The following is a 121,896-nucleotide window of genomic DNA, read 5'->3' on the forward strand; positions in this document are numbered from 1 at the left end:
GATTTCACCTCCCAGATGGTACCTTGTGTTCAGCCTCCTGCTCCCTTCACCTAATTTCATTACCTTATACATGAGTGATTCAAGAGACAGGTTCGGAGTGATATCAACACCGAGGTCTTTCTTGTCTGACTCCTGGAGAATTTCCATGACTTTTGTTACCTTATGTTTAGTCTCGTGTTTCCATTAACCATCTTCATAACCTTGCACTTGATGGTGTTAAACACTCACAGCCACTTGCTAGATAGCTCTGCATAACTCCTAAGTGTTTCTCCTTTTCTGATGCAATAATCTCTTCATTACTGGTGGACAGGTCGCTCCTGTTCCTATCTTCATTACTGGTGGATAGGTTGCACCTGTTCCTATCCTCATTACTGGTGGATAGGTCGCACCTGTTCCTATCCTTATTACTGGTGGACAGGTCGCACCTGTTCCCTATCCTTATTACTGGTGGACAGGTCGCACCTGTTCCCTATCATCATTACTGGTGGACAGGTCGCACCTGTTCCTATCATCATTACTGGTGGACAGGTCGCACCTGTTCCCTATCATCATTACTGGTGGACAGGTCGCACCTGTTCCTATCATCATTACTGGTGGACAGGTCGCACCTGTTCCTTATCCTCACTACTGGTGGACAGGTCGCACCTGTTCCCTATCCTCATTACTTTGCTTTTAGCTAGTATAAAATCTACTTATTGAAATGGAGCTAAACACTTGTGTCGGGTTGTAAATATATACCAGAGGTAGAGTGGGGCGGTTTACAGACCCTTGGGGTACTCCACTCGTTACCTTTATCATCTTAAAATATCTTCCCATTCACTGTAAACTTTCAGTATCTTCTTGGGAGGTTTCCCCTCCCCCATCACTTGAGCATTTCTTCAGATATATCAACCTGTTTATCTAGATTAAGTCTCTTGTGAGGGACATTATCAAACACCCCATGATACTCGAGGAACATGCAGTCAACCCATCCCTCTGTCTCACGTTGTACAGCTCATAATAAGTTTGTCAAGCAACATTATATTTGTTGGCGAGTCTGTGGCGACGTTTGGATAGATATACCAGATATACTAATATATACCAGATATACTAATATATACCAGATATACTAATATCAATTGATATTAGTTTATTAGTTCTACCCATAATTTTATCATCTTATAATTTTGTGACATAAATTATATCATTTTGCTTGTTGTCTAATGGAAAACTCTCACTTTGCTTGTCGAATATATATATATATATATATATATATATATATATATATATATATATATATATATATATATATATATATATATATATATATATATATTGGTGTATACTGGCAGCAGGTTTTCTTTCAAACATGTTTCATTGAATATGACCGCATATTCTGTATTTATTATTTTCTGGTTTAGGGCTTCTATCCCTCTAACTATTTTCTTAGCATCAGGGCTTAATTGGAATAGGAGTTCTCCAAAACTCATTTTCGTACTTTTAAGGTGAAGAAAAGAAGTGATTTACTATAGAGTGTATTACACTTATTTGTATAATTTGCACGACGTTTCGAACCTCCATGGTTCATTCTCAAGTGAACAATCTTACAATACTAGTTGATTTTATACCCGCATTAGGTCAGGTGATAATACAATGAAGGTGAAAAACATGGGGGGATACATAAGGGATAAACATAGGGGCTGCAGAAGGCTCGTATGGGCCAATAAGCCTTCTGCAGCCCCTATGTTTATCCCTTATGTATCCCCCCATGTTTTTCACCTTCATTGTATTATCACCTGACCTAATGCGGGTATAAAATCAACTAGTATTGTAAGATTGTTCACTTGAGAATGAACCATGGAGGTTCGAAACGTCGTGCAAATTATACAAATAAGTGTAATACACTCTATAGTAAATCACTTCTTTTCTTCACCTTAAAAGTACGAAAATGAGTTTTGGAGAACTCCTATTCCAATTAAGCCCTGATGCTAAGAAAATAGTTAGAGGGATAGAAGCCCTAAACCAGAAAATAATAAATACAGAATATGCGGTCATATTCAATGAAACATATATATATATATATATATATATATATATATATATATATATATATATATATATATATATATATATATATATATATATTGTCATTAATTGTACTTCATGACTTGTGTAATTTGAAGTACTCTAATTTTGACGTAAATTTTCTAATTCTAAGAACCATTTAGGAATAAAACTTTTGATTTGATCTGATTTTACTTCCGTGTCATTCCCATACTGCTCCCCCCTCTTCTCTCTCCTAAGTGGGTCCTTCTGTTTCTCTGTGTTTCTCTCGTGAGAAACATTCCATTCTTATTCCATTTCCATTCCTACTTGGTCTCCACGCACTGTCAGTCTATCGAATAATGTTCTTCAATCGACTTGAGAATGGTCCAGGACGGACCGAAACGTCGTATCGTCCCTTCAATTTCAAGTGTGTGGTCTGGTCAACATACTTCAGCCACGTTATTGTGACTCCTCGCCTGCATGTTCTTCTTCGTTTCCTTACTTTCCGTGTGTGATATAAATCTCGTTAATAAGAATGTAAATTGTATATATATATCTCTCTCAATCACCTGTTTACCATTGTTTTCACACAAGTTTGACAGTAGAACAGTTTGGGTTGGATCTCTTCCCAATCTGGAGTGTCGGTACTGGAATTGACTCTGCATTTCTCTTCTCATTTTCCGGTACTGGATCCTGACTCTATTGTTTTCCTCTTTGATTGATGCTCTCCTGGTCGGTGAGTGATGTCCTGACGGCTCTGTGTGCGACTGATGTTGCTCTATTGTTGAGTACCACTTACGGGCTATTCATGCCCGTGCCACCTCTTGGGTGGCTTAATCTTCATCAATCATCAATCAATCAATCTATTGTTGACGTGCCAATGATGGCTGGGTGTTGTGGCGTTGATGTACCGTTAGTGTGACATTGATGGCTGGGTGTTGTGGCGTTGATGTACCGTTAGTGTGACATTGATGGCTGGGTGTTGTGGCGTTGATGTACCGTTAGTGTGACATTGATGGCTGGGAGTTGTAGCGTTGATGTACCGTTAGTGTGACATTGATGGCTGGGAGTTGTAGCGTTGATGTACCGTTAGTGTGCCATTGATGGCTGGTTGATGTACCGTTAGTGTGCCATTGATGGCTGGTTGATGTACCGTTAGTGTGCCATTGATGGCTGGTTGATGTACCGTTAGTGTGACATTGATGGCTGGGTGTTGTAGCGTTGATGTACCGTTAGTGTGCCATTGATGGCTGGTTGATGTACCGTTAGTGTGACATTGATGGCTGGTTGATGTACCGTTAGTGTGCCATTGATGGCTGGTTGTTGTAGCGTTGATGTACCGTTAGTGTGACATTGATGGCTGGGTGTTGTAGCGTTGATGTACCGTTAGTGTGCCATTGATGGCTGGTTGATGTACCGTTAGTGTGACATTGATGGCTGGTTGATGTACCGTTAGTGTGCCATTGATGGCTGGTTGTTGTAGCGTTGATGTACCGTTAGTGTGCCATTGATGGCTGGGTGTTGTGGCGTTGATGTACCGTTAGTGTGCCATTGATGGCTGGTTGTTGTAGCGTTGATGTACCGTTAGTGTGCCATTGATGGCTGGGTGTTGTGGCGTTGATGTACCGTTAGTGTGCCATTGATGGCTGGGTGTTGTAGCGTTGATGCACCGTTAGTGTGACATTGATGGCTGGTTGTTGTAGCGTTGATGCACCGTTAGTGTGCCATTGATGGCTGGGTGTTGTGGCGTTGATGCACCGTTAGTGTGCCATTGATGGGCGTGTCGGGACTACGTGAGAGCATGCGGATGCGCGCGATTATATAAAGGTGGTCATAACAGCCCGGCCTTTGCAACAAGGAGGTCATTGACGCATTTGCGTGAGGGCGTATATAGTGGCGCGGTGGTGTGGGTGTGTGTGTGTTGGGTGGCACCCTTCATGGAAGCCCAGGAGCCAGTCCATCCTTGACGGGGAAGGTCGTCTCAAGGCCCCCCTTACACAACACCCCTCCTCCTCCTCCTCCTCCTCCAGCTGCCGGCGCCAACTCTTGGGGAAGTCTCAGACACGCCCCCCCACTACACCCACACACGCCCCCCCTCCACACCAACACCCACACACGCCCCCACACCCACACGCCCCCCCCCCCCCACATACACTCTTCCACTCAGTGACCACCGGTGATCGCCCACACTCCCCCCCCCACACACCCACAACACCCACCACAACACCCACACCCACACCCCCCCCCACACACACCCACACACGCCCCCACACCCACACGCCCCCCCCCCCACATACACTCTTCCACTCAGTGACCACCGGTGATCGCCCACACTCCCCCCCCCCACACACCCACAACACCCCCCCCCCACACACACCCACAACACCCACCACGACACCCACACCCACACTCACCCCCACACACCCACCTTTCATGAACCTAACTAAGGAGTGTTGACCAGACCACACACTAGAAGGTGAAGGGACGACGACGTTTCGGTCCGTCCTGGACCATTCTCAAGTCGATCCTAACTAAGGAATCTTTTTAGACCACTGAGCACCGTCCACGTGAGACCAGCATTACGCCGCCCCACCGTTCACGGCCTATGTTAAAAACACATAAAGTAGCTCGAAAAGCTTCAGAAGTTTGCAACGAGACTTGTCTCAGAATTCCGAGGGATGAGCTACGAAGAGAGACTGAAGGAACTAAACATTACGACGCTAGGAAAATTGGGGAAAGATATGATAGAGACGTTTAAAATACGTAGATTTGATATACTATTATTATTTTCTACCACAGACGTGGCCATACATTTACAATGCTAACCTGAAAGTGGAAAAAGGAGGAAATGTTCAGTGTTCACCAACAGAATATGGGGCATGGGTGAAACCTCAGACGAGTTATCTTGAGGTTATCTTGAGATGATTTCGGGGCTTTAGTGTCCCCGCGGCCCGGTCCTCGACCAGGCCTCCACCCCCAGGAAGCAGCAGGTGACAGCTGACTAACACCCAGGTACCTATTTTACTGCTAGGTAACAGGGGCATAGGGTGAAAGAAACTCTGCCCATTGCTTCTCGCCGGCGCCCGGGATCGAACCCGGGACCACAGGATCACAAGTCCAGCGTGCTGTTCGCTCGGCCGACCGGCTCCAGTCATAGTCATGTTAGTCATAGAGACGAGTCATAGAGATGTTGGAATGTCTTATCTTAGTACAAGAGTATGGCAGAATGGAGTGAACTAAAACAAGCAGGTTGCAGAGGTAAACTCTATTCATAATTTATAAATAGATATGATAGGGAAGTAGGTCAGGATTTATTGCATTAGACAACCGACGGATAATAAAGCAGGTTCCAGGAGCTAGAGCACGAGCAATCGTTGATTGTGGCAGCAGATCCTGCAGGACCATATAGAAGAGTACAGATGGGAGACATGACATCCACCACCACAACACCACACTACAGCACACCACCACAACACCACACACCACCACAACACCACACCACACTACAGCACACCACCACAACACCACCACAACACTACCACAACACCACACCACACTACAGCACACCACCACAACACCACACACCACCACAACACCACACAACACACAACACCACCACAGCACCACACCACACTACAGCACACCACCACAACACCACACAACACACAACACCACCACAACACCACACCACACTACAGCACACCACCACAACACCACAGCACACCACCACAACACACAACACCACACACCACCACAAACACATCATGTGAGATAATGTCAGACAGTTTGCGAACCCCAAACACTTGAGAAGAGTCGTCTCGCCTGGGGGGGGGGGAGCTGCTCCCTTGACATGACAGAATGAATAAGCCCCCCCGGCCCCCCCCCCGCCCCATCTAAGGCTGGGAGAAGCAGGTGTCAATAGCATAAAACAACACAGCAGCACAAGAGAGAGAGCATCAGCTGTCCACACAGCCAGACACAACAACACTCCCACTCAACACTCTCCCTCCTACAGTGACAGCGACGTATCAATATTGACTACCTGTAGCTGCTGGCAACACGCTTCTCTTATCTTGATAAAATGTGTCTACTAGTTTACAAAGCCCCGGGGGTGGGGGGGTGGGGGGCTGGGGGGGGGCTGGGGAGGGCTGGGGGGGCTGGGGGGAGGGGGGAGGGGGGCTGAAGGGTATTACATCACAGATATTACTTCTTCCACGGGGGCCTCGCGGCTGAGTGGACAGCGGTCGGGAGTCGTAGTCCTAATGGCCCGGGTTCGATTACCGGTAGAGGCGGAAACAAATGGGCAGAGTTTCTTTCACCCTGATGCCCCTGTTCAACTAGCAGTAAATAGGCATTTGGGACAGCTGCTACGGGCTGCTTCCTGTGTGTGTGTATTCACCTAGTTGTGCTTGCGGGGGTTGAGCTCTGGCTCTTTGGTCTCGCCTCTCAACTGTCAATCAACTGGAGCATTTGGTGTTCCCAGGTGGTCACCCATCCAAGTACTAACCAAACCCAACGTTGCTTAACTTCGCTGATCGGACGAGAAGCGAAGTTCTCAACGTGGTATGGCTGTTGGCTTGGATATGTGTGTGTGTGTGTGTGTGTGTGTGTGTGTGTGTGTGTGTGTGTGTGTGTGTGTGTGTGTGTGTACTCACCTATATGTACTCACCTATATGTGCTTGCAGGATCGAGCATTGACTCTTGGATCCCGCCTTTCTAGCTATCGGTTGTTTACAGCAATGACTCCTGTCCCATTTCCCTATCATACCTAGTTTTAAAAGTATGAATAGTATTTGCTTCCACAACCTGTTCCCCAAGTGCATTCCATTTTTCTACTACTCTCACGCTAAAAGAAAACTTCCTAACATCTCTGTGACTCATCTGAGTTTCCAGTTTCCACCCATGTCCCCTCGTTCTGTTATTATTACGTGTGAACATTTGATCTATTTCCACTTTGTCAATTCCCCTGAGTATTTTATATGTCCCTATCATATCTCCTCTCTCCCTTCTTTTCTCTAGTGTCGTAAGGTTCAGTTCCTTCAGCCGCTCTTCATATCCCATCCCTCGTAGCTCTGGGACAAGCCTCGTCGCAAACCTCTGAACCTTCTCCAGTTTCTTTATGTGTTTCTTCAGGTGGGGGCTCCATGATGGCGCGGCATACTCTAAGACGGGTCTCACGTAGGCAGTGTAAAGCGCCCTAAAAGCTTCCTCATTTAGGTTTCTGAATGAAGTTCTAATTTTCGCCAGTGTAGAGTACGCTGCTGTCGTTATCCTATTTATATGTGCCTCAGGAGTTAGATTAGGTGTCACATCCACTCCCAGGTCTCTTTCTCGAATCGTTACAGGTAGGCTGTTCCCCTTCATTGTGTACTGTCCCTTTGGTCTCCTGTCACCTGATCCCATTTCCATAACTGTGTGTGTGTGTGTGTGTGTGTGTGTGTGTGTGTGTGTGTGTGTGTGTGTGTGTGTGTGTGTGTGTGTGTGTGTGTGTGTGTGTGTGTGTGTGTGTTAGAGAGAAATATATGTAGTGGACAAAATAGAGGAAAAATAGATTGATTAGAAAGGCGGGGTCCAAGAGCTAATAGCTCGATTCTGCGGGTACAAATAGTAAATACACATCAAGCCAATCTACCATGTAATTAGCAGTGTGAGAGTGCTGGTGGGGGGGGGGGGGTTGGGTCCTCTATGTCAATGTCTATGTCTGTCTCTCTCGACCCTATGACATTAGGGTCGAGAGTATGGGTGTATGACCCTAGGCATTAGGGTCATTAGACATGCCTAGAGTCATTAGACATGCCGTCCCCTTGTCGTCTTGGTGGTCCAGGACTCAAGACATCTATATCCACGTGTCTCACACAAAAGGTATTTCCTTCTATGCCGCATGGCAACACTGACAGTAAGGAAATTCCGCCATCCTGCCCTCTCCTAACTCTCCCAGTCATGGTCTGGCTCAGAGGTACTGACTCTCTCTCTTAATAACGCTTATCATTAGTGTTTCTTGCCGTATCTATATATATCACAGGGTAATAGCTTGGCTTCAATGGCTTCCACGAAATCCGCGAATTTATAAACCGTTCTTACTCTGAAGGTGCTTTTTGTGTCTCTGTGTGGCTCACTTTGTGTGTGTGTGTGTGTGTGTGTGTGTGTGTGTGTGTGTGTGTGTGTGTGTGTGTGTGTGTGTGTGTGTGTGTGTGTGTGTGTGCGTGTGTGTGTGTGCGTGTGCGTGTGTGTGTGTGCGTGTGTATTCATCAAAACATACAATATTAAGACAAACACCCGCTGGGCCCCCAAACAGCGCCCCCCCCCCCTCACAGTTGCACACAAAGCCAAACAGCTGTATTGAGCAAAATAAAAAAAACAGCAGTTTTATTGCCCAAGCGGCGACAGGTCTGGTCTGGGTGTTTACCAAAATCTCCTCACCAACACGACCAATCCCTGTGGGTTTAAACCTTTCCTGGTCGACCAGTCCAGCAACGAGGAGGCTGGACTGGTCGATGACATGGCCGCGGGGACGCTAAGCCCCGAAATCATCTCAAGATCAAGATAACCCTCACAGTTGGATGACTGATTGGATGTAAATCTAAGGTGGATGACTGACTGTAGTGGATGATACGTGGGCCTCCAAGCAACAGCCTGTTGGACCAAGTTATCACAAGCCTCGCCCCATCGTCCACCAGGGTATCTTATCTTGAGGTTATCTTGAGATGATTTCGGGGTTTTAGTGTCCCCGCGGCCCGGTCCTCGACCAGGCCTCCACCCCCAGGAAGCAGCCCGTGACAGCTGACTAACTCCCAGGTACCTATTTACTGCTAGGTAACAGGGGCATTCAGGGTGAAAGAAACTTTGCCCATTTGTTTCTGCCTCGTGCGGGAATCGAACCCGCGCCACAGAATTACGAGTCCTTCGCGCTATCCACCAGGATACGAGGCCCCCTTAGGGCCTCCAAGCAACAGCCTGTTGGACCAAGTTATCACAAGCCTCGCCCCATCGTCCACCAGGGTAGACGCAGGTGCCAGTAGATGGAGTATGCTGAGTGCTCACCAAAGCCTTTGGTGAGTTGCCGCAGGAGAGGCTGGCACAGGAACCACACGCCCCCATGGGTCGTACACCATCTTCTTGAGGTTATCTTGAGATGATTTCGGAGCTTTTTTTTAGTGTCCCCGCGGCCCGGTCCTCGACCAGGCCTCCACCCCCAGGAAGCAGCCCGTGACAGCTGACTAACACCCAGGTACCTATTTTACTGCTAGGTAACAAGGGCATAGGATGAAAAAAACTCTGCCCATTGTTTCTCGCCGGCGCCCGGGATCGAACCCAGGACCACAGGATCACAAGTCCAGCGTGCTGTCCGCTCGGCCATAACGAAGAAAGCGAAGATTTATCCTAAGTTGAAAAGATTCAGATTAGCGAATGACATAGAGATCTATGGCAACGTGGGAAGCGCAATAGATACTCAAGTCTTACAGAACTTGAATTCCACAAATGATTAGAAGATCAGGGTATAAACTGGATAAGTTTATATTCAGGAAAGACCTGGGTAAATACTGATTCGGTAACAGGGTTGTTGATTTGCGGAACCAATTACCGCGTAACATAATAGAAGTAGGATCCCTTCATTGTTTCAAGCGTAGGTTAGACATATGCAGTATATGAATGGGATTGAGTGGCTATAAACAGGAGCTGCCTCGTATGGGGCCTACGGAGATTACGGACTCCTCAGACGAGGAATTCTTAGCAGGAGCTCCACCTCCGCGCCACAAATACGACACCTACTCGGTACAAGACTTCTTCATGGAGGCCGCCTCACCAACCTCCAGCGACAGCACGGCTCACCCAAAGTCTCAAGCAAAGAAAAAACGGAAAACCAAATGGTCTACACTAACCCCGGTCGGCCGAGTGGACAGCACGCTGGACTTGTGATCCTGTGGTCCTGGGTCCTGTCCCAGGCGCCGGCGAGAAACAAAGGGCAGAGTTTCTTTCACCTTATGCCCCTGTTACCTAGCAGCAAAATAGGTACCTGGATGTTAGTCAGCTGTCAGGGGCTGTTTCCTGGGGGTGGAGGCCTGGTCGAGGACCGGGCCGCGGGGACACTAAAAAGCCCCGAAATCATCTCAAGATAACCTCAAGATAACCCCACCAGTTCCATAACTGGTACAGCCAGCCCTCCAGGGGCTGAAAACCCATCATGAAGACCCTCATCCATCGCCAGATCTCTAATATCAGCCACTGATACAGATAATGGCTCCTAAGAGCCTCCACTTACGGGCTCACCATAGCCCGTGCTACTAGAACTTCTTGTTCTGAGTAGCTGAATCTAAAACAACAACGTATGGGGCCAATAGGCCTTCTGCAGTTACCTTCAGTCTTATGTTCTTAAGACTGACAAAATATTCTTGAGTCTTAAAACATATAAGACCTGCTATGTTATTCTGTCATATTAACAACTATCATATTAACAACACGACCATGAACCACCCTGGTGAAGAACCACCCTGGTGAAGAACCACCCTGATGAAGAACCACCCTGATGAAGAACCACCCTGATGAAGAACCACCCTGATGAAGAACCACCCTGATGAAGAACCACCCTGATGAAGAACCACCCTGATGAAGAACCACCCTGATGAAGAACCACCCTGATGAAGAACCACCCTGATGAAGAACCACCCTGCTGAAGAAAAGGACCCAAGCACAGACATTATACACCAAGTCCTTGAAAGTTGCTCAACAAGGAGCAGCTGACGATAACAAAAACAGAACAACCAAATCTTAGGAATAATTAAAAAAAAAAACTTTTAACGTCAATGAAAAAGAATTATTCAGTTGAACAAGGCACCGGTGCGCCTCCATCTGGTCTGCTGTATCCAAGCACGGAGGAGACCTCACTCACCTTCGAAGGACAGAACTACTTAGGAGAAAGTTCCACACGGTACAACACAAAAATCATGCCAGAACTAAGTCATCTCTCGTACCAGGAACGGTTGAGGGCCACAGGGCCAACAACACTGTGAGCCACACATGACAGGGCTGATCTCATCCAGACCTTTACAATACTCAAAAAAGTTGGAAAACATTAATTCAAACTACATGTTTAAAAGATCCATTGTTACTCATACGAGGGGCAACAGCTTCAAGCTCAGTAAAGGTCTGTCAGTAAAGAGGAAGACAGACAGACAGACAGACAGACAGACAGACAGACAGACAGACAGACAGACAGACAGACAGACAGACAGACAGACAGACAGACAGACAGGCAGAGAGTCAGAGAGTCAGAGAGTCAGAGAGTCAGAGAGTCAGAGAGTCAGAGAGTCAGAGAGAGAGAGAGAGAGAGAGAGAGAGAGAGAGAGAGAGAGAGAGAGAGAGAGAGAGAGAGAGAGAGAGAGAGAGAGAGAGAGACAGAGAGTCAGAGAGTCAGAGAGAGAGAGAGAGAGAGAGAGAGAGAGAGAGAGAGAGAGAGAGAGAGAGAGAGAGAGAGAGAGAGAGAGAGAGAGAGAGAGAGAGAGAGTCAGAGAGTCAGAGAGAGAGAGAGAGAGAGAGAGAGAGAGAGAGAGAGAGAGAGAGAGAGAGAGAGAGAGAGAGAGAGAGAGAGAGAGAGAGAGAGAGAGAGAGTCAGAGAGTCAGAGAGAGAGAGAGAGAGAGAGAGAGAGAGAGAGAGAGAGAGAGAGAGAGAGAGAGAGAGAGAGAGAGAGAGAGAGAGAGAGAGAGAGAGAGAGAGAGAGAGAGAGAGAGTGAAAATAATCCAATATTTATATTATAGCAGATGAGTGTGTTCTCCGTCCACCAGGTGTCACCACCAGGAGGCCACAGACGCAGCACCTACAACGTTCACCTTCACACGACGTCGTAACAAAGTAACAACGTTAACAACGCCTTGGTGTCCTGGGAGGGTGTCTGCCCCTCCCTCAACACCACCACAACCAGGCCTTCACCGGGCGTCAAGGTTACCCAGGCTACTGTTTATTATGAAGGTCACACCACCGATTAATGGGGATATTTATCAGAGCAACTTGATGAAATACGGAGAATGTGAACGTCACAGTAGTTCAATTATAGCGGGTACAAGGGTGCCAGGAGGCGGGGTATGAGGAGCTAGAGCTCACTCCTCTGTAGTCACTGATGGTAATGATTAAGGAGGAGTGACTACGTATTATGTGGTAGTAATACGTAATACATGCAGAAGGTGGAGTGTCAAGACGGGACGAGGACGGGACGAGGACGGGACGAGGACGGGACGAGGACGGGACGAGGACGGGACGAGGCTGTCGCCACCGCCCATAGAAACAATGGAATCGTTTATCACAGTTACATGGAATGTGGCACGAGACTGTCGGCCATGTTTCGTCTTGGCATGAAGGTGCAAGCGTTGCGTGACAGTGAATACTAGCATTATCCTCAATTTAATAAGACTATCAAAATCCTCAGATTAGGCAAAATTGTAATTAATTTTGTCAATAAAGATGTTAATAATAATAGCGTTGTTGTTGTAGATTCAGCTACTGGAACAAAGTTTCCATGTAGCAGGGGCTATGGTGAGCCCGTAGCGGACTTACCTGGCACAGGAGCGGGGCTGGGCTGCTGGTGCAAGCGATGTATGTTGAGTTGTGTAGTGTAGTGTGGTGGTTGGACAAGTTGGCTCAAGTGAGACCCACCTTTGACTATCAACAGTAAGCTTCCTGTACATGGTGCATATAATTCTCAGTTCAGAAGCAGTAGACAAGCAAAATAGATAACGGAAAGGCTGTGAGGGGTAACCCGAGCGTCATAACGCGTAAATTGAAATTGAAATAAGTTTATTGAGGTAAAATACACACAAAGGGATGAGGTAGCTCAAGCTATTCTCACCCCGTTCAGTACATCGTGTTAATACATACATAGACACACATCACAAACAATAAACATATTACCAAACATTCTGAGAGATAAACATATACATATTTCCTTCTTTGAACGCGTAAATGGCTTCGAAAATATACGAAATGAGTGGCGATAATAGGCGCCTCGGAGAACAAATTTAATATTCGCTCGGAAGAGCTAGGCTACTGGGCAGCGGCGCTCATATCCCGTAAAAGAATGCTGCTATATTACTAGGTCCAACACTCCCCATTAGCAAGAACGAGCTAATGGGGAGTGTTGGAGACTTTCAGCGCCGTGGAGAGGGGAAACCTGCTGCCTGGGTAACAGCTTCTCCCCCGAATGAACCTACCCTGGCTTTGCGCCCTGGTGAGGCTACTCCAGACCGACAACCAGAGCGCAACTCCATAGTCTCCTGAGACTGGTGGATGCCTACATTCATTCCTTACGGTTGCTCACCCTGTCCCTCACACCCAAAGGCCATCTGGGACGGGATAAGCCTTGCCTGCTGTCTTAACAACAATTCAGGTCAAGAACTAAGAGAGTCCAGAAAATACAACAGCGTGTTAAATATCCCAACCCCACAAACACAAGAGCCCTTCCCCCACCACTGTGTCAATATATAAAAAAAGAACGCTGATTTTATACTTAAGTCATAAAACTAGTTTTAAATGACATCTCTAAAATGAGGTTAAGGATTGTCTAAAAATACTTTGATCGGCTAGAGGAATAAACAGCATGTGCGCAGTCTCGATTCATTAAAGAACGTACATAACACTTCAAGTGTGATACGGGCTCGCCATAGCCCGTGCTGCTTGGAACTTTTTGTTCCAAGTAGCGAATCTTTAACAACTTCAAGTGTACATGAGTGATATGTACAGCAGGTGTATACTCGTCTCTTGGTGAGTATACGCTGAGTTTACTTATCTATGACCAAGAAGTATACTTGCTGCTTGGTCATAACAGATTTATGATCACTAAGCAGCCTGGATATGTACCAAGGGGAATGTGTTATGGAATGTTTCTCAAAGGTAATGCTGAGTTTGTTTATTACGAACTCCATACCCATATGCAGACTCCCCTATACCCATCCTGTGGGGGAAGGGGGGGGGACGTGATGCACGAGACAGCATCACCCAGCACGTGACAGCATCACCCAGCACGAGACAGCATCACCCAGCACGAGACAGCATCACCCAGCACGTGACAGCATCACCCAGCACGTGACAGCATCACCCAGCACGTGACAGCATCACCCAGCACGTGACAGCATCACCCAGCACGTGACAGCATCACCCAGCACGTAACAGCATCACCCAGCACGAGACAGCATCACCCAGCACGAGACAGCATCACCCAGCACGAGACAGCATCACCCAGCACGAGACAGCATCACCCAGCACGAGACAGCATCACCCAGCACGAGACAGCATCACCCAGAACGTGACAGCATCACCCAGCACGTGACAGCATCACCCAGCACGTGACAGCATCACCCAGCACGTGACAGCATCACCCAGCACGTGACAGCATCACCCAGCACGTGACAGCATCACCCAGCACGTGACAGCATCATCCAGCACGTGACAGCATCACCCAGCACGAGACAGTATCACCCAGCACGTGACAGCATCACCCAGCACGTGACAGCATCACCCAGCACGTGACAGCATCACCCATTAAGTAACTTTAGTGGACAAATATCAGCACCAGGAAGTGCTGTCTAGGGAGAGAGGTGCAGTATTACACATTACTAACACAGCTACAGAGTGAAGGTGTTTGATGTTAGTACGAATAGAATAAGCCTGTCCTTGATGAAGGGGTCCGCGTGTCTCGTCTCCGGGCTGACGTGAGTCTTGAGACTCTGACCTCGGGGGCGTCCTAAGACCTCACAGAGGGACCTAAGATCTCGGCTCCAACATGTACCTCTCTAGCAGCCTCAGATCATTCCTTACAAACACAGTCAAGTATAGGAGCATGGACACTGTGCGTTGAACAAAGTCGTGAAACAGTCCCCTGGAGGTGACGGCTCTGACGGGAGCCTAATGTCTCAACGCTCTGCCGTAGGAGAACAAATAGTTAAGTAAGTAAGTAAGTAAGTAAGCAACAGTAAGTTAAGGGTCCTCTGATAGGTTAGGTGGGCAGGAAATTCTCATAAAGTTTCAAAACGTTATGAAAAACGTTAATTTAAAGTGTCCTCTTATAACCTCTGCGAGTAAGCCGGACGACTCAAATAGAAAACGGAACAGAACGTCACTTTTGTGAGTCGATTTCATTTCAAATTACGTCCAAATTTGGCCATAGTGCGCATACCAGCGAAAAGTGACGTTATTTTTAAGAGGACGGGTTGCTGCACGACGCCCCACTCATCCTCCCACACCAAATATCTTGACAGTAAGGCTCGGGGTTAGTAATGATTGACGTATATTCTCCGTTGACTCTCCGTCTCATCAATTCAGTAGCCTAGGCATCGTCAAGTCACCACCGTCCGCGTCTAGTATGGAACAGTCTCCCAGGGATATAATACGAGGCTATATCAGGCAATTGAGAGTCATGTTGACGTCAAGTGAAGAGATGTTGTTTACTTGGAGCTGGGTGTGGTAGAGGTGATAATATCTAAAACGAGTTCATCTCCCGTCGGGGTGATAATGATTTATGTGGTGGTTAACGCATATGATAATTATTTGTAGTAAATATAATGAGGAGACGGGATGCAAGTACTTTGTGACCTTTATGAGGCAACAGGGATGAGGAAGGGGCCACATGGTGTGTGTATACAGACGCCTGCTGGAGATGGGGGCCCCCCCCCCTGCTTCTGCTGGAGATGCTCAGGCTCTCTTGCTCCTTCTACTAATGCTTGTGCTGCTGCTGCTGCTGTTGGTGCTTCTGCTGCGGTTGGTGCTGCTGGTGTTACTGCCTCTGCTGAACACACACACACACGTGCAGTTGAGAGGCGGGACCAAAAACCCAGAGCTCATCCCACGCAAGCACAACTAGCTAAGTACACACACACACACAGTTAAGAGGCGGAACTAAAGAGCCAAATCACAACCCCAGCAAGCACTACTAGGCGAGTACATTGATCAAACCACACACTAGAAAGTGAAGGGACGACGACGTTTCGGTCCGTCCTGGACCATTCTCAAGTCGATAGACGAGTACAACTAGGTGAGTACACACCCACGCGCACACACACACACACACACACACACACACACACACACACACACACACACACACACACACACACACACACACACACGCACACGCACACGCACACGCACACACACACACACACACACACACACACACACACACACACACACACACACATGTGCGCGTGTGCTAGAACTACCAAAAAGTGGAACATGTTAGACAAAGAAGCAAATAATATAAAAAGCGTGAGACATGAATCATTGCATTACCCTAAGAACGTCCGGAAGGCGAGTCCAGGAGCCTTAGTTCGACCCTGCCATCACGTCTAGGTGAGTATACCCAGTCACCGCCAGACTGGGACGTGTCAGACTCCTCAACAACTCTGAATAAGTCGCCTCGCTCAACCAACTCCTTGTTGTACAAGTTTGTTATCATCTTCCTACATGATCAGCCCAATACAGCGTGGTGTAGTTATTGTAGAAACTAGTCCACGCACCGTGTGGTTATTGTAGGAACTAGTCCACGCACCGTGTGGTTATTGTAGGAACTAGTCCACGCACCGTGTGGTTATTGTAGGAACTAGTCCACGCACCGTGTGGTTATTGTAGGAACTAGTCCACGCACCGTGTGGTTATTGTAGGAACTAGTCCACGCACCGTGTGGTTATTGTAGGAACTAGTCCACGCACCGTGTGGTTATTGTAGGAACTAGTCCACGCACCGTGTGGTTATTGTAGGAACTAGTCCACGCACCGTGTGGTTATTGTAGAAACTAGACCACGCACCGTGTGGTTATTGTAGGAACTAGCTAGTACAACATACAGTTATTGCAGGAACTAGCCAATGACCATATGACATTACTAAACAAACGGCCTGATCCCACGACTGTATGCAGACAATGTTCACGAAATCAAACAACCTGTTCTCTCTCAGAATACGTCGCTTTGTTTTGTTTACAGAGTCGACCAATCAAGTAAAGCTTTAAAAAAGTATAAAAATAAAATAAAAAAGTTCAAGCATTTATAATTTAATTTACACGGACACGGACTTTCAGTGCCTTATTTACATAAGAGAAAGTAAAAATTAAAATTATAAAAATAATAATAATAATAATAATAATAATAATAATAATAATAATAATAATAATTTGTATTTATATAAATACATACATTACAAACATACAGCAGAGTACATATCGATAATCTTTTGTATCACAAGTAATTCAACAAGAGGCTCACAAGTCACTATACAAGGCACTCTATATCTATGGTGAGTCACACAGTTACTAGTCTTGCTATAACTGTGTGACAACTGGGGACAAAACTGTTGTCACAAAACCTGCCGACTTGAGAATGGTCCAGGACGGACCGAAACGTCGTCGTCCCTTCACTTTCTAGTGTGTGGTCTGGTCAACACTTGCCGCACAGCTTTACAGTCATGTGCAGGCTGCACCTACAGGAAGCAAATTTTGGATACTTCGCTAAGATTCCTGGCAGTATATCATCCAGAATGAAGTACTCACACATTTCTTAGACTCCATTGATGGTGTTATCTCTGAATTCTGCGATTTTTGTCACATTCCATTACATAATGACGCAAAGTATGCGAACAGTTCTGTTGACAGAGTTTACATTTTGTCAAATCTACATCAGCAGATGTTACTTAGCTAAACGAACTCTGGGGTTCAGTTCCTGAACTCATTATGTACCTCTGTAACCCTTTCCACCACCGCCCAAGGGATGGGTATGGGGGCGTGTAATAAAGAAAGAAATTGAAAATCGCAAGACGTGCACGAGGCTGGAGAGGTTGGGCGAGTTGCTTTTGGGTTCTTACGTTTCTCTTGGCGAACAACTGGCCTTTCCCACGATGCAATCATGCAGCCAACACCAGTTACTCAACACCCAGATACCTGTTTACTGACAGGCGAACAGACACATCAGATGTAAGGAAGCATGTCCTAATGTGTTTCGTGTTTCAAAACGTGTTTCGCACTGCTAGAGAATAATCGGTTGTGTCGAACATTAATCAATGCAAGAGCAACAGGTATGAAACTCACACATTTAGCATTTAATTATTTCCTTCCCTTCTGTGGATTTTTTTGCTCTCTTGTCTTTATCATCTTAGCAATATTTTAAGAGGGTGGTCAACAGTAACCTAACCAAAGAAGTTTGGATACGTGGCGTGATTTAGACCCGACTACGAGTGGCTGATTTTACAACAGTTAACTCTAAAATATACACCTACTACACACATCCTCTCTTGAGCCCGAGGTTTCATCCTCGTTCTCTTTTATTTCTTCTTGGGTAGACTCATTGAACACATTTAAATAATATACTGGTACTGCGAACACTAACGGCAGCTTATTTCACTATAAAATAATTATATTAACATAGCCGAGACATATTTATCAATTGTAGATCTTGAGAAATCGTGGGTTCTTTCATCGACGATTGGTAACAGGAAGTGATTATATACAAAAAATAATTTATTTCGTAAATAATCAACCTACATGTTCCGAGTAGCAATTTGCTAATCTCACCTCAATTTTCAAGAAAGGTAACGGTAACGAAGTATGAAACATGTTCAGACTATAGTGTGCTTGTAGAATATCAAAGATACTCACATTTCTCGAAAAACTATCCACCTATATGGAGTTAATTATGTCTATATGGTGGGGGGTGGGCGGTGCAGGTGACACCTTATACCTTACCTTTATTTGATTTATCTGCGGGCCACTTAACCCTAGTGGCCTCGACGAGGACAGGAAGCCGGCGGCTTGTCAAAGTTCCCCCCCCCCATCCCCCATTTGCCTTGATGATCTTTTCCAGGTTGTTATATACAGACAATCGTCATTGTCGAATTTGAGACTTCCCCTCACAATTCAGGCACATGGACTCAGTACTAAAATACTATTATGCATAAAAAGAATGGTTGAAAAAGTATTAAAATCAAAGAGACAACCTAAATGTAATAGAACTTTAGTGGGAAACTTGTTTCACTAATTTTGTGTTGTGGTAGCGAGGATGTTGATACGTCTATGTTGACGTATCAACGCTACGTAGCAGCTACGTAGCGTGAAAGATAACGAGGTTATGTTGATCTATAGTTACGTGATGTGAATGTTGACGAGGCTATGTTGACCTATAGCTACGTAGCGTGAAAGTTGACGAGGTCATGTTGATCTATAGTTATGTGATGTGAATGTTGACGAGGCTATGTTGACCTATAGCTATGTGACGCGAATGTTGACGAGGTTATGATGTATAGTTACGTGATATGAACGTTGACGAAGCTATGTTGACCTAAATTTACGTGCCATGAATGTTGATCTATAGCATTGTGGCGTGAATGGTGACCAATAACTACGTGGCATGAGTACTGACGTGGCCATGTTGAACTAACAGACTCCCCACCAACAAATAATGGTTAGCCACGAAACGAATAAATTACATCAATTCTCAGCACCTATAAATAAACCACTGTAGTTCCATTCCGACACACACAATAAGTTGAATTAATACTTGTACACTAACCCGAAGACACTTAAAGAATGTGGTCGCTGGCCAATTACTATCATATTTTCTTACCTCGGTATTTTGTAAAGCTGGAAGAGACAGGGAACAGCCTCGGGGTCCTTCCTTCCAACCTTCTCTCAAATCCCGTTGAATTACGATGTTTCTGGTGTGATTATTACCATGCTTAGACCGGCTTAACTGTACTGTAACGCCGCTGTAATCATCCTCCATGTTATTGTTGACATGTGAGTCCGGCGCGTCTCTCTTTACTTCCGTATCCCCCTTCAAGGGGCTACCGGGATCTAATTTTTTCCTTGCTCAATCTCGCCGTATTTGCTCTTAAAGGCGGTCTGCTTTTACTAATGGCTATATATTTAATTAATTTCAGATTATTACAAAAGTAAAGAGTTATTCTATTTGTTAGTCTACTGATTCATTTGATCACGCTGACAATTCATAACGGGTGATTGTGGATATACTTCGTGACTATTATTCTTATGATCCAAGTGAATTATGCATTATTTAATATTAATTTACATACAGAGAGGATATTATCTTTGTGGATCACTCATCATTTATTTAATCCCAGATGCAATCGACGAATCTAATTTGTTTATGTCGAGAGCGGTCATTTCGTACCTGCATCCCACCTAACATGACCATGAGGAGTTAATAACATTATCTCTCTCTCTCTCGTATGTGTGTGTGTACTCATCTAGTTGTGCATGCGGGAGGTTGAGCTTCGGTTATTTCGTCCCGCCTCTCTACTGCCACTCAATTGGTGTACAGGCTCCTGAAGTGTGTGTGTAATTACCTAAGTGTAATTACCAACATATTTTTACATGATGAAAGTTACGCTCGTGGTGTCCCGTTTTCCTAGTACTCTTTGTCGTATAACACTTTGAAACTACTTACGGTTTTGGCCTCCACCACCTTGTCACTTAACGTACGTACGTGTGTGTGTGTGATATCAAGGAAATAGACAGTCAATGAGAGACGGTATGAGGACACCGTCTCGTACCGTCTCTCCTTATAAGACGGTGTCCTCTAGATACCTGAGGACACCGTCTCAGTCCTCAGGTGCAACCTAGATACCTGAATGAACAACAGAGACATTACAAATATTTTCTCCAGTGTTAGAGATGTAAAATAGAATGTACTCACAAAATGATGAGGTGGAGACATCACTCACAGCTTCAACTGTAGACGCGAGACGAGAGACTTTAAAACTGCTAAAAACTGACTTAAAATATTGAGAAACAAGTCACAAAATGTGAATGTAAATCCTCACTTGGTGAGCATGCTCGCTCACACACACACACATTATAATAAGTGGAAAGAGGCAGCGGGAGTCAATGTTGTGAAAGTATCAAGGTTCTTTGCACAGTGTTGTTACAAAAACCTTACCGTGGTGCTCATTGTTACATACCTCTATAAGATACGTAATTAAATAAATTAATATGTACCTTTATAATTGTGTGTAAATTACAAGTATGTATATTGATATACTTATATGTTCTATGTAAAATAATTTCATATTACATTGTTGGCGTTAGGCCCAACGTATCGTGGGAATGATTGTTTTATTAAGATTACTCTTGTCACAATGTATTGCTCCATTGTAGAAATAATAAATATTGTAACTTTGGCAAATTTTTCGCGGGGCAGAGGCAATGATTTTGGCTCCCGCAGATATATAATTCAGTAGCTGATCCGGAACCAGAGAGTTAACATCTTGTGGAGTTAAGTTTTACATTATTGTTCTGTCATAACCATACATATAATAATATTATATTAATTTCCGGGAGAGACAGTGATATTTTTAATTTGATATATTTGTAATGAAATAACCATCTGTATGCTATTGAGATTTATGTAATATATTTATATATAAGTTTTATATGTATTCCTTCAGTCCTAAAGGAAAGTTTTAACAAAGTGCTCATTACTTATTAAGGGGTTATACTGGTGACCCGCTCTTGTGAACAGCAGTTTTTTAGTAACCCTAGACCTTTTTAAAGTTGGCTGTTGTAGGGCCACGAGCCGTAACGTACGATAGGTAACACTAATCAACTCTACCTTCCGTATCCTGCTCTTGGTATCGAGCTACGCAGTAGACGCTAACTACGGGAAAGGTAGTGTGGGGGAAATCACGAATGTAAAATCGTCTACGAGAGAGCGGCGAGGACCGCAATATATTATTTTATCTGGACGCAGCGGCCGTGCGCCGTGTGTGTGAACCATCGAGGTGGAGCTGTACCTCAACTGCACTGATATAAAAAATGAGAGCCAGCTGGCAGACAAAGACAGACAAGGTTGGCCTCACCCTTCCACCATAGCAAAACACGCTAACCTGGTGCTGAAGGCCAGCGTCCTAGCCAATACCACCTTCCAGGGTGGCAATTTATACCTTCCAGGTATAAATTGCATATATAGTGTGGTCTATAGCGTGTATCAGTCTCCCCTGGAGGAAGTGGAGGTCGGTGCTCTCTCTCTCTGCCAGATACTGCATCGCTTTCCAGGCCTTGTTTCCTATACCAGTGGCCACAATGTCCAAGTGTAACATTAATACAACGCTGAATTAACGTTACTCTTGGACACTGCCCACTAGGACAAAATCATCATGTGGGAAGAACTCGTGCTGTTTAGCCACCGTGTCTCAATACAGCTCATATTCCACCAGTTATCAACATGCCCGCTCCTCGTCTCACATAGCCGAGGGTACTCGTCTAATGTGGAGTCCCGTGAGGTTTCTGCCTGTCGGGGAGCACACCAGAGGAGTCTGCGTCGTCGTGAGAAAGCTGGACTATGTCACTCGCCTCCAGATATCACCCTTTCTGTTGACCAGACCACACACTAGAAAGTGAAGGGACGACGACGTTTCGGTCCATCCTGGACCATTCTCAAGTCGATTGTGTGGTCCATTCTCAAGTCACAATCAACTTGAGAATGGTCCAGGACGGATCGAAACGTTCTTACATTTTTATAATTGCCTGAGGATGAGGGGTGTTAGGCTCCATCTGGTTGGGTTGGTTAAGGTTAAGAAGATTTTAAAAAATTTTGACAAAAAGTCGTAATTAGTTTTCAGGCTTGTATCGAAGTCCCCAAAGATCGGAATATTGAACCCCCCCCCCCCACCATGATGTCAGTGTTCTTGCAAATGATGTCATTCAGCTACACACTACACGGATCCTCCCAGCTGAAGGCGTCACTCAGCTATCCTCTCCTAGCATCCTCCCAGCTAAAGACATCAGTCACTCATTTATCCCCATTTAGGAAACTCTCAGTCGTTGTTGTCACTCAAGCAGCTGAGAGGATCTATGAGTCACTCAGCATCAAGCGTCTCAAAGGGAGGGAGCCGGTCGGCCGAGCGGACAGCACGCGGGACTTGTGATCATGTGGTCCTGGGTTCGATCCCGGGCGCCGGCGAGAAACAATGGACAGAGTTTCTTTCACCCTATGTCCCTGTTACCTAGCAGTAAATTAGGTACCTGGGTGTTAGTCAGCTGTCACGGGCTGCTTCCTGGGGGTGGAGGCCTGGTCGAGGACCGGGCCGCGGGGACACTAAAAGCCCCGAAATCATTTCAAGATAACCTCAAGATAACCTCAAGATAACCTCAAACAATAACTTAATAATTGTATAAAAAACAATGTATATTTAATTATCAACAAGACGGAGGCGCTCCTCCCCCGCACAAGGGGGGTATATAAAGGTTGGAAGGTGAAGTTCCTTTGTTCGTGTGGGAACGGCAGCAGGCAGGATGGCACGTCGCTCAGAACAATCAATCAAATCAGCTGGTGAGTGTAAGAGGTTGGTGTGTTCAGGGTGACGGTGTGGCCAATCAGGTGGTGTATGCTGGGTGACGGTGTGGCCAATCAGGTGGTGTATGCTGGGTGACGGTGTGGCCAATCAGGTGGTGTATGCTGGGTGACGGTGTGGCCAATCAGGTGATGTATGCTGGGTGACGGTGTGGCCAATCAGGTGGTGTATGCTGGGTGACGGTGTGGCCAATCAGGTGGTGTATGCTGGGTGACGGTGTGGCCAATCAGGTGATGTATGCTGGGTGACGGTGTGGCCAATCAGGTGGTGTATGCTGGGTGACGGTGTGGCCAATCAGGTGGTGTATGCTGGGTGACGGTGTGGCCAATCAGGTGGTGTATGCTGGGTGACGGTGTGGCCAAGCAGGTGATGTATGCTGGGTGACGGTGTATTCAAACCAGCAGGTGTCTAACTTCCAACCCGTTCTCGCAAATTTAATAAGTCAATATTGACTTATTAAATATGTGCATAGGTGACATACTTAACATAATCGTTTCCATTGAAAAGCTTCATAGAAAACACCGACCTTACCTAACCTACTTAGTATGTTAAGATAAGAATCTTATTGCTTCGTAATTACAATTATTACCTAACCTATACCTATAATAGGTTAAGTAACAATTGTAATTACGAAGCTATAAGATGCTTATTTTAACATACTAAGTAGGTTAGGTAAGGTCGGTGTTTTCTATGAAGCTTTTCAAGGGAAACTATTATGTTTAGTATGTCACCTATGCACGCAACTAATAAGTCAATATTGACTTATTAAATTTGCGAGAACGGGTTGCTAACTTCCTCCACACCCGTTACTGGCGATCAATTCACCCTGTAAAAATCTTTTACTTACAGAAACATCATTTCATTAGACGATGCATGTAATGTACCCAGAAAAGATGAATAAGCAGTTCTCTTGTTTGGGATTCTGCCGTGCCGTGTCTTAAGAAACAAATGTTGTGCCTGTCAACCAGGCTAGAACGGCAAGTGCTCAACTGTTGTCGCCAATTCTATTTACACAACTAGAATTTTATTTTAAGATATAATGCATGATTGCCTGTCTCTTAACAAATTTGGTTTGCATAGCTAGTGGAGCAAAACATGAATTAATGAAAAGTAAATAATATCAAACTGTAAGTTAGAATTCTATGTGACAGATTTTAAATACTCAATAGTTGCCTGGCTGGATATCTGCGAATCCCCCATTGATCAAAGGGTCTCTGCCCTTCCTACTGGTGTAGCCTCACCGTTTGGCTGACTTTTGGCTCCCAGTACGTCAGGGTGTCGCTGGAAAACGTGAGGCTAATTTTGTCCGTTGGGTTTTGTTCCTTCAACAGCGATTGATCTGGCTCTAGAGATACTCCTCTGGTGCCCCCGCGGAACATGGTGGGCGTCTGGCTCTTATTACGCTTTTTGTCGAACTTAGATCAACATGGATACCTAACTTTTGTATCTGCTCTCCTTGTCTTCTGATTGGTTATCTGTGCCGGGTGAGAGCTGACGCAAGACAGTTGTTTTCCACAGATTGGTCACGTACAGCCGCTAGCTGGCTGTTTCTCCATCACACACACTAATTAGACTTGAGGTAGGTTGCTGGTTTAATACCTTGGCAGTCAATAGGGATTAATTAACCCGTAACACGTAACATTCCCACTGAAACTCCACGTTGACATCTTTTAAGACTGAAGTAGTGTGTGGAACACTGGCCTCCGTGTTGATGTTTCTACTCGGTCTAGACCAGGGGTCTCCAAACTTTTCAATGTAAGGGCCACATTATATATTTCCCATATTTATGCGGGCCGGAGGAATAAAAAATGAAATTGCTATTTTGTATAACTAAGATAAAGGCATTGTCAAAGTACAGAGAAAAGAATATTGTACAGTGTTTGTGCTCCCTGAAACGGAAGCAGCGAAGCCCCACTCGCCCTCCATCCCCACAATATACAGTTATACACAACTGATTGGTTGTAATGCACAACACATACCTACCAGTATTAGTATCTGTGCGTCACACTATCGAGAGAGAGGAAAACTGACTCGGGTTGAGCGCCACCAGTCAGCAGCCCCAGCTTTGAATAATTCTGCGATGCCATTCGTACGATAATTATTTTTTCAAGGCCACCACACAGGGATTTGTTTGGAGGGCCGGATGAAATTATGTGGCGGGCCGGATGTGGCCCGCGGGCCATAGTTTGGAGACCCCTGGTCTAGACTAATCATTTAGTAGTGCCCAGCCGTATGTGTAATATGACATGACTAAAAATGGTGTAGCCTCAAATGAATCCAGGTCAATTTTTACCGCCCAAACTGTATGAAACTATACTTGTTTTGATTCTGAAAAGTTAACGCATAATCGTATATTCTTAAGTAAAAATATTTCTTTACATAGTTATAAACTTAAATGATGCATAATTTAGAATATAATTAAATTGTCATTTAATGACTAATTTTTTTGTTTACATTTACTAAGGTTTCGGAATAGCTAGGCTACAAGCACTGCTTACAGTGATTACAATGACCAGTGCTGTCAGCAACACCCTGGTGCCCGGCATCCCAGACTCTGTCAGCTTCAAGAGTCCCCTCAGCGGCCTCTGGAATCACGCCCTCAGGAACCAGAAGGACGACAAGGGCCAGCCGCTATTGAGTGATGAACCTGGTTAGTCTAATATGACTGAGAGTGTAAACTTCGTCTGCTTGCAAGAAAGCCAAACACCTACTGGTAAACATCGTATAAAATACCCAACTTCACATTGTATTATTCCAAAATAACTACTTTTTAATGTATGATAAACAAATCAAAACCACATGAGCCTCTCGTCTTCCTAAAACTAGGTAACATGATTTTGATTCTGAATTGAGGTACATTGCTAAAGTTGGGTGTTTTCTTGGTAACACTCAAAACTGTAGTTTATTTAATAAACACACAATAAAGAGGTGTATATAAATATTAGCTGTTGGCTGAATAAGTAACAATGAACAGGTAGCAAGAGTACAATCGTGCACATTAATTAGATGTATCGCTTATCGATTATTATTCTCATTAATGTTCAAATAGTACTGTACTAGTCAACTGTTTCGGCGAGACTTGGTTGTCTGTCAATGTATGAGCTGAGGATGACATTATTGATAATGTATGCTGTGCACTATTGCCTATTGGAAATACTAACTTCCAATTTTTGATGAATGAAATATATTAGAACTTTTAACATGTATTGAGCGGCGTGACGTTTGCAGGTCCCAAAACAGTCTTGTCTCCCGGTTCTCTGACGCTAATGAACCTTGTACCAATGGACGGCCCACACCCCCTGTACAGTAACGAGTACGTGGACCTGCGCACAGAGTTCCTTCTGGACTACATGGTGTCAGAGGCTGTCAGTCCAGATAACGCAGAAATGCTGCAGCCCAAAGGTCTGTCTGTGAGCAACCTCAATGGCAACCAGCTCACATTTAAGAAGGATGCCGAAGGTAAAATTGGAGATTATTATTATATTCAATACCTCACGATTATATTTATTTTATTATTATTATTATTATTGAATAATCTGCATCCAGATAACGTGTAACTTATTCTTCGGAGTTTAAACTAAAGTATCCTAATTAAGTGTTGTGTTAAGACACTTATAAAAGCGTACATGTGAAAGTGTGCACACACTAATTCTTCTTTTTTTTTTATTAAGATATGAGGTACATCTGCTAATTCTTATACCGCCTTCATATTTAGTACTGTATTTGTATGTGCTTGTGAAATTTCAGATCAGATCACTGTAAATGGCGTGAATGTGGACGATGTCGAGACGTTATCTGACGGGATCGTCGCATACACATTGGATGGCTTCTTGTTCGACCATCAGAGTCGGGTGGACAAGGCTTTCCATAAGCTCCAGAAGACTCGGCCGAGGATAATCCATTTGGTAGACTTCTAGGTAATATATTTATATTTTATACATGGACTGTAGGAATTAAGTCTTGTGTAATATATTCCCATTGATCTCGTAGAACATTAATATAATGTTTGACAAATACGGAACCGCATTTCAAGTTTAATATAATATAGCAACCACACTGAGTGGACGTGTTCACGGATATGCAACCCGTTCTCGCAAATTTAATAAGTCAATATTGACTTATTAAATATGTGCATAGGTGACATACTTAACATAATAGATACCCTTAAAAAGATTCATAGAAAACACCGACCTTACCTAACCTTGTTAGTATCTTAAGATAAGCATCTTATTGCTTCGTAATTACAATTATTACCTAACCTATAATAGGTATAGGTTAAGTAATAATTGTAATTACGAAGCAATAAGATGCTTATCTTAAGATACTAACAAGGTTAGGTAAGGTCGGTGTTTTCTATGAATCTTTTTAAGGGTATCTATTATGTTTAATATATCACCTATGCACGTAGTTGATAAGTCAATATTGACTTTACGAATTTGCGAGAACGGGTTGGGATATGAGCCCTATTCCCATTTTTGTTTGTACATTGCTGGGCACTGGAATAAGTGTCTTGACTCTTTGTATAAAAGTCAAGACACTTATGACTCTTTGTAATTATTCTTGTAGTCTTCACTGCTTTCTAACACATTAAACTTGCTTACTCCCTGTACACTACAGTAGCATAGTCCTTCTTGATCTTCTGACTCAATTGAACCTCTAGCTCCACTTGTGCATGTCCTGCAAACCTCAACTGTGTTAAACAGACCATTCTTGTCCACTTTGGCTTTGTCTCTAAAGATCTTGTATTATGTTGTGATCATGTCTCCACTAGCCCTTCTCTTCTCCGGTATTGTGAGGTTCAGTTCTTTGTATGTCTTCTTCTCCCAGCACTCATTGTTCAGGCTCCACCTATGACTTTGTTCATGTATCAGTTTTGTGCTCTCCTCAGTTTCTTTCTCCTATTTCATATTGTGCTTGATGAGGTGTGGTTTTATGCTGGTACTGCATGCTGTAGTACTGCTCTCTTACAAGTGGTGCACAGTACTGTGTTGTGCAAGATTACTTGTTGGGGTTCGTGAAGACTTTTGTTGTATAGCTAACCTTTTATCCTTCCTCAACTCTCAAACTTTCAGGCGACTGGGCATATATAAATTATTATAATAATTACAGACATATAATATATATCAGAATGTAAGTTATGGAGTAAGTGGGACAAGGGAGTGTGTGCTGGTAAGCTTCACCTTCATATATTTGAACTCTCAACATGTCTTGACTTTTTAATGTAAATTCCAGCTTTTTTTTTAAATGTAACTCTTCCCAGCTTCTGGGAACAGTTATAATGGTAAACTGAAAGTCATGGCAGAGTGTTTGTGTGTGAATGTATCTTGCTAGAATGTAAAGTGCTACAAAAGATATCTAGTTGTTGGAGATTTCGAGGATCAATATCCCCACAGCCCAGACTCTGACCAGGCCAGAGACCAAAATATCAAAGATATTTTGGAGCATCATTAACATCCAAAAGTATTCACTGCTAAAAACCACATTATTTAGTTAATTCACTATTATAAATAGTTTACATATGGTATTCCTAATGTTTTTTCATAGTGAAAATCATCCAGCTACAGTAAATAAGAGTTTTGAGTATCTTATGAGAAATGTGTTTACTAAGTTTGCACTCAAAATTACAAACTAAATAATTGGAGTTACCTTTTGTGAATAATACTTTCACTGTAACAATAATGATCAAGGAAACTACAAATAATATATTGGCCCATGTGAGGCAGCTCCTATTTATATTCACCTACACTCATGCATTTATACATAATGTCTAACCAACACTCTAAACCAGTGGTACCCAACCGAGGGTGTATGGACACCAAGGGGTGCATGAAAGAACGTCAAGGAGTCCCTGTGACTAATATTAGTTACTGTATTGTACTCTTAACAAAATAAGAACCACTTATGACTGTGTTGAACTGCATGTCTTCTGTTGTTATTTACATGTAGTTTTAACTGAGAATAACAGTGCAGAGTTCGTGAGACATGAATGTATGTATTTGTCGTAACAATGATTGTATGTTAATTTTGCTGCTTCGATCCGTTTTTAAGGGTCCACAGGTGAGAACGTGGTTGTAAGGGGTTCACAGGTGAGAACGTGGTTGTAAGGGGTTCACAGGTGAGAACGTGGTTGTAAGGGGTTCACAGGTGAGAACGTGGTTGTAAGGGGTTCACAGGTGAGAACGTGGTTGTAAGGGGTTCACAGGTGAGAACGTGGTTGTAAGGGGTTCACAGGTGAGAACGTGGTTGTAAGGGGTTCACAGGTGAGAACGTGGTTGTCAGGGGTTCACAGATGAGAACGTGGTTGTAAGGGGTTCACAGGTGAGAACGTGGTTGTAAGGGGTTCACAGGTGAGAACGTGGTTGTAAGGGGTTCACAGGTGAGAACGTGGTTGGAAAAGGGGGGATGAGACATAAAAGGTTGGGACCCACTGTTCTAAACAGTCCATCGATCCCACGTGTTATTTAACTTATTGTAACTTCTTCCTTGTATTTCAGCTTCACCCCCACCACCATCCTCAGATCCTGAACATCGAGGAGGAATTGCAGAGTTAATTTCATGATTTAAAAGAAAAGGAGAGACAAAGTATATTTTACAATTCAATACTTGTGACCTTTTAATGGTAATATTAGTTTGTGGGTTTATTATTGTGTTTGGCATTTACATTACTTTTGAACAATCTTTTAGTGTGATCAGCATTATGCCACTACATATATTCTGCTTATAATTGTTGTTTATATAATTCTGGTATACTTAAAGCATAGTTGTTTGTGCGTAATTCTTTCCATAATGGTGTTGAATTTCTTAAAGCTAAGAAATTAATTGGATAACCTTCAGTCCATAATAGGAACTTTTGCTACTAATATACTTGTGTAATATATTTAGATATTTTACTTAGAATTTCTTTGAGATGAGATTAATATCGAATTCTAGAGACTAGTTATTCAGGTTAGGTCAACAATGTTTTGATGTTTGCTCAGAGTGTAATTGAAGAGCATAAATTAGTGCAAACTGTTGCCATGGAACTATACTGGCACAATCTCGATCTGTGAAGTGTTTAGTATTACTGATTGTAAAAAAAATTAAATAACCCCCATTCTTTGTATGATAATAAAGCTGGTGCCTCAGAGTACTGTAGGACTTCGTTTACCCTTTTGTACTCCATCGGTGCTATACAGACACAGCCTTAAGTTTATATATACTATTAAGAAACTGTAGCGATATCCTTATCAAGGAAGTTATCTTGAACCAATGTTAGTTATAAATAGGGAGGATATAGGGTTCCTGTGGGAAGGATGGGGTCCTAGAAAAAGGTTTTATTAAGATCCTTGCAAGATTGCAAGGATCTTGATTTAAGATCTACAAGATTTAAGATCCTTGCACAGGGGCCGACCTCAACTGCCCTATGACACCTCCCCCCCCCCCTCTCGCCTCCAGCCTTGGACACAGACAGACATTATCTTTTATAGATACAGATAGATACATGTGTCGAACATTGTGAAATATATATATAAATCTATTTGGGAACTGTTGTCTGTTTCAGAGTGATTGAGAGTGTCAGTGTTATCCTTCTCGCTCCTAAATGATTCTTCTGATTTTGCTGACAGTTAAGCCATTACTGAGCATAATTTTTTGTGGGGAGAATTGTATACATTTATATGTACATTGCAGAAGACAAATAAGAAATAAATCCATCAGAATCAACTCAAAAGAATTTAGTGCACAAATTGATACTGATTGGTATAATAATGAGAGAACTATTAACTCATACGGGTGTGTGTAAACTGGTAACCTCTTTAACGTGAGAATAAACATCCTCCTGGAGTCGACCCCCGATCTACAGTGTAGCAGGTCGAGGCTCCACCACCACACCACAGTCCCCACATTAATGAGAGGCAAGCAGTAATGTACCACCACTCAACTTACACATTCAGACACTTCTTGTTAGATTTACTTATCAAAGCTTATTTATCACATTCTAAAATAAGTTTATCAATTGGCCAAATTGCACAATTCAAATTAATTATAGACACTTATATTCTTTGGAAACAATGGCAAGTGGAGTGCCACAGGGCTGTGTCCAGAGACTTTATCGAACATCGTGTACGTCAATGATTTAGATACTAGTGTGAACAGCAGTGTATTATCAGGTATTATATATATGGGCCCCTATCGTAGGAGGTCTAGTTTAATGGTCTTATTTCTTATAATTTAGTTTCTGCAATGTACTATACGTAAAATTCTCCAAATAAATATCATGGCTCAGCAGTGGCTTAACTATCGGCAAAATCATTAGTCCTGTAAGTGCTGGAAGGAAACGCTGACACATACACACCCAACACAGAAATTACAGATTTGCCTTATTTATATTTAGCAATTCTCAAACTTTCATTTTCCATTCACAAAATATATTGCATAATTTTGGGGTTCGGTTCGAGTCCATTATATGCTTAGCCTTTTCCACTTCCTCCCACAGAATGGGTAAAAACTCTATATAGATTCATTGCCCAGAAGGCAAAAAAAAAATATCTTATATTTCCATAAATCCTTTAGCTAAAGTTATCGAGGTCTTCCTAGACCAACTGCTGATGATCATTACCAGAATGAAACCAACAACAATTTACTAGCGCCATGGTGCCTATTTACTACTATGCTAGATGAACAGACACATCAGATGAAAGGAAACGTGCCCAAGCATTTCTGTCCCGCTCAAGAATTGAACCCGGGATGCTTGATTGAGAGTTGAATAGACCCAGTACTATTACAAGACCCACAAGAGCCAACAGACCACATGAATGCACTGATGAGTACAAAAGGGTAAACGAAGTACTACAGTACTCCAAGGCACCAGCTTTATTACACAGGATGCAATTATTTAATATTTTGACAAATAACATTATTACTAAACACGTCTCAGGCAAAGATTGTGCCAATATAGTTCCATGGCAATAATTTGCAATAGTTCAAACTCTTCTAGAAGACTGAGCAAACATCAAGACTTTCTTGAGCTAACCTGAAGAACTAGTCTCTAGGATTCTATATTATTCTCATCAAAATCCAAATAAAACATCCAAATATATTACATTGCTTTATTAATAGCTGAAATGCCTAGTATGTACTGAAGATTATCTAATTAAGTACTTGGCTATAAAAAATCAAAACTATTATGGAAATAATTATCCACAAACAACTTCTCTTTAAGTATGCCTGAATTTTAAGTGCAATTATAAATAGAATATATACAGTGACATAATGCTGATTACATTACAAGATTATTCGTAATTAATGTAACTTCTATATATCACACCATAAACATAAATACTAAATTGCCGTTAAAATTTCAGAAGTATTGATTAAAATGTACTTTGCCTCTCTAAATATGAAATTCTTCAAATTAACTCTGCAGTTCCCTTCAAGACGAACAGCGCTTAGGGTGGGGCTGGAGCTGAAATTCAAGAAAGACGTTGTAATATGTCATAATGGGATCGTTGAATTGTTTCAAGCTGAAGTTACACATTTATATAAATTCATGTGTGGGTGAATATAAATAGGAGCTGCCACATGTGGGCCAATATGTCATATGTAATTTCCTTTATCATTACAATCATAGTATTAAACACAAAAGTTAACTCCTATTATTTAGCGAAAACTTTGAGGCCAAACTTAGTGTCAAACTCAGAAAAAACATTTCTCATAATATACGCTAGATTTCTATTCATTGTTGCAGGAATAATTTTCAATAATTAAAAAAAACATTAAAAGATGCACATGCAAACTGGTCATAATAATGAATTGATTAAATAATGTGCTGGCTTTTAGCACTGAATACTGTACTTTTGGATGTTTGTGTATTCCCGGTCTCTGGCCTGGTCAGAGAAAGGACCGCGGGGATATTGATCCTCGAAATATCCAACAAATAGATATCTTCTGTAGCACTTTACATTCTAGCAAGATAAAGACACACAAACACTCTCCCATGACTATCAGTTTACCATTATAACTGGTCCCATAAGCTGGAATTTACATTAAATTGTCTAGACACGTTGAGCTAAAATATATGAAGGTGAAGCTTACCAGCACACACTCCCTTGTCCCACTTAGTCCATAAATTACATTCCGAGATATATATTATATCGCTCTATAAATTATATTAATATACATGTATATAAGCACAGTCGCCTGAAAGTTGAGGAGGGACTCTTGGACATAAGGTTAGCTACATAACAAAAGTCTTCATGAACTCCAACAAGTAATCTTGCACAACACAGTACTGTGCACCACTTGAAGCGAGCAGTACTACAGTACCAGCATAAAACTACACCTCATCAAGCACAATAAGAAATATGAAAAACTGAGATCACAAAACAGACACAAACAAATCATTAGTGGTACCGGAACAAAAAGTGCTGAGATAAGAAGACAAAGAACTGAACCTCACAATACTGGGGAAGAGAACAATGAGGAGAAATTGTCTCAATATGCAAGATCTTTAAAGAATTGACAAACTGGACAGGTATAGACTGGTTAGCATAGTTGAAGTTAGCAAGCCATGCACGTTCAATTTAGTCAGGAGGAGATAAGGAAATGCCGAGCTTTTGTGTACAGGAAGTGAGCAAGTTCAATGTGTCAGCAAGTATTGGAGACTACAACAATGTTTATTTCATATGACACCTCAGAAAGGCTGGGCTCAAGAATTGGAGAGCAATTGACGCACACATGTATTAATTTACTTATTATGAAGTAAAGTTTGAACACTAGCCGTGATACGGAAGGGTCTTTGCTTTTATACAAAGAATTAAGACAATATACAAACAAAAATGGGAATGAAACCCTTATTCGTGAACACGTTCACTCAGTGTGGCTGTTTTCATCTTGAAATGCGGTTTCTTGTCAAAATTTACATTAATTTTCTACGAGCCAAAAACAATGAAAATATATAACACGAGGATTAATTACTTTAGTCCACGTGTAAAATATACATATTACCTCCAGGTCTACCAAATGGACCACTGCTCGGCTGAGTGCTCTGAAGATGGTGGAAAGCCTCATCTACCTGACTCTTGTGGTCGAACAGGAAGCCATCCAATGTGTATGTAACGATCCCGTCAGGCAACGTCTGGGCAGTGTCCACACTCACGTCATTTACAGTGATCTGATCTGAAATTGCACAAGCACATGCCAATACAGTATTAACTAAGCAGGAGATTTAATAAATTAGTTTGTGCAAACTTCCACATACAGCCTTTACTTAATAATACAGTTACGGTACTTAAAACGCCGAAAAATATATTACACATTATCTGGCTGCCGACTATTCAGTAGTGAGGGAAACTAAATATAATTAAGAAGCATGGAATATGATAATCTCCAGTTTTACCTTTGGCATCCTTCTTAAATGTGAGCTGGTTGCCATTGAAGTTGCTCACAGACAGACCTTCGGGCTGCAGCATCTCTGCGTTATCAGGACTGACAGCCTCTGACACCATGTAGTCCCGCAGGAACTCTGTGCGCAGGTCCCTGTACTCGTTACTGTACAGTGGATGTGCGGCGCCCATCGGTACAAGGTTCATCAGCATACTGGAAGCGGGAGACAGGACCGTTTTGGGACCTGTAATCATCAAGCTGCACATTAGACGTTTACTTCAAGTTAAAATATATTTCACCAAAAATTGAAGTTAATACTTCCAAAAATAGGCAATAGTGTACACCATGCATTATCTATAAAGTCAAAAGTACAATGGACTCGACCCAATGGAGTCTCTCCGTCTGTACACATTCACTAGTACTGCTTCATCCTTTATGAGAACAATAATAGATTATTGATATATTTAATCATCCGCACGACTGTATGCTTGCTACCTGTTAATTGTTATTTAACAGTCAACAACTATTATGTAGCTTTATTGTATTAAATTAACAATTTCGAACGGTCACAAGAGAACACCCAACTTCGGCGATCTATCAAGTCAGAACAAAAATTAATTAAATATACCAAGTTTTTGGAAGCTGAAAGGCTCATTTGGTAATTATTCTTATAGCAAACAAAAAGCTAATTATTTTTGGATAATAAAAAGTTGATTATTTTACGTGGGGGTTTCTTGCAAACAAACGAATTGTACATAGTCATAATCTGGCCAAGGTAGACTAACCTGGTCCCTCACACACTAGCGGCTGGCCCTTGTCGTCCTTCTGGTTCCTGAGGGCGTGTTCCCATAGGCTGTAGGTGGGGGTATTGTCGAGGGTGACAGAGTCTGGGATGCTGGGCACCAGGATACCTTTGGCAGCACTGGTCATTGTAACCACTGAGAGCACTGCTAGCAGCCTAGCTACACCGAAAACTAAGGAAAAATATTTAGTTTTAATAAATGACAATATATTTATATTCTATTATACATCAATAAAATGTTTAACCGTGTTTTTCGGAGATTGCCAGAGAGAGCAGGAGCCAGGCGTCCGCCTTGCAGTAAAGATGAAACAGATACCTTGGCAAATGCAAGTGATGTTACTTTGAATCTACGTAGATGCTCTGTTTATTAAAAGTTACTTAATCATGCTTTCCCAGCTGGGGAGTTATTTCCATATATCCAGCTAGACAAATTTAGAAATACCGGCTATTTTAAATGTGTAAGATAGAATTCTAACTTGCAGCCTAGTATTATTTACTTTTCATTAGTGTTTTGCTCCTCTAGTTTTCCAAACAAAATTTGTTAAGAGATACGCAATAATTCATTATGCCTTAAAATATTAATAATACCAGTTATTTCACAAGATTCATTAAATCCACAGATGCCCAATGGTTAATTCACAGTATAGCATGTCAATCTTCAAAAGAAAATATGCTTTTTAGAACACTAGATGAATAATATTGTTAATGTTCGGCACTGGCGTGTTAGCCTAAGTTGGTCGGTGTACAACCCGTCCTCAAGGGTATGCACCCGCTTGGTCCATACCCTTGAGGACTCGCCCTCGGCCTCGTCCTGCACAGGCAGTGCTGATCAACCTCGCGCCCTGCACAGGCAGTGCTGATCAACCTCGCCCCCTGCACAGGCAGTGCTGATCAACCTCGCCCCCTGCACAGGCAGTGCTGATCAACCTCGCCCCCTGCACAGGCAGTGCTGATCAACCTCGCCCCCTGCACAGGCAGTGCTGATCAACCTCGCCCCCTGCACAGGCAGTGCTGATCAACCTCGCCCCCTGCACAGGCAGTGCTGATCAACCTCGCCCCTGCACAGGCAGTGCTGATCAACCTCGCCCCCTGCACAGGCAGTGCTGATCAACCTCGCCCCTGCACAGGCAGTGCTGATCAACCTCGCCCCTGCACAGGCAGTGCTGATCAACCTCGCCCCTGCACAGGCAGTGCTGATCAACCTCGCCCCCTGCACAGGCAGTGCTGATCAACCTCGCCCCCTGCACAGGCAGTGCTGATCAACCTCGCCCCCTGCACAGGCAGTGCTGATCAACCTCGCCCCCTGCACAGGCAGTGCTGATCAACCTCGCCCCTGCACAGGCAGTGCTGATCAACCTCGCCCCTGCACAGGCAGTGCTGATCAACCTCGCCCCCTGCACAGGCAGTGCTGATCAACCTCGCCCCTGCACAGGCAGTGCTGATCAACCTCGCCCCTGCACAGGCAGTGCTGATCAACCTCGCCCCTGCACAGGCAGTGCTGATCAACCTCGCCCCCTGCACAGGCAGTGCTGATCAACCTCGCCCCCTGCACAGGCAGTGCTGATCAACCTCGCCCCCTGCACAGGCAGTGCTGATCAACCTCGCCCCTGCACAGGCAGTGCTGATCAACCTCGCCTCTGCACAGGCAGTGCTACAAAGTTCCATTCACAACAATGGCCACTATCGCCCCCATACACAAACCGTTCGAATTTATTGACGCCATCTATTATGCTGGCAGAATACTTCAAACTCATAAAGATATATAAACAAATTGACGAATATGGGAGAGGGAAAGAGTCGCAATGTTTTAGTTAGACAATGTCTGTTCTATAAATTATATTATAACATTATATATATATATATATATATATATATATACCTATGTTGACTTCAGTGCTACACAAGCAGGAGGAGCTGCCAATCACCGGGAAGCGGCCAAGTCACGTAAATACAGAGACCTTGAGCACCACTACAATTTTGTCCCCATTGCCTCAGAGACGCTTGGTGCCTGGGGTAAAAGTGCTGCTAGCTTTTTAAAGGAGTTGGGGTCTAAGCTAATCGAAACAACTAGAGACCCCAGAGCTGCCAGTTTTCTTTTTCAGCGCCTTAGTGTGGCAATCCAGAGAGGAAATGCTCACTGCATCCATGGTTCGTGCCCGCCATCTGAGGAGCTGGAGGAGCTATTCAACTTATGACAAGCAGCCTTGTACCCTGTATGTAATCAATATTGTAACTTTTTTTGTGTAATGACATTTTCAAATAAAGTTAGATAAATATACACACTTAACAAAAGAATAGGGGTGGTAGGAGAAGAAAATATCAAAGTGTTCAGTGAGGATCCAAAAGGTCTTCTCTGAGTACTCTTTATTTTCTTCTCTGAGGCTATGGGTCCCTACATTTGCACCAGAGGTGGTACCCCTCTTATATTAAAAAAAAAAAAAAAAAAAAAAAAAAAATAATATATATATATATATATATATATATATATATATATATATATATATATATATATATATATATATATATATATATATATAAAAGGGGTGGTAGGAGAAGTGAACACTCTTTCGTATTCAGAGTTAAATGTCAAGTTTTTCCCTGAGTGCTCTGTGTTCCCTTCTCTGAGGCTGTGGGTCCCTATAATTACACCAGTGGTGGTACCCCCCTATATATATATATATATATATATAAACCAATGTTTATTCGATAGGATATGACGTAATACCAACAGCTTGCTTATCTGCTAGGATATGACGTAATACCAACAGCTTGCTTATCTGCTGTGATTATATTTCATGCATCTTCTATAGAAATGTGGACTCCATAACTCTTTATACAGGGTTAACTGACCGCCGGTTACAGGCATGTGAGAAGGTGGTCGAGGCAGGTGTGTGTGGGAAGTTAAACACCTGCTGGTCTGGCCACACCATCACCCAGTACCCTGGTTAACCACACCGTCATCTAGCACACATACACCAGCTGTTTGGCTACACAGTTACTTAAAACACACCAACTACGGCAACACTCACCAGCTGAGCGACGTGTCATCCTGCCTCTTGCTGTTACCACACTAACCAAATTACTGCACCTCCCACCCTTATATACCCACCTTGTGTGTGTGTGGTGGGGGGGGGGGGGAGCTGGAGAGAGGCGCCTCCGTCCTGTTGACTAATTAGTATGGAATACTGTTAAGCTATTGTTTGTCATGCTTGAGTCTTGGTAATGCCCTCGGGAGACTCCTACGACTGGAAGGCTCCTAGGGTGAGGGTATTGAGTGACGCCTATGACTGGAAGGCTCCTAGGGTGAGGGTAGTGAGTGACGCCTATGACTGGAAGGCTCCTAGGGTGAGGGTAGTGAGTGACGCCTACGACTGGAAGGCTCCTAGGGTGAGGGTAGTGAGTGACGCCTATGACTGGAAGGCTCCTAGGGTGAGGGTAGTGAGTGACGCCTACGACTGGAAGGCTCCTAGGTGAGGGTAGTGAGTGACGCCTACGACTGGAAGGCTCCTAGGTGAGGGTATTGAGTGACGCCTATGACTGGAAGGCTCCTAGGTGAGGGTAGTGAGTGACGCCTATGACTGGAAGGTTCCTAGGTGAGGGTAACTGAGTAATTGTCGAAAAAAGCACCAAGCTGGGAATCTATGCACCACCATTATTAGAAAGGGTGAGTGACACTCCGGACAAAGTCTGAACAGTGATAAAAATCCTTGTTTCGGCGACGATACAACCTCATATATCACTGACAAAGACTGTGGCACCATGTTAAAAGCAGTTCATTTAACAAGACGCAGTGCGGTACCTGGTATTTAACCTGCGCAGGTGTTAATCTCCTGTTGTTGTTGTTTTAGATTCAGCTGCTAGAACAAAAGTTCCATGTAGCGCTGCCTATGGTGAGCCTATAAATCTCCTGTCCCTTGACGGAACTATATAACTTGGGAGTGAGGCGTGGCATTAATAAGTTCTTCGCTCTATAAGGGAATTATATTATATTTTCGACGTCCAGACTATCAAGAGCTTTATTAATAGACGGAGTAGGATCAGCGGATGTAACCTAGTCATCGTTGAATACTGATTTGCTGTTGTCAAGATTAGAAAGCCTATTAGGTTTATTGAGGTCTCCCTAGCTAACGACTCGCCAGGTCTATTAACTTCCGGATGCCTATTTTCTGCTAGGTGAACAGAGATATCAGGTTTTAAGGAAGCATGCCCAAATGTATTGTCCTGCCATGGAATCAAACTTGGGGTTCATTTGGTTGTGAGCCAAGTTCCAAGTATGCCCTTTAGACCAGTGGTTCCCAAATTCTTTTCGGTCATTACCCTTTTTTCATGTAGCGTCCTTATTAATGGCCCGCTACACTCAGTAAAGGACCCCGTCTGGTATCCTCTGGTATCATAACCTGGTCACTGCCTCAACTTACGGCCCCTAGTTTGGGAACCAGTGCTTTACAAACACTGTTTTACGTCCATGACCTTCATAGAGGTGAAGTTGCTTAACCGACGAGGATGAGATTGTGTAACCCAAGGACAGATGGGTAAGGTTGCCTAAATGTTGACCATTCTTGATTAGCCAGTCATTTTATAGAAGGATTTGCGAGGCTGTGGTGTAATAAGTTTACATTTAATGACCTAAGTGTTATGTTACGAAAATTGTGATTTACACGACGCGCATGCTGGAGCAAGGGATGATAGGCTACACCCCGGTGCGTTTTGGTAAATTTATGGATAATCATCATCCGGAGGTTTTTATCCACACACAATATTATTGTTAGTGAATATACATATGCATAGCAGGTTTTTGCCATCTGTGGACGTCACGTGGAATAATTTCCGATTCTTATCCTGGGCAGCAACATTTTTCCAGTCGGTATTTTTTGCAAATCACATGTAACAAGAAATATTTTCTTAATGCTCACGTTTCTAATAAATAAAAGTATTTACTTCATATCTTTAATGCTATGAAACAAACCGCACACTTTAAAAAAAATAATGGCTCTCTTATATACCGTAGTAGCCCGCGCATTTCAACATTTTGCCGCCAACATTTACCATTTCAAACTGAATGTTGGGGATAATTATATAATGCTAAGGTAATTAGCATTTACATTTATTGCACAAATCCCATTTCATCCGCCCAGTGAAAGACAGCTTCAAATAGATCTAAATATCAATTTTTTTAACATATAACAAAGTTTCCACGTACCTGACATCCACTTGCTGGTCAACATTTTCGATCACAACACCTGTGACCAAACAATATGTCCAGCCTGTGGTCCGCCACACACACACAACACATTCATCCCAACCACTTGGGCTGGACGGTAGAGCGACGGTCTCGCTTCATGCAGGTCGACGTTCAATCTCCGACCGTCCAAGTGGTTGGGCACCATTCCTTCCCCCCGTCCCATCCCAAATCATTATATCCTGATCCCTTCCAAGGGCTATATTGTCGTAATGGTTTCGCGCTTTCCCCTGATAATTCCCTCCCTCCTCCCACTAACAACACGCACCATTTTCACATAGCATTTTCAAATACTTTTAAGCATTGTTACATGGCATATTCCCATACTATTAAGCAGTTACACATCATTTAAACAAAAAATATATGCACCAAACATTTTCATAATGCTCATGTACTTTGCAAGAATACTGACTAGAAAAATGTTGCCACTATATAGCTTATTCCTCAACATTCAGTTTCCTGAAAGTGAATGTAGGCGGCAAAATGTTGAAATGCGCGGGCCGCTACAGCTTGTGAGAGCGGCCATTGTTTTTTTTTTTTTACAGTGAGCGATTTGTTCCACTGCATTTAAGATATGAAACAAATACACTAAATTATTAAAAGACGTGAATATTAAGAAAATAAATCTTGTTGAACAATTATGAAAGGATATTTGTCTATGATCAATGGCTATCATATGAATAGCTATATATTAACGTTTCACACCGTATGGATGTTGGTAATTGTTAATCTTTCTTGACGATCCCAAGGATGCCGTCTGAGCACAAGTGATAGGATTAACAACTCAACAGGTTTTCTGTTTTCAGCGGGTGTTGTACATGTTGCTATGGCAGTTCACTCATAGGGTGAATGATGCTGCACATTCACTGGAGTTAACATAAGGTTAAGGTTCTGTAGCGGCCGCACGCATGATGTAAAATATTGACGCAGGTGAACAAGAGCTGCGTACAGGATGGCTGGTGAGCTGAGACGCAAGACTGGACTGGGTGATCATGAATGACCTTGGATAATGAAGTTTTGTAGTGAACGTGAAACTGTATAATGATATCACTTGAAGGATTAGTGGCAATTAAGTGAAATATGAAGGATAGCTAGTGTCATGACGATTGTATATGAACGAAGGGAAAATGATGTTTGAGAAATAGTGAATTTGTACTTTATAGTTGTTTATTCGTATATATATATATATATATATATATATATATATATATATATATATATATATATATATATATATATATATATATATATATATATATATATATATATATATATATATATGGAGGAGGGTGGTAACTTTATGATAAAGTCGTACAGCAAATATGTGAATAGTAAAGGGGACTGAGGCGTGATGGTACGGTAGGACGGACGAGAGAGGGCGCTGAAGGACATGCAGGTCGAAGGAGACTTCATTGTTTTCCTTGTAAGGAACGATGGAGAGATAAAAAGGTTATGATTAGAGTTGATGTAATGATTTTTTGTCATTTATGAGAGGTACTGATAGTAGTAAGAACCAAGATGTGGTGTTGAGTACTGGTGTGTGCTTATTGCTCAGTGATATGTTGGTTGAGTAGGCTGCTGCTATGGATTAATGTTGAATTTCATTATTTATATCGACGCGTTGCTATTGTTGAGATTTACATTCGAAATTTTAGATTGATGTTCACTTTAGTTATTCCCTTTAATGATTAAGGAATTGATGCCGGTAAATGCCGTAAACTTGATTTTAATACATCAACACAGTATGGGTCCTTGTATCTGAAAAATGTACTTTTGTTCACACTAGTATCTAAATCATTGTCGTACACAATGTTGGGTAAAGTCTCTTTTCACACCCTGTGGCACTCCACTTGCCATTGTTTCCAAAGAATATAACAGTGTCTATAATTAAATTAGAATTGTGCAACTTGGTCAATTGATAAACCTATTTTAGAATGAGATAAATAAGCTTGGATAAGTAAATCTAACCAAAAGTGTCTGCATATGTAAGTTGAGTGGTGGTACATTACTGCTTGTCTCTCATTAATGTGGGGACTGTGGTGTGGTTGTGGAGCCTCGACCTGCTACACTGTAGATCGGGGGTCGACTCCAGGAGGATGTTTATTCTCACGTTAAAGAGGTTACCAGTTTACACACACTCGTAGCAGTTATAGTTGTCATTATTATACCAATCAGTATCAGTTTGTGCACTAAATTCTTTGCGTTAATTCTATTGGGTTTTATTTCTTATAATTTGTCTTCTGCAATATACATATAAATGTGTAAAATCCTCCCTACAAATAATTATGCTCAGCAATGACATATCTGTCAGCAAAATCAGAAGAATCATTTAGGGGCGAGAAGGATAACACTGAGACTCTCAATCACTCGGAAATAGACAACAGTTCCCAAATAGATTTATGTATATTTCACAATGTTCGCATCTATCTGTATCTATAAAAGATCATGTCTGTCTGTGTCCAAGGCTGGAGGCCAGACGCATGGGGGCTAACCTTACCCAATTTTTCAAGATTAAATGGGATGGAGAGGGGGGGGGGTGTCATAGGGTAGTCGAGGTCGGCCCCTGTGCCACTTTTAAGAAAAATTGGCACTTACAGTGGATCCCTTCTCAACGAAACCCCATCCTTCCCCCAGAAACCCCCCTCATCCATCACCCATCCTTTTTCCAGGAACCCCATCCTCTATTTACAACTATCATTAGTCCAAGAAAACTTTGTTGATTAGGATCTCGCTACAGTTTCTTAAGATTATATAATCTTAAGGCTGGCTCTGTATAGAGAGACCACAGATATAATGACCAATAGATAAAACACAAACCATCTTGTAAGAGGCACATGAATGCACTCATTAGTACACAAGGGTAAACGAAGTACCACAGTAATCTAAGGCACCAGCTTTATTATCATACAAAGATTGGGGGTTACTTAATGTTTTGACAATCAGAGTAATACTAAACACTTCACTGATCGAGATTGTGCCAATATAGTTCCATGGCAACAGTTTGCACTAGTTTATGCTCTTCAATTACATTCTGAGCAAACATCAAGATCTTGCCAAGCTACCCTGAGGAACTAGTCTCTACAATTCGATATTCATTTTATTTTAAATGCTCTAACCTTCTAAACAAACGTGATTTGACTTTTCCCCCTTCTAGGCTCTCTGCTCTTTCTTTCTCTTATGTTGCCAACTCTTTTTTTTCTTCTTTCTTATTTAACCTCCTGTCGTTTTCTTTGTTTTATAATGTTTACCTTTTTGTTTGTGTAACTTTTTCTTATATCTATACCATATTCTTGTTCAATTTTCTTTCCCTTACTTCTGACCTTTCCTATATCTAACCTTTTCTTAATTATTACCTATCATCTCGCTCTCCAACCTTCATCTCACTCACTCACCTCATAAATTTTCTGTCTACCCCTCTTTTTTTTCATCACACGACATGATAATAATCCAGGACAGACGGAAACATCGTCAATTCTTCCTTTTCAGATTTGTGGGTTGGGTGTTTAATCTTTAGCACATTGTGACTCGTCATCTGCATCTCAAAGAAGTTCTAATTAAAATATCTAAATATATTTAACTAGTTTATAAATAGATAAAATGCTTAGTATGTTTTTAAAATTATCCAGTTAATTATCTAGCTTAAAAAATCAAAACAATTATGGAAAGAGTTATTCACGAACCACTTTGATTTTAATATGCCTGAATTATATATTAGGTGCAATTATAAACAGAACATATATATAGTGACATAATGCTGACCACACTACAAGAATGTTCGAAAGGAATGTAAATTCCATACATCTCAATAATAAACAAAACTAAAACTGCCATTAAAATATCACAACTATTCTATTTCAAAATATACTTTGCCTCTTTTTTTTCTTTGCTGTTGAAATTCTTGAAGTGAACTCTGCAAGTCCCTTCAGGACGACCAGCGCTTAGGGTGTTGGAGCTGGAATTCAAGGAAGAAGTTACAATAAGTTAAATTACACGTGGGATCGATGGACTGTTTAGAGCAGTGAGCCCCAACCTTGAATGTCTCATTCCTCTCTTCCAACCACATTCTCATGTGTGGACCCGTACAACCACTTTCTCACTTGTGGGCCCCTACAACCAAGTTCTCACTTGTGGACCCCCTACAACCACGTTCTCACTTGTGGGCCCCTACAACCAAGTTCTCACTTGTGGGCCCCTACAACCAAGTTCTCACTTGTGGACCCGTACAACCACGTTCTCACTTGTGGACCGTTAAAAAATAGATCGAAGCATCACAATTAACAGAACATCATTGTTGCGACAAATACTTACATTCATTCGACATTCGACACAGTCATAAGTGTTTCTTATTTTGTTAGAGTACAATACAGTAACTAATATTAGTCACAGGGACTCCTTGACGTTCTTTCATGCACCCCTTGGTGTCCATACACCCTCGGTTGGGTACCACTGGTTTAGAGTGTTGGTTAGACATTATGTATAAATGCATGAGTGTGGGTGAATATAAATAGGAGCTGCCTCACATGGGCCAATATGTTATTTGTAGTTTACTTGATCATTATTGTTACAGTGAAAGTATTAAGACACAAAATTTAACTAATTATTTAGTCGTAACTTTGAGAGGGAACTTAGTATGAGACTTAGTAAACATATTGCTCGTAAAATACTGTAAAATCTTATTTACTGTAGTAAGAAAAATTTTCACTGATGAAAAAACATTAAGCGTATCATATGTAAACTAGTTATAATAACGAATTAATTAAATAATGTGGTTTTTAGCAGTGAATACTTTTGGGTGTTAATTGTGCTTTAAAATATCTACGGTATTTTGATCTCTGGCCTGGTCAGGGACCGGGCCGCGGGGATATTGATCATCGAAATCTCTAACAGGTAGATATCTTCTGCAGAACTTTACATTCTAGCGAGATAAAGACACATTCACACACAAACACTCTGCCATGACTTTCAGCTTACCATTATAACTGTTCCCAGAAGTTGGGAGTTACATTAAAATGTCAAGACATGTTGAGAGTTAAAATACATGAAGGTGAAGCTTACCAGCACACACTCCCTTGTCCCACTTACTCCATAACTTACATTCTGATATATGTATCTCAGTATATATTATAATAATATATATATGTAAAAGACACATCAAACACTTTATGTAGGGCATACGTAAATCTGTGTATCTATGTATTTCCGTATGTAGGTTAGCTTAGCAATTTAAAAGCACCGAATCACCTTCTGTGGTTGAGTGTTCAATAAACCCTTGAACTCTATGTTTAACATTTCTCTAACCCTGTCCATGGAGGACAGAAGAAAATGTATATATGCTGGTTAGCATTGTAAATGTGTGGCCACGTCTGTGGTAGAAAATAATAAAAAAAAAGAAAAAAAAGTACTGTGCACCTTACATACAAAGAGCCAAGACACTTATTCCAGTACCCTGCAATGTACAAACAAAAATGGGAACACGTCCACTCAGTGTGGCTGCTATATTCATTTTGAAATGAGGTTTCGTATTTGTCAAACTTTATATTAAGGTTCTACGAGATAAAATAATGGGAAAATATTACACAAGGCTTAATTTCTACAGTCCATGTATAAACTAAAAATATATTACCTAGAGGTCTACCAAATGGGCCAGTTCTCGGCTGAGTCCTCAGGAGATGACGGAAAGCCTCGTCCACCCGACCCCGGTGGTCGAACAGGAAGCCATCCAATGTGTATGTGACGATCCCATCAGACAATGTCTGGACAGTGACCACATTAACGCCATTTACAGTGATCTGATCTGAAATTGCACAAGCACAGTAAAATACAGTACTAAATATGCAGGTGGTATAATAAATAAGTTTGTGTAAACTTTCAGATGTACGCTTTTAAAAGTGCATTAACACGACACATAATTACGGCAATTAAGTTAAAACGCCTTAGAATGTTTTACATGTTATCTGGCTGCCGACTATTCAGTAATAAGGAAAACTAAATATAATTAAGAAATATGGAATATGATAATCAACAGTTTTACCTTTGGCATCCTTCTTAAATGTGAGCTGGTTGCCATTGAGGTTGCTCACAGACAGACCTTCGGGCTGCAGCATTTCTGCGTTATCAGGACTGACAGCCTCTGACACCATGTAGTCCAGAAGGAACTCTGTGCGCAGGTCCCTGTACTCGTTACTGTACAGTGGGTGTGGGGCGTCCATTGGTACAAGGTTTCTCATCTCCCCGGATGCGGGAGATAAGACTGTTTTGGGACCTGTAAACGTCACGCCGCTCAATAAACGTTCACTTTAAGTTCAATATATATTTCATCAATGAAAAATTGGAAGTCAGTATTTCCAAAATAGGCAATAGTGCACAGCATACATTATCAATAATGTCATCCTCAACTCATATATTGACAGACAACCAAGTCTCACCGAAACAGTTGACTAGTACAGTACTATTTGAACATTAATGAGAATAATAATCGATAAGTGATACATTTAATTAATGTGCACGATTGTACGCTTGCTACCTGTTCATTGTTACTTATTCAGTCAACAGCTAATATTTATACGACTCTTTATTGTGTGTTTATTAAATAGACAATTTTGAGTAATCCCAAGAAAACACCCAACTTTGGCAATGTATCTTAGTTCAGTATTAGTTCATGATACCAAGTTTTGGGAAGACGAAAGACTCATTTTTTTTTTTTTTGCATACAAAAAGCATGCTTACTATTTTGGAATAATAAGATTTAAAATTGAGTATTTTTCGTGGGGGTTTACCGGCAGGTGAATAGACTAACGGTTTAGAATAGACTAACCTCATTCATAGTAGACTAACCTGGTCCATCACTCACTAGCGGCTGGCCCTTGCCGTCCTTTTGGTTCCTGAGGGCGTGTTTCCATAGGTTGTAGATGTGGGTATTGTCGAGGGTGACAGAGTCTGGGATGCCGGGCACCAGGATACCTTGGGCAGCACTGGTCATTGTAACCACTGAGAGCACTGCTAGCAGCCTAGCTACCCCGAAACCTAAGGAAAAATATTTTGATTTAATAAATAACAATATATTTATATTATATTATGCATCAATAAAATGTTTAACCGTGTTTTTCAGCGACTGCCAGAGGGAGCAGGAGCCAGGCGTCCGCCTTGCGGTGAGGATGAAACAGAAGAGGGAATAGGACACCTCCCTTGGCATATCTTAATTATAAACAGAATTTTACCTTGCAGACTAGTATTATTTAAAATTTACAAAATAATATTTTGCTCCTTTAGTTATCCAAATCAATCGTGCCTGTACTCCAAACCTCCGGCAGTTAGTTTATTTTGCACCCCATTCTAATCCTGTGAGCAGCAGCGCAGAAAAAGATTACTAAGGACACAAAAGGTCGTAATCAAAACTCAGCTGGCATTTTTACATTTGCATTTTCATCTAATTGTAATTAAGGTCAATCATTCTACTTGGTAACTTCCGTTGCTCACACAGGTTTGTGCTTAATATTGTCATTTACTGTTCATTATGCATGATGCGAGGTTTCGAAACTTTTTTGGGGGGTGGGAAGGATTTGCATAATCTGTTTTAAGCAGATGTTTCAGCTTGGTTTAGGCTGTATTAGGCTCAGCTGGGTAAGGTTAGGTTGGGTAAGGTTAGGTAGGTTTTGAAATCAGTTGGTGAACCGTAAGATGTGACTTGTATGGTAAATATTGAGCTGCCCATAAAATGCATTTGTACACAGAGGCTATAGCGATAAACACCGAGGGAAGGTCATATGATCAGTGTATGCTGAATGTGATATCAGGTGTAATTACACAGAAAGAAATTCGTGAATATGATTACATCTATACGTTCTCGAAGTAAACTTGACTTTGATACATAAAGACACGGTGGCGCTCTTGTATAATGACTGAGAAACGAGTTGCCGTTAACATACCCATAAATCATTAATGTAAGCGGAGACTATCCGCACGGAGGATCTCATCTTACAACAAGAGGTAATATGCCATTGGGCTCCTCATCCTGGAATCAGAGAGGAATTACGATGCCGGAGGCTTCGCGGATGCATCATATCTATCTGTCTCTAACAATGACAGGACAGGATTTTCCCCTCCAACGCCACACCTGGATATTCACTGCCAAATTTATTAACCCATCGACGTAATACTGTGCCATAGTAACTATATTTTTTGTTGGTAGTGGGAGGCGGGTCTTATAATGGAAGACAGGTCTTGTGGTGGGAGGTGGGTCTTGTACTGAGAAGTGGGCCTTGTTGTGGAAGGTGGGTCTTTTAGTGGAAGATGGGTCTTGTAATGAGAGGTGAGTCTTGTGATGGATGTTGAGTCTGAAGTGAAAGGTGGAACTGTAGAACAGAGAAAGGAAAGTCGCCTGACCAGCTTGGGTCTGTATGTCTTGTGATGCTTATTGTCATTGCGTGTCATGCAGTACCTCGTCCTGCTTGTCGGCTGTAGGTGCAAAAATGTCCTTGCTTTATTGTATGTACATATTGTATTAGTGTTTTTTAAACAAAAGATACAATTTTTTATTTACCCCGCGCAGTGTTTACTGGGTAAACACGCCATGTGGGGAGAGCATTGCAAACCCTACTCGAGTCTGTGGTGGACTGGTGATCGCATATATTTACTTTTTTATTTCAGTGTTAATTGGCAATTTTATCCTTCGAATGGAATGCATTGAGAGTTGATTTATTATGGAGGTGCGGATCTTCATTTACAGCTAGCCTGTTTGAGACATTTCGTCCCTTGGTATTCACAGTTGTGTGTATTTTCAGACGTTTGCACTGATAGACTAGCTGTGTATAGCATGACTTTTTTGTCATTATTAGTTAGGCGTTTTGTCATCTCCAATAATGTGTACTGGAACAGATTACAGTGTTTTAAAACGAGGTAGAAAAACAAGATGAAATACATATGATTGAATTTAGTCTCTCCTGTAATGGCTTTATCAGGTCCAACAATTCTTTGATATTTGATGAGGCTATAATTGGACTAATTCAGTAAAGTTTACTCTCAGTTGAATGTTTCTCTACAACGTTTCAGATATAAAATGCACTCAGTCTGCGTGTGTGTTTATTTACTATATGTGCCAGCAAGATCGAGCTGTTAGCTCTTGGACTCCGCCTTTCTAACAGTCAGTTGTTTGGTGTAAAGACTCCTGACCGATTTTTCTTCTATTATATCTACTACATATTTCTCCCTCTCACACACATCCCCAGGATTCAGTCCGTCCCAGGTACCTATATAATGCTAGGTGAACAGGCTCATCAAGCAAAAGAAAGCTGTGATTCACCTATATGTGTGACGTTGACCAAACTACACACTAGAAAGTGAAGGGACAACGATGTTTCGGTCCGTCCTGGACCATTCTCAAGTCGATTTTAAAAAAAAATCGACTTGAGAATGGTCCAGGACGGATCGAAACGTCGTCGTCTCTTCACATTGTAGTGTGTGGTTTGGTCAACATATTTCAGCCACGTTATTGTGACTCCTCGTCTGCATATGTGTGACCTCCCAACATATGTGTCACCCCAGCCCTGCGTGACCTCCCAGGTTACGCCAGCCCTCTGTGTGACCTCCCAGCTGTTACCCCAGCCATCTGTGTGACCTCAAGTGACATAAGCTGTCACCCCAATCATCTGTGTGACCTCCCAACTGTGATTCCAGCCATTTATGTGACCGAGCTGTCGCCCCAGCCACCTGTGTGGCCTTTCATCTGTCACCCTACCCATACGTGTGACTTCATATCTGTCACCCCCTAGTGGTCCAGCAATTGTTATAGGTAAAAACGCCCTAGTTCTGAACCTATGTTGACCAGGGTTATGTAGATGCTGTGATTCTATGTATTTTGTGATCTTACCTCTTAGCACTCTTTCAAAGATTTTTATGATGTGATGTTAATTCTATTGGTCTGTAATTTTCTGCCTCTGCATTATTCTCTTCTTTATAGAGTGGTGCCCTAAACACCATGGGTATTGGTGGCTTTAGGTATTTGTATGTACCAGCTCTGTCTATAAATAATCAGAAGGTTTGTAACTGCATCTATGTATGTACTTTTCCTAAATAAAATATTATTATGATTATTATTATTATTATAGATGGAACCCCGTTCTTGTATCAATCTGCATCTTTTCCTCCTTTTTTTCTAAGAGGTGTGGCTGGAACATATTTTTTTCCAGACACTGGTTTAGGTTTGCATTTTCTAGCTGTTCTTCACTGCTTATTTCTGTGAGGTCTTGGTTTGTTCTCAGTTAATCTGTTTATTATTAATATTGAATTTGCTGAATACTACTAGAATTTGGAACTGTCTGCGCAGGTCTACTGCCCATGCTTGTCTGAATTTCAATTAAGTTGTGATCTGAGTAACAGGTATTTGTAATCATTACGTTGCTAATCAATTAATTCATCTTTATTTGTGAAAATAAGATCTAGTGTGCTTTCTTTTCTAGTTGTTCAAGTACGGTCAGCTACTTTCCTCTGACGTCTGATAATTTTGAGTGCCGGTTGGTTAAGAACTAGGAATGCATGTTGGTCACACAAGTGTCTGATAGCACCTGTGACTATATTTCATAGTGTCACCTGTGGATGTGACTAATGGTTCCTGATATGGTGATGTGACTAAGTTAACTAAGAGCTTATCTACGTCTCCGACTAGGCTTGCCACCAGCACCCTCCGGCGGGTTGCCAGTACGGGCACTAACCTGTGTCACAAGTAAAGGCGACGCCGACAGATGGCAATGCTGTGTCATTCACTCCGACGAACAGCTGAATTTTAGTTTTTTTACAACTTTTTCTAAATAAATAACAGCCTCTCAGTTGACTCCTAATTACCACTGTAGTTGTGGTAACGCCAGCAACCAGGAGGCCTGGTCAACGACCGGGCCGCGGGGACGCTAAGCCCCGGAAGCACCTCAAGGTGGTACGTGTCCTCTCGGCATTACCTGAAGTAGAGGACGCTGACTGTCGCTACGGGCACCTGCTGCTGGCAGAGACTCCTCCACCAGTCATCATATTAAATATAGGACAAGATACCCTTCGGGTGAGCTTTGAAGTGGGTATACTTGAAGAATAGCTTGGGTGAGAGGAAGCGTCGAGTTATAGAGACAGAGCCAGGGCTAAACCCAGCTGCGCGGCGTAAAATGAGGCTTTCTGAACACCTGGCTGGCTTAGGCGATTTGATTTTTGTTGCCGCCGAAGGCGGCTAGTTTATTGCGCACCCCATACTCATCCTGTGAGCGGTAGCGCAAAAGCATTACAGAGGGCACAAAAGGTCTTTATCAGACCTCATCTTAGATTATTACATAAACAATTTCTTCAATCCTTCACACCTTATAGATACAATGTCAGCTAGTTACAGAGAAAGTGCTATTACAAGAGCTACATATTTACAGTAAGTCATCATACATTAATGGTAGGTCTTATCGCTAATACATAATAGTTTGGCCAATGGGGATATTACAGAGTCATAGGGGAGCTTCTGTTTATTATTAGTCCTCACAATACACTACTTGTTTCTGAATCTCATATGTCGTTCATCTACTGGAAGCAAAATGTGGGTACAGTGCAAGGATTTCAGGTAATTTATCCATGGTAATAAGATAGGTTGCCATATCATACAGAGTGAGCTTAGATTTATCTCTAAAAGGCTCAATTTTACAACAATCCAAGATATAGTGTTCGAGTGTGTGTCCCTGCCTATGTCCACACACTTTACACTTTACTTCATCTAGATCCCTATACAAGCCGAACTGCCAGAGATACTTGTAGCCAAGTCTTATACGAGCTGTGACAACATCTGTTAGTCTACTGACTTTGTTGCGAGGCGGGCACGGTCCCGGGGATGGGTGGCGATGTGAGGTCTTATTTCCTCTTGATGTGTGGAGTCTTCTTTCTTCTTCGGAGTTGAAGTCTTCTTTCTTCTTTGAAGCTGGAGTCTTCCGTCTTCTGTCTTGCACGTCGGTCTGCTCTCGAAGCTTGCAGGGATTCCACCACCTCAAAACGAGCAAAATTAGATCCCTATCCCCCTAAAGAGGGGGAAGAGGGCGGCTGCCCTAAGTGAGGTTCAGGTTTTCAGAGTGTGTATTCACTTTCGTCTGGTCTTCTTGCTGGGTGCAATGTCACTGTCGGGGATTTGAGGGCGCCATGCACGGCCCATGATTAGTTTTGGGATAAGGTCATCCCTGGTGTTACCGAAATGAGTATTGCCATTTGAGCGTACGCTGACAAACTGGGTTGTCTTCACATCCACGAGTTCAGTAGGCTTCTTGTCGCCGTCAGACATTAGGAATCTTCTGGGGGTGACCATTCCTTGTGTTGTGCATATTTCAAAAGATTCTCGATCGAATGTAGACATTATTGAAATTGAAATTGAAATAAGTTTATTGAGGTAAAATACACACAAAGGGATGAGGTAGCTCAAGCTATTCTCACCCCGTTCAGTACAACGTGTTAATACATACTTAGACACACATCACAAAAATAGACATTATGGTATTTGCATCGGTGTATGTCGGGTCCTTTAGGCCGACGTAGAAGGTCAACAGTCTGGGGTCCCGGTTTTCTACATTCACCAGGTAGGTCTCCTCGAAGGGCTTGTGGGGCTTGAACAGTGAGAATGGTCCAGGACGGACCGACACGTCGTCGTCCCTTCATTTTCTAGTGTGTGGTCTGGTCAACATATTTCAGCCACGTTATTGTGACTCATCGCCTGCACAACGTTTTTACATGTTCACTTGCGATATCTGTAACTCTTATCTCGATAATGGCGGTTTAGTCGGTATTCACTGAAGAGTTCAAATGAACCAGAGTTAGATAAGAAAATGCTTTATTAAAGTGTGAGTACGTTCGAGAGGAAGGTAACGACTACCGAATTACATGAATTCAAACGGGCCTATGAATATTCCAGGCAAGACTGCCCCTGAATCTGCACACCAGTCGACAAGGCGTCGTGGGCAGGGATGGGGGGGTAGAAATAGCCTAAGCTACTCTATCCCTTTGAGATGTATTTATTGCTTATCTCAATAAACATACTTGAACTTGAACTTGTGGGCAGGGAGGGTTCAAGAAATAGATGTCAGTTCGCCTGCAAAATCAGCTAAGTATCAACATTTTCCCAGTTACCATCCCAAGTCACACTGCAACCAGAAAACAAAATGTTATCAAATATTTTCGAGGCGCGGAACAAGCTCGTTAAATTCCATGACGTCATCAAGGGCGTCCAACATAACAATGGCTCATTACTGTCAGGAAGGATTATAACAGTTGGTACCTTTGTTCGCCCCACTATATACATCAGATATATATATACACCTCATAAGTAGATAATTAGCTTATCCCACTCTCACACTGTAATTAGCGAGTCTGCAATTGTTCCAGAAATGTTGGACTATGGAAGGATGACACTTATTGTAAGTTTTCTACTAGTGTAAATGATGGGAACTATTTCTTTCCTAGTAAAGCGGCCCGCAGAGGAAAAACCAAGAGCCAGCAAGTCGGCAAATTTACCATCATAAAACGCCACCAACAAAAAACCGTGGAGAGTGGCGGGATCATTTGGTATTCAAGACTGCAACCTACCTTCCACACACACACACACACACCTATATTATTACGCACACGTACAAACATTTGTGCAAATTAACGTACATTAACTCACACACACACATACACAAACTGAAGGAATGGTAAATAAAATGGCTAATAACGTTTAACTCAAGAAAGTGTAAAGTAATGAAATTAGGCGAAGGGAGCCGGAGGCTGAACACAAGGTACCATCTGGGAGGTGAAATCCTGCAAAAATCAAATAGAGAGAAACATCTAGAGGGTTGATATCACACCGAACCTGTCCTTGAAAGCCCACATCAAAAGGATATAATCAGCGGCATTATATCCTTTTGAGGTATGAGCTACGAGGAAAGGCTACGGGAGCTAAATCTCACGTCCCTGGAAGACAAAAGAGTTAGGGGAGACATGATCACCACCTACAAAATTATCTGGGAAATTGGCAGGGTGGACAAAGACAAACTATTTAGCATGGGGAAAACACGAACAAGGGGCATAGGTGGAAACTTAGTACCCAAATGAGCCAGAGAGAAATTAGAAATAATGGTTTCGGTGTTAGAGTAGTTAACAAATGGAATGCATTAGACAGTGATGTGGCAGAGGCAGACTCCATTCAGTTTCAAATGTAGATTTGATAGGAGCCTAATAGGGTCCATAATATGTACACCAGTTGATTGACAGTTGAGAGGGGGGGGTCCAAAGAGCCAAAGCTCAACCCCCGCAAGCACAACTAGGTGAGTAAACACACACACTCCTTATTCAGCTCTCTCCCTACAACAAGGCAGGAAAGACCTTGTGCCAGTGTGAGTCTATTAAAGGTTAAAAAGAGTGAATTCCTAAGAGCTAAAATTCGTCCGTCACCAGCACAGGTAGGCGAGTACATGAAGGTACAGGAAGACGAGTACATGAAGGTACAGGAAGACGAGTACATGAAGGTGAGTACACAAAGGTAGTCAGATGAGTACATATGACTTCCTGCACAATGTACAGGAAGGTGAGTACCTGAAGCTACATGTGTTGTTCAAGACCAAGTGAACACCCCTAGGAGTAAGATAACAACAACTTTTGTGATAACGAACACTAAGCTACTGCCGACATTTGGGACCTAAACTTCAAATATTCCTTTAATTTTCGTTAAAAAAATGCACACCAGCTGAACGACTCTTTAAATTTCAGTATATGTGTTGATTAGGAGCAAATAAATCGTAAGTTCCTATAAATACCAAAGAGCACTAAAACATATATAACCTATAGCTTTTGTTATCAAATATTGCTGATGTCATTTTTAGCATAGGCTGCAATAACCTTGGACTGAGCTTGTATAAATTATTATGGAATGTTACAATGACAGGCTGGATTTTTTTTTGTTTACAAATTTGTAATGGCTGACACTACAGGAAACGGAACCTGCTTACATCATCATCCGGGGCTCCAAACACCTATGATGGCGTGCATAGTTTTATAATTTTAGTTTGGACTGGGTGATTATAGAACTAGTCAACAGGGAAAACAGAGAAAGTTGGATAGAGAATTAAAGAAAAATGGAATATCGGTCAGAATATATGATAAAGACTAGGTATAAAAACAATAGTGCCCAAACAACTATTTTAGTTAAGAATTGGTGATTTGGTAATCTGTAAGTTTAATATGAGAGTTGAATAATTACGTCTTCATGATTTCTTGTTCGTTGCAGTGATTTTGTTTTAATTTATTCAGTTGCACTTTATCCAGCTTGTTCTGCCTGGTGTTGTTCTTGCTAAGAATGACTTGAGAGCAAAGCTTTGATTTTGAAGTTCATATATCTTATTGTATTAATTCATAAGCTTTTACAAATAATTGCTTATTCGAATTATATAACAAAAATGGGTGTCATACTATTTTGAGGTCAGTAGTTTTTTTTTTATTTTTCCAAATTTTTAAAACATTCTTCAGGATAGTTTTGATACTTTTTTTTAATTGTTTGACCTCCAATGATTTCAGTCCCGTTTTGATTTGGCTGTCAAAGGCTTTAATAGGCTGCAGCCTAGGGGCCCTCTGCCAGTAGATTAGCTGTAATTTGCATATCATGAGTTTTTAACATGTTGCATGTAGCGTTATATGCATAATGATGATAGGTTGAAGAATTATTCATAAGTACCTCCCATGTGGGAAGAGTGGCTGTTCAATTTTGCCAGGAGACAGTCAGCTGAGGCGCCATGCCGCGTCTAGTGTTAAAAGAACCATTGTCTGCAGTCTTGCTAGTTTTTCTTCGGATTCTATGAACAATATAATTTGAAGATTGGATGTTTATAGAATCATAGAAACTTGACATGTATTATAAAATTGCCTATGCTTAGTGTTAGGACCTTTGTACTTAGTAAAGAGCATCATTATACGACGAGCTGGCTCTAGCAGCAGTCAAGTTTCAGAAGTTTCACTCAAATGACATCGAGCCTGAATTTGTGCCAGAAATTCTTCACTTCAGAAACTTTGTCGGACAGTCTGATGAATTTGGGCGCAAGCATGAAATATTACAAGCTTCTGATACCTACACCCTTGTATTACCCAATGTATTAACGTCATTCCCCAATGCTGAAATAGCACTACGAATTTATTTGTTTAAATAACTAATGTTATTGATGATATAAATGTAGTATTTATCCCTGTAAATTGATGTAAATATCTTAATATTGTGTATTATTTAATAAAGAAAAAATGCTACTGGAGAAGAGTTTCTTCAAGATGAAACCTCCAAGGAATGCACACATATCGGCAATGGCACAAAAACCGCTAGGACTTACTCACATGGCAATTGCAAACGATATTCTCAATAACTTACAATTTACCGATATTTGGAGAAATGTTTAAAACAAAAATTATACAAAGTATGAATCTTAATTATTGTTAGCCTTGTGATAATAAATTAAATGTTTCTTTAAAAGTTTATTTTCCTTTTGAAAATATCACTGGGGGCCTCAACGACCTCTCTGTAGGGTGCAGTCGCACCTCCACAGATCTCCAGTATCAACTAACGGGCTATTCTTGCCCGTGCCACCTTTTGGGTGGCTTAATCTTCATCAATCAATCACTGGGGGGCCTCAAAGTGCCTGTAACCACGGGTTCTAAATAAATCTTAACCCGGCCCTGCCTCATTGAATGAGGTTAGCTAACCAGCCTCAGAGGCTTAGGGGGCCCTCGCAGGAATGTCCTGGTAAAAAAACAAAATACGAGACAACATATATCCCCAGGCAACTGGCTCCGCCTTCCTCACAAGAGTAATGATAGATTTGGTAAAGTGCAATAACCTAACTGCTATAAAAGGACAGTGACTGGCCCTTGTTATTGTGGACAGCAACAACATGACGGGTCACAAAGCTCTCTACTAAATATCAAGGGGTTGTCCGTGCAGGTGTGTGTGTGTATGTGTGTGGCAGCAAGAGCCATGCAGGTACTCACCCATACACACCTCAGATAAGAGTGACTATATGGCGCCAGTGTTGGGGGCGGCACACCTGGCTGTCACCCGCGTCCCGACATTCCTCTTTCACAAGCCACGTGTACATGCGATACCCAACGAACGATCGCGTTAATAACAGTGCTATTCAATAAAAAATCAATACTTAGTTCATTATGTGTTACCTCATGCAATATATATATAGAAATATATACATAACCATATTTATAGCAGTTTCAAATGAAACTAAATTCCATACATTCGAACACCAATCGCCAGCATTCGCTTGAGGGTAAACAAGCGTCAACTATATGATTCATTCCAAATGTAATTTTAACAGTATTACACTAAAACAAATTCGCGTGTATAAAGTATTTACAATCCCCCACACTACTTTTGGATTTTATTAGTAGAAATATTAACAAATCTATAGTGAAATATGTGAACATCAATCATTATTGGTTAATTTTCGTGCCAAATGCACCCATATTTTTGTTTATATCGGTAGCAATTAGGTTAAGATATGTTAGGTTTGGTTAGGTTAGGATATGTTAGGTCTGGTTAGGTTAAGGTATGTTAGGTCTGGTTAGATTAAGATGTTAGGTCTGGTTAGGTTAAGGTATGTTAGGTTAGGTTAGGATATGTTAGTTCTGGTTAGGTTTGGTTAGGGTTAAAATGTTAGGTCAGGTTAGGTTTATATATGTTAGGTTTGGTAACATTAGGATATGTTAGGTTTGATAACATAAGGATATGTTAAGTCTGGTTAGGTTAGGATATGCTAGGTCTGGTTAGGATATGCTAGGTTGAGATGTTAGGTTTGGTTAGGTTAGGACATGATAGGTCTGATTAGGTTAGAATATGTCAGTTCTGATTAGGTTTGGTTAGATTAAGATAGGTTAGGTCTGGTTAGATTAGTCTAGGTTAGGTTTGATCAGATTAGTATAGGTTAAGTTTTGTTAGTTTAGGCTAAGTTAGGTTTGGTTAGGGCTAGCTAATTGGGGGTAGGTTAGGCCAAGTATAGGCGGCCGCATTACTTTACCCATCATTTTCTCAGAATTCAAATAAAACTCTGTGGACGAAATATTTGATTCTATAATTATAACCCCAGTGCAGTAGCCATATATCACATCAACCTAATGTTTTTAAATAAAGTAAAATGTTTAATTCAAATTAAATAAGAAATCACCAATAATTACTTGAAAACCCATACATTTATTTTTTTTTTTTTTATCTACTACTATCGGCAGGATTACAGAACAAGAATTTAAACCCCAGACCACCATTGCTTTAGAAATACAAATGCCAGTTAAACAAGTTATATACTTCATGCGCGTACTAGTGGCTTTACAAGATTGTAAATACTATGCTATGTATTCTCACAAACCCAATGTACCTTCTTGTATATAAATAAATAAATAAATAAAAACTTGTCTTCAAAAAGTAATATTCCATCCATTTGCAGACGACGAGTCAATGGCGTAGGTGAAGATATGTTGACCAAACCACACACCAGAAGATGAGGAGAACGACGTTTCGGTCCGTCCTGGACCATTATCAATCGTGTGTGACTTGATAACGTCACATTCTACGTACAACTTGATGGTGGTCCAGAACGGTCCGAAACGTCGTAGATTCTTCATCTTCTGGTGTGTGGTTTGGTCATCATTGCATCCATGTGGCAATCATAGGCACATATGCAAATTTTTGTTCATGTATGTTGTTCCCACTCTTTCTAAAGGTCAAATTGCCACATCATATATATTTAAATATTATAGACCGCCAAAAAATAGTCTAAACACCATTCTTAAATATTCCTAGGCCTAATATAGCACACATACGTGTACTATATTAATAGAATAGCATGAATTGGGTCTAGGATTTCTGGAAGTTAGGTCTTATATTTGTTGCAGGTAAAAAAAAAAAAAATCATAGGGCCTTATTCACAAATGCATGAAACAATCGAGGGACCCCACCTCCACCACGTTACGCGGTAATTGGTTCCACAAACCAACAACCCTGTTATCGAACCAGTATTTACCCAAGTCTTTCCTAAATCTAAACTTATCCAATTTATACCAAAAACTTGACCAAGAATTCTAATAGCATCTAAATGGCTCTGGTAGAATTTCTACCACAATTTTTTTTCTTTAATCCTGAAAATCAGTATTCTTCTGGATGAAGGCCTGTAAGAGAAACAATATAATTTGAACATTAAGTGGCAAGTTCCATTAAGAGCCTACGAGTTCCTAAGTGTGTAACCACTCATAACTGGGCTTATACCATTTCCCAATTTTGGTTACGAGAAAGGCCAAGGGAATACTGTAAATTTTGATGTCAAGCCATATAGTTTTCCAAACTGCTCAAGCTGTCTTTATTAACATCCTCCACCAACACAAGCTAATCATTGTTTGCAGATCAGTTACTTTTCCTTAGCCAATTCAGTAACTAATTATTAAAAGAAGGCACCAAGCCGGGAAGTTCTTAGCTCCTCTTAAATTCTTCTAACGGAGTTCTGAAATACAGTAAATTATATATTTTCACTGAGATTTATAATGCCAGCAAATTAATGTCTGCTGTATATTTATATACAGTTCAGCACCTGTATATACATGCATTAAGTTAAAAGTTACTTGTAAACACTATTTACAACATTCTCATCACTGAACCTCATGTTAAAAAAAAAATCATATAACACAAACAGCAACTTCATGTGAATTAATAACTAGCAAAGCTTACATTTTTTATATTTCATGTTCAATAACCAATTTTGAGCAATGGTAAGGCAAAGATGTGTATGGATATATCTAAGTGAAGTGGAGAGGACCTGCATGGGCAAGTTTTGGTAAAATCTATGCAACTAGTTGTAGAGTGACTTAACCCTGTATATGTAATTGTGAAGTAAAGAAAAACCTACATAGGTTAACATTTACCAACTTAAGATTACATTATTTTATTGGCAAAAATTATAACACTCCTGTTCTTGCAATTATTTAAATTATATTCTCATCATAATATGACAGCAGTAAAGAATGCATATACTGCATATTTTTGTATATATTTACTGTGCTGCATGTTTCTTAGTTGATAACCAACTGCTGAGTGTAGCAGTACACCACTCCTGTGCCAGGTAAGTTACGGGCTCACCATAGCCCGTGCTACTTGGAACTTGTTCCGAGTAGCTGAATCTATAACAGCATGTTTCTTTAATTACTCGGGAAAGATCAGTGTCCGATACAAGAGACACACACATCATGCAACAAAACTTTGTGATGAAAAGCAATTTCAGTTGGTTATTACACTGGAGGAAAATCACACCTCATGGATGACTAAATAACTTCATGCAGACTGGGGCTATGGATTATAATAAAAGTCCTGCATCCTGGGTCAGCAGTATTGTGATCATCTTGCACCTTTCGTCTATTAGAGATGAAGTGTACAGTAGTTAAATAATATACACAAAAAGCCAAGAGAAAGATACTAAGGTACATTTGACCTTTCGGTGCACCTACAACCAAAATCCTTAAGTAGAATCTACTTTATTACTTCAAATAATTCAAAATATACTGTATTCAGTATACTTAACATTCTTCAGACATTAAAGAAAAGACAGAGGGTGAAAAAAAAGAAAAAGGCGAAACTTTTTCATATTTATATAATAAATGATATTTATTTGGTAAATATCAAGCTACAAGTATTATTATATTCCAATATGTGTTAATCTTACCTAATTTTCATACTGGGCGTTACAATTACAAAAGTTTCGAGCTTTAGCCTTATATCTAGTGATGAACATTGAACTACAAATATTTTCTTAAATCTCACACAAGCTCCTACATACCTTCCCTACAACTATGCATAGCAAAGACAAATTTTCATGATCAAATACTTAAAGCAACTGTTTCCCAATTCTCAGTTATGATGGAAGATAAAAGGATGATTTCAATACATGCGGTAATTAAACAAAAATATCTATATAAGCATACATTCAATGCAATTCTGAAAACTAGGGTCATTTTCATCAACCCATTTAGTAAAAACTGTAGATACCACCAAGTAGAAAAACACGTGTCGATATATCCAGACAAGGCTAAAGTTCTGTGATCTACCCACACTCGGGAATAAACAGGCTTAAAAATCCAAAAAGTTAAGTTTCTAATGGCTTACACCATTTTGAGAAATCTGTACAATAGCTTATTGCACAGTACATCATCAATTCCTTATAAACCCAGCATTGCTTAGTAGGCTATGCATCACATAAGGTGCTGTTTCGAACACAAAATATTCTATGAACAGCAAGGGAAACTTGAGCTCAGATTCTGTGCTACAAAAGCTACTGATTTACCAAAGTATGTTCTGTGCTTTATACAAAAAGTGTAGTGCATCTAGGAATGAGAATTCTTAAATGCATACATAAGAAATGTGCATTCCACTGGCTTTCTTACACGGAGAACTGATCTGCATATCATTAGAAAACGGAGGGAACAGCTTACTTGAAATTCAGAATATAAAATTTATCAAACAAATATAAAGCCAAAACCATATTTAGTATTATGACAAACAAACAAAAATCAATGGATGGGAAGACACATTTGGCATGAGGCTTTTAACTTGAGAAACAGTAACTTAAGCAGCCATCCAGAACAAGCTAAGTACGTAATGCACATTACCACTGTTAAGGTAGTGCTTACCTCAAATCAAGGCTTCAGTTATGCATAGACACTTATGCAAAACATCTAGCATGTAAAACTGAATAAATTAAGCAATGCACAAAATAATAATCTATGTAAAATTACTGTACTTACATTAGAGTTTAATACAATGCACTCTTCAAACAAAAGCTATTAAAATACATTAATACAAAAAATATGAGTGCAATAACTTTGTAAAAACGATATTAGTTTATAATACCAGCGGCATAAACTTTCACTTCAAGTTAGATTTTTTACATATAACTAGTGAAAGATATTAGAAAAAACTTTTTTGTACTATCTATAGTTACCTCTTTGAATTTGTTTGTGCACTCTGTTCACAAGACTATGTGAAGAAGCCCAATAAGTGGTGACTTCTAACTCCTTAGCATACATTCACTCAATAGTTTCAAAAACAAAAAATATAGATTAACATCAACTTTCCTAATAATTTTATTTGGGGGAGGGGGGGAGGGAGGGAAGGGTTGATTGTTAAATGCTCAATATTGCCTAAAATAATATACATAAAACTTTAAAGAAAGAAGTTATATTTCTTCATATCTTTAACATTTACATTGTCACAACAAAATATTGGCAATATACATTATTATAAACGTAAATATGTCTACATCTATGCAACTACAACGTATTCCATACTAACCTAAAGAGATAAATTTTCGATAAAATGCTCACTTTTGGGAATTAATGTCAATCAAAAAAGACATTTCAATAAGGTAAAATGCAGTGATATTAACTATGAAATGCTGGAAAGAGGCATCATATGATGAATGTTAATAGCTAATGTGCCTTTACAACTGTCAAATGTAAGCCTAACTGGAACTTGTAAAGGAAAAAGTAGAGCACCTTCCTTAAACCTAAATACCCCTTGTAATGAAACAACAATTAGTATATGACCAGGTGCACCCTATATACTACATATGTTCACTCAAATTTAAAAAGATGTCATTAATTTTGTAGAATTTTCGCCATTATACTCTAACCGATTCCGATTATCAAAGTGACGAGACGTGTGGATTACAGCACGTACCGTATCATATTAAGCAACAGTAACTCCATAACACTGTATTTGTGAAGGTGAAGAAAAGACCCCAATTCATGTGTAAATGTATTTGACCAAATTTTTGGACGAGACCTACATTGTTTATCAAGGTGCTGCAAGCAATGCTCTAGACAAGGATTCTAAGTACGCGCATTTAGATTCCTTGTTCAGAACATTGTTTACAGAATCTCGATAAAGGATTTAAGTTTCATCAAAACATTTAGTAGTAATACTTAACACATGAATTGGGCCTTTTCTTCACCGTCATTTAAGCACTACACAATTGTAATAAGTTTCACCACTGCATTTGTCTTGTATATACATTTTATATATACTATATTTATATTATATACGAGTGTATGTATATATATATATATATAAGCAGCATCCACATCTTCCAACACAGAACTGGTAGCTACACTTCTCTACATCTGCAATGGCGAGATACTATTCCTGTACCCATTTTTGGTTTCAAATTCGCTCTTTAAAATCATGAAAGAAATCTAATACAAAATTTATTCCCCCCTAATTAAAACTCTGAATCCCATAGTTCATTATATAAAACTAAACTACAAAAATTTTAAATAAATTCTATGATGTACTTTATGTAACTACTCAAAAATGTATATATATCTTTTCTTTAAAGTTGAACAATCCACCACTTACGGCAAATATTAGACAGACAGCTCAATTCTGGCTAGTTTCGTAATTAATCTGATACTTAGAACAGGCTATCCAAAACTTACATTACTTTTAATTTGGACTAAATAGAATTTCTCAGTAATCAATATTGCACACAACAAAACTTAAGGTCAGATTGGTTTGTTAATATATTAAATACACTTTTAAAATAATTGTTTATGGCAGGGTACAAGGCCTCCAGCCTCTAAATACCCAACATTACAAGAAGACTGTGCTAGGAGCCCCCACACATTGTTGGCACGTGAAGACATGCACCGAATATCAGTCTCACGCAAGTATGGTTACACCAGTCAATTGGTGATGCTGCTTAAGGCTACCAAGTACAAGGAAGATTAAGGCATAAATTTAAATGAACAAAATGAAGGCTTCTTAAAAAAAAAAAAAATTGTTTAGTGAAGATCATTTGATATTATACATCAGTCAAAAATGTTAATGATATATTCTACATTTTATACATTTTTATTAAACAAAATTAACTTGTATTAAACACACTTTTCAAGATAAAATGGGATCAAGAGTTTAAACATTATAAACTTGGCAATTGCTAGAATCATTCATTTACAAAGAATTAACCAACTGTTCATTTTAAAAGTTAAAAAAAAAAAATAAAATAGAAATAAAATAAACGATAACTCGAGAGATAAATACACATGAACTTTTTTTCATGCTATCTTGAGGTTATCTTGAGATGCTATATACATAACACAAGAGCTTCACTAACAAGCCTTTAATATTATAGCTGACTGCAACTCCAGGGTGACACACTAAGCCTTCCGCCCGACTCCTCTTAGAGAAAGGTAATGAAGTCAAATTAAAGATTCTCCTCTCAGAAAAAAAGTACTAATAAAGTATAATAAAAATTTCTTAGTAAACTATTACTTTTGTCTATCACATACAAACTTTTAATATGGCAATTAAAAAAAATAAATGTTTAAAAAATATGCTATGCTGGCTCCCTTCTCAAAACAGTAAAAGGTTTCTCCTGATAGATAATACTTACCATAATTTTGTTTACATTATCTAACGTGATAAATTTTGTTTCCTCCTCGAATACATTTTACAAACACACACTTTTCTTTTGTGTATGCGAGGGATGCACGTGTGTGATGTGACCTGAGTGTATGTATTTGCACATTTTGACTGGTATTTATGCACACATCTCTATATGTAAAATACACACCTACATTCACATGTCTATGCCCATATCTGTTCATGTGTGTGTGTGCACATACAAGTCTTTGTATTGTGTATACAATTGTATGTTCTCCAGTAATCAAATATGAAGGTGTACGTGTACTTGCCTAATCATGCTTGCAGACAAAAATATCTGTAAACAGTACAAAAAGAGGCATACCTCTTTATGTATACCGTAGGTGTCTTAGTGCATGCATGTTTCAATATGAAGGTATGCATTATACATCTGTGTGCACATGGGAAAATAATTGGTAAAAACATAGCCATAATGTACTGAAGTTTTAAAAAATTACACAAATTCCTAACATTACCATTTTGCCTCTTTTTTGTTTTTTTTAATTATTCATTCAAGCAAATAACTATATAAAATAAGACATTTCTTTTTTTTTTTTTTAGAATTATTGCAATTCAAGTGACGTCGTCGATTCTTGTACCCCACGCTTCTGACTGTACTGAATTTCTACAATTTGATAAAAGTACCATGAGCTGAAACAACATTTACTGGTCATAAAACTCTGAGTAGGAGCGATTCTTTCCTGCTCGACGAGAGCGAGAACGGGATCCTTCAGAATAATTGTCAACAAATCTCTGCGTGGATGGTCTCTCTTCACGCATCTTGCGTCCTTCCTTCAACATCTTTTCCTGGGAAAATAAACGGTTAGATTATAATAACTATACTGGGATGAGAAGCATGAAGTTAAGGTAATGGTGTTGGGTTAACACCTTTATTGGATAGAGATGGTACTTACAAAGTATTTGATAGAATGTCAGAATATATCAACTCAATTAATTATGGAACCTTTAACAACAAATACATTGGGTTAACAGTACAAATGACTGACAACGTACAGAATCAAAGTTGACAGTTAATTTAACATGAAACCTATTAGTAAAATCTTTAAAAATATTGATCAGAAACACAGTTCATCAAATTGTACTGTTCATTAAGTAAAGTGATGGTCTAGCTTCTGGTATGATTCATACTTGATTGCCACCAGTTCAAGTTTTGTGGCATTGCTCCTTCACTCCAGCCAAAGTTCCAGCTCCTTGTTCTCACATTCCTTCCACATGCTTACTAGCTTAGCACCTTCTCCTGATAACTAACTTACCTTACAGACATTTAAGGTTATTTATTTATAAAAAAGTAAATACCGAGGAGAAAGGGGGGTTGCAATTCTGAATTTTCTTTATTCGGCTTGTGTAGTACTGCTTATCAGCTGTAGATCTTATTCACTTTATATTTTTCTTTTAGGCTAAAACCACGAAGTTTGTGATACTCCAAGTTTTGTGATGGAAGTGTTGATATAAACCTGTGCATCTAAGTTTCTTTTGTTATAATTACTACAAGGCATTGTATATACATTTGCTATAGTGACTTGTTGCTGCTGTTAGTCCTCCTTCTGACAATGGAGTAAAGTGTAGAGTAATTATCAATTGAAGGCACCACCTGTATCAGAACAGTAAGAATCAAGTACCGTAATTATAAAAAAAAGGAACCAAGCCTGGAAGAACATCAGTGTTGCTGGATATTCAAAAGGAGCAAAATATCACTTAGGATGCCAATACAAGAATAAATGGACATAAGGTGAACGATATCAAGGATATCAGATTCCCCAAGGATTCTACCGACAGACAAATGACTCCGAGGGGCAATATGAAAACAAAACATACAATCATCCTAAAAATTGGAACATTCTACAAGAAGAGGTATGACTAAGTGGCACAATGCAGTTCAGATAATGAGGACAGTATTCCATTAAGTGGTCAGGAGTTAAGAGTGTGGCCAATACATAACCAAGCCAGGGCAGTTTTCCACTATCTGTTACGGTGGTAGGAGGAAGGCCAAGCGGATAAGTTACTTGCAAGAGTGCAGTTTGTTACCTGTAACGTCTGACCTATGACCTTGCCAAAAGTCACGGATTGAGGAATAAACAAATAAGTAAAAATTTGAATAAGGAATGCCTTTTTTGGGGGGAAATAGAAAAAGGGCAGAGGCCTCCTTTGAGGCAATGTCCGCATGTTTGTTTAAAGTAATACCGCTATGGCTAGGAACCCAGCAAAACTCAACTGTCTTGAATCTGCTAGAGATAAAAACAGCCACTATTGGATTTCGACTATCAGCTGAGGTGTCATCTGTAATGGTGCAGAGCATCAAGATGTCGAAGGATAGGGAGAGGAATAGGTAAGGCAGCCATAATCGTCTTCATTAGGTGATACATAGTCAGGGCACATTTTCCAGCTAGAAGGGAAAGCCTCACTTAAGAGATTTCAATGTATGACTATAAAGTCGAGTACAAAATTAGGTTGAACCTGTACAAACCTAAAAAGTTTTCCTGCGATTGATTGTGAAGGTCTAGGCTGAACAAAATCAAACCTAACCAACACACCTTTTGACTGACAAGGAAGGTCTAGGTAGAACCTGAATACATACCTAGATACAACCCTGGTTTGTGTAAGGATTTTGGGTGGAACCTAAACAAACCTAAACTGACTTTTCTACAAACTCCCATTGTAAAGTTCTGGATCAAACCTAACACAAACCCAAGCTAACCTAACCACTAATTTGTTAGAATATGTTGTAAAGGAATAAACAAGTATTTAAGCCTAAAAACAGGTTGAACAATATTTCTGAAGGCTTAAGTGTAAAACTTATCCTAGGTAAGCCCAAAGGAACAAGATTGAAAAATCGGGTTATGGGAACTTTCTTGCTTTTCAAGTCAAGAATTAAAAAGACAGAAAAGTCCTACTATTAAAAGTGATCTAAACTACTCTAAAGGGATGGCGACCATGACGACGGTCGAGGATGTAGTCTGGAGGATGTAGCAACTTTGGTCATGAAGATGTACCGAGTGTCTTCATGGCAGTCTTCGAGTTCCCTATTGCCAATTGCAACAAAATGTAGGAGAATCACTGTGCCAATTCATTTTCTAACAAACCTAAAACAGAGCACTGCCCATACTGTACTTCAGACCTGTCAAACTGACGGTCCCCCGAGACCCATATGGGTCACAATTATGTTATGAGGGCCACACATGACAACTAATTGAAATCATTTAATAAAAATTATTGCAGAATATTTCTTCTATTATATTATATAACATATTACAGTATCCTTTGTACAGGCCGCAGGTGTGCTTGCTAAAGGCCACACGTATGACATGCCTGCTCTACAGGACACAGTGGCTAGGCACTTGTGTGCAAGGAATTGCTGGCTATAAATCTTAAATGTCCTAAGGAAGATCACAATCACCGGACCTCGATTTGTTCTATTACAGTGGTGAGTAAAAGTAAACAAGGTAGGTTTCTGTTGACTGGGAATTTGAGTATCACCATTTGGTATTATTAATTTGTCTAGGAGAGGAAGAATCATCTATACAGAGAGTATGAGTTCTCCTTCACCGAACTTGTTCCAAGTACAGTCTGGATTGAAAAGGAATGCAGATACTGAATAAGGAATAGTATAGTATAGTATAGTATAGAATAGTATAGAATAGTATAGTATAGAATAGTATAGAATAGTATAGAATAAAAGGCCATTTAGAATTGCAACTCCCCCATCCTCATAGACACTTGGGAAAAGCTTGTTACACGAGTAATCACTCGCCTTTCTGGTCTCACGTCACCTCATTTTTACCCTTTTAAGCATTTGATCTGCGCACCTCTCAAGATGAAGCCCTTACAGACTGAACATTATCTTCAATACAGTTTAATCACAATTTAGTGTATTTACTATAAACACTTAAATAATTAATTATACAAGTTCAAACCAATTCTAATTTGAACTGTAAAACAAATATGGCTCAGACATACATTATATCCAGTATGCAGTTCCTAATAACTTAAGACATATGAACTAAACATTCAATGGATATCACAATCACCTTAATGTTTACAAGACATGAATTAAATCTTAAGTAAAAATATTCCATTGCTATACTAAAACAGATATGAAATATTACAGTACTATATTATTGAATTAATGGTTTCATTACCATTAATCCAGAGAAAGGTTAATAATAATAATGAAGGCTATATAACACAAAAATCATAATTCGTTATATTATTCACCCTATACAGCCTGACGTACCACAGCAACACCTCACTCCTGCAACCATCTACAGCTAGCAACACTGCATCTTCCATCAAGATGTATTTTAATATTTTCCTCGTGAAAAACTAGTGTACAAGATGGAGAGAGAAGCTGGGATAATTGGGTACACACTAAACTTGGTATGGACAATGGATCCCACTCAGAGGTGATGAGATTGAGGTTCGACACAAATGTGGTCTCCCAAGGATCATTGCCGTTTTAAATTTGTGTGAAAGACCTACCTAAGGGAGTTAGTTCAAATATGTCCATGGTTTGCAGATGATGAAAAGCTAATGAGAAATGTAGTGAACTAGGAAGATTGCAGAGAAACACAAGAAACTCTTGACAAACTGCAAGTCTGAAGACAAAGTGCTGCTAAGAGTTTAATCCCAAAATGACCAAGATTATGAGAATTGGAAAGTGATTCAGAAGACCATTTGAGGAAATATATAACATTTGAGGAAAGCAACTACAGAATTCAAAATTATTTGGGAGTGGATAGATCTGCAAATATGGGAAGAGGGGAAAGCATTGGAACCTTATAGAGCCTAAATAGGTTCCAAGACAAACAGCCTATGTGAGGCCAATATTAGAATATGCAACAGCGACATGGAAGTCGCGCCTAAAGAAACACAATGTAAAATTTAAAACAATTGCCTAGCTTTGAAGGGATTAGCGCAGAATGAAGAGGACTAAGCTACTTGGACAGAAGAGAACAAAATCTCACTCCTACAGGAGAAAGGGACCAGGAGCTCTTTGGTTGGAAAAATCTTAGGGAGAAAATTGGAAAGGTGATTTCCACGCCCAAAGTTTGCCTCCTTTAATGCTGAGAATGAGATCGCTTGTGCACCCTTGGTGAGTCATGGTGTCATACCTGTCTATATCCAACACTAAATAATTTTCTGAAAGTCTCGGCTGGAAGAAAACCATTACTGTATCGTGAGCTTGTACTAGGGAGGATCCTAAATAACTTCACTTGGAAAATAGGTCATTCAAATTATTAAACTAAAATATTCGGCCATTAAATGTGATCGTAACTTTCACATTCCATCCTTTCAACCAAATTTAATCAATAATACATTCAAAGATATTATTTTAAAAATCCTTTGGCATTAAATAAAAATATAATTGTTATAATAATTAAAATAAGAAAATGCTAATAAGTTAAAACAATATTGGCCATTTTGATTAAATAACTTCTTGTTAATTTTAACTTGGATAAAAAAAATATTGGTTTCTTTATCCAAGTTTATCCCATTCTTCTATAACATTGCAAGTAAATTTGACTTCCAATGTCTTCATAAAAATGTAAACATTTGAGGCATCTAAAATGACAAGGAACTACCGAGATCTCAATAAGACTTTCCATGTTAATTGAAATTCCTTGTTAACAAAACAATAAGAGATGAATCAGCTGATAATGAAACAGGTGTGAAACAAGAGAGATGCCCCTCACACCTTCTTATTAGGTGAATTACTCTCCTCTTCATTTTCTTGTTCTTCATCCTCCATATCCTCTTCCTCGTTTTCATCTTTATGTTTTGTCTTTGTGTCCTTCTTTGTGCTTGCCCTCTTGTTTGTCTTGTTCTTTAAAGGTTCTTTGGTCTGTAATAATTTAAAACATATGTTGGTTTCAAGCCTAGGTTAGACATACATATGAGTTGGGATGGATATAAATAGGGGCTGCCTCGTATGGGCCAATCGGCCTTCTACAGTTACCTTCATTCTTATGTTCTTATTTTGTATTCCTCTCATTACCTTTCAATTATAATTATCAGCCTCTGTAAACTTTCTTTTGTTAACACAATAATACTCACACAATAACATAATAATTGTCATAGCTAACTTCCCATTCTTTTTCAAATCTGGAAACTTTGAAAACACTCTTTGACTTGATATTAAACTTTATATTAAATGGGATTTGACAAGGATATTTTGAGCAAAATTTCTAATCAAGCAACATATTGCTACACTATACAGGGCATATCTACATTTATACTTAATATTAAATCTTGGATATTTACATCACAAAAAGGCTTGTCAATCATTTGCAACTGTATTTTCCAACATGTCGTTAACCCTTAAACTGCTTTTGTAGCTCTCAAGCAAGAGGAGCCAGTGTGCCTATCACCTGTGGAAGCTTTAATGTGCCCAATAATACTTAAAAGTCCTAAAGATTCTATGTCAGCATCATTCAACACTAATGACCTTTAGCCATCATTAGTTATATTGAAAAATCTTGAAGGCCCTTTGTTTCTTACTGGAAATTATTTATTAAAAAAAAAAAAATCCTGATGCCCATGCCAGGAACCAATGATGCCACAGAAAATTTCAAGGGCTTTTATGGACCTGGAAGATATTTGCGATGTGATGTATTACAAATTAACTTGAAAATAAATTTTCAGAATTTGATGTTTTCAACATTTCTTCACCTCACAAAAGCCAAACGTAAATTATTAGTTTCCCCCATCAGAAAGAAATGTTTTACAAAAGGAAAAAACAATTATATATATTTTTATGTGCACCAGATTATTTACCTAATTATGGTTGTGCAGTTTGAGGGTTAAACAAACTGTGTGTGACTACTTGCATTTTATGTAAATTAATATTAACTGATAATAATGACCGTGCATATCTGTTTGATCATTTTTTTATACATTATAAATTACCAAGTGGCTTTTAAATTATGCAATGGTTACAGTATTTTGTTGATTACCTCAGATTTCTAAGACCACCTCAGTTGCCTCCTGTGACAATGCTCATTTTAATGACAAGTAATCTAAAGACAAGGAACTACGGGGTATTCAAATGGTCATGAAATGGTTTGGAGAAGAAAGATTTGCTCAAACAATTTTAGACACCCCACACGGACATCCAGGTGCAAGTAAATACTTTGACATGATCTCCAATAATTCTAAGCAAGCAATCAAAGCATTACTGCTTCGATAACCACAGATAAATCTGATCGCTACTGACCCTCACCTGGGTTAGAAATGCCAACGAATTTACTTCTCGCCCAATGTGCACATGCTATATTCCAAGCTCCGCAGAGGCACATTCAGACCACTGGTTGCTCTTTGAAAATTGTCTTTGGATTTGAAAATGTCAGGATTATTTTCCCTCACATAAATTGACCGAAGACTGACAAACCTCGGTTGTCTTCTCTAGCTATTTGGTGGAGCTTTCAGCTGGGCCTGATTTCTATCGAGTGTTTCCACTACTTGGACGTGCCATTTCAGATTGTCTATGTCAAGTTTTAGGACCTAGCTCTCTGATTACTCACATCTGGTTATAATGTTAGTATTTAACATTAAAGAGGACAGCAAACCTGCTGGCCACCTATTCTATATTTCATTACATTGGATCCTGCTTTTTCCAAGGTTCCCAGATCTCCTGGAGATATGATCTATAGGTTATCTTGAGATGATTTCGGGGCTTTGGGTGTCCCCGCAGCCCGGTCCTCGACCAGGCCTCCACCCCCAGGAAGCAGCCCATGACAGATGACTAACACCCAGGTACCTATTTTACTGCTAGGTAACAGGGGCATAGGGTGAAAGAAACTCAGCCCATTGTTTCACACCAGCGCCCGGGATCGAACCCGGGACCACAGGATCACAAGTCCAGCGTGCTGTCCGCTTGGCTCCCTCGGTCGGCCGAGGGAGCCGGTGTGTTCCTTGGTTGACATACAACATACACTTTGAAGCATTCACCAGACAACCCAGATTGAACCCTCTTACTGATAGGTAAAAAGAGTTCTATCTGTTTTCCAGATGTGTCTTGTAGGTTCTTGAAGGCACCCTCTAATTCTGTTTGGAGTCCTTGGACCCCTGATTCCCCAGTATGTGCCTAAGGGTTATTCTCGAGTTCTCTGCCTTTGTGGCTCAAATGTGCACCCAGTTTTCCTGAGGTGTTTTTTCCAGGTCTCAACAACTGGGCTTTACATGTGCATTTCATGCTTTCTCAGGAGAGCTTTCCAGCACTTCTGGGAAGACACATTGATCCAGGGTGTTTGTACTCTCTGGTTTGTACACCACCAGAGAGTCCTGATACACCAGGACTCTCTGGTGGTGTTTGTACTCCAGGTTGTATTCTCCAGCCCCCCCTTGTCCACTAGTGTCCTCTGGGGCCTCTTGGGGTTCCACAGCTGGGTATCCCAGGATCGTGATTTATAACCTTCGTCTATAAACATCTAAACTTATTTCTGGGGCACATTGCTCCATTTGTTTTTCCGAGTTAATTCTTTTGCGTGATTTCCAAGTCATTGTGCCTCATTTCATGGGAATGTAGCTGGGGTACAGGGTTCTGTGTCTGGTTCTGGGGAATGCCCCAGGCTGGGCCTTCTGATTCTCTAGAATGCAATTCCACAACTTCTCTGGGTAGGGTTTTCATTAACCAGGTGAATGAGATTTACCTAGTTCTTTGGGTGGGAGCCCCAGCTTGTCATATGCATTCCTTGGATATTTTTGTGAATTAGATGTTTTCAACATCAAATTTAATTTAACGTTGATCTAAAATTTAATCAAACACCAAGTTTCCCCGAGCATTTAGGAATGCTCGGGATTTTTGGATCTTGGAATTTTTCATCTCCTCCAAGATGTCCTGCAATTACCCTAATATTGGACTCTTGAGACCCCTAGATATTTTTCAAATATTCTCAGCTTGAATGCGCAATGTCCTTGCGTGTTTTTCAGTTCCCTACTAATCAATTGGCAGTCACCAGATCCTTATTCTCTAGGAAGTGATATGGGCCGGTACTGTGTGTGTGTGTGTGTGTCCTGGCCATAGCAGTCCCGGTTAGCCTTAGACATGTTATGATTGCTCTTTCAGGTTTCTAGCAAGTGGCTCGTATGCTGGCTTTCCTTGCAATTTTGTCTGATATTGGTTCACGACCTCAGGATCTCTTTCTAGTTTTCCATTTTTCCACCTTCAGATTAAATTGCCAGTCTCTTCATTACACGTCGGGTTTGGCCATACCTCAGCCTTAGTGCTTGGTGGACAAGTTCCATACCTGGTCTACAGTTCAGAGCTGGTATCTACCTCTCTTCGTTGTTATTTGTGCTTTGGGTTCCCTTCATATCCCATATTTTTTTTTTGGGGTGGAAGTGTGTCTTGGGAAATTGGCTCAGTAATCAATCGAGATGATCTTAACAATAAAGTGTCGAGAGTATTGAAACACTTCTTCCCAAGCAGCCCCCTCTGTTGCTTCCATTCCCAGCCCTTTGGTCCCAGGATCTCTTAGCATATCTAGATATCCTGGGCTTAAAGTGTGGGCTGTCAGCTCTTCTGCTCTATAGTGATACACTGATTGCTACCTGGGTAACAGTTAGTTTATCCTGTTAGCAGAATAATTAATTTCCTTATATTTCCAAATATCAATTGAAGGTGTTGAGAGGTTTGCTTTGCTCTTTGGTATTAGAGAGAGCAGTTACTCTCAGAAGTGGATCAAGCTATTTCCTTAGCCTCTTCTCTCCCTAACTACATGACTAGACTACTTGAAAGTACCTTGTCATGATGGAGTAAAAATTGACTACAGCTTACCACAAGAGCAGTGTCCTGGTTGAATCTGCCTCTGGCTTAGTAAGCAATCAAAAGAACACTTGAATTTGTTGTTTAACCCTCTCAACACCTTAACATTGTAAATGTGGTCAACATTTTCAATATCTCTCATAGTTATTACCAGAGACTTAATGAATGATTTGACTACAGATCTAAAATGACTCCACCCCTTTAATTAAGATGAGAGGCATTCCTGAAGAACAAAAAATCTGACAAATGAATCATTGATAATGAAACAGGTGTGAAACAAGAGTAATGTCATCACACCTTTTTAACAGGTGTATCATTATCCTCTTCTACGTCTTCCTGCTCCTCCTCTTCCATAACTTCTTCCTCGTCTTTAGTAGGTTTTTTCTTTGTCTCCTTCTTTGCACTTCCCTTCTTGTTTGTCTTGCCCTTTATAGTTTCTTTCTTCTGTAACAATTAAAAAGACAACTTTTTTTATTCCTCTTATTCCCATCCAATCATAATATTTGTCAGCTTCATAGAATCTTCCTATCCATCTTATGCTAACTTTCTAAAGCAATAATTGCCTCATCATCCATGCCTGTGTTTCGTGAAACTGTCTTTCGTGCCAAAACAATAATGTACACCCACAATTATTGCCTTTCAAAAACATGAACAGAAATCTATTATTGTACTCCACTAGCTAACCTCCAATCTTTTAACGCTTAATCATTTCACAACTACCTTTTTGTTTCATTAATAATAAAACAGATTTGGTGATTCTTATGAAGTAAATTCATCACCAACCTGTATAATTATTGCAATTAACTACTTCATAAATCCCCCAATTTGTAGTTAAAAATTAAATCTAGAACATCTGCCTCCCCATTAGGTATATTAACAACTGAAAATGGTACACATTTCTATGTAACTGTACAAACTCGGTGCAGATTTTATAGTTTGACACATCGTACTTTGATGTGTCAAATTATAGTCATTTCAATTATTATAAATTTCAACTACTTTTATCATATACGATAAACCATATTCGTATGAATTATGAATGATATAACAAGTGTTGTAATTTAAGCCAATTATTATTTTCTTGATAAACTTTGAATTTATACGAATGCATCACTATCTTCAATATCTGAGGTAGAGCCGACTTTATGCATGATGTGACTACAGCAACAAAATGACTCCATTCCCTTAAACAATTACAAGAGAATTCCTTGTCAACAAAACAATGAGAGATGAATCAGCTGATAATGAAACAGGTGTGAAACAAGAGAGATGCCCCTCACACCTTCTTATTAGGTGAATTACTCTCCTCTTCATTTTCTTGTTCTTCATCCTCCATATCCTCTTCCTCGTTTTCATCTTTATGTTTTGTCTTTGTCTCCTTCTTTGTGCTTGCCCTCTTGTTTGTCTTGTTCTTTAAAGGTTCTTTGTTCTGTAATAATTTAAAACACACATTTTGTATTCCTCATTCCCTTCCAATTAGAATTATCAGCCTCTGTAAACTGTCTTCTGTCATGTCAACACATTAATGTACACCCACATTTATAGCCATTCTACAACATGAATATAATTCTATAAAATTCTAGCCTCACGCCCCTCTGGCTAACTTCCAAAACAGCAGCATTGCCATTCCCATGAACACATTAGTTTAGATATTACAACCCATCCCGCCCTTAAACACAAAAATACAAACTAGATATACTTTGTTTTTCTATTTCGTTTAAATTTTGTTATTTCTGAATTCAGTTAATTATATTTATTTATATATTTCAGTGCTCCCAATTAAAACATATATCCTTAAAGATACCTGGTTTATTATGCTGTATATCCTAAAACTAACAATATTTTAAATGACAATCAATCAAATTTGAATAACTACCATGAATAAACTAAAAAATCTACATAAATAAAAAAAAAAAAGATTAAAATTTTAGCTACTGAGCTGAACACAATTTTAATATTGTACTAATTTTGGTTAACAATAAAAGCTCCCCCTTCCCCCTTGATAATTTTAGCACCTTGCTCATTGTACCATACGTTGAAAAGGGTTAAAAAAAAAAATCTGATGTGAGAGGAACACAAAGGGCGAGAGTGGATACATATTCGGTTGGGGGGCATGGCAACCAACAATGAGAAATGTAGTATTAATTGTGGATGTCTTACAATGACACAATACTGTACCAGTTTCTACCTACAAGTTCTGCGTTGGTAAAGAATGAAGGCGTCCCCCTCCCCAGGGTCAGGCACAAGTATTCATTCCCAACATTTGACACAAAATTCCGATATAACCCAAAAAAAGTAACTTTGAAAATAGAACAAACATATTTATGTGTCGGGCAGTTGATACATTATCTCGGTATGGATTTCTCATCATTTTGCATAAAAAAGTATGCAAATATTGTTTTTCGTTTCACATTTATATTGATTACGTAATGTGTACACTACAATAAAAATTTGATTAAAACCCAACAAGTAACGAAAGAGTATAAACATTTGACATGTCTTCCCCCCAAACTTTGTGTGTTAACACCAGGACTTAACATCTGGGAGAGCAACAAGCCAGACCACTTTAGTGCTAAACTCCTAAAATTTAAAGTGACGAAAAGAAAAAACTTTACATAGTGCAGGTAAGTAATTATCAATAGAAGGCACCAAGCCAGAAGACTATTTAGAACCATCCATGATGCAAGATATTCAAAAGCTCCTACATATCACCACAGATGTCAATACAATAGCAATGCCGTGCAGGGGGACAACAGCTGGAATGCAATGAAATTAGATATTGTGGAAACAACCTCTATCTACAGCTTCGAGAGTAAACACGAAAGGGAGCTCTTAAATGACTACTAGAAAACGCCAGGTTCAAATGGAAATAAGACAACTTCCAAAGAGCTAGATCTCGCTCCCTGTAGACTCCGATACATAAGCAATGGCCCGTCATAGCTTCAAAAGCAAGTACGACAGAAGTTTCAACATCAAAAGACGTATAAACAGCCAGTGCATTACGTAGGAGATAGAAATTTATAGCAAGATCTCACTCTTATCAACACAGTTATTAGAATCTGCTTAATAATGATGGTTTATACGAGGTGAATGACAGCTAATTATTGTTCTCATTTTTGTTTCCAGGACAACTGTGATGTAATGAGAATGGCCAAGTTGTATGAAACGAGGGTACACTGTACAAGTTGAAACTGTTGACTAGAAAATGTATAGTAAAAAACCATGTCAGATGTGCAAGCGATGAGTCACAATAACATGGCTAAAGTATGTTGACCAGACCACACACTAGAAGGTGAAAGGATGACGACGTTTCGGTCCGTCCTGGACCATTCACAATCGACTTGAGAATGGTCCAGGATGGACAGAAACATCGCTGTCCCTTCACTTTCTAGTGTGTGGTCTGGTCTGGTCAACCATGTCAGATGAACTTGGTATACACTTGTTATACAGGTATGTTACCTTTCATCACATTACTCTGTATATGAAGCCTTTCATAAACATTACATACACCAGTAGGCATACAAATTGTTTACATTTACTGTTTTGATACATTTACTATTTCACTAACCAGAATTAATACACGTGAAGTACCATATACTGTGGATTCCCAAATGAATATGCAGTTCTATATTTTGGATCACAACAATAATGGCATGGAATACATTACCCTAAGATTATACAGTAAAATATTTAGATAAACCATCAGTAAATAAAACAACTTTCTGGTTTTCATTACACATAAAATATAATATGGAGAATACAATGAGAATACTATACACAACCATTTCATGAGAGGTGAATAACAGTGCCAAGTCTAAAATATATATATACAGTACACTCAATTTCTGGTAAGCACTAAATATACTCAAGATACATTATCTACTACAGTAGAAATATCTACACAGATAACTTTGAAGTCTTGTTCAATATATACAATTTCTCATACTTAACTAATATAGTGCATACAAAATTGGTTAAAGCAAATACCTTTTCATGCAAGTTTCTCACATAAAATCTACTATTTTTTATAACAAGATTTTGCACAATATAAGTACATTCAGTTCTATTTTTGCATAAAAATTATTTACAAGTGGAAAGCACTATACTCAAGAAATTTCAACATGTTTCCAGTAAAAAACTACATTTTTTGAAGAATCACCAATGCATTAAATGTCAAATTGTCATATTTATATACAACTAACTTTCCTTTTATAGTACAATACTGCATACTGGATAGAATTACATGCTATTTCAATCACATGCTTAACCACTGCACTGCGCAAAGCGCCTTTAGGCGCTCAGAGAGTTGTGCTTTTTGTTTTTTAATTTGGCTATATTTTAATGTTTTTTAATGTTTTCATTACTATTTGTGTTTTGAAATGGAAATAGTTGACTTTGGAAACATTTTGACATTAAATTTACCTGAACATTTGTAAAAATAACAAAAATATGTCCTTGACAATTGCACCAAGACGTTTTTGCCGAAAATAGGTGAGCAGTGCAAGGGTTAAGATATACAAATACTACTGATTACAAAACCTTACTTTTGTCAAGTTCATATCTATTATAAAGTGGAACCTCGATAATTAAAAAACCCAAACATTTTAAACAAATTTTGCCACTTGTTAACACTGATGATCCAGATCAGGGGGTCTGAATAATCAAAGTAGCTTCAATAATGTGGATCACCCTGTCAAAAATGACCTTTTATAAATACGAATAAATAAAAATGTCTCGCATTATTTTATACAAAATGCAATATTTATATAGTAGTTCTGTGTCACCTGTAGAAGGAAAACTTCAGTATACTGGTAAGCAAAGCGAAAAGGAGCAAAAACTCTGATCATTCTTAAGCATAATGATTTAAATCAGGCTGTCGTGAGAAGTACAAGGTTCCACTGTGTAATGAGATATTTGAAGAAGCAATAATTTACACTAATAATATATAATATGTGCGTGTGTGTGTGTATGTTTGATTTATACTGTATAACACTATCCAGAGGACGACGACAATATATACCTTAAATACAAACATGCCTAACCCACAACAAAACATACTGTACAATACACATTACTTAAAATTTACAGTATATCTAGTGAAGTAAATTAGAAAATTTATATGCAGTGAAAGATTGTTTGGGTATAGATTTCCCTGCTAAAGAAACTACGTACAAAGCATTATAATTTATTAACTTTGGCATTTTGTTTTCAGTAAAATAATCACTGAAACTTACATATTTTATGGCAGTATTCAAATGCACTTAAATTCTGGTTAAATGTTTCACCAGTTACCATTATTCTCTAATTTAGTCATCATATTTAAATAAATATAAACAGCATGGCATTTTCTGTGATCTAGAAATGCTTAAAGTTATTCACCGAGATCACTTTACTTAAAAAGAGGTTTAAGAATGTCGTACTAAACTTTTAACTTTCAGTCATTGGCCTTTGTTAATCTCAAAAGACCACAGAATGTTTTGTTATTTGCCTCTTATCATTATAACCAAGCCCAAAGAAAATATTCTGCAAATGGAAATTTGATCTTTCCCATTGAGTGTTTGAATCCACACCTGAATGTTATTTCCAAACAGAATTGCACAGAAGGATTGGGTTGCAAGACATTTCCTTTGAGCTATGCCAGGAAGAGATTTATGTGCAATAAGTGTGCATATTACATTGGAGGCCTATATACAGTACTGTTTTGTCAAGTTGTGCATCAATCAACAGAGTTTATTCAAAACAAACACTACATTGTGAAGACAAATATGTGAAACAATGAACATATTTCTACATGCAAATGTATATTCTACAAGAACAAATGACTGGAAAAGGAGGCAGGAGGAAAGGGAGGAAGGGCATAGTCGAAGTGACGACTTTGATGCAATTTGTATCGAGGGTAAAAAAGTGCATAACACTTATTTTTTGGAGTCTAACTTAAAATGGTCCAAAACTCATTTCGAGGAAGGTGTAAAATATTTTTGAGTAAACTGAGAATATGCGTAAAATTATAGCGTGTGTTTTTGTTGTGTGTAATATTTTATACTGTATGTACAAAATACAATCAATGTGTTTTCATAAGACACACTGGTACAGTATATATATATGGGGAATAAAAGATCCAAATGACTGTGTGACCAAGAGAAATCAACAGTTGTATACATTTCAATAAATTAATGTACAAAAAAACCTTCACGTGTCCAATACATATACAAATAAAACTTTCAACTTTTACAAAGTTGAAAAACAAAATAGTTTGTAAATATGACACCATGACATTACAAGGCTCCAGATGTCAACAGCACATAACTCTCTCATAAGGTATATGATGTATACACTTATTTGATGCACCATGACACTAACAAGCTCAAAATGTATACATATCTATAATACTATCCTTAGGTATATGCATACACATATTGGAAGCAATATATTAACATTATTGAGAGATATAAAAAAAATTGGAAAAAGAACACTTTCTAGACAACTTTAACTTGAGCTAGGGAGTGTGTTGTAAGCGAGAAACTTGGCCGATACATTGTTAGGATGTTGCATTGAGACAGATCAAAAGCCAACCGAAATATTAGTGTTAAAACAATCAGGCAAAGCCATAATGTATTCCCTGGTCTAACCTACAGCATTTATAAAATGAAAATGTTAATAGAACGACCAAAATTTAAGTGGATTATGACCAAAATACTCTACCATTGACTCTTTATCATGCATGTGAAATTTTGCTCATGGGAGGGAATTATTACAATACACATACACACACACACACATATATACACCTAGGCAAATATACCAAAATTAAGAACAAAACTAAGAACCGACCTTCTGTTTTTTCTCTTGGTCCTTGAAACGTTTGACAATATCCGGGCACCCTTCTAGATTTTCCTCAGGCTCCCAAGTGTTAAATTTCGGACCCCAATCCTTCCACTGAATTAAATACTCTTTTTTTCCTTTCTTTTCACGTTCTTCCAAAATTTTTTCAACCTGTACATCATAAAAATTATTAATATCCATTTTAATTTAATTCTGTTTATATTACCCATGTCCTACTTTCACGGTGTGTGAAGATACCAGGCAGGAAAGAATAGAGGTGTAATCGAGAGACCTTTAGTAACCCCAACGCCCATTTACATTATTATCGAGACATTTAAAATAAATAAGGGAAGTGATATATGTTGACCAGACCACACACTAGAAGGTGAAGGGACGACGACGTTTCGGTCCGTCCTGGACCATTCTTAAGTCGATTGTGAGAATGGTCCAGGACGGACCGAAACGTCGTCGTCCCTTCACCTTCTAGTGTGGTTTGGTCAACATACTTTAGCCACGTTATTGTGACTCATCGCCTGCAAGTGATTTATTACAAGACATAGTAAGATAAGATAAATACCAACACTTGTGCATTTTATGTAAAGATTTGAACTACATCAAGTCTTCTGCACTCTCTTGAGTGCATTATTGAGCGCTGAGTATATGATTTGGACAAAACTTACAGGATAATAATGCATCAACATGTAGTTATACCCAAAGGAGAGAGGCTATCGCGACTACTTGGATTTCTCCATCTATTAGTATCTAATTTTAGTTCACTAAATTATTTTTCTTGTGAAATTATCCTCAGCTGTAAAGCTTTTGTGTCCAGCAAAATTATTTAAAATACAGTATTTAAAATATTAATTAAAATTCTTAATATTTTAAATATTTTAGCTGGAAACAAAAGCTTTACTTTTGAGGACAGTTTTACAAGAAAAATGATTTAGAGAATTAAAATTAGATATGAATAGATGGATAAATCCAAGTAGTCCCAATAGCCTCGCTCCTATGGGCATGGAGTGTGTTACAAGGAACAGTATCCGGATGGATACCTTTATTAACACCAACTCCAGTTCTCAGAATCCCAGGATGACAGAAATGACAACCGATCATAATTCCCTAAAAGAAATCTCCTCGACCACATCGGCCGTTGGGAATGAAGGTGACATAATCAGGTCATGAAGAATAAAAGAACTAGATTCAGGATAGCAACCATATTAGCTGTCGAGATGCAAGTTTTGTTGAAACCGTATACTCAAGAGCTTGATAAATGCACTCAGGAGAGTGCAAAGGACTTAAGTGTATTTCAAATCTTTACATAAAATACATAAACATGTTGCAGACGATGAGTCACAATAACGTGGCCAAAGTATGTTGACCAGACCACCCACTAGGTGAAGGGACGACGACGTTTCGGTCCGTCCTGGACCATTCTCAAGTCGACACAATTGACTTGAGAATGGTCCAGGACGGACCGAAACGTCGTCGTCCCTTCACCTTCTAGTATGGTCTGGTGTACATAAACATGTTTTTTTTTTTATCCTACAATGTAGAATCAAACAGCCATTTCACTGACAAGATGAAAGTACTCCATATGAGCTGTCACAAAAACAATCTATCAGCAAATTCTCCCCATAGTATTGCTGGTTAGCTGTTGCCAAGCACATTATCATTCAATCATGAACCTCCCAAACTTCCTTGCCTCATCCCACCCAATGACTAGCCGGCAAAAATGTATTTGTCATTCATTATTCACTCGAAGCCAGGACAACCTTCAACTTTTTAACAATGTCATACAACAGACATTTACACTTCACCTTCCTGCAATTATTACTCATTATTCAGTCCTCCTGTCTAACACAGGGTCTTCACAGACTCCACACTGCTATAACACACATTTTTCACATTCACTCTATACAAGTGTGTAAAATACATAAAGGCTAAAAAGTAACATCTTCATACGTACATCACTTATACTAGGTTGACAGGCGGGACCAAAGCTTCGAAGCTCAACCCCCGCAAGCACCAATAGGTGAGTACATCCCTTATATTTATACTTTCAAAAAACAAACCTTTCATTGCACCAGACATTTTTCTTCCCGTACAAACTACTCTACACTTTACTTCAATGAGTTAGTCAATAAAATATTAGCTATTCATTTTTTACTGATCAACATTAACTTAGATTTACTTTCAACTATCACCTCTCTCACAAACATCATTTACATATACTGTTGACCAGACCACACACTAGAATGTGAAGGGACGACGACGTTTCGGTCCGTCCTGGACCATTCTCAAGTCGACTGTGATGAGGAAGTAGAGACAGGCAATAAATAGGCACGAGAGAGAAGAGGAGCAAAGTAAGGTGTAGTAGTAGGAACTGCAGAGGGCCTATTGGCCCATACGAGGCAGTTCCTATTATAACCACCTAAGGAGAAGGAGAAAATAATAGGAATAAGAAGAGGAAAGCAAGGGAACGTAGGAGAAGACAATGAACAGAAAAAAAGAGAAGAGAGAAAGAAAGAAAAGAAAGAAAAATAAGAGAAAGAAAGACAACGTTTCGGTCAGTCCTGGACCATTCTCAAGTCGATGGTCCTGGACCTCGACTTGAGAATGGTCCAGGACGGACTGAAACATCGTCGTCCCTTCACCTTCTAGTGTGTGGTCTGGTCAACATACTTTAGCCACATTATTGTGACTCATCGTCTGTATATCCCTCCGTCTCGTGCCCTTTTCATGTGCACATGGGAAAATAAGGCTTGGTTGCTTACCCTTTGCATTCTACACTAACAAGAAGGGAGATATTAATTATATCCTATTCACAGCACACATCACAGCTAATTCCTTGGTATCACACAATCTTGCCCCCAATTTACTACAGAACATGTCAAGTTGAAACACCTAATTGTTAGAAAGATCTTTAAGAATACTTTCTTCACAATTAAATAATCATGTAGCAATAAAGTGTTCCCAATTTGATGTTTCACCCTTACAATGTTACCAGCACCAGGAACTTTTCCTATACTGTACTATTCCAAAAAATACACTGTTCATTCTCACTCCTAATATTACACTAATTGATAACTATAATCTGTTATTAAATATCAGTAGCATAAGAATGAATTATATACTGCATATATACATACATATGACATTTAGGTAGCGCTTACAACCAGGCCTGGTTGCCAAGGGCTATTTCACAAGACAAACAGTTAAAGGATAATACTTAATATAATTTTGCAAAATTAAGTCTGCATTACCACTTGGTTAACAGTGAAAGTAAATTAAATAAAAAAATTGAACTTAATTTTACCAAGAATAGGTCAAATTAGGTTACATTAGCTTTAGCTGTTAATACCGAGGCAAATTAATGTTTTGCAAACCTGTCTCAAAGAACATGCACATAAATGTCATATGTTAAGGGGAAAATATACTTAGTTAAAATAAGTTAATTACTCTAGACCAACATCCATAAATCAGAGTGGCTACTAAATTCAATTGTATTTGTCTTAATGCTATTTTGATTTAATACCATCTAAAACTTTGTCAATTATAAATAAACGCAAAAATTAATCTTATCCAGTGAATGATAAAATTATTAATGTTTTAGCAATTTAAAAGACAAAACTTAAGATACAGCACATAACAATATAAGCAACTCTTTACCTGCCAATCCTCTTGCTTTTCCAACGTCTCAAGAGTCGTTTTAAAACGTTTCAGAAGCTCAGGGCAATTCAATTCATCTTCTGCAAGCCATGAGTCATATTTGGAATTCCATCCTTTCCAGCGAACTTTGTACTCTGTGCGACCCTTCACTTCTCTCAGTCCCATAATGGCCTCTACCTGTTGGAGAATGTGGTTTGGGCTCTCTGATATGCTTTATGTCGTCGTAATGCATACACATGCATTTCGAGCACACAAGCGTAAACCTGTTTTCAACTGATTATCTCAAAATGGCACCTAATGTTCTATATATAATATTATGTACAATCTACATACTAAACTAAGTAAAGAACTGTAATCTACTTAAAACAAGAAGACGTCTATCCACAGTTCTGATGCACATAATAGCTAGCACCAAATCAGTGCCAGTTTAAGATGTGCTAGTAACTTAGATTAGTCGGGTGAAATATCTTGTTTTAGTTTTCTACGGAAGTGTACTTAGTTTTACAAAGGCCTTAAAATATGCACATTATTCTATTCATTACAAAACTAAAAGATACACCATAGTACAAAAATAACATAATTGCCATTTATGAAAATTTTTTGTCTACATATTAAAGAGGTTGCTTAACAGTGAGAATTGGTTGAAGCAGTTTGTAATAACAACATTCTATGAACAAATCCTCGGAGGTAGGTTCAAACCCTCATCACGGCCCTTGTGGATTTGTTCATTTGATACATCATTCTATTGTGATTTCTGTGTGTAACATTCTATGAATCCTTTGATACTGTAAGAACAGTTCATAATAATTACTGAATAAACCAGTTCGTCTCAAATTGTCACAAGACACTACGATACTCATACCAACACCCTCCCGTGTGCACAACACTGCAGCACTAGTGAGTGGCTTTGAGAACACACTTTTCTGATTTTTAATCTTTTAGGCAGTCTTCCTTTGCTCCTCCCGTTTTTCACTAGTGGTAAATAGCACAAATACTAGCATGTAGAATAAAACAAGTAGGTTTTGGTTCATAGCACACACACACTTATGTATCCAGAGTTCAAAATGACGAACATTCTATGGTAGTTGTTATAATCCATGATATCTAATATAATCCACAACAATGTTCAATTCCTTGTTTATTGATATTTAAACCCCACATAACTCCAAATTTACCAAAAATTAACAATTCGCAAATCATTTTATTTTCATAATACATTTCAATCAACACTGTCGTGAAAAACCTGATACAATATACGGAAACATAAGTGGGCCCTCGATGGAGTCGGACCTATGGCATTAGCAGAACTCTAATATACTCAACAACAGAACATACCTTCATAATAGGTTTGACTAGTGTAACTTAACAGATTTTTCACATGTGAACATTTAACTACAGTACCAGTCATCCATGCTGTGTTTACAGTATGTGTCAACCTACAATAATATTACAGGATATACCATGACATCGCTTAACCCTTTTTTGCTGGGCATAAATGTACCCATTTGTAAATGTTTTTTTTTCAGTCTGGCTGATGCACAGGTTTCAGACAAAATATTTACACAAATATCCGAGATCATTCATTGGGGAATATATTTTGGGCATTATTTACCTACATGGCAGTAAAGTGGAGGATTACACTGTGAAATATTTATAGTAACATACCTGCAGGTAATCAATGCAAGGCAAATTAAAAAAATAGCTTTTGATTATATATTGGATCAAAGTTATCACTTATAGGATTACTAAATAAATTCACTGGTAGCTTTATGTAATCTGCAATTGCAAAGAAAAAGTAATGGCAATTTCCCAGTCATTAAAATATTATATAAATGATATCTGCACAATCACAAGTGATGTGGGGGTGCAGAAGGCATTACAGCATGTCTAGAAGTACCATGAAGCATCAATGTAATCCCAAAGTAAAACATTGCGTGTAAATTAAATGCTCCTTATTGAGCTGGTCGCTGCCTTAAGCAATATCCTCCTTTCCATGAGATTTTGTATACACAAACCTGGGCCCATGAGACTTTCCCTCTCCTGCCACAAAATAATTTTTTTCTAAATGATCTTGCCATGAAACACTCAAACCAGCCCTAAATGAAATAAAACTGTCAAGTAGTGCTCAGCTACTCCACACAAATAACTAGTAGCACACCTGGCTGTTTCACAGCACCAGCAATCAATACCGAGCCTGTCAACTAACTCGCCTTGCTTTCATCCCACTAAGATAAAATTAGGTGAAGGGAATTTAAGGGACAAAAGAACCAGTTTAGATAGGAGCATCCAATACACAAAATATCTTATTTCTTAGCATATGTCACTATGTTGATCCTTTAGGTAAGTCACCATAGACAAAGGAATACAAAGTAAAACAACATAAAAGGCACAGAAAGGTTTGCAACTCATCACATCACTGGGCTTGTCACAATAGGGTTAAGTAAACTGAAAAGGGCAGCTTGATTGATAACTCCTGACAACTGACCCTCCAACTGATGCTACAGACAGCTGGTACACCAGAATCCCTGTTGCAAGCAGAAGCAAGACCCACTCATATCCTTCCCCAATCTTAATCAGGCAAGAAAGTTGAATGTGAAGAACTTGCACAAGACAGCAGTCACACCAAAGCCAACAAAAATGTAGGCAATTAATTCAACCATCTGCATTGCACTCTTCAATGAATTCAATGCACTCTGCATTGAGATGAAAAAAACAAGAGCTGCAGGCTGGAAAGAAACTAAACCACAGCCCAGTTCATGGAATCAAAGCAGTTACCCATCCAAATCCAACCACTTCCCACAACAAAGAGAGTTAAGGTCGGTCAAGGAACCAAGCTCAGGCAAAACATCTTAATTCCGTGCCTAGGTCCAATGGCCACTTAAGACACCCCCCCAACTTTCTATGGGAAAAAATTTACAACTCTCATGAAGATCGAGGGAGGGACTAGTAGACTCCAGCCTGGAATCTGGTATAACATGCACCACCCAAGAGGGAAACACCTACATGGCTACAGCATGAAACCCGTTAAAGCACTGCAGTCCATGGAGGGGCTAGGAAGCCAAAGCAGAACAGAACAGCAGTTACTTTCCTGTTGCAAGAGCCTAATACAGGGAAGGTTAGGGTTTGCAGGATGTTCAATGGGAGACTGAAATGGAAGGAAATCAGCAAATGAGGTTGAGCTTGTGACAACAAAAATTCAAAGTAATAGAACAGTTTATTTATACCTCTCAGGAGGGGAAGGGGACATAAAGGAGAACAGCAAACCCATGGTTCAACAGACAGTGTAAGAAAGAGAGAAAAATAAAAGCATGGAAGTAGTATGGGAACATTGGTACCCAGGCAAACAGGGAGGCACTTAGGAAGGCCAGAAATTAGTACAATAGGTTCAGGAAAGCAACAGAACAGCAGCTTGAAAATGGCATAACAGCAAAAGTAAAGAGCCAACCAATCTAGGCTGTTGCATAGCCATATAGAGGAAAACGACAGAATGAGACCATGTAATCAGACTGTGGGGACATGGAGGAACACACTTAGAAAATGATGAAGTGTGTGAAGAACTCAACAAGACGTCCAGGAGGTACAGAAATTGGAACCAGATTAGTGTCCAAGGAGACATGACAACTGACAACCAGAAACAAAACTACATTAGTGGAGCTAATGAAATGTATCCAGCATCCAGCACCCGAAGGAGCTGGATGAAGCAAATGCATTAGAACTAGATCAGGTATCACCATGGTTAGTGAAGGAAGCTGCAGGATCATGTGTTATTCATTAACTACTGTGTTCGACATTGCACCTGAGATTGGAGAGCTACCAGAAACTTGGAAAAAGGCAAAAGTAGTTCCAATATTCAAAAAAGGGGGACAAAACATGAAGAACTAAACTATAATGCAATGTCATTAACATGCCTTCTATGCAAAATTCTGCTAAAATATTTTAGAATAAAAAAAGATTTTAGAACTTTGTTTTAGAGTAAATTTTAGAGGCACAACATGGCTTGAGGGAAAATCATGCTCAATAATAAACTTGACTGAATTATATGACAGGTTCTTCAAAATATGACAGAAGAAAGCTGGGTGGGAAGAATGCATCCTCCAAGACTGCCAAAAGCTTTCGATAAAATTCTTCACAAAAGACCAACACACACAAGCTGAGAGAAATGCGGGGTAACAAGAAAGGCCCCAGTTGGACTGTACATGGGGACACCCGACTGGCAGGAAACAAAAGGTCATAGAAGAAAGCCTGGAGAGGAGTGAAATGTGGTGTTCCATACGGTGCTGCCCTATGACCACAGCCCTTTAATTGATTGGAGAGCTACCAGAGCTAATGAAAGCTCACTAACCATGGTGATACCTGATCTAGGTGAAAGCCTTCACTAACCATAGTGATACCTGATCTAGTCCTAATGCATTTGCTTCATCCAGCTCCTTCAGGTGCCTGTATACATTTCATTAGCCCTATGACCACTGCCCTTTAATTGATGTAAATTACTTCCCAAATGGAGTGAGCTTGTACATATCAATGCTGGGAAGATGAAGCAACATGTGAACAGAACAACATTAGCAACATATGAGAAGTTAGCAAACATAAGATCATCATTTAAGAATCTAAACAAGGAGGCTTTCAAGTTCATATATATGCTGCCTATGTGAGACCACTACTCAAGTATGCAGCTTCAAAATGGAACTCACACCTTGCGAAGCATAAACAAACTTGAGAAAGTTCAGATGTTTGCAACTAGATTAGTACCTGAATTGAGAGGCCTCAGCTATGAGGACAGGTTCAGGGCACTCACCATCACAATCTTAGGAGAGAAACATAGGGAGATATATATGATCACTACATACAAGACCTCTGAGGGGAACAGTCAAAGTGGTCAACGGAAGACTATCTAAATGAAGAGAAGGTAGGACAAGGGGACATCACTTGAAGCTGGAGACACGAACAGAGTTGTAGAGATGTAAGGAAGTTCCTGTTTCTTGTACAGGTGGTGGGGCAAGTGGAATGTACTGAAGGAATTGTTGAAGTCAATTTCATCCACAACTTTAAGAAAAAATATGATGGAAATATTAATGTTAAGAGAGGTAATTAGCATACCAGCGAGTCGCCCGTTTCATGAGGAATAGGATATTACTTAAGGAAGCAATCAAGTACCCACATGCCAAGATTGTGCACGTAACTCGCCACAACGCTGACAACTAGTATTTAGCGTGGTTTGGTTTTAAACATGTACCGAATGAGTCAATTTGACAAATATTGACCATGCACATACTGAATGTACTGCACACAAAATTTAAGTTACAATAAATATTATCTAGATTAATTAAGATGTACTGAGGAATATATGTTTCTATACGAATTCTATAACTATCTGAACACTTAAAATTGCCTAGCCAATGACAGGAGTGGCAGCTCACCTCTTTTGATGAATAAAAAGCAATGTGACACTGCATACAATACCTATATTTTATAATATCACCTAAACAGGCATAAACTATTAAATGTAATATTCTAGCATTTGATGTACATCATAATAAAATGTGGGGGAGGGGGGAGGGTTTAGTACATAGCTAGCCCAGTTTGGTGCTGTATTATATTGTTTACAGGCCTAGGCTACATATACTTTAAACAATGTGTAATGCTATTACTCGCAAAACCATATATTTCATATTTATTTATATATATATAAATAAAACACAACATGAAGATGAACTGTTTACAGGACACATTTATATTTTTAAATACAGTACTGTACAGTCCAGGAGTTTGGAATAATTAAGCCCTGAGATGTGGGCAGGTTTCTTGAATGACACAATTCTAATTGAGAAAAATCCATTACCTTTATTAACCTAACTCCACTATTATCAACTCATACCAATGGAATAAAACCCTGGAGTTACTAAATAAAGCATAGTGCAATAAAACACCACTTTCTCAGTGGCACTTGACAGCTTTCTTAACTCACATAAAGACACTGAACATGTCAAGTTGCTGGTGACACTTTTTGTACACAGAGGACACAAGTGCTTTTTCCAGCAGCTTTGTCCCCTCTATGCCACGAGTTCACGCGAGATCTAAAACTCAACCTTCTTTCACGAGATCTTCGGAAACTGCCGAACAACACTGATCGTCTGGAGCTCTCAATAATCTGACTGCCATGACAACCACCAGCAGGAGGACCAAGCCTACCCAACATTTGGGATAAGTCAGTCAGTTCACAATAGCTCCAGAAAACCATATACAAATATAGTACACAAGAAATATGGGCAGAAATGGGTGGCTGCAGAGGTGCAAACAGAAAGGGATGTTTCATTTATGCTCAACATTTTATTTATGAGCTTAAACTAATTGGTAGCTTATTTCAGCTCACTTTAAACAATGCCCCTCACAGATGAACAATACTATGAACATGTAGTATAACTAGGGTATTTAACCCAACAATTGACATCAGAACTATCTGATCTAGGGTTAGAAACTACAGCCTGGAGACAATGACCAGTCAGTCAAATGCCTCGACACCCACTGAGCTTGTCCCAGTTCCATCAGAGCACCAAAATCCTGGGTGCCAAAAACAACCATAGACACGGGTGGAGAAAACAACTATGGAAGGTTAACAAATGCTTGCAAGGTTCAAGTCCAAAGATGTATATGGGACTGACATTTGACAACCTGGGGAAAAAGACCCTGAGAAGACAAAGCTTCCATGAAAAACAACATAGGACAAGAAGGTACAGGACAGTACAACAGCCCCTGAGGCCCTCATAGAACAACTCACTAGAGATAACCTCAGGCAAGAGGTGGCGAGTCGGTCTAAGATGGAAAAAAAAAAGCCATTACTAATATGTGGAAAAATGCTGACTCCAGGTGCACGCCAGGTGCACTCCAGGCGTACTCCAGGTGTACTTCCGGTCGTGACACTTTTAAGCATATTATGGTCCATGGTTAAGGCACATGTCCGGGGTGACCCAGGACACTACTAGTTTGATCCCGTCGTCTTGCTCCAAAGATTTGATCATAGATATATGACAACATGTTATTGTAATTTCAATCGTGCATATCTGTGGAGCTCCAAGAAAAACCCACAAAAGCTTCAATTTCTATCACAGGTAACAGAAGCTGAACCCAAGCTTTGACCAAGCAAACGAACCACAGTGAAGAGAAAAGGTCCATTAAGAAGCCTTCCTGCCCTCTAACATGACCTATTTATTACTTAGGATTTTCAAACCAATATTCTGTTCTCATGAAGCTACTGCAAAACAATTGTGGAAATAGCAGGTAAATGACAAAACTAAAAAAAAAAAAATTTAATGCCATAATTTTTTAGTTGAAAAGTCAGTTCACAATATTTTGGCTCCGTAGCAAAAAACACACTACACAACCTGTCATTGTATGGGGGGAGAGGGGCAGACAAGTTTCTAGTTGCATTGACCTGATGATGCAAAGATAAAGGCTAAGTCAACCCCCTGTTGTTATGAGAAAATATTTAGATGTTATGGTAGAACAACTAGCAGAACAAATTGCGCTACATTGGATCTGACGAGATGCCAATTCAAGATTTGTGTGGTGGTGGCCAGGTCGCATCTTGTGGGCAACATTACCTTTCTCAGCACCCTCCACACACCACCCTCAACATGTTGCCACTTTCCTTCATTATACCATACACTACATCCACAAATTCCTTCGGAGAAACCCCCCTATTGTTATCCAAATAATTAAATAATAGCTAATATTAAACGATCCATGACCACCCTCTTAAATAATGCAACAAGATGGAGACAGGGTGAGGTAATAATAGGGTTCTGGGAGTTGAAGAACCTCAGTAATAGAAGTCAGTGCCCTTGCACCATTCTCTAGCAACCATGGTGATATCTGCTCTAACCCAACTATCTTTGTTGTATCTAATTCCAGAATTACACATTTAATTACTCCTCTGCAACTACAATGCTCACTAACAGATAATGTGCATTTGTCATCTACCACCCATGGTTTCTACTCTAGTACTGTTCTCTATACCATTATACCTCATGGAACATGCACCATGTTCCATTATACCTCATGGAACATGAACTAGCATTTTTCCACAAGGATCAGACCCTACATAGCCTGATCTTACACTGCTGTGTCCCTTTTGAATTACTGTTCTGTTTTTCTTCTGACTGCTTGACGTCTTCCTGTTTAACTACATGCTGCTGTTTGTCTTTTCTTGGTCGTGTCTATTGTGTCTCTGAACTGTCTATTAAACCACAAGTTAATCTGTTTGTCTTGATTACTTCACTAATGGCAAGGCACTGGGTACTTTGTGCAAGGCATGACCTGGTGTGTAAACAGAACGACCCAACCCATACAAATGGGTAGTGGGAAACATACTTATTGTTTGCCAATAAATGCATACACACTTTACAACATCATTCCAAAGAACTGCAAATGCTGTGGTATGACACAATGAGGACCACACCAATAATGTGCACTACCTAGAAGTTTGTAGTGTAAAAAAAAAAAAAAAAAAAAAAAAAAAAATCCATGGAACACAAATGATTTGTATATCTCCTAGCATCACCATGAGTGTGGAAATATTGGTGCAGCTATGTTCTTCAGTATTATTCACGATTTTTACCACATATATTAACACTTTCGTCTGACGGCGACACAGTTTGTGTCCATTAATAATTTTATGGATGTCTGACGGAGATGCATTTTGTGCCCGAAATTAAAATATTTGTTAAAATTCCATTTATTGTTCAATTATTATGGGACTAGTTTTAAAATGCGCGCCTTCAGATTGCGAACAGTTTGATACCAAAATGAACGACATAACATGACAACTGAGGTCAGAACACTGGAAAGATATTAAATACTTGTGTGGTGACGAGCGTCCAAAATTAAAATTTGTTAAAATTCCATTTATTGTTCGATTATTATGGGACTAGTTATAAAATGTGTGCCTTTATATTGTGAACACTTTGATACCAAAATGAATGATGTACCACGAAAAATTGAAGCAAAAAACTGAAGAGTATACACATTTTAGAGTGGGTGTGCACTCACGTGAAATGCTTAACCCACCTAGGGGTGGGCTGGGGCGCACACGCCGGGGACGCGAGAGTGTTAAGTCTTTCCGAATACAGAGGTGTTGAACATTTCAAGAAAATACGTAAAGAAATTCTCCAAATATTACTCGGGCACTGCAAATTTCGGAAAACAAACAAAAATATTATGCCAAAATTAAAGTATTCTTGCTGGTAATGCATAAAGAATAGAAGTAATATGGTATCCTATCTGTCTAATTAGTATCCTATCTGTCTAATTAGTATCCTATCTGTCTAATTAGATGTCTAATTAACAATAAACTGGAAAAAAAATCTATTACACAACAGATATACATCTGGACTTCCTACCTCAAACGACTCTTCCAAGTTGCGGCCAGCGGTCTTGAAGTACTTATTCAGAAGATTGTCACAATTTAGTTCTGCCTCTGGTAACCATGAATCATCCATAGGACCAAAACCCTTCCATCTAACTTTGTATTCTGTGAAGCGCCCACGCACACGATGATCCACAACTGCTTCGACCTGAATAAATGCATTAATTATTCCCTCAAAATTTGCAATCATATAATTTTTGTTTCACATCATAAATCAACAACTGTTAAAAGAAAAACTAGATATGGCTTTATCAAGAGAAACATCATTAGCCTTCCCATCTATATAAATAAAAATGGAAATGTTCGTTTGTTCAAAATCGCTAATCTCCGAAAGTACTTCACCGATTGCTTTGAAGTTTTCACACAACGTTCCATTCGCCTCCAAGCAGGTTTTTATATACATACTATATAGATGTCACGTATGTGATGGTAAAAAACAAGCTTTTTCTGAAAAACTGTGTTTTTCCATGTGAGGGAAATCTTCGAAACCAATTTACCGATTGCTTTGAAATTTTGACACAACGTTGCATTCGAATAGGCGCATATTTTTATATATCTACTATATACATGCCTCACCTGTGACAGGAAAAAACATGCTATTTTTTAAAAACAGCGCCATCTGTTGGACGTAAGGGCAACACACGCTGTAATCTCCGAAAGTTCTTCACCAATTGCTTTTAAATTTTGATACAACGTTGCATTCGAATAGACGCATCCTTTTATATGCCTCTTATATAGATGCCACCCCTGTGACAGGTAAAAACATGCATTTTTGAAAAACAGCGCCATCTATTGCACATAATGGCAACATGCACACTATACTAAATATATCGCGAATTCCATTTCAGTGTTTCCGATTGTATTGATAAATTTTATTTTCATACATTTCGATTTATTTTATTTTTTAATGAATTATTTTGTGACATTGTGTTGGAATTGAGCTGTGTTGTTAACCATACCGTTCATTTCGTAAGTATAAATGCCACACCTGTGACAGGTAAAACTATACTTTTCTTGAAGAACAGCGCCATCTATTGCATGGAAGAGCAACACACATGTTATACTAGATATGTTACAATTCCATTTCAATGTTTCTGATTGCATTGATAAATTGAATTTTCCTAGATTTTGATTTAATTTTGTGTGAATTGTGTTGTTTTTCCAGACCATTCATTTCGTGAGAGTAGTTTATTTTTACATTTTTTCATATTTTCATTTCATTTTTTTAACTGTTTTCCTTATATTACAGTGATAGGAACATCAGATCACTTGATGTTCCCAATTTTCTGATGGGAACACCAGACATTTGGGAAGGCATCGAACGAGGGAGTGGGGAATGGTTGGGATGATGAGGGGACAGAAGTGAGAGATGGTGGGGCGAACGAGGGGACAAGGGAGGGGGGTAATGGTGGGGAAGGATGAAGGGACGGGGGAGTTTGGGATGGTGGGGACGAGGGGGGTGGGGAAATGGAGAATGGTGGGAAGGACAAAGGGACTGAGGAGTGGGGCATGGTGGGGAGGACAAAGGGGCAGGGGAGTGGGGCATGGTGTGGAGGAAGAGGGGATGGTGGAGTCGGGAATGGTTGGGAGGCCGAGGAGACGGGTGAGGGGGGAATGATGGGGAAGACTGGGGGACAGGTAAGGTTGCTGTAGCCGGGTCCTGCTAGTAAATAATATAAAATGAGAATATAAATCTAGCTTCAAGTATACAGAGCAAAATATTAAGGTACAATCACCTTCCCCCAAATAATATTTGACATCAAATCGCCAAACTAATCTCTAAATAAGCCAAACAACCAGTAACAGTAAAATGATAATCTACCGAGGTACTGCTCCCAAGTGGATGCTCAATTACGCTCAAAAAGCTCTTTCTGATCAAAGCTTCTTAGAAATGAATGAATGTACAGTAATGTTAACACATGTGACTGCAGCAGTGAACATCTCCAGCCCAAGGCACACAAGTTTACCATCGGACACGAGAGAGATGACCTAGCATCACCAAGGACAAGCAACATTGGGCAGACGGTGGGCCGCCAACTCAAAGCAGGATTGCCAAAAGCCCTACGTCCTTATACTGGCAATGACATGCTAGGCACTAATAAGTATGGATAATTGAGGTCAATCTATATAATGCAACCAGAAACTATCTAGCAATACAGGGCAAGGCGTTCACCAGATGAAAACATCCTACAATCCCACATGGTAAAGAAGATTAAGAAAACATACCAAAGCCTGGGACAAAACCACGGGTCTAAACCAACAAGACAGCAGACAAAACCAGAAAGGCTGAATACTGAAATCTATTTCATCATTCTTCAGCAATGACTGAACAAGACAAAAACAGCATGCAAGGAATGAAAAATAAACACAAAGCTCCAAAAATATCATGTATCAACAAAAGCAGCCAAGTGGCATACAACTGGGTATTCACTGAATCCCTTCAAGCACAGCCCAGACATGGAGGCCCAGGTGGAGAAAAGTGAATAAGGCAAAAAAAAAAAACACCCACTCACCAGAAATAATCAAGCATTAAAACAGTATATTCCCGTGAAGCCAGGCAGCAACCACACACACACACAAGAGAAATGCCTGGTAGCAGGAAGATTAATAGACCTCCTCACCTCTGCTCTATATGCCAAACTGGCCTACCAGACACACTTATGTTAACAAAGACACTTGTGGATTTGAAGAGCCAGTAACAGCAAGGCAGATTATCACCAGCCAAGCATTCAACAGATCAGTGTAACCATCTGAACTCGTCTGCCTCTCCATAACAGGGAAAGCCATCCACAGACAGAAGACCAGGCTCAGGGGTCAAACTAGCACACACTAAAATATAGCCATGGAGGCTGAGTAATGAGAGAGAAATTTAAAGGAAATTATATCTTGGCTTTCTAATATAAGACAGCCTTCAATTCTGCCCTATTGGGGCAAATATGGTACACAGTACATTACATTGGTACATTGCGTACACAGTACATATAGCTACTCATAAGAACACATTATGCACATACTTCATGCAGTATGGGTAATCCAAGATCTATCCAGAATTAATTAGTATATCTAAATACTCGATACTCGGCATACTGCTACAACTTAGTAATTAAAACCCAACTACAGCTCGGGAAAGTTACCAACATAGGGTTACAAAGCTCAAAATATATTGTGTGTGTGTTTGAGGAGATTCCATGGACAAATTTAGCATAACCACCCAAGTATTTTAGGTTTAAAATAAAATCAGTGAGGTACTTCCAAGACATCACCTGGAAATGGAGCATAAAAGACTGGTTAAACCTGTAAGACCCCCTGCCAGAAACACAACAATAAGTTAATAACATTCTGATTTGAAAACTACTTCAGATATATTTAGTTGAAGGAATTTACTGTACCTCGTACTCTTGAGGGACACTTTGTATCTGAGCCTTTCCCTTGGGACTAGTGGCCAAAACCCTCGGCTTCTTTTTAGGTGGTGGTCTCACAACCTTTTTCTCAGCCTTTGTTTTCACTTTGCGAGATCTTGTTCCAGCAGGAATGACTTCCTCTGCAAGGGGAAAAGTTTTGATTACAAAATACATACATTTTAAAAATAGTATGGTAAAACATTAAGATAGATTTGACAAGAATGCCATAAATTCCAAATTGGTTATGAAAGAAAATCTAGAACTGCAAAACACAACTCTAATTGAGCAGATCAAAGTCCTCCTAGACCACATTTATTTTAGTGGAAGCTCACAACTGCAGAAAATATGACATACCATACAGAGCACCTTCCCCTTATGCAAAATAATACACTCTAACACTGTTTTGGTGACTTGAGTAGTTGTGGATATAGTTTTTTTTTTTTTGGTAAGCTGCCTCAATTATTACTTTCTTCCTAAAGTTGAAAACAATATTAAAGAAAAACACAAGTTATAATTTGGTGCAAACAGAAAAATACACTATTATTATCGATAAAAAAACAGAGTACTGCACTAGTATTAGGCCTGAGTAACAACCCTTTTTCCCCATTTAACTCATTCTTATTTTCACTCAATGTTTCTTATTATTTATATATAAAAAATTACAATTCTCCTAATCTAAAGGAGGAGGAAATCTAAAATCTAGAGCATTTCTGAATAGCAAAAGATTCTATTTTATGCACAGCTGGTAACCATTTTGGCAGAAATGGGCAGAGCCTTGCAGAGCACAAAATGTTTAATGTTGATTGTTCCAATATTCAGACATAATGCTTAGATGTTGAACAAGAAAGTAATTAATTACACTATTGTATGGTATTTCATGGCAGTGTAATACTGTATTTAGATGATGAGTCACAATAATGTGGCTGAAGATATGATAACCAAACCACACATCAGAAAGTGAGGAGGAAACTCTGTTGTTTCGGCCCATCCTGGACCATTATTAAGCCGTGTGGCTTGATTAAGGTCGCATGATACCTGCTTGATGGGGTTCTGGGAGTTCTTCTACTCCCCAAGCCCGGCCCGAGGTTAGGCTTGACTAGTGAGAGTTTGGTCCACCAGGCTGTTGCTTGGAACGGCCCGCAGGCCCACATACCCTCCACAGCCCAGCTGATCCGGAACTTCTCTTAGAACTTGATAATGATCCAGGATGGACAGAAACGTTGCCATTTCTTCATTTTCTGATCTATGGTTTGGTCGTCAGTGTAATATTCAGATTGATATGCAAGCGGATATTCACTCAAGCATCTGCGACAGTGTCAAGCTGAATTGATTCAAAATAGAACTAAGAAAATGGGTAAATATGGAATTCTGTGTATGAAATACTGTACCTTGATCTTCATCCAGCTCACTATAAGAGACTCTAATTGTCTTCCTCGTCTCAATTATTCTTTGTTCGTCCTCATCTGGCCGCTTCTTTGGGGCCATTGCATTCTGTACAAAATTAATACAAAATTAATTATTTTAAGTAAACAAGTTTAAGCTATTAAGCAGAGTACAGCTGCTTATACTACTCATTAAAACAGTCTTAGTACATCCTAACATTAATATTTAAACCACACAACTCACTCTAGTATCTGATAATTACTTTGTATTACCATCATCTCGGAAGATGATGCTAGAGTCCAAAGTAAACCACCCATTTAGACACTGGTTCACCGAGACTTACAATTTATACTAATTTTCTGCTTGTGGACCAATTTCAACAGGTTAAGAACATTATTTTTTTAATACAAAAGTTTGGGAAATAATTATCTCTTAAAAACAAAAATTAAAATAAATGCTTGGAGAAATTGATAGACAAACGTTGGGTATGCATAGTCATTCTACAGTGCAAAATAATTTATGCTTATATGGAAATGTGTGCAAATGATAGATCTTAAACTATAGAAAGATAAAAAAAAAAAAATTTGAATAATACCTTTGCAATACACTTTGAAAGTGAAGTGTTATTTAGGAGCTAAGCCACTAACTGTATTCAATGCAATGTGTTAAAGGTTTACAATATACTGTACTCATTTTTAGTTTACACAAGGTGTTATCATAGAACACAAATAATAGTGAAATAATTTGAGAATAATTTAAGATTGCATAATGAACTAATACATCATTGCAAAATGAAAGCGTTAATCTTACACGGCTTCAATCGTTATCTGGGATTTCCTCCCATGCTCTACAATTGGTACCTTGAGGTTATCTTGAGATGATTTCATGGCTTTTTTAGTGTCCCCGCGGCCCGGTCCTCGACCAGGCCTCCACCCCCAGGAAGCAGCCTGTGACAGCTGACTAACACCCAGGTACCTATTTTACTACTAGGTAACAGGGGCATAGGGTGAAAGAAAATCTGCCCAATGTTTCTCGCCGGTGCCTGGGATCGAACCCAGGACCACAGGATCACAAGTCCAGCGTGCTGTCCGCTCGGCCGACCGGCTCCCCTTGAGGTAGCTCCGTTACCTGCAATATCCTCCTGTGTTCTACAATTGTAATCTGCAATCTCTCTGTGCATTACAATCACTATCTGCAATTTCTTCATGTGCTCTACAATCTTGTAGCTCACTCTAAAGATTATTATTATCCAATTGCTAGAAAGCAATTGTATATTATTCCTTTCACTATGACACCCTTTCCCAGCCGTCCCCCACCGAGTATCAAAATGTAGCCTAGGCATATATCACTTAAGAGCAGAGAAAGGGTTAAGGAGGATGTCCACTAACAATAGCTGTGCCTTACTCTCAGTATCTTGAAAAAGTAAAAAAATAGTAATTATACAAAGAGCAAAAACTTTTTTCACTAACTGTACTTACTTTGTATTCAGATGTTCTTCCAGAGATTTCAAGAAACTCATTTATAAGGTCATCACAGCTTAGCTCTGAAGCAGGTAGCCACGTGTCATCTTTCTCTCCATAACCAAGCCAACGAACACGGAATTTAACTGGACACTTCCAGCGTCTCTTACATTCCATGTCAACAATTTGCTCAACCTGAAAGTAAAAAATAAAGTTATTTAAAAAAATGGGTAAAAGACCGAAATAGTTTGACAAAATATTTAAGCGTGCACGAGAAGTAAGTAATTATCAAAGAAAGCACCGGGTATGAGAAATGCAAACAGACAGAGAAAAACTAATAATGAGAGCAAAAGTGTAAAAACTAATGGAGCAGAAAAATTATACAGATCCAGAAGACTAATATTGTAATAACAAAATGGACAATGAGGAATGATTTAATATAAAAAAAGTACAGCTCGGAGTGCTCGGAGTCTGGGAACCTTGGGAAAGTAAAGTTCTGTAGTCATCTGGTTATTCTGGGAGGGTCACAGCATTTCTCGTGTCAACCTAGCACCTTGACCATTAGACAGCAGCATGCAATTTTTTAACAAACTGTCCTGCTTCCATACACTCAAACTCATCTTAATACATTTAGGGATGGAAACAGTCAGCTGATTTATGGTTATAACCCTCATTAACAGATGTCTCGGGCACCAAAAATGCATTAAAGATAACTCCATTATCTCTGTGCTCAGCCTATCATCACAGAGCATGTTCTTTACCCTCTCAATCCATATTACTAACATCTTGGAGAATACAGTATATGTGATGAAAGTGATATTAATAATTATACAAATGATTCCCTGCTGATGTGGACTGTAACAGTTCGGAAAGTTGCAGCAAGAGCAATGAAAGCGAGTATTGTGGGAAGAGAGGATGGAATGGTGTGGTGTGGGTGATGGATTCAAGGCTGCAATGCACTAGCATGCCCAAGTCCTCATTGCCCTCCAATCAGCTCATCAAGACTCACCAGGAGCTCATTATGACTCACGTGCATACCCATGGCATAGGTTTAAGTCTTCATCATGATTCCCACTGATTTTCTCGTTTAAGAAACCTGACCCAACTGCCATTATGAAACAAGCTATAAACTACAGTATTCCAAGACAAACATTATTGGACAGTGAGAAGAGGGAGGGAATGCTTACCTATCATTGATATGGGGAAGCGAGACCTAGCTCTTCATACCCTGCCTTGTGGCCGTTAATACCTTGCCCGCTAATGACCTCTCTCAACACTACCATTTTCCTCGTATCTTACCTTAAAAGGTGTGGATGGTATTGACTTATATAACCTAAATGCTTTTGGTTCAATAATATTTATAGTGCATTATGCCATATATTGTATACTGGATTGTGTTTTATTGTAAAAAAACATGTTCATGCATATAAATTTGATTAATATTTTTTTTCAGGTATGTATTTAGAAATGTGAGATTTTTTTAAATAAATAAATAAATAAATAAATAAATAAATAAATAAATAAATAAATAAATAAATAAATAAATAAATAAATAATATATATATATATATATATATATATATATATATATATATATATATATATATATATATATATATATATATATATATATATATATATATATATATATATATATATATATATATATATATATATATATATATATATATATATATATATATATATATATATATATATATATATATATATATATATATATATATATATATATATATATATATATATATATATATATATATATATATATATATATATATATATATATATATATATATATATATATATATATATATATATATATATATATATATATATATATATATATATATATATATATATATATATATATATATATATATATATATATATATATATATATATATATATATATATATATATATATATATATATATATATATATATATATATATATATATGGGGAAGAGGAACCCTAATCAGCTAACTTATGTCTGTCTAAGGATGACAAAATGATATCATAGGGATGTTTCCTAAGAACCACACAGCACCAGAATATTTTCCCAACTGAACAAGTTACACAATATTTCCACCCCCAAGGTATATACCCATTTTAGTTCCTTTAGTGTAGATTTAATCATGTGTGTGTGTGTGGAAGCTGCCATTCCTCTCAAGATGGCTACATCCAAGAAATAAAGCATGTCATCACTCTCCATCTCCAGAGTAACACGAAGCACAGAATTTCACTCGTAACCTTTTAAACTACCTACTTAAAATTATCTCCTAGATTAAGGACCCGCCCAAAACGCTGCGCGTACTAGTGGCTTTACAAGAATGTAAATACTGCACTATCCAATGTATTCTCACAAACCCAATGTACCTTCTTGTATATAAATAAATAAATAAATAAATAAATAAATAAATAAATACTGTAACTACATATAACAACCAGGGGCTTTTCAGTGGTGGTGGTGCACATGTCAATCAAGGTCAATTTTAAGTCTAGTGTAAGATATAAAACTCCTGTAGGTACAGGGGAGGTGACATCAACTTCCTCAGGCCTCCAGTAAAAAGATGCCATCTAAGACAGGAGGCCGGCAGCTTGTCAGAGGTCCCCCCCCCCCCCATTTGCCCTATTGATTTTTTTCCAGCTGGATTTTAAAATTAACATTTTCGCATTTACGGCTTTGGTGGGTATGCGGTTCCATGGGTTTATAACCCTGTGGGTGAAAATGCATCTCCTACTTTGAAGCTCGTTGAGCTTGAAACCATTACTCCTTGTTTGTGTTACATATGCCCTTTTAAAGAAATTGTCTGTGATATAGAAAATAGAATACATATATAGAAGTGTTAAAATTGTGATATAGAAGTTCCCGACAGTGATAAAGACAACCAGTATGTACAAGATTCAGATATCGGTGTATCTATGCATCATGTAACAGGACCTCGTGTTCCTTTAAAAATGGTAAGACACTCACCCCACGCTTCACAAGCTATTTGGCCTGGGTTCGTATCCTGGCCGGTGAGGATTGACTAGACGCCAATCCTTAACTGTAAGCCTCTTTTCACCCAGCAGTGAATGGGTACTTTGTTGTTAAACGATTTGGCAGGTCGTATTCCAGGAAAATTAAGATCAAGAACCTCCCCGTAACACCGTGTGTTAGTGGCTTTACAAGAATGTAAGAACTCGTGTATAAATATATCTGTGCTCATCGATGATCTACAAGTTCTATGATAGATACGAAGAAAAGAAAATACTGTACATTCGATGCGTGCAGTTACAATTTGGTGCAAAATATGCAGGGTTATACACATATGTTGCGTACAATGTAATAATAGCAAAATAGTATGTTTTATAGTTCAAAGAATATACTAATGTGGGCATATTAGTACAGTAACACTAAAATATTTGAATGTATTAATGTTCTGCAAGTTTCATTATAAAAATTTCTGAAAACAAATCAGTGACACTGAAATAAATCGGTCTAAATATATTCACAACAACTCCCACCGCACGCCTGGCCCAGGCAACCTCCTTGGGGCGTCTGCTCCATGAATACCCATGAATCGGTGACATCACCGCAAGATTTTATCACTCCAAAACAGCCACATCAATTGTTTGTATGTATGTATGTATATATATAAAAGAAAAAAAATTCTATGATCAGGTAATGCATTTTAATAGCATTATAGTAGAAAGAAAAACTGTGAATTTATTCTTTCCTTGTGCCCCAGGGTGTTGTCATATAATACAGGTGTGCAGATGTTAGTTTCTATATGCAGTAGCAAGTGTTTCCTGTCAAATACCACCTCTTAGCAGATATCCTCAACATACTTTCAGTTAGACATTAGGTTTAAGGTCAAGGTCAACTAGGACTTTATATTTCTCTCTCAGTGGTACCCCATATACAAATTCACATACGGGATGATGAGGGGAAACCCCACGATGACACATTTTATATTGGGGATCAGGAAAGGTGCTTTGTTGTGCTAGTGTATATTCAGGGATGTAAACAGTTGAACATTATGCCAATACTGACCAGTATAGTCATCCAAGATTATGTAGGTGAATAAGGACTCGACATCTAGAGACATTATTGCAGATGCCTGACAACCTTGCAGCAAGTCAATAGATTCCTTCCAAATTAAAACTGAAAGAACATGGCACACGGGGTCAGCAACATTATGAATTGCTGAGCCAGCCATTCAGTGTGTGGATATTGGCTGATGATCAGACACAACTGTTTACCAAGTTTGTGGACTATATAGTCCCATCAACTTATCCAAGCTTGTTCTCTTCATGTTAAATCTGAGTGGACGAGATTCATTTTCACATTGTATTTATCCACTTTGTGCATGACATATTAGTAACTAGTCATATCTTCTGACAACTATGTACTTATCACAAGTGCCATTAGTTGCCACTTTCAGTTTGGGAATCAGTACTGTATGGCATTTTTGTCAATGACATTTCCTTCCTCTGCCAAAAGGTTTGCTTCTAATGTATGCCTTAGTGGTGACATTCCTGTGGATGGCAATCAAGTGTGTCATCAAGCACGATCTCCAGCGCTACATTCCAAGCCATCATGCTTTGCCAAGACCTAATGCAAAAGTATGTGAATTTGGCTAAATGTACAGTACTGTATAAAGAAAACAATTAAATTAAAACATCCAGAATCCTTTGCCCAGACATCTGGCTACCAAAAAAAAAAAAAAAAAAATTTGGTCTATGGCTGAAGCCATTTGATGGAGATAGATGGAAATGTCATCCAATGCATTAGATCTAAAGCTGTCAAGAATAATTAGTTACTGTTCTAAATTTAGTCACCATTATAAGTGATATACAGTATCAATAGACAAGAAAATCCATTTAGAAATAACAAATTTAGGGCATAATTTGGGTTCCTATATTTGGCAAATAAACTACAGACCGTGGTGCATATGCTTATTCCTGGAAGTTGTGATGATATTCAAAATACTGAATTGAGAAAATGTTTTGCTAGGTACTGTATTGAGTTATTTCAACCATTATTTGATATCACAAAATAGAAAAAAAAACCATTCTTTTTAAATAACCTTTTATACCAACTACAAGTCACATTTTCAATAATTTGTCACAGTACAGTATATAGGAAGAACGTACCATTTTCTTCCTATAATGTAATACAAATTGAGATCCCCCCCCCTCACACCAAAAGATTGTATTTATAATGATATTCAATCTTGGAAACACTTATGGATTGATAATGAATTACTTGGACCAGATTCCCTACAAGTACAGGCATTAGAAACCAAAAACTTATTTTCATTTTAATTTTGTTTTAAATAATACCACTGGAAAGAGCAAGTCACTTTCTTTTTATATGTACAGTATAAAAAAAAGTCCCATACATACCGAAGGAAAATACAGCGCCAAAATGGAAGTGCCACAGTGAAAGGGTTAATGCATGTTAACGAACACTGTTGCCGATGCGCTAAAGATTTATATAACATAAAATAGTTAAGTATTAAAATTTTTTTTAATTTCCAGCAAGTGTTTCAATGAATCCTAACACTATTCATTTCTTCGAAATCATCCACGGCCTGATAAGTGTAGTTATATTTGTCCTGAACTCTAGCATTTCCAAACATTCATGTCTACACTCGACACAGACTGTCGCCCACATACTGTGGCACTGCATAATTCAACGCTATGTTATGTGCCATGCCTCACTCAAGTGGCTCTTATTCAAGAGGAGCACCACACCACCCTGTATTGTTTACTGATGGCTTGATAAATTTACTATCATTCTTTTTTCCTCTTCTAGCTGAAATCTATGATTAATTCAACTCTATATGAATTTTGAGTTGCTATTTACAAGGTCCTAATACTGTATTCTCATTCATTACCACAGCTACCACTCATCCTTACCATGGAGGGTTAAAGAAAGTTATGGCATTGTACCAAACAGTATTTTGAAAAACAGTACAGTACACTACTTGCATTTATGATCCTCTATTCGTGTTTCGTCTTACACTCCAACTAGGCTTATTTCCTTATATTACTGTACATGACTAAGCTCAAGTACCTATAAGATTTCCTCATCAACATTAGTTTTTTTATCATTAACTTTGCCCATGAGAATCTTTCCATCTGACCAAATGGCTGTCTCTTTCAAGTTCAACTGGACCATGTACTTTTCCCACACACCATTGTACAAGCTCTTTAAATCTTGATACTTTGCAAGAAAACATTTTTCTTCCTCATTCCACGTTTTTATCTAATATTACCCTTCCCTTCCTTCGTATTACCTACAATTAAATGTCACATCATCCTTCAGAACTCTTGACTGTCCATAGTACTGTGCAAATCGTACTGTATTTGTCAAAATTATTTACTGTATTCTAGTTCACATTTTCAGATTCACATACAAGACATCGTCTCTGATGTTTAACTCTTCTACTTGCACTATGATTATTTATGTCTCTTCATACAATGAATCTTTCCTGTATAAATCACATGTCTCATTCAACCGTGTTCAGCAACAACTTAATGTTTCTGACAACACCATTTCCTATTTCTTCTACATCTTCCATTGTATTTATGTTTTGTGCTCCTTTTAAAAATATCTATGATTATCTTATCTTTTGTTAATCCTTGGCATTTTATTTTATATTCCCAAATTTCTACTGTGACCACCTTCCTTTCTTTGCCCTGTACACTACAATCTCTTGAGCCTAATTTTCCCTTCAAAATTTCCTCCAATTGTACTTGATCATCACTACCTCTTGCCTTAACATATTTTTCAGGTAGAATTCCTCTATCATTGACTCCTGTCCAGCAATTCTATTCTTAATCTTACCTCATTTTGATCATCCTCCTTTTGTTTCTCTTCTACTTTTCTTTTCTTGCTTCGTGATCCTGCTTTTGCTGCTTTCTGTGAGTCAAAACCTTCGAATTCCTCCTCACTCAGTGGCACTTCCCCCTCCTCTGTCGGCTTTCTCTTGTGTGGTTTTGATTCGTCCGTGTCCTCCTGCTGAGACGCCATTGTAAACAGACTGCTGCTAGCGAAGTAGTTTGTCTCCCAAAACAATCTCTTTTTTTTCTGCTATTTAGTCTTTCTAAATTTTGTATTGTATATTTTACTTCCTATTTACTCAGTTGTGATCACACACTACCTGCCAACCCCTTACGGCCGACCAGCAAAATCCCACCTATCACGATACAATATTGCATTATCATTTTAAAAGTTATCTAATACAACTGACAAAAACAAATTTATTTGCTCATTCATCATCATAATACCAAGCTACACTGTCTATGGGCTGATGTCTCCCTACCCATGAAAAATATAGCAAAAGCAATTGAAAGCAGTATCAAAAGCATTTGATACTATTCCTCACAAAAGGCTAATGTGCAAGATAAGAGAAGCAAGCTGGGATAACTGGGAGGACACTGAACTGGGTAAGGAAGTATCTGAGACAAGAAACAGAAGTCAAAGTCAGGAAGAACAACTTGGGCTGGAAGAAGCAGTTACGTCACTCAAGGCTCAGTCCTAGGTCTCTTGTGGTTACTGTGAATGGCCCACCTGAGGGAGCACTCTCATACGTGTCACATTATCAAAACATTTAAAGCTAATAGGGGAAAGCAAAACCAAGGTGTGAGTACACAAGGAAGACCTTGACGAGTTCCAAGAGTGTAGACAAATGGCTTCTACAGTTCAACCCCAACACATGTAGGGTACTGTAGATGGAAAGAGGTGACAGAGACTAAAATAAATATACATCATAAGGAAAATGTCAACTTGAAGAAACAAAAAGCAAACGACTTCAAAGAAGCCAACATTTCGGCATTAACACAAAGTACATAAAAGGGAAGCTGGCAAAAATAATAAAGGCTTACAAAAAGTAAACAAAGACTCTTAAAAAATTTACACAGCCTATGTTTGACCAGCACAGTATGGCATAAAATGACAGCATTGGCACAATTCACACATGTAGCTTAAAAAATGGCTTGAAAAAATATACAGGTTTGCAACAAGGTTAGTACCTAAATTAAATGGGACTGGAAACTACAAGAAAGGTTCCAGAAAGTTTAATTAGCTCTCAAAGTATGTAGCAGAATGGGATATTACCACCATGTATAAAATACGGAAAGAAATAGACAAGGACAAGGACAGTCTCTAAATTGAGAGTAAATAGGACAAGAGGACAATGGTGGAAGTAGGAAATGGAAATGAACTGAAAAACCCAAGGAAGTACTCATACTTGTACGAGTGGTTAGCAAGTGGAACGTGTTGAAAAAACGTAATGAAAGACTCTTCCATCCACAATATTAACAACAAATAAGTAAAAACAAATTTATGTGGAATTTAGAATGCATCTGCTAAATCTCACTCAAGACACCAATAGGTAGCTCTAACCATTTCTGACCATCTTCTTGGGCCTAACTCTCCTCCTACCTTCAACTTCTTGCAGACACACACTCACTTATCCACAATCATCATCCATTCTCTCAATATAACCAAACACACTCAATATACTCCCCAATCTTACAAATTTGCTAGCTTATACTCCCCATTTTTCCATGAGATTTTTATTTCATACTCTATCCTCCTAATACCATAATGCATTTCAGACTTCCCATTCAGGCAACTTGAACTCTCTTGACATGCACACACCTTAAGTCTCTACTAAACATAGGGCCTTATGTCTTATCTGCCTCGCTCCATCTTTACCCTTCGTAATTAGGGCTTTCACTGAATCAGCCACTTTTCTTCCTTGGCTTGTTGCCCTCTCAAACTCTCCCGCACAAAATACTTTTAGAACTTATAGAACCCCGGTATTTATAAGACATCTGTTTACTAATACATCACATACCACACTGCCACCTCATTTCACCACCATAGTGTATTACTTTTTATTTGCATTTCCTTTTCATTATTTTACTTTTTTGTTTACATTTACCCTTCATTACTTTACTTTTCCTTTACATTTTCTTTTCATAACTTTTTTTTTATATATTTACCTTTGGTTTACCACATGCCAAATAAACTTACATCTACTGTAACAGAATATCCCTATCATTCTCGGTTAGAATAACTTAATATGTAATATGCGACCCACCAAATCGGGTAACAACCAGGTACCCATTTTACTGTTGGGTAAACAGAGGCTACAGTTAAGGATTGGCGCCCAGTTAATCCTCCACGGCCAGGATACGAACCCAGGACTAAGTGCTCGCGAAACGCCAGGCGAGTATCTTAACCACTACACTACGAGGACCGCCATTTCTTTCTATCCTACATCAATTGCATTCTCTTTTTTAGTACTATATTCTTACCTGGACACATCTCAAGACCCCATTCATATCCTGTATACATATATCAACCACATGGGGGGGGGGGGCATCAAATAGCCATTGGTATGATCTTCCATTAGTATCAAACCAGTCACACGTTACACCATGAACTACATAAATTCTGCAGTCTGCTGCATACCACTGAAGGAAAATTATAGCAGATTGTGTTATACAATAGTAATTTGGCATGTTTGGCTACACAGTTTTGAAATGTATGAACAATTTACACAGCTGTTTATTGTGATGGTAAGTTCTTTAAATGTAAATGTTCTCAAATGACTGCTACATTGCATGACAAAAAATTTTATTGAAATACTGCAGTTCTAGGGAGCATGGGCTGATCGCCAACACTCTCTGCAAAATCGTCAACTCGTGAGGTGTGTAATTTGAAGTCTATCATATAACAAAATGACATTAATTTTTAATGTTAAGATTCAATTTCTAAATTAACGACAGGAACTGTATCATCGACATATGAGGGTATGTTTTATGGACGACTCAATTTTCATTGCAGTATTTGAAAGCGTGTGTTAACATTTTAAACTCCTAAACTGTACTCTTAAACTCCTAAACTTTAAACTGTACTCTTTAAGAGACTTTACACCTATATTCATTTTATCATACGTTTTTTCAACGTGAATGCTTTCTCTATCAGCTGTCGCAATACAAGTACAGTATGTAATCCACATAACCCACCCCACTATGGCACCAACCATGTTCCTTACTAATTTACTTCTCGGTTAAGGAAAAACAATCACCTTCACACTCCAGCCACTATCTACATCAAGAACAGGTGTACAGTATAGGAGACTTGTATTTAACTACACCAAACAGGGAAGGCAATTACAAGAAACAATAAGAGAAAAAGACCTGGAAGTAGACAGAATCACAACATTAATGCCAGAATCTCATGTGAACAGAGTAACAGCAGCAGCATATGGGAAGTTAGCAAACAAAAGACTGTTATTTAAGAACCTAAACCAGGAAGCTTTCAAGTCCATACACACTGCCTATGTGAGACCATTACCTTGTGAAGCATAAACAGAAACTTGAGGAAGTTCAGAAGTTTGTATCTAGATTAGTACCAGAATTGAGGCCTCAGCTATCTGAACAGGTAGAGGGAATTCACTCTCACAACCTTAAAGGAGAGAAAAAACAGAGAGGATATTATAACTACAACTACTGAGGATATTATAGATCTTTAGGGGAATAGGCAACGTGGATAAAGGAAGCCTAATTAATTTGAGAAGAGACAAGGGAATTAATTATTCCGAATTACAGTAACTGACAAGGGACATCAGTGGAAGCTGTACACGCATTTGAGTCAAAGATATGTAAAGAAGTTCTTGTTCCCTGTGCAGGTGGTCAGCAAGTGAAATACAATTAAAAAGAAATTGTTTAAGTCAATTCCATCCACAACTTAAAAAAAAAAATTACATGAAAACATTAACGTCGAGAGGTAATTAGCACTTCAGGTATAAATGGATCGGAGGTGGGGTAGAGAGAGCTAGATCTCGCCCCCACAGTCACTGATAGGTAAGTACAGTGCTTCTCATGAATTGCCATACAGTAAATTACGAATACTTTTACACCCTCTACTGTGTATAAACCACCATCATGCCCCTTATCTTACCATATATTGTGCATTGTTCACACACTCCATATTTCAATGTCTGCCCTGATGTGCACATTTCTTCTATGGAAATAACTTCTTCTACTCTTTCTTGCCCTTTAATTACATCAGATAAAGACTATTTATAAGTATGCATCTGGGATACACACTTCCAAATATATGAGGAAAATTCTGTACCAAATTTGCATTGTTAATATATACCTGACTCTTAGGTATTGTTAATATACTAGTACATGACACTACTGTAATATTTTGAAAACTTTTTCTACGGTATTTTTTGCCTTTAGTTATAAATATTATTAGAAAACATACTGATTTTGTAAAATGTTTCAACTGTTCTTTTACTGAACTATAAATTGTGCAATACAGTGAGACAATGTTACTTATTTTATAGAATTGTTCTGTCTACTACCCAAGGATTTGCGTACATTATTCCTTCAACATTTGTACATAGGAAAGATGTCTGCCGGCAGTAGCAGTCTGGCTAAATTAGGTAGGTGGAAAGAATCACAAAATTCATCAGTGTGTCACGTGAATCCCCTGCATAGCAGTGGAACTGCCTTTTCCCTTCACCTTCAATGCCTCTGCACTGGAAGTCTACATCCACATTAGCCCAGATGAGTCATCAGCCCTGCCACCTCTCCATACCCCCCCAGGGCCTGGCATGACCTGGTACGACTCAAGAGGCCTGTAACCGGTAGTTTGCCCCCACAAACAAGCATTTAGCCTCTTTCAACTGGCAGTGGTGCAGCTCAAGACAAAGGCACTGCCAGCCACAACGAGCAGTTTGCTAGTTGACCAGATGTCCACCTTGCGTTGACACTGGAGGAGTCATCACCGCTGGACTATATAAAGGGCGCCACCTCCCTGGAGAGCCAGTCTCTCCCTTAGTGCTCTTGGAACACCTTGGTGTTTCTCACCCATCGTCTGACTTCAGCCAACGCCGTGTGTCTGATGCCGTGGTGGTATGGTAGCTGTCTTCAGTACACCAGTATATGTATTTATGATTTGTATTCATTGCTTGTAGTTTATTTTTGTATTAATGTCATATTAACTTGCTCACCTTTGCATTACATGATAGCCAAGTATTTTCAGGGGCATTTATGTTCATTAATATTTCAGTAAATTGTTTAATTATTTATTTGATGATTTTCATTTGTTTCCACCTGCGACTTACACACTGCAGGGCCAATAGCAGCATTTTTGTTTATTATGTGAGGGAGAGGCATACCATCTTGGTTCAGTATAGCTGAGATACCACAACCCGTCACATAAATTTGAGGGCCTGTCCGGGAGTTGAACCCGGGACCTCTCGCTCAGAGGTCTTTCTGGAGCGATCAGATGGCGTCCGACCTGTGGTGTCTTGTGCCCAGAAACAACCACAATACCAAGTCCACAATTCGCAGACTTGGCCACACTGACCAACTTGTTTGGTAGCCTGCCTGCTTCAAGGCAATTATCTAAGCAAATTTCCTTTCCTTAAATCCTAGGTAGGTGCCATAAGAACAATATAATACCACCAAGACGCTGTGTACTTGCCGCAAACTTGTGTCTTGAATATTTTATATAAAAGACTATCATTCTTTTTTTTACCATAAGTATATGGTGCCCTGCTCAAGGCACCACATACTCTTCAAGAGTACTATACAAATGATAGCCTCCTGCAGTGTCTTATGGTGTCAATTTCTTCTCGTGTCCAGGAGTTTGTCACGGTCATTTTGCAGCACTCTACGGTCCTTAGTTTACTTATTAGCTTTGCATCAGAGTATCTGTAAACATTGTTATGTATGTATTCACTTTAGTCTCTCCTTCAGGAGAGCCCCATTCATATATATTTGAAACAACAAAGGTCCTAGGAACCATATCTTGAAGGACCCTTCTTGCTACATCCCCCAGTCTGACTGCAGCGCTTTGTTTCCCCGAGATGTACTGTACTTCCTTACCCCTGTTTAGTCTCTTTATCAGATATCAGTTTGTTTTTACATATTATCTATTAGTGTTCATTTATAGTTATAAAATCTTCTTACAGTATACTCAACCTTCTTTCTCCCTATTTATCTTTGTGACCATGTTATAGACCATTAATAAACTTTTATCAGGCATATCCCCCTGCCCCTCTGCAAGTTTGTCCTCTTCAGGTGTTCCATTATCATCTTTCTGAATAAATGTATAATTTTCAGTATTTTGCACGGAATGAATTCTCTTGAAAATTTTAATATTTGTCTTTTTCAGCAATTTGCTGAAAATTCTATTTAGCAAAACAGGGTACCTTATATAATAAAATGGTCTTTAACCCTTAGGCTGCAATTGTTATCTACAAACAACCCCTAGGGGACTGTGGTTATCATCAAAAGATGATTTAAACAATTATTGTCTGGATTTTACATGTATGATGCAAATATGAATGTAAGAGGTCTATGTGAATGTAACCGAGTTTACCTTGACCCATGAAAATAATCCTGCTACCATTACATGGTACGAATGCAGTTAACACCATGAATGTTATTAGGGGGAATGCGGTCACTATCACGATGATGATTTAAACAATTACTGTCTGTGTTTTACATTTTATGATGCAAATATGGACATAATAGCTTTCTGTGGATGTAAATAAAGAAAAAGTGATAAAAGAGTGAAACATCTGAGGATAAAACATGAAGCATCGGCAAAGTCAAGCACCGGGTGTTGACACGTGCCAGACACAGCTTTGCAGAGTGCCTCCACCCGGTGAAACGATATTCACTTATTTTAGTTTTTCTTACATTCTGCATACAAATTAAAAATTATATAAGTATTTTTTTTTTTTGCACAGGCGGGTATGACCATAGCCGTCGAAGGGTTAACTAACGTTTTCCTCCTTATGTGACTGAGCATACTGTACTTAAACTACACAATATATTTTAAAATAGAGTTTGTATGTGGCCCTTTTTCTTGTTTTATGGTATGGACCTACCATGCATGCATACACTGGTGTTTTTCCTCGAGCTTGAGCCAATGAACTATTACACAAGCATTTCTGTTTTCATTAGATGTATCATTATTTATGAGTTACTATATAATCATATCGTCAGGCAAATGTAATTAGGCACATATAAACATCAAACAAGAAGGTATGAAACAAACAATACCTAAAATACTATTGAAAGAGGGCTGCTAAGAGAGCTTGTATTGAACTACTTTTTACCTCATGAATCACCAAATTATCCATACTTTAACATGTCCTAGCACACCAAGCTCAACAACTAGCTAGTAATACTGGTCCTGTCAGATACCACGTGTTTCATCGAAAAACATTTGAATAACATTTTACTTTTCCATTGCAAACAGGTAGACAAAAAATACAGATCACATATTACCAATTACTTCACATTCAGGAATGACTGTTTTATGCCAGTTCTATATGAGTGTCACTAGATTTATGAGAACGTCTACAGTCAATTTATGTTGGTGATGGCCTTATCCCCCGGATATTGCCTTCAATCCATATACAATATTATTCTATAACCCATATGCAGGCAACCATTTATGTCATGAAAAGTAGGCATAAGTTTGATTGAATAATGAAGAATACTTACAGAAAATAGATATTTACACAGTGTAGTAGTGTATGTAGTTGTAGAAGTATGTATGAAGTAGTTAGACAGTGAAGTAGAATATGATGTAAAGTATCAATTTAAGAAATAAACAAGGCCTAAAGTAAGGAGTATAGGTGGAAATGCCAAATTTTGCGCCACATATGCTTAATTTTCACCGAAATACACAATGCTAAAGTAATAACTTTATTGTTAATGATGAAAGCTGAATATTTTCATGATGTACTGATGGAACAATGTTCACAAGATAAATACTGTATGTACTGTACTGTGTTTTGAGGTGACAAGTATGCCTACTGAAAACATCACAACAGAGTTAACATACCACACCCAAACCATTGAAGAAGTAGAAGACTTCTTACATCTGAATGCTACTCTATCACTTTTAAAGGAGAACAAATGATTTAGGGTGAATAGCTCAGTGGTGTTGTAATCCACAAGTTAGTAGGAATTATTAGCTAGAGGATCATTACTACAACACTTAACGAATGATGATTGGAAGTACATGTAAGTAGACAGACTATGGATCACATATCTAAGAAAGGTCAATGGATTAAGACCGAAGCTGTTTAGCCAAATTAATAATTCCTGGAAAGTTGCCTAAAATATAGCCACAGTGATAAGGTTAAAGGTATTTGTAAACAGGAAGATAGCAGCGAGTCTTCAACATCGTCTGTAGTGTTCACATGCTGTTCTCACTCTCAAAAGCATTTAGACCGCTTGCAGTAACATGCAGGCTCTTACTTGTGCATTATTTGAAACTTAGGTAAATTTTATACAAGTTTCTGTGAATGGACTTCTGTTTAGATGGAACTCTGCTTACCGGAAAGCCGGATGCAAAAGGAGGCCAATCAGTGCCATGATCATACACTGTACTGTATTCAAATACAGTACATATAAAAAACACTAAGACTATACTATTGTACAGTATGTTAGGTTGTAATGGATAATAACGTTAGTCTTCTAATGAGGGTAAGGAGCCAATGTACTCAGTGAAATGGAATTTTGTGACAAAAATGAAAAGTTAAACCAATAAAATAATTAAAAACAATTATTTCTAGCATTAAAATTTGAAAAAATCCTAGTCTTTTGTACTAAGAAAAAAAAAAAAAAAAAAGGTTTTGATACAATGAAATTCTAGTTGCATCGCATCACTACTGAATTTCTATGCCAAAACACTACTGAATTTCAAAATCTGGCTCGATAAAATCGTCAGGACAAATATGGGGGGGGAGGGGAGGACCTTTGACCAGCTCCCAGCTTCCTGTCCCTCATCAAGGCCACTAGTGAAATAGCGGCCCTCGGGTTAATAAATCCAAGATATATTTACCTATATATTTTTAAAACTGCAAATTATCTTATTATTAACCATGAATAAAACTTCTGATCAATGTCACTAGCTTACAACCAGGGGTTCTGGGTTTGATTCCTGTGGTAGGACAGGCGACTGGACAAGTTTCCTTTCATCTAATACTTCTGTCTACCTAACAGTAGCTAGGTACTTGGGATTTTGGCAATTGTTGAGAGTTGCATCCTTGGGGACGTTTTGTGCTATAGTTGACCAAAGGAAGTCCCCATTAACCTTAAAAAGATAGAGGCTCATGGTATTGGGGGTGCTATTGTCACGTGAATCCCCTGCATAGTAGTGGAACTGCCTTTTCCCTTCACCTTCAATGCCTCTGCACTGGAAGTCTACATCTACATTAGCCCAGATGAGTCATCAGCCCTGCCACCTCTCTATACCCCCCCAGGGCCTGGCATGACCTGGTACGACTCAAGAGGCCTGTAACCGGTAGTTTGCCACCACAAACAAGCAGTTAGCCGCCTTCAACTGGCAGTGGTGCAGCTCAAGACAAAGGCACTGCCAGCCACAAACGAGCAGTTTGCTAGTTGACCAGATGTCCACCTTGCTTTGACACTGGATGAGTCATCACCGCCAGACAATATAAAGGGCGCCGCCTCCCTGGAGAGCCCAATTACGGGCTCACCATGGCCTGTGCTACTTGGAACTTTGTTCCAGGAAGCGAATCTTTAACAACAACAACAACCCTGGAGAGCCTGTCTCTCCCTTAGTGCTCTTGGAACACCTTAGTGTCTCTCACCCGTCGTTTGACTTCAGCCAACGCCGTGTGTCTGATGCCGTGGTGGTATGGTAGCTGTCTTCAGTACACTAGTATATCTTTTTGCTTTGTCAGAGTTAAACTTTCATTTACTTATTTGATATGCTATATAATAATAGCCAAGTATTGTCATGTGTCATTTTTATTCATTAATATTTCAGTAAATTGTTTTAATTATTTATTTGATGATTTTAATTTGTTTCCACCTGCAACTTACACACTGCAAGGCCAATAGCAACATTTTTTTTTTTATTTGTGTGAGGGAGAGCCATACCATCTTGGTTCAGTATAGCTGTGATACCACAACCCGTCACACTATTTTAAGTTGGATTAGGGCATGGCTATACCAAAGGAAACAGAGTTAGTATAAATGGGGTTAAGTCAGAGTGGGAAAATGTTTTAAGTGGAGTGCCTCAAGGCTCTGTCTTGGGACCTCTGTTGTTTATAATACTGTATATATGAATGATTTAGATTCAGGTTTGAGTAGCAACATTTGCAAATTTGTCGATGATACACAAATCGGTAGGTTATCTTGAGGTTATCTTGAGATGATTTCGGGGCTTTAGTGTCCCTGCGGCCCGGTCCTTGACCAGGCCTCCACCCCCAGGAAGCAGCCCGTGACAGCTGACTAACTCCCAGGTACCTATTTACTGCTAGGTAACAGGGGCATTCAGGGTGAAAGAAACTTTGCCCATTTGTTTCTGCCTCGTGCGGGAATCGAACCCGCGCCACAGAATTACGAGTCCTGCGCGCTATCCACCAGGCTACGAGACCCCAAGGGAAATTAACACAGAAGACGACTCGTTGTCACAACAAGTTGATCTAAATAGGGTTTTGAAATGGTCAAAAGATTGGCAGATGCAGTTTAATGCTGATAAATGTAAAGTTCTGAGGCTAGGTAATGATGATAGTTACAAGATACGATGGGTCTTGTAACAGATCCATGATGGTGGATGGATCCACCATCATGGATCCACCTAGATGGTGTTCAGACTGCCAAGTCGGATTGCGAAAGGGATCTGGGAGTTATGATTAGTAAGAATTTGAAACTAAAGGATCAATGCATGAATGTTCGTAATAAGGCAAATAGGACACTGGTATTTATTAATCAAAGCGTTAGTAACAAGACACCTGGTGTTGTTCTTCAGCTATATCTTGCTCTGGTTAGGCCCCATTTAGATTATGCAGTTCAGTTTTGGTCGCCGTACTATAGAATGGATATAAATTCACTTGAACGTGTCCAGCGTAGGATGACAAAGTTAATTCCCCAAATTAGAAATCTGATTAACAAAGAAAGATTAACAAAGCTTAAATTGCATTCACTGGAAAGGCAAAAAGTTAGGAGTGACATGATAGAGGTTTACAAGTGGATGAATGGACATAACAAGCGGGATATTAATAGGGTATTAAAAGTATCAACACAAGACAGAACACAAAACAATGGGTATAAATTGGATAAGTTTAGATTTAGGAAGGACTTGGGTAAATACTGGTTTGGTAACAGTGTTGTTGATATGTGGAACCAATTACCGCATAACGTGGAGATGGGGTCCCTCGATTGTTTCTAATGTGGGTTGGACATGCATATGAGTGGGATTGGATGGTAATAAATAGGAGCTGCCTCGTATGGGCCAATAGGTCTTCTGCAGTTACCTTGTTCTTACGTTAAGTACAGGCATCCTATCCTCAAAATGAGAAAAAGTATCTCCATGCAGATGTTATTCCTCTACTTTTAAACTTTTATCATATCTCCCTTTGTTCTAAGCCTCACAAAAGTTCTAGGTAGTCTTTACATGAAAGATTCCAATTACTAAGAATTAACTTTGTAATATGGGGATACGAAATAAAAGAGCATAATACAAGTGAGGCCTTACAAGATAAGGTATTTATCAGATACAAGACATAACTGAAAGATGTTTGTTTCTATTGCTAACACTAAGATATAAAGTAATGTATTCTACCTGCCTCATTCCGTGCATTGTTACATTGTCTCAATTTTAGTTAACAGTCATCTCAGTCTTTCAAAATCGGGTTTACTAAGACCTATATCATTATGCCAATATATAGCACCACTATCGTTTCCCAAACTTAGGCATTTACATTTATCAATGTTGAAGTGAATGAAGGTTATCATTTCTTGTGTACAAAATTGCAGCGTATAAAGGCCTCTCTACAGTACAACAGAATATTCTTAATTTACTGTAAGCTCGTATCTCTGGGTCATTGTAAATTTACTGATAATACTATTTACTAACACAAAAGTCCTTAAAGTAAATTATAAACAATAATGGACCCAATACAAAACATTAAGGCACACCGCTACGAATAGTCTCGGCTCCAATTCTCCCACCGATGCCAACCACGTCGCATTTCAACAGAGCTTCAGTCCACTTCAGTCAGTTTAATCAAAATCCATGAGATTATATTTTTCTGATCAACCTTATGAGGAACTGCATCAAAAGCCTAAAGACAAAACATGGATAAACATCATAATTACAGCTATTGTTATCTGAATCAAACACGTTATTGTAAACATGTCATAAGAGAACTATGAACCCTCTACGACAACTTTCCGCAAGTTCCTCACAAAACAATATTTGCCGAGGTTATTACGTATTGAATTTGCCACCCTTGCTCTAAAGAACTTCTCAACAACTGATACTAAACAAATTGGGTGGTAGTGTAGTTAGCAGCCAGAGATCTACCCTTAAAAATGGGTACCACGTTGGTGACCCTCCAAGCAACAGGCACAAATTAAGTTTGAAATGCCTTATCAAACACACTTGAAAGTGCACCAATGCATCTGTTGTGGTTGAGAGAGAGGGAGAGAGAAGGTGGTCAAGGCTATTACAACCGTCTTAGCGAGCAAGAGTAACGTTAGTATACCTCGTAGTTGCCCTCGCCGTCAGGGTGCTCGTCGTCCTCGTCCCTATCCTGGGGAGGCGGAGTGTCCACGCCTCCCTCGTCGTCAGTGGTCTCGTCCCCCTCGGCGCCCACATCCTCGTCCTTGCGGCGCTCCTCCGACACCTCACCGTTCTGGTTCTTGCCCTTATCACCCATGGCGAGGAGGCGTTGTGGGTGTGAGAGGAGAGGCAGGCGCGCGTGTGGGTGCAGGTGGCGAGGACGGGGAGAGCAGCAACACACGACGGGTCCTCCTCAAGACGCTCCTGCATGTGCGCGAAGTAAACAACTCGGCGTCGCTTCCCCGACCACCACCGCTCAGATGCCACATCTCCGCCCGACTCCCACACATTTCCCTTATAAATCACTAACTCCCTCCCTCCCTCACTCTTCCGCTTCTCATTATTCTTACATACTTACACAAAAACTTTTCTCAATCACTTAGAGTTATTATCGTTGTTAGCATTATTTAAATATTACAGCAACTGGCACATCGGGTCGTATAAGTATATGTTTAGTAGGTTTCTGAAAGGAAAAACCGGGTTATTATTATTTGTTTTGTTATTATAAAACCATTTGGGTAATATAATGTGGGAATAAGCCAGGGGAAAAATTGAAAGCTAAAAGTCGTTCGAAATTTACGCGGAAAAATGCGGGAAATGGCGGTGGAGGTCCCATGGTGGTAGAGAGTTGCCAGTGGGCAGCGGGGGCGGCCTACCAACACTTCCACACCTGCCCACCCAGGCCCACACCTGCTGCCCCGGCCTCCACACTTGCTAAAGCAGGTCCACACCTGCTGTCCCGGCCTCCACACTTTACTAAAACAGGTCCATACCTGCTGCCCCTGCCTTAACACTTATTAAAGTAGGTCCACACCTGCTGCCCCGACCTCCACACTTACTAAAGCAGGTCCATACCTGCTGCCCCTGCCTCCACACTTACTAAAGCAGGTCCATACCTGCTGCCCCTGCCTCCACACTTACTAAAGCAGGTCCATACCTGCTGCCCCTGCCTCCACACTTACTAAAGCAGGTCCATACCTGCTGCCCCTGCCTCCACACTTACTAAAGCAGGTCCATACCTGCTGCCCCTGCCTCCACACTTACTAAAA

General features: G+C 39.4%; 4 protein-coding genes and 1 pseudogene across 13 annotated transcripts; 1 reads left to right on the top strand and 4 right to left on the bottom strand.

Annotated features, from left to right (window-relative positions):
- Positions 1-6,483: 6,483 nt before the first annotated feature.
- Positions 6,484-6,602, bottom strand: LOC138355535 (5S ribosomal RNA; annotated as a pseudogene).
- A 16,600-nt stretch (positions 6,603-23,202) lies between these two features.
- Positions 23,203-30,019, top strand: LOC138355460 (uncharacterized). The gene is made up of 5 exons (XM_069310499.1): positions 23,203-23,341; positions 25,828-26,013; positions 26,592-26,822; positions 27,111-27,280; positions 29,858-30,019. Exons 1-4 carry the CDS (start codon positions 23,305-23,307, stop codon positions 27,278-27,280), a joined length of 624 nt encoding a protein of 207 aa, XP_069166600.1. The 5' UTR covers positions 23,203-23,304; the 3' UTR covers positions 29,858-30,019.
- A 2,179-nt stretch (positions 30,020-32,198) lies between these two features.
- Positions 32,199-38,678, bottom strand: LOC138355459 (uncharacterized). Its single transcript, XM_069310497.1, has 5 exons — positions 38,556-38,678; positions 35,510-35,698; positions 34,738-34,968; positions 34,347-34,517; positions 32,199-32,805 (listed from the first exon to the last, which is right to left on the bottom strand). The coding sequence occupies exons 1-5, from the start codon at positions 38,572-38,574 to the stop codon at positions 32,789-32,791; spliced, it is 627 nt and encodes a 208-aa protein (XP_069166598.1). The 5' UTR covers positions 38,575-38,678; the 3' UTR covers positions 32,199-32,788.
- Positions 38,679-43,646: 4,968 nt separating this feature from the next.
- Positions 43,647-57,871, bottom strand: LOC138349793 (uncharacterized). Of its 3 annotated transcripts, none has more exons than XM_069310496.1 (5): positions 57,777-57,871; positions 47,600-47,788; positions 46,797-47,027; positions 46,389-46,559; positions 43,647-44,717 (listed from the first exon to the last, which is right to left on the bottom strand). In XM_069310496.1, the coding sequence occupies exons 2-5, from the start codon at positions 47,742-47,744 to the stop codon at positions 44,704-44,706; spliced, it is 561 nt and encodes a 186-aa protein (XP_069166597.1). In that variant the 5' UTR covers positions 47,745-47,788; positions 57,777-57,871; the 3' UTR covers positions 43,647-44,703. The 3 variants fall into 3 exon arrangements, with proteins under 3 accessions (XP_069166597.1, XP_069166595.1, XP_069166596.1); XM_069310494.1 differs by having other exon boundaries at positions 57,767-57,866; XM_069310495.1 differs by lacking the exon at positions 57,777-57,871 and adding an exon at positions 48,691-48,709.
- Positions 57,872-64,654: 6,783 nt separating this feature from the next.
- Positions 64,655-121,098, bottom strand: LOC138349485 (ABC transporter F family member 4-like). Of its 8 annotated transcripts, none has more exons than XM_069310501.1 (12): positions 120,771-121,086; positions 108,041-108,211; positions 101,199-101,375; positions 99,726-99,828; positions 98,326-98,477; positions 94,911-95,084; positions 85,516-85,692; positions 81,856-82,017; positions 76,307-76,453; positions 75,322-75,468; positions 70,957-71,103; positions 64,655-66,050 (listed from the first exon to the last, which is right to left on the bottom strand). In XM_069310501.1, exons 1-12 carry the CDS (start codon positions 120,942-120,944, stop codon positions 65,907-65,909), a joined length of 1,875 nt encoding a protein of 624 aa, XP_069166602.1. In that variant the 5' UTR covers positions 120,945-121,086; the 3' UTR covers positions 64,655-65,906. The 8 variants fall into 8 exon arrangements, with proteins under 8 accessions (XP_069166602.1, XP_069166601.1, XP_069166605.1 ...); XM_069310500.1 differs by having other exon boundaries at positions 108,041-108,214; XM_069310504.1 differs by lacking the exon at positions 108,041-108,211.
- Positions 121,099-121,896: the final 798 nt, after the last annotated feature.

Source organism: Procambarus clarkii, chromosome 67 (assembly GCF_040958095.1).
Source record: "Procambarus clarkii isolate CNS0578487 chromosome 67, FALCON_Pclarkii_2.0, whole genome shotgun sequence".
NCBI classification, from domain to species: domain Eukaryota; kingdom Metazoa; phylum Arthropoda; class Malacostraca; order Decapoda; family Cambaridae; genus Procambarus; species Procambarus clarkii.

Excerpts from the sequence above, each read along its gene's own strand:
- LOC138355460 (XM_069310499.1), top strand. The coding sequence starts at position 23,305 with ATGGCACGTCGCTCAGAACAATCAATCAAATCAGCTG. Across the intron at positions 26,014-26,591 it reads GCTATTGAGTGATGAACCTG|GTCCCAAAACAGTCTTGTCT; the intron begins GTTAGTCTAATA and ends TGACGTTTGCAG. Across the intron at positions 26,823-27,110 it reads ATTTAAGAAGGATGCCGAAG|ATCAGATCACTGTAAATGGC; the intron begins GTAAAATTGGAG and ends GTGAAATTTCAG.
- LOC138349793 (XM_069310494.1), bottom strand. Across the intron at positions 47,028-47,599 it reads GCTAGTGAGTGATGGACCAG|GTCCCAAAACAGTCTTATCT; the intron begins GTTAGTCTACTA and ends TGACGTTTACAG. Across the intron at positions 46,560-46,796 it reads ATTTAAGAAGGATGCCAAAG|ATCAGATCACTGTAAATGGC; the intron begins GTAAAACTGTTG and ends GTGCAATTTCAG.
- LOC138349485 (XM_069310500.1), bottom strand. The coding sequence starts at position 120,944 with ATGGGTGATAAGGGCAAGAACCAGAACGGTGAGGTGTCGGAGGAGCGC. Across the intron at positions 99,829-101,198 it reads GAAGAACATCTGAATACAAA|AATGCAATGGCCCCAAAGAA; the intron begins GTAAGTACAGTT and ends AATTTTGTACAG. Across the intron at positions 76,454-81,855 it reads ACCAAGAGAAAAAACAGAAG|AACAAAGAACCTTTAAAGAA; the intron begins GTCGGTTCTTAG and ends AAATTATTACAG.
- LOC138355459 (XM_069310497.1), bottom strand. Across the intron at positions 34,969-35,509 it reads GCTAGTGTGTGAGGGACCAG|GTCCCAAAACGGTCCTGTCT; the intron begins GTTAGTCTACCT and ends TGATGATTACAG. Across the intron at positions 34,518-34,737 it reads ATTTAAGAAGGATGCCAAAG|ATCAGATCACTGTAAATGAC; the intron begins GTAAAACTGGAG and ends GTGCAATTTCAG.